The 140,559-nt window shown below is 43.1% G+C and overlaps 11 protein-coding genes and 1 non-coding gene across 16 annotated transcripts in view; 9 read left to right on the forward strand and 3 right to left on the reverse strand.

Moving 5' to 3' along the window:
- The window catches only part of sbk1 (SH3 domain binding kinase 1), a 12,874-nt gene extending 6,536 nt beyond the window's left edge, over window positions 1-6,338 (reverse strand). The window contains exon 1 of the mRNA XM_062413713.1: window positions 5,701-6,338. Coding sequence (XP_062269697.1) covers window positions 5,701-5,738 — 38 coding nt within the window. The 5' untranslated portion in view covers window positions 5,739-6,338. The remainder of the gene's footprint in view (window positions 1-5,700) is intronic.
- A 3,161-nt stretch (window positions 6,339-9,499) lies between these two features.
- LOC133931807 (retinol dehydrogenase 13-like) lies at window positions 9,500-13,275 on the forward strand. The gene is made up of 7 exons (XM_062378754.1): window positions 9,500-9,697; window positions 10,794-10,912; window positions 10,996-11,151; window positions 11,233-11,337; window positions 11,429-11,641; window positions 11,775-11,876; window positions 12,758-13,275. Exons 1-7 carry the CDS (start codon window positions 9,633-9,635, stop codon window positions 13,078-13,080), a joined length of 1,083 nt encoding a protein of 360 aa, XP_062234738.1. The 5' UTR covers window positions 9,500-9,632; the 3' UTR covers window positions 13,081-13,275.
- A 1,145-nt stretch (window positions 13,276-14,420) lies between these two features.
- On the forward strand, window positions 14,421-14,492 carry trnae-cuc (transfer RNA glutamic acid (anticodon CUC)). The gene has a single exon. It is a non-coding gene; the product is annotated as a tRNA-Glu (tRNA).
- Window positions 14,493-16,395: 1,903 nt separating this feature from the next.
- decr2 (2,4-dienoyl CoA reductase 2, peroxisomal) lies at window positions 16,396-20,980 on the forward strand. 2 transcript variants are annotated; one of them, XM_062414369.1, is made up of 10 exons: window positions 16,396-16,634; window positions 16,902-17,003; window positions 17,137-17,205; window positions 17,780-17,831; window positions 17,930-18,065; window positions 18,860-18,984; window positions 19,462-19,555; window positions 19,629-19,733; window positions 20,278-20,530; window positions 20,673-20,980. In XM_062414369.1, exons 2-9 carry the CDS (start codon window positions 16,903-16,905, stop codon window positions 20,496-20,498), a joined length of 903 nt encoding a protein of 300 aa, XP_062270353.1. In that variant the 5' UTR covers window positions 16,396-16,634; window position 16,902; the 3' UTR covers window positions 20,499-20,530; window positions 20,673-20,980. The 2 variants fall into 2 exon arrangements, with proteins under 2 accessions (XP_062270353.1, XP_062270352.1); XM_062414368.1 differs by having other exon boundaries at window positions 20,278-20,466.
- A 924-nt stretch (window positions 20,981-21,904) lies between these two features.
- On the forward strand, window positions 21,905-52,453 carry rab11fip3 (RAB11 family interacting protein 3 (class II)). Of its 3 annotated transcripts, XM_062413981.1 has the most exons (14): window positions 21,905-24,794; window positions 31,424-31,517; window positions 35,231-35,307; window positions 37,908-38,080; window positions 42,031-42,231; window positions 45,247-45,384; window positions 46,369-46,404; window positions 46,547-46,640; window positions 46,784-47,028; window positions 47,498-47,579; window positions 47,696-47,833; window positions 47,994-48,149; window positions 48,455-48,595; window positions 48,693-52,453. In XM_062413981.1, the coding sequence occupies exons 1-14, from the start codon at window positions 23,139-23,141 to the stop codon at window positions 48,804-48,806; spliced, it is 3,345 nt and encodes a 1,114-aa protein (XP_062269965.1). In that variant the 5' UTR covers window positions 21,905-23,138; the 3' UTR covers window positions 48,807-52,453. The 3 variants fall into 3 exon arrangements, with proteins under 3 accessions (XP_062269965.1, XP_062269966.1, XP_062269967.1); XM_062413982.1 differs by lacking the exon at window positions 45,247-45,384 and having other exon boundaries at window positions 21,908-24,794; XM_062413983.1 differs by lacking the exons at window positions 21,905-24,794; window positions 31,424-31,517; window positions 35,231-35,307 and adding an exon at window positions 37,130-37,358.
- A 4,319-nt stretch (window positions 52,454-56,772) lies between these two features.
- Window positions 56,773-64,500, forward strand: telo2 (TEL2, telomere maintenance 2, homolog (S. cerevisiae)). Its single transcript, XM_062378798.1, has 22 exons — window positions 56,773-56,881; window positions 57,010-57,087; window positions 57,340-57,680; window positions 57,756-58,033; window positions 58,135-58,203; window positions 58,804-58,951; window positions 59,083-59,185; window positions 59,270-59,338; window positions 59,417-59,558; window positions 59,682-59,818; window positions 60,133-60,227; window positions 60,535-60,633; window positions 60,742-60,830; window positions 60,921-61,012; window positions 61,100-61,216; window positions 61,315-61,386; window positions 61,498-61,668; window positions 61,763-61,854; window positions 61,928-62,027; window positions 62,416-62,480; window positions 62,655-62,770; window positions 63,899-64,500. The coding sequence occupies exons 3-22, from the start codon at window positions 57,340-57,342 to the stop codon at window positions 64,018-64,020; spliced, it is 2,517 nt and encodes an 838-aa protein (XP_062234782.1). The 5' UTR covers window positions 56,773-56,881; window positions 57,010-57,087; the 3' UTR covers window positions 64,021-64,500.
- Window positions 64,501-65,887: 1,387 nt separating this feature from the next.
- Window positions 65,888-87,559, forward strand: ift140 (intraflagellar transport 140 homolog (Chlamydomonas)). The gene is given in 31 exon segments (XM_062378932.1): window positions 65,888-66,023; window positions 66,486-66,649; window positions 67,319-67,540; window positions 67,800-67,921; window positions 68,012-68,142; window positions 68,417-68,592; window positions 68,852-68,943; window positions 69,025-69,131; window positions 69,295-69,437; window positions 69,524-69,727; window positions 69,838-69,910; window positions 70,030-70,121; window positions 70,283-70,410; window positions 70,564-70,681; window positions 70,766-70,887; window positions 70,968-71,103; window positions 71,331-71,462; window positions 71,955-72,199; window positions 82,102-82,279; window positions 82,641-82,664; window positions 82,666-82,832; window positions 82,940-83,035; window positions 83,124-83,256; window positions 83,689-83,832; window positions 84,258-84,386; window positions 84,507-84,689; window positions 84,783-84,986; window positions 85,199-85,411; window positions 85,741-85,907; window positions 86,018-86,159; window positions 86,580-87,559. Coding segments are annotated over 30 exon segments (4,344 nt in total). The 5' UTR covers window positions 65,888-66,023; window positions 66,486-66,502; the 3' UTR covers window positions 86,754-87,559.
- tmem204 (transmembrane protein 204) lies at window positions 74,206-81,091 on the reverse strand. Its single transcript, XM_062378520.1, has 3 exons — window positions 79,971-81,091; window positions 79,213-79,368; window positions 74,206-75,663 (listed from the first exon to the last, which is right to left on the reverse strand). The coding sequence occupies exons 1-3, from the start codon at window positions 80,248-80,250 to the stop codon at window positions 75,419-75,421; spliced, it is 681 nt and encodes a 226-aa protein (XP_062234504.1). The 5' UTR covers window positions 80,251-81,091; the 3' UTR covers window positions 74,206-75,418.
- Window positions 87,560-88,562: 1,003 nt separating the features above from the next.
- Window positions 88,563-94,021, forward strand: ccdc78 (coiled-coil domain containing 78). The gene is made up of 14 exons (XM_062378746.1): window positions 88,563-88,634; window positions 89,140-89,271; window positions 89,367-89,453; window positions 89,812-90,168; window positions 90,778-90,828; window positions 90,964-91,052; window positions 91,331-91,409; window positions 91,960-92,085; window positions 92,168-92,364; window positions 92,536-92,710; window positions 93,285-93,328; window positions 93,428-93,509; window positions 93,611-93,711; window positions 93,934-94,021. The coding sequence occupies exons 1-14, from the start codon at window positions 88,563-88,565 to the stop codon at window positions 94,019-94,021; spliced, it is 1,680 nt and encodes a 559-aa protein (XP_062234730.1).
- Window positions 94,022-104,647: 10,626 nt separating this feature from the next.
- metrn (meteorin, glial cell differentiation regulator) lies at window positions 104,648-109,633 on the reverse strand. The gene is made up of 4 exons (XM_062378650.1): window positions 109,318-109,633; window positions 108,232-108,665; window positions 106,630-106,689; window positions 104,648-106,233 (listed from the first exon to the last, which is right to left on the reverse strand). Exons 1-4 carry the CDS (start codon window positions 109,422-109,424, stop codon window positions 105,920-105,922), a joined length of 915 nt encoding a protein of 304 aa, XP_062234634.1. The 5' UTR covers window positions 109,425-109,633; the 3' UTR covers window positions 104,648-105,919.
- A 19,732-nt stretch (window positions 109,634-129,365) lies between these two features.
- stub1 (STIP1 homology and U-Box containing protein 1) lies at window positions 129,366-135,306 on the forward strand. Of its 2 annotated transcripts, XR_009924818.1 has the most exons (9): window positions 129,366-129,494; window positions 130,277-130,506; window positions 130,680-130,878; window positions 131,304-131,469; window positions 131,632-131,707; window positions 131,813-131,869; window positions 132,708-132,824; window positions 133,414-134,008; window positions 134,156-135,306. XR_009924818.1 is itself a non-coding variant. In XM_062414217.1 (8 exons), the coding sequence occupies exons 2-8, from the start codon at window positions 130,393-130,395 to the stop codon at window positions 133,537-133,539; spliced, it is 855 nt and encodes a 284-aa protein (XP_062270201.1). In that variant the 5' UTR covers window positions 129,366-129,494; window positions 130,277-130,392; the 3' UTR covers window positions 133,540-135,306. The 2 variants fall into 2 exon arrangements, 1 of the variants encoding a protein (XP_062270201.1); XM_062414217.1 differs by having other exon boundaries at window positions 133,414-135,306.
- Window positions 135,307-137,182: 1,876 nt separating this feature from the next.
- Window positions 137,183-139,597, forward strand: crp1 (C-reactive protein 1). The gene is made up of 3 exons (XM_062414218.1): window positions 137,183-137,276; window positions 137,400-137,463; window positions 137,976-139,597. Exons 1-3 carry the CDS (start codon window positions 137,274-137,276, stop codon window positions 138,584-138,586), a joined length of 678 nt encoding a protein of 225 aa, XP_062270202.1. The 5' UTR covers window positions 137,183-137,273; the 3' UTR covers window positions 138,587-139,597.
- The last annotated feature ends 962 nt before the right edge of the window (window positions 139,598-140,559 follow it).

The raw sequence follows: 140,559 nt of genomic DNA on the forward strand, positions 1-140,559 counted from the left end.
CTGATAAGACTTACTTTTAGATGTTATCATAAGCAAAGAGGTGCTTATATAAGAGTGTGTGAATATTGTAGCCTGCTCATGCTGAGCGTACTGTGCTGTAGCCTTCAGCGAGTCGACACAAAAGTTGATGACTGTCCAGAGACAAGTCTGCGGTCAAGGTCTGATGACTAAACATTGAGACGGGACAGACAGACAGACCGACTGGAAGCACATTCCCTCTGACCGTCCAACCTCGCGTGGCCTCACTGCCTCGGTCAATGAGAGGGAAGGGGAGCGCTGGTTTACTGGCACTGCTTTCAGTCAGCTCCAGCATGGATCCTAATCACATTACTCAGCTCCCACAAAGACAAAAGCATCCCCCACCCAACTGCACAGGAGGCTTTGCACTCATTTCCTTCGCAGAACTGGATTAAGAGTCCCGAAAATGTGATGAGTGGATAGGAGGCGGCGCAGCTGGTTCAGAAACTGCAGTGATGGCGCCTCAGAGGTGTAGAGAGGAATGTTTGCGTGGTAGTTTTTTTTGGGGGGAAGGCAGGTGTATCGGACGCACAATGCCACATATCCAAGGTGTAGTAAGTCAGATGGATCAGCCGCTAGCCTCAAAAAACGACTCTGCATTCGTGCTCGACCGCACACCCCACTGATCTCCCACGCTGCCCTCTGCTCCTCCGTCCTCTCAGGCGGCGAGAGACAACGCTACCACGAACACACTCCACCTCCAGATGAGGATTTGGCTCGAGACACGTTTAAATGTCTGTGGGTTTTCGAGCCCGTCCAACGCATTGTTAATCATCAGTAAGCCTTTTAAAAACAGATCCCTGAGCTGCCCACTAAGTCCTACATTGTCTTTTTTTTAAAATCACTCCTGTTATTGTAAGACCTAGTTATTTGAATTTTTGTGATTTTCATTCTTTAGTTATGATTCACAAAAATCCACTGACATTTACTTTCACACAAGCCATTTGAAAATCTCAAGAGATAATCTAAAAATGCGTCAAACAGGGCCATCTTAAAACAAGCCTGTTTTCCTAATCCCGAAAGAGTGGAGATGGAGGGTTTACAGCTCTGAAGCCAAGATCTGTTTTCCGGCCACTAATTTCCCCTCAGCTAGATTGTCTCTCAAATAGAGACGTATGCATTCACAATATAACCCTCTAAAAACCAGGTCGTTCCAAGAAACAGGCAGAGAAATTCAGTTTTACACCCTATTCACCATTTTGGACTTCCTGGGAGCCTGTTGTGGCTGACTCCTCGTGTCTCCAAGAGATTAACCTGCAGAAGCATTTGACCTTTTCTACTGTGAACACTTCGCTGGAGATAAGAACAGAGACCCACCCTGTGATGCCACTGGCCACAAGTGCTCTCATTACAGACTGTGTGTCTTTTCGAGCCTCAGGGTGTGCTCATGATAAGTTCCTTCTTAGCCTCTGAACTCCGAGGCGGGTTACACTGAAGTGCAAGACTTACTGAAGATTTCAGGTGGCTCTTTTTCACATGTTTGACATTTTGTTAGAGATAAGTTTTATTTTGGGCAATACTGGCTAATTGGTTCTCGGGATGGACATGTCAGTTGGTCCACAGCTTTGGTGCAGACATAAATATCTCAATCACTATTCCATGTAGTGCCATGATCTCTAGCAGAGGTTTTCATGGTCCTCAGAGGATGAATCCTAAACTAAATATGTCTCTCTTCCTGTGGAACATCTCAACATCTCCCGGATGGATTGGCCCCAAATGTTGTACAGCTGCTGTGGAGCAGCAGTTGGGGTATTGAGGGAAATCTCCCTGTAACAGGCAGGATGACTACGCACTTTGACTTAAGATATTCATGTTCTCCTCAGGATGAACTGTTGATCCTTTGTCGGGCACCAACCTCATGTCACAATGTAAATTCCCCCAATAATTTAGTTTATGGCTTAATACTTAACTACAGTAATTAATTAGCACTAGATTTCATGAGAGGTTACCATCGTGGGGTCAACATTTCGCTCATTCGCATATATTTAAATCTAGTCATGGTACGCTTCATTCAACAGGGCTACTTGTTCAATAAGAAGCTAGCTATCAGCAGGGACAATAGTGTGTGAATTGAGTGAGCTATTGTAAACTTTGTATGTACAGTTGCAATGAACTATTGCTTCACATGACCACACAAATACTTTATACCCTTACAAAACGTTCCTGTGGTACTGGAACCTTTTCCTGTGGAATTTATGTGGTATGACCTTACCGTACCACAGGAACATGGGGTACTTGTACCACAGGAAATCTTCATACGGCTGGAGGTGAATTTCAATAAATGATACAGAGTCACATCTCTGACATTAGAAGGTGAAAAGGTGGGCACTTGAGTTGACGCTGGACCTTCATCGTTAACAACTTTATCACAATGAGCACAATGCATATGATGAAGCGAGAAGGGGATGAGAGTCAGCAGCTTGACACACATTGTTTGTCCTCTTAAATTCATCCTGCTAAACGTCTCTCCCCTTTCTCTCTTGTCTGTCCCTGAAAATGTAAATGGCAGAAATAAATTGATTGCTGAGGCGGCAACACGTCTCTACCTCCCTACATCACTAATGGAATAGTTCCTTTGCTCTTGGAAAGAATCATTATGGGCGAAGATTGATCCCCTGTGCCCAATTTACTGTCAAATTGCCCAACTCAAGATAAATCAGCTGCATGCATAGCCTATACATACACATATATATATTTTCTGAATCCATCTTCTTGCTGCCTCAGTGTGGATGGGTCCTAAACAGCCTATCAGTCGATCAAAAACCAAATGGGCTTCTGTTTAACAGCCATTTGCAGTCAGGACACTATGTTCCCTATAGCATATAGAACAGAATCGGAATCACTTTTTCCAGCGGCACAGAACATCAGAGCCGGTGAGATGGTGGGTTTAGAGCAACGCTTCAACAAAGGCTGAAGAAAGCTCCTGCTGTGCTGTGATAGGTGAACCAGCCGCCCGGGCCACGGACTCTCACTTCGACAAATCACAAGCTCACACCTGTGCTCGGCTACTCATGGTGGGGGGGGGGGATCCCTGCTGGGAGGGAGTGATGGGTGACCCATTTCTCACTCTTCTCGCCTCTGCTGACCTTCTTGTCAGCGCCCTCTCTCTACAGAACTCTTGCCCAACGGAGGTGCCAACTGGCCTCCAGCTTGAATGACCTAGCACCTCGGGAAAGGGTATCCCGAGGTGAAATTGATCCAAACGAGGAGTGAGAGAGGAGGTGAAACTACAAGGACATTTGGCTTAGCGTCAATGACAAACGACTATCAAAGAGAAGAATTGGCACAATGATGAATCCAACATGAACAAAGCGTTGCAATGAAAAGTCAATCAATGTTGTTGTAGGATCTGGTTGTAAAGGACAATCATAATCACTGTCATCAATGTAATCATGTCCTACAGAAAATCATTCGCCACTGACGGAACATACTGTACCTAGCCCCCACTCAGTCACAACCCAATAGCCTCGAGTTTACAATGGGGATGGTTCGTGTGATGCGTGTGTGTGTGAGAGAGAGAGAGAGAGAGAGAGAGAGAGAGAGAGAGAGAGAGAGAGAGAGAGAGAGAGAGAGAAAGAGAGAGAGCAGGATTGGGGAAATCCAACGAGGCTTAACTGAAGCATCACTGCCATTGTACATTGTACCACATGCTATAGGCTGCATCCCTTTGATGTCAAATACATGGGGAACCGTTGACTCGAATATCAGCTCAGTGAAACGGGGGTCTGGAACGGAAGCGTGGCTAAATGATGTAAGAGCACTAAGGGGGACATTGCTTCCTCTTCTTCCTCTGCTTCTCCCTCTTCTTTTATTGTTGTTGTTTTTTATTCCTGGACCATTTCACCCCCCACTTCAAGGCGAGCTTACAGTATGTGGTGATTTGTGATCCTGCACATATGCAATAGCCTCTTACCACGATCAGAGCACTAATGTTGATTGCCAAGGCACAGTCCACCACCCCCCCCCCACACACACACTCTCTCTTTCAAATTCAACTGTGCTCTAATTGCATAAAAGGGGATTAGCCATGACTTCAAGACAGAAAGTAAAATAGGGGATCGTTAAAAACAAGAACATATAGTATGCACCAACATTCATGAACTAAATAAAATAGTCATGAGTAAAAGTCAGAGGTCAAATGGAAAATACAAGATACAGTGGACACAAACACTGGTGCAAACTGCATGACTACGGACACATTCACACACACTCACACACATTCCCGCACCCACGTCTGCAGTGTGTACAATGACAGACTTGTCATTAGGCTGCTGTTCTCTCTTTGTGATGATTGACAGGTTGGAATGATATCTGTATATATTTGTCTTTGTGGTGACACAGAAAGACAAATACGGATTCAAACAAGACAGTTAAAGAAAATCCCTCTTGTGCTCTTTTTGTCTTATAACTGAAGATGTTTGCCTCCTTTCTGTTTTCCTGTGGCTGCACTGCTGACTCTGTTTTCATCCTGTTTTGCCAGCGCTCGCTGCTTAACTGGGTCGTGGTGAGGTCAATTTCTTTTGGGTTTTAGCGTCTAGTGAGGGGGTCAAAGATGGGTTTTAGTTGCCGTTTGTGTGCCAGCTGTCAGAGGTTTACATTAATGCTGCAGATGTATTATCTGTTGGCTCAAGCAGATATCATCCCAGTTGTGTGGGCCATGTTTGCGGCATTTGTGTGGACTCCCACGATATTCTTTTGATAAATTCCGGCTGAAGAATATCAGGCATTATTATTCATAACTGAGGGTTCAATTCCACATACCAGCTCATAATTCAACACATAATATCCCTTTGTCATTGAGGGAAGTTTTGTTTGCAGATTACCAGTAATTATGTCATGATCTGTAATATTTTGGATCTAAATTATAATTTACATTGTTTTTGATGCATAGGAGCAATGGCAGCATTCTGTCTGTGTTGCTTTCTGCTTTTTTAATTAGATTTTCATATAAATCGCACCATCATAAAAAACTATGATGTCCAGTCAAAGATCCTAGTCAATACTTAATCCTCTCTCTGCCAATACCATGTTTGTGACAGAAGCAAATCCATGTGCGTTGTCTGCTGCTGCTGTTGCTCTTCATTGAGAGTCCATTACCAGCCGCCATGGCTTTGCTTTTACAGGGTATTGCTTGATGGAGTCAGCCTCTCATTTAAATGCATTAGAGGGCATTAACGATGGCATATCATCTGTCTGTCCTGCACAAAGTATAAAACGGGGGCCATTAAAAGTGAAGTGGACCGGATGCCCTCCCGTCCCATCCACCCATCAATCCATCCATCCATCCATCCATCCACCCATCCAGCTCACACTGGGCACAGCAAAGGGAGGCAAGCAGGTGGGGCTATATCACGAGTGATGTGGGTGAAAATGAAAATTAAATCGCAGCTCAGTCATTAACACAACTTAGAGTTAATCGTAGCCAGATGGTAAATGAAATAGTGGAGCTGTATATTAACTAATGCCGCTCGTGCTTTTATGACTGTACGTTATCGTATTAAAACTGTGCATCGAAATGGGTCAAAGTTCAAACAATTCTAAATTTGGCTACTCTGGATATAGGAGCCCCAGAACCCGGTATTTCTATGTCCTATGTATTTCTGCATTTCTGTTTACAATGAACAGTAGGGTTACCCCGGTTCCAGCCCCCCCCCGGGTTCAATCCGGGTGTTGCTCGCTCACCTGCTGGCGACCTGTCTCTCTCCTCCATGGTCCTGCATCCGCCCGGCGAGCAGAGCCGCTGCGCTCCGCTCCGCACTGATCCTCCACGGGGCTCTGAGAGGATCTGCTGGATGAATCTCCCGGTTCGAAGGAAGTTACCTGAGGAAACTGTGCATGTCCTCCATAAAAAAAATAAAACAGAAGAAAAACAAAAACAAACACCTCGCACTTTCACGGCTGACCAAGCCCGCACGGCTGAAGGTCCGGTGCTTCGCTGCGCTTTGGCTGTAGCCCGCCTCGGGTGACTCCTGTCCGGTTTAGTTCGTGGAGAAGCTCCACAAAAGATGACTTGTGTCTTCGGAGGCGGAATGAATCAAAAAAAGCATCATCACCATCATCTGGTGCTGAGTCGAGGACACAGGCTGGGATCCCTCCTCTGAGCGCCCACCATCTCAACCTGCCAAGCAGCAGCAGCAGCAGCGGGAGGCGGGTGCGTGTTTATCTTTCGCTCCTCCAGCAGTCCGCATGACCCAGTTCAGCGCCACACACACTCTCTCACACACTCACACACACACAGACGAGCCCATTCATTCAAACCCACTTAGGGTGGGCTCTCCGCAGTGCGCATGGGAAAATCCACATGTCCCCTCTCCATCCAAACCCAGCTGTGCGCCCTGGAGCCACCGTCGGCCGGTCGGTCAGTGGTGTCTGTGGTGGGTGCAGCAGATCTCTGGGTTCTGCAGGTGGCGGGGGTCTCAGATGTTAGCTCCTTTACTCGTCCCACTAGTCAGCTCTTGCATTGTTCACCGTCTCCACCCTCTGGCAAACTAATGCCTCACGTGTCCCGGGTCCTAGCGCCTGGACACTCTCCCTGGACACTATCCATCCACCCATCCGACATCAGTGCGCACACGAGCTTCTCCAACTTCTGATTCATGTTTTTCAAGGAACAAGCTGCTCCTCTACTCTCTTGCATAATTCAACAGCTTATGGCCTCCGAGTAGTTGACACTGTGACTTTGCCAACTGTCCCTATATTAGCTAACAGCGAGGTAAGACTTTGAATTCAATTCACTGCCCTGGCATCTCCCCCTTTTACTGTACATGTTTAACCACAGGCCTCCTGCCAGACGTGTTGGCCAACTAGAACAGCTTGGAGACAAAAACAGCATCAACATGACAGGGATCAAATCAGTACACCATTGACGACAGCCATCTATTGGATGGGCTGAGGGTAAAATGATTAATAGAAAATATTCCTAAAGAAAAGCAATGATAAAGAATTAATCCAGACCCCACATATATCAAAGATCAACTTCTATTTATACTTTTTCTCTATATAACTTTCTAGTCATTCTCTTTCCCCATATTGCCCATAAACCCAAGTGATAGCCACACCCAGGCTGAAATATAAGCTGTTGTTTTTCTTCAGTCCGTGATCTGGAGGAAAGGATGAATGAGGCCAGGGCGATCTGATCTTTCTTGTTTCCTGAAACAAAATCATTTGACCCGCGGACTGTGTTTATCCTTCTCAAGGAGACGGGCAGATATTAAATAGCTGCATCCTCAGCACCTCCAAGACATTTGGGTATCTCACACAGCACACAGCTTTTTCGGGACCAGCGGGCAATGAGGCGGAGAGTTTCCTCTGGGTTATCGTGAGAACAGAGCTGTCATAAATCATAGTGAAGGTCTAGCACGGTTGGCTGACAGTAGAGAGCAGCAAGGGTCAAAAACACCAGGGGGATGCACCTCTGAGCTGTGAACAAATAGAGCAGCTCTGCTCCTCCTCCTCCTCCTCCTCCTCCTTCTTTCCCATCCTAACTTTATCAAGCCACCACTATCATGTCCTAGTTCTCACTTTTTTTTATGTGTCACCTCAAGTTTTCCACCTCTCGTTGGCCTCCTTTCTTCACTGTTCCCTAATTCATCTTCGTGTACAGTTCTCTCTGTTCCTTTCACATCCCAGCTGCTCTATAAACTGCAGTGTCCTGTGAGTGGGTGGACGGGTGGGTGGCGGCATTTACATAGTGCCTCAATCGGGGTCTCTTAAAGTTTGAAGAAAAACTTGCTTTTTGTGGACCGCAATTACATTCAACTTTGAGTTGGGAAGGGGGGGGGGGGGGGGGGGATTGTAAAAAGTTCTTGTGTTTTACTTCCTGTGCGGAAATGTAACAATTTAACTGCAAGGGCGCCCATGAGATTATAAACAAGATTTAATACTACCAGTACAGCCATAAAACCCCAACTAATACATCCTCAAATGTCATGTCTGTTGATGAATAATAGAGGCTCCTGAGATTATTATAGGCACAGGTGGGAGGAAATTGAGTCGATCCAAAGTCATTTAGCAGATGGAGCACTACAGTAATTCTCAGATACATCCCTGCATGAATATTAGATTATCTCCCCAAAAACCTCTCACAGTCAGTAATCACACCAATCCTATACCCTCGCAACATATGCTTTGAACAGCAGGTATTGGAAATTTGAACCTTGATGTTTTGTGGATCAACATTTAGGCAGAAGAAACCTAAAGTGTTAAATTCTGAAGCTGTGCAAAGCGGCACCCCGCCCTCACCTCTCTGGGCACTGGTTCATAACAGCCCCTTTCTGTCTCACTTAAGCCCTCCTCTCTGCTGCCTCACTTTTTCCTTTTTCTGTCTCACCTGGCTCCCCAATGGCAGAAGGACTTTGTGCCGGCATCAGCAGAGCAATTTAACACTTTTTTTCAATTCCAACTCAGCCACATCACCCCTCTACATTGAAATTCGGCAACTGTTTGAAATTATTTTTTAATATGTGAAGCCAAATATAAATGTAAATGAGCAATCAAGTGGGTTTAGCATTGAAGTTATGGATTTTTTTTTGAGAATATGGTGTCTATCTCAAAAAATGATATCATATTCACAATGTTCTCAGAGCAAGCAGCACCCTCATACATTTTAAAAAGCAACAGTGCATCAATTATATAGATGTATTGATGAATTATATAAGTGAGAGAGGAAAAGAAACAAACAACAGTTTGGCACAGATTTTCAGAAAAGTAATTGAATTACTCTTGATAAAAACATAGCATTCTGAATTTTTAATGTAGTATTTTAAAGTTTCAAGAAAGGCAAGGCAAGTTTATTCATAAAGCACGAATTCAGCCACGAGGGAATTCACAGTCTGTCACAGAGTCACTGAAATACATAATAATAATACACTAACACCACATTTAAAAGAAAATATAAACAACAAAAAAACACAAAACAGTGGTTAGAGTGCTTTACAGTGAAGTAAAAATTATTTTAAAATCCATCCTCTGGCACACCTCAGTGATGCAGTGAGTACAGGAAGCAATGCAATGTGCTCCAATTGATAAGGCCACACTGAAGAAAAAAAAAATCATATTTCGGAGAATAAAGTTGTTATTGAGAAGAAAGCTCCAAAAATAAAGACCTAACAATAAAGTCATACATTTTAAAAGTCGATATTGTGAGTATGAAGTTGTAATTAAATTAAAAGAGGTCAAATATTATGAGAATAAAGTTGTGACTCAATGCGAACAAAAACACATTATTATGAGAATAAAGTCGTAAATGAATAAAAATAAGTCGTGATATTATAAAGATAGTAGTTTTATTAATTTAAAACAGTCATAATACTTCACAAATAAAGTTATAATTTATTATTTATAAGTCCTAATTATATGAGCGTAAGTTAAAAACAGTTCCACACAAATTCCACTCCACATGTCACACAGTTTGAACATGGAACTACGTTTCCCATTATGCCAATGGGAATCCTCGGCCGTTGATTGGTCAGAATGAGAGGATGACGTAGAAAGTGTGCGCGTGTAACCTTGCGGTACAGCAGCGCTGGTCAGGAGTGGTGTTGTGAAAGCAGCTGTAGAAAGATAACAGTGAAACAACTGGATGGTTTATTTGAACTCAACATCCCCGTGGAGCCATGAGCAGATACGTTCTACCTGTGTCTGTGTTCGGGACTGTGGTTGGCGCCGCGGTTTTACTCAAGTGAGTGACTCCTCACGAAGAAGGGACTGTTTACTTCTTCATGTGATCATAATGATAATATCCAGGGAAGTTCAGGTTCAGTTCAGGGTTAAACGCTTATATCTGATGTAAACAACAGTCAATAGACCTGCAGCACCTGAGCTAAGTCCTCAACGTTCAATTCACTCAAGAATGAATCTATCTATCTATCTATCTATCTATCTATCTATCTATCTATCTATCTATCTATGATTTTTGAAACCTGATGGCCTGGTGATAAAAAAGTCTTGTGGTGCACGTCCGTCTTTTCTGGAGGGTAACAGACGGAACAGACTGCATGCTGGATGGATTTGTTCCTTGAAGACGCTGCGTGCCGTCTGTCCTGAATGGCCATTGGTCTGTTTCCTGTGATGGGCTTTGCCATCTCTACCGCTCTCTGTACTGATTTGTGGCTGTGATCAGAACAGCTCCCACACTCATAGTGTTGCACGTTGATGAAATTATCTGTGACAGAATTAGGAAAGATAAAACAACGTATGTTTTGTTATCAAATGGAGTCACAACTCGGTTAACCTGTTACTGGCAACAAGCAAAAATAAGCAGTTTACTCCGCTAAATCGCCCCAAGTTTACAGTGTGGTGATTTAAATAAAGGCAAGGCAAGATAATTGGAATAACGTGTTAAAGTTTCCACACAACCATGGTTTTCACTTGTGTGTGTGTGTGTGTGTTGTTTAATTCATGGTCTTTTTACTGGTAGTTGAGTCATGCAGAATGCAATAAAGCATCGGTTCAGTTTAACAAGGACATTGTTTCCCTCCCTATGGTTCAGCTCCAACAGAGCCCCCTCCCTGTTAACACATTACTTTGCCGTGTTTTTTATCACAGCGGATTTCCAACTAATAACATATACAAGTTAATACAATTTGACACATGAGTAAGACAAAAGAAAACAGACAGAAAAGAGTTTGGTGCCATCAGGCTAATCTGGCCAGGTCTAATCAGCCGTGTAATGATATTGCCTTTTGTTTAAATTCCAAAGAGGAATCTATAACATTTGGTGCTAGTGCATTCTCATGTGCTTTAATAAGTCACTTTCTTTTATTTCCCCCCCACAGGAGTCATGTGACCGGAGGCCGGTGCCCGAGTAACGCCACCATCGCTGGAAAGACTGTGGTGATAACAGGAGCCAACAAAGGCATCGGGAAGGAGACAGCCCAAGAGCTGGCCAAGAGAGGTGTGCAGAAACCATCATGTCACTCTGAGTTGTTGTTTTTTTCTCTCGCTGACACACTCCTCTTCCTGTCCCCAAATGGTCAGGAGGCCGGGTCATTATGGGATGTCGGGACATGGAGAAGTGCGAGGCGGCCGCGAAGGAAATCCGAGGCAAGACCCTGAATCCTCACGTGTACGCCTGTCGCCTCGACCTGGCCTCCATGAAATCCATCCAGGAGTTTGCGGAGAAAATCAAACGAGGTGAGGCCACAAAACACGGGCGTCAATAATAGAAATTTGGTTAGTAACAGTTTGTTGAGTATAAACTTGATCGTCTTGCAGAGGAGCAGAGAGTGGACGTGCTGATAAACAACGCCGGGGTCATGAGGTGTCCAGCATGGAAGACAGAAGACGGATTCGACATGCAGTTTGGAGTTAACCACTTGGGTGCTTACTTTGACCACGAGCAAATAAAAGACTCTCCACTCGCTCCAATCGCTGAACCTAATGTGGATCGTTGTGCTCTCCCTCCATGCAGGCCACTTCTTGTTGACAAACCTTCTGCTGGAGAAGCTGAAGGAGTCCGCCCCCAGCAGAGTGATCAACCTGGCCTCGCTCGCCCACATCGTCGGAAAGATGGACTTCGAGGACCTGAACTGGGAGAAGAAGAAGTTTGATACCAAGCAGGCGTACTGTCAGAGCAAGCTTGCCAATGTTCTGTTCACCAGAGAGCTTGCCAAGCGATTACAAGGCAAGTCTACTGGTCGCCGCATAAGTGGGCATGTGTGGGTGGGAGTACTGCCTATGTTCTTGTTTGTTACTGGCCATTGGATATATATTTTCGAACAATGTTTTGTGTGTGTGTGTGTGTGTGTTTGCAACAGGCACAGGAGTCACAGTGAATGCTGTACACCCAGGCGTTGTTGCCACTGAGCTTGGGAGGCACACCGGCCTGCACCAATCGCAGTTCTCCAGCTCCGTGCTCAGTGAGTATCCGGCTTTCTTACTGGATCCTGAATTTAGAGAAAATAATAAATCCGGGGAGGTTCTACTCGTCTAATGCATATGCAACACTCCGCTCTGGCTGTGCACACTCTGATGTGTGGCATTGTCCTCAGTGAACTTTCTTGCTGTATTACATTACATTTCATTACATAACATTACATTTCATTACATTTCATTTAGCTGACGCTTTTATCCAAAGCGACTTACAATAAGTGCACAAGTCAGAGTCCTGTGTTGAAAATGCACAATTTAGTTAGACAATAAGCTAATGTTTTAATTATTTGAACCGCTTATTATTTATAAGCCCATCTTAGGATTTGTATTTTATATCTTAATGTGCAAAGTTTCTTCAAACTAAAGCTGTGAAGTAAATGTATCAATTAAAAATCTGCAGAATAACACAAGTTGTACGTCCCCACAGCCGCTTCTCGGAAAAACATTAGTTGGAAGAAACATGAGAAATCTGAACTCACCTGTTCACCGCTGCTCCAAATAATGTTGCTGCTACAGCTTCTCTGCACACATTCCGGGAACGGGTGAATGGATTTTTCTTTTTTTACTCGGCACTGAGGATATTTTTAATTACACGGTGCACTCTTGGGTAATAAACATCCTCCGCTGTGGAGAGGATGGAAGCGTTTGGGTGTTGAGAACATTTACAGTCACAGTATGTGCGAGTCGGATTAAGTAAACACAAGTAATTGATTTAAATGTTTCACTTTGTTATAGACCACAGAAAACAGCACTGATCCAGTTTGTACTTGAATAGTGATTTATATTCAATAAATGTACAGAAGCACTTGTATTTGATCAGAGTTTTTCACCATCTAACTCTCTGTGGCCTCTTTAATCCCCGGTACAGGTCCCTTTTTCTCCTTGTTAGTGAAGAGCCCAGAACTTGGGGCCCAGCCCAGTGTCTACCTGGCCGTGTCCGAGGAGATGGAGGGTGTGACGGGACGCTACTATGATGTGATGACAGAAAAGGAACCAGCGCCGCAGGCCCTGGACGAGGAGGCAGCTCACAGGCTGTGGGAGGTCAGCAGCAGGCTGGTGGGTCTGGAGGAAACAGGACAGAGTGGCAAGTCCAACCCTCCAGCAGGAGGAGAGCATGAAGCTGCACAGACAGACCCAGCACAGACACATGGACAGAGCCCAGGACCAGCTGTCAGCGCTGTGGGGCTGTAGGTGTCCTCTGCCCGCTGGGCCAGCTGGAGATACTGAACCTCTGTGACTGGAGCTGTGACTGGAGCTGCCCCCTGCTCTGTCTGTTCACTTTCTGAATGTGTGATTCTCTGTATAATGGCAGTCTTTTGCACAGGCCTTTATGTTCCTGCATCCGGAAATTTTTCTGTGAAACATGAAAGATGCTGCTTTTGGGAATAGACTCAGACTCGTTTTTTGAAGCCAGTGCCCAGTTTCTATTGGATTATGTATGGTTGGTGTGGTGTGAAGCTGAAAGGGAATTTGAAAAAAAATGTTTGATCTGATAGTTAACAAAAAAGACAAGGAACAGTTGGATGAACATAGCAGTGAATCAAAGAAATCACAACTTCTTCCCATGAATATTTAAACAACGAGTGTTAAACCTCCAGCCTCAGCGCTGAATACAATTTATAAATATAAAAAAAGGCATCTCAGAAATACTAAAACTTTCTCATGACGGCAACAATTATTTCTGCAAAAGGAGAAATAACATAAAACGGTAGACCAACACGTCCTTCAGGATGCTGCTCTGGCTGTTTGCCTGTCAGGTCACACTCAGGGTGAAGGAGACACATGTTACCGCTGTGTCATTGCTGACAAGATTAATGTCGCCTGTCAAGAAAAGAAAGGTAAATGTGGAACGTTGCACTTTCCAGAAGAAAGGGTCAAACATTTCCTGGTAAAGTAAAATAAAGCTCACTGTGTCTCTAACACTTGCTAGTAGCTACAAGAAATTGCTTTTAGAAACAAAAAACATTTTAATAATGTCCAACTCTCACTGCTGAGTTTGGTGCAAGGGAGAAACAAGTGAGTCTTTGCAAACCACTCATAGCCCCATGGAGGAGGATCAGGATTTGAGCAAGTTGTTTTCACTGAATTCTGCAATGAGCATCCTCGTCATCCTCTTCTGATATCAGACACCTTGTCATAGAGAAGCAGTTCCATCGCATCACAGAAGTGCATGTGTTCAGTAATGTAGAGTGGCCTGTGAGAGGTGTTTCTGTGTATTACATAGAAAATGGTTATTAAGTGTTGGTTCTGATGAAACGGGCTCTCTTTAATCATAAAAAATATCTATCCATTTTATGGCACATGAACGATTGAACCCTTCTTTGTGGACATGCTGTTTTAGATGTAGTGGGAAGACAGTAAGTATCATAGATGCGATATATAATCATTTAATTAAATAGAAGGGGGGTAAATGTGTTTAATACATTTCATCATCGACCCCTCATTACATCTACAATTGAAAATATTTGTCATTTTCCTCTTTTACTATATTGTACCTATATAATACAATGCGATCGCATCATCGACAACCTTCCCTGGTGGTCTAGTGGTTAGGATTCGGCGCTCTCACCGCCGCGGCCCGGGTTCGATTCCCGGTCAGGGAACTGCGTTTTTAGTCTAAACTACAGGAACATTTTTATGTAAACGTCTTAATATCTTTTACTGTATTTATTGTTGTTGTTATTTTTGCCATCGTTATTATTTTTTTGTTTGTACTTCTGAATCCAGTCGTTTCAGAAACAATTGATTTAGTTAATAAAAGTAGGGCCCTTAAAAATAAATCAGTTCTCAGACAACTTGACCTTATTGTAGAAATCCAACAGAGGAGACATGGCCTGTTTTCCTCGCTGCAGACGGATCTGCACATTGATCTGTAATGCGGCTCCTTTACCAAACACAGATATAAAAGCCAACAAAGAACAACTAAACATGAAATGGTAAGTCAGACCTTTGTCAGTAAAAGCTGTTTTCTGAGCTTATGGGCCCAAGCGACCATTATCATTATCTTTAATGCGTCCCACTGTTTTTTCTTGTTTATGACTCTTGAAAAAAACAAATCAAATTACAGAAGCACTCATGTTACATTTCCGATCCTCTGAAGCGTGGAGCTGGCAGTGGTGCAGCCTCTAAGTGCGCAGGAAAGTAATCGTTCCTAAAGTCTGTGAGGGATCCATTGCATAGGCAGGGCTCGTTTTTTTTCCAGCAGTAAATCCTTAAAGTACAGATCAATACGAGCCATTCTCTGCTCCAGTGCACACTGATCGGCCTGCGAGCTGAAATGATACACCCTGGATCATTTATTCCAGTGTTGGTTTACCAGAGAGGACCCTTAGAGCTGTCATCCTAGAAGATGATGGCTATTGGAGATGAGATCCAGAATGACTGTCTGGGTTTTGAAAGACATTTACAATCCCCTGAGCTTGTTGTTGTCTCATCTGGTTTAAATCACATCAATCCTGACCCCTAAAGTTTACAACTTACTCTGTATTATGTCTTTTGACCGTGTCCTATGTCTATACTCATCTACTACTCACTGTGCCTTAAACAAAACGTAAACGTGTTTGGATTAGTGTTCTTGAACACGCACACACCAGAGGGACTTCATTGCCCATAATGCATCACGGAAGGCTGTCAAGGAATGTAGGGGTGGATTCACGTGCTCCTCAGAAAGTCCCAATTTCCCAAATTGGAGGTTCGAATGTGGGAAAAACATGAACGCTGTAATCAAACGGTGTTTTTATGTGTTGAGAGCGTTTAATCAACACCTTGACACCACTTTTTGTTCTTTATATAACAACTAAGAGCAAAGAAAGGACTGCTGTACTACTACTGTTGAAACAGGGAGGCCTCCAGAGAGGACCCACTCTCTGGTGTAAATATAAACAATTTAAATGTAAAGGTACAATTGCCGAGGCAGATAGATGCACTACAAATTGAAACATATGCAAATTTAAAAAAACATGTGCAATTTAAGGAAACAACTTGATCGATTTGACGGCACATTCGTTACAAAAAATGTCAAAACTAATGCAAATACAGAAACGTCCCACAAATTACAAACATAACACCAGAGATGGTGATGGAACTTCACAGAGTATTCAACTACAGACCGGTTCACCACGTTTTTGAGTCCCCTGTAAACACTTCCAGCTTAATTTTCCAACTTTTTACAGCGCATTTATCTGTATTGCATGTGCTGTGACTTTTTGAAGCGCATGTGTTTTATTAAGTTGTATTATTAATTTGTGCATTTTTTATCAAATTGCACATGTTTTTTTCTATTTGCACTTGTTTCATTCATTTGCATTGGTTGAGCTCTCTCGGCCAGTGAGTAAATCGACCACTAAAGAAAACACCAATTTGTTCAGTTTAGATGATCACACACTAGGGAAAACATCACTATGATTACTTTACATTCAAATTCTGCCAATAGATCCCTTTGACCTAAATCTTACAGACTGAACCTTTAATTTACCCAGTCGGGAACTAATTTCCCCCGATTATTCTGACCGCACGTGAATGCAGCACATAGCGTCCAAAGTACAGTGAGCCCGTTTCTTATCTTCTTCAACTTTTCTCTTGGTTCGAGAAAGAAAGACGCTTCGTGGAGGGAGAATACAAGTGAAGCTGCTTCCTCGGGTCTGTGTCACTGCTTCGTGTGCAGGTGAAGTTTCATCGGAGAGGAGCTGGACCTGCTGGATCTTTCCTCAGCGCTACGACAACAACTAGCTTGTTTGGTGCATCAGGTAACACACACCCACTGAAACACACACTCACACACTCACTCACAAACTGACACTCACACACACATGATTGTTCTAGAGACACCAGTACAATACTTTGGTCTTTTCACTTAACTCCAGTATCCTGATATTAAAGGGACAGTACAGGGCTGAATATATTTGTTATGTACAATAACAGAAGATGTAATTCGAGTATAAATCAACTTCTGGTTTTAGTTTAAAGTTATGCAAGTATGTCTGTGTCTACTTACCTTGTGTTGTTTTTGTCAGCATGGCAGAGCCACAGGGAAAAGGAGAACTGCTGCCTGAAGATGTTTGCACAGACGACTGCCTGACGTCATACACACACATCTACAGTCCAGATTTACTGAAGTGAGCATCAAAATGCATTTCCCTTCATTATCATCTATTTACTGCATTTTAAGGAGCTGTGTGTCGGTGAGTTTGTACACAATAACTTTTTTGGTCAAATCTTATTATTAATTGAGGATTTGGTCTTTTCCAGGGACCAGGTCGCTTTCATCACAGGTGGGGGATCTGGAATAGGACTCAGGATAGCTGAAATCTTCATGAGGTGAGTGGGGGTGCCCGCTCGTTATTACCACAACATTCTCAGATTGTTTCCTTTCTCTTACATTGATTGGTAATGTACAGTGCAAGGATCAATCGTTGAGATGTAGCGTCAATGCTGTGGCAGCCTTATATCATCGCTAACACTCTAAAACAGTCAAATGTGAGCAGGATAGTTTGCAGGTGCACTTTATACCTTGTGTTATCAGACAGTCAGACTTTCGTCATTTTGCTTGTGTGACATAGTTGAATAATATACTCATGTGTCAGAAATAGTTGATCTTTAATAGAAACATTAATACCTGACCTTGTAACTTTATTTCCTGGCATGTAAAACATTTGCTACAGGACTTACTTTCCCCTCTAATGTTTTCCCTCCTGCCTTATTTTTTCACTTTGTATTCTCTGTCTTGTTCTCACCCTCTGCCCTACTTGCCGTGTCAGAAGTTACTCGCTATCTCTCCCTTTAAGCTTCACCTATGCTTGTATTCGTGTTCAGGTCAACACAATAAAGCACGTTCTCTTTGCTGTTGTTTCTCTGCTGCTCCACAAAGTAATATATATTTTCTATGTCTCAGGCATGGCTGTGACACGGTGATCGCGAGCAGGAACTTGGACAAGCTCAAAGAGGTTATCCCTGTCGCACAACATCCATTAAATATATTTGTGAAAACATGACTAGATATCACTGTGTTTTCCTCGTGTTTGTTGACTGATTGTTTCCTCAGGCGGCTAAAAAGCTGTCTGCCGCGTCAGGACGTCGCTGTCTCCCCGTGTGTGTGGACGTGCGGCAGCCTGAGAGCATTGCAGCAGCTGTGGACGAGACGCTGAAGGAGTTAGGTCGTATTGACATCGTCATTAACAGTACGTGATCTCTTCTTCACGAGTTTAGGAACGATGGTTTTTCTGCTTATGTGATTTATGTGTTTGTGGCACAGACTGTATATGAAGATGATCGACATGACTGCCTCCCCAAAAGGGAAAGTGGGTTGACCGACACCTGGTGGCTGGCTGCAGTATAGGTCATAAATTCCTGCCTCCTCCACGTTAATAGATCTGACATGAACTAAACTAATTCAAAATACACATCAAATAAAATTGTCTATCATTTTATGTAGTTTTTATCAAACTGGTGTATGTCCAAGGGCTCATTTTCCTTCAAATCTGGTTTAATTAGTTATTTGATGCTTTAAAAACAGGGTGAAACTTCATTGTGACTTTAATTGACAGATAGTTGGAGGAAGTGGAGAGGCTCCGCCCATCTTTTTACACAGTCAGTGTGGTTTGCGAGGGCTGCAGTCTCACCCATTCATTATCATTCTACAGTGCATCCTGTAAACATGAGTACAAATACATCTTAAGATGGCTTAAGCTTGAGTGTACTTTGAACAAAGGTCTAGTGTCAAAGGTTTTGGTTTAGTCATTGACTTTTCTGACTTTTCTTTAGTCTCAAACTGTTGCATCACTTCAAGATTATCAGGTGTAAGAACAAACTCAGATAACCTATGCATTGTGATGCCTATTATATTTATGAGCCTCATAAATGATGATATATGATGCAATCATAAAGCCTTAATGAAAAATAACCCTCTATCTGTCTTTCATGGGAATTATCATAGTTTTTTGTTGTTGTTCAGCTGTGTCCTAACTGTTGACAGATGCTGCTGGGAACTTTCTCTGCCCGGCGACCTCCCTCTCCTTCAACGCCTTCAAGACTGTGCTGGAGATAGACACTATGGGTACATTCAACACCAGCAAGGTTGTTTATGAGAAGTGGTTTAAGGTACAATACACGTTTTGTTTGTCTGTGTGATACAATATTTTTTTTTACTTAAAGTCAAAAAGCTATAAGTATTGTTTACTACCCCAAGTGGATAAATAAAAATACAGTGTATGGGTTTCACTTTCTGCAATGCCCTCTGATCACCAGGAGAGGTCACTAAAGATCTAAGGGCCTGCTCATAACCGAAAAGGAGTTAAACTCTGCTTTCTGGAGCTGGTTTGATGTTACATGCTACATGTCATTTGGCTGACGCTTTTGTCCAAAGCTACTTACAATTATTATCACTCAACATTTATGAGGGGCCATTTAGGGGTTCAGTATCTTGCCAAGGACACTTCGGCATGCAGATGGGGAAGAGTAGGATTTTAACCGGCAACCTTTTTGTTGAAGAACCACCACTCTACCACCTAGGCCACAACGCCCATTGATCATTTACTCGTTGCATTGATTTTGAGTCTACCACGCTTCTTTGTGCAGGATCATGGCGGCAACATTGTTAACATCTCTGCAACACTCGGCTACAAGGGGCAGGCCCTGCAGGTGCATGCTGGCTCTGCTAAGGCTGCCAATGGTAAGAGCTGTTTTATCACTACGAGACTCTAAACGAGAATCTAATGACGTGTGCGTTCCCTCCGTGTCCCCAGACGCCATGACCAAGCACCTGGCCGTGGAGTGGGGGCCCAGTGGGGTGAGAGTCAATGCCGTGGCACCAGGTCCTATCTCTGGCACAGAGGGATTCCGCAGGCTGGGTAAATTTGATTGTTGCACATAAAACTTGTGATCCTTTATAATAAACCATGACTCTATCTCTTACAGTACATAAGACAACCTCAGAAACAGATGGTATTTTGAGGCTGTTGCTTAATGACACTGAATTTACATATTTGTGACATGGCTTATGTAAAAAGATTGTGTGTTGTATTATTAGATGCTCCTTATTTCTTGCTTCTACACCAATACCATCGATGGTATCCGTAATGAGAGTCTTTCTGGCAAATGCAGAAATTATATATAAACGGTTATGGTTAACAAACAGAAATGGTTAATTGGCCAGCCTTTGCTTCTTGAAGTGGTAAAAGTACAAATTCAAACTTCACATAAATGCAACCTAAACATTTACAATGCAGTAGTAGACTGTAAAAACAATAAAACTTATACTGTTGAAACTTTTAGAATCCATTCATAGTAACCTACATGTAACAGTTGCTCCAAGTGAAGGTGTGTGACATTGAGAACCTCTGATGTGAGTTAAAGGGTCTGACCATTTTTCCCCTTTCCCTTTAAATCCGTTAGGTGGTCCACGAGGTGAGGCCGCTGGCGCCTTCCAATCCATCCCTCTGCAGCGAGCGGGCAACAAGACGGAGATGGCCCACTGCACTCTTTTCTTGGCCAGCCGGGTGTCCTCGTATGTGACCGGAGCCATCCTGGTGGCGGACGGCGGGGCCTGGCTGACCTCAGGCAACGACGTCTCCATGATGCTGGGTATAGCCTCCTCTAAATCCGCTAAACTTTGAACACAGGCTCTCCTGTGCTCCTCCTGACCCAGGTGTGTTGGAGGAGGTGTAGCTCGAGGTCCATGTGGAAAGACAGAATGACTGGGAGCACAGTGGGGGAGTTGCGAATTGGGTCATATCAAAGTTTGCGGTGAATCCCATATTAATCCACTTGTCTCTCTTATTTTCTTTCAGGTTATTGGTCACCTGAAAAGAAAAGAGACAAGTAAACGCGGAAGACAGGAGAGTGATTTAGGGGCCATGTGCAGTTCTGATATGGACAGTCTTTGTGGTTTATCTCACCACTGCTGAGTTAAGAGTGTATTTCTAAGTGGCTGAAGGTGTCCAACACTAACATACTGTACTTACTGTATTCAATGTATGGGTTTTTCACCCACTGCAAAGCGGTGCTTTATCATCATGCATTCCATGTTTGTCCCGTTCCAATTTCCTGTGGCTTTTCCTCATCCCTCAACTACTAATAAAGTTGTCCTATTAGGTAATGATGACTACAGTTTCCTTTTAATTAGTGGAAGCAAAGCAAGAAGGTTCTTGGTTTGAATCCCTGATCCTGAAAATTAAACTTTTACATAAAAATATTTTCCTGATATTTCCGACTTTTTTTATAATTTTTTTTGAATAAATACTAGACACAATTTTGAAAATCTTTCAAATCAGTCAAGAAATAAATTTACATGAGGACTACAACCTAAATCTGGGGCTGTAAATGTGCCAGAACACAGAGGACCCAATTACATGTCCAACATCCATGCTCAATTCCTTAGGTCATTCCTTGTTTACTGTTAGCTGTAGGTGAACAAAGATTAGATTTAAAGAGAATAAATACCCTTGATATACTAAATACTATAGCTTTACACTATAATACTGTCCACTAAATTATATAATAAATTGCAGTATGGAACTTCAAATCTGGAGATGGGCAATACTGTTAAGAGTCAGGTGGGGGCGCCAACACATCACAATAGCAGCCATTACAACACTGTTTCTTCAAAATCCACACAAGTTGTCCTAATAGGATATATTGGTTTATGCTAGATTAAGAGCTATTAGAATTCAGACAAACGACCCACTTAATACAAACTATCAGTGGTGGCTGCGAGGGGGGTCACATCCACGCTGCCGATGTGCCACTGAGCAAGGCACAGACATCCGGCAGCCCCCCCCATCTGACCCTGAGCTTTCACCCCGTGTGAAGGGTTGACTCTGACACGTGTCCACAGGTGAACGCTGTGGGTCAGCACGGTTCGGCAGGTGCCAGCTGTTGATGGTGGAGCGCGGTGATACTGCGGGAGGTTTTCTACGCTTGCGTGAAACGTCAGCGGTGTGTATGCGGCTGGAGGAGGAGGAGGCGGCTGGAGGAGGAGGAGGCGGAGGATGGGTCACTGCTGATGCTGATGCGAGAGCTTTCCTAGTCTGTGATCAACATCGGTGGAGCTGCTGCCTGCGACATGACGGAGCTGTTCGGGCCGATCTAACGCACCTTTCCCCCCCCTACCGGGTCTCGACGAGGGTCCGCGGGGACGAGGCGTGTTTACGAGACGAGGAGAGCAAAGAGGGGCTCTCGCCTCGTCCCTCCTCCGGCCTGTCTTGTGACCGACACAGGTGGATTTGCGGCTGGAACACGGCATCGACATGGAGACATAGTACTGGACTGCGAAGGGAGCTGGTCGACCACGTCACTCCCCAGCTAACCAGCGGGACATTGGAGCCGACGCTCGGGTCAATTGCCCTCAGAGAGACGGGCGGCGGGGGGTTGGACCGTTCTTCGTGTTAGCTTGCTAATAGGCTAATTTCGCTAGCTAGTCGGTCCGCGGCGGTGGGATGCTCGAAGGAGGAGTTAGCGTCCGTCGCTAGCACGCGTTCATTCGAGGATACACAGCTGTTTATTAAACCACCTGGCAAAGGAGACATTTAACATTAACGCTCCGACCGGAGGTTCACTCCACTTTAACGCACAGCGCAGCTCGTCTCCTCGTCAAATGAGCTCCCCGTGAGTGAGACGAGATAATCGGCTAGGAAAGCTAATGTTGACAAACACCGGTGACTTCAATTAGCATCGTTTAGAACCGTGTGGTTGGCAGAGGTGCTGCCTCTCGTGATAACCCGCTCAGCTGGGAGAGACCTCACCCCCGGGGATTGTTAGCGGCTGCCGGGCAGAGGTGAAGCATGTTGACTCTGGATGTGCCGGAGCTCAAACACTCGGCTTCAGCCAGGAGAGGATCAGCCATGACAGAGAGGGACACACACACTTTGAAACCAGTACAACATGCGGTAAGGCCGTGAGACTAATATGACCTCTGAGTTTAGGTAACGTTCTTGTCCGCACGTGGGAGGCGACCACTGAACTTAAAACAACAAATACGACTTGTTAGTTCATTGCCTGATGTGACGTCGTTTCCAAAACAACCCGCCCTCTTTAAATCATATTAACGTATGTTACAGTTTTATGTCATCACAGCACCTGCCAACCTTTTTTAATGTTAGACAACGCTTTTTAGTAAATCCACATATTTACTTCAAGGTTCCTCTGAAAGGGTGTAGTGCCTTTTTTTTAAACATGGCATCAAAGTTAAGGAGCTGGATCTCCACAGCAGTGAGATAAGACATCACCAGCTTCTCTGAGGTGTGCCAAGGGGAATAATGGAACCGACCATGTTGTCTGGCCCTCTGGGGCACACACAGTGGGAGTCAGACCAGCCATTTCCTCTCGGATTTCACACCCTGGATTCAGACAACGGAGGCATGCTCTGTCCAAACAAGAGTGGCCAGACGGGTTTGGATTTCAGAGACAGTGACCGAGATCACACATCCCAACAAAGTGGTGAAGCCGAGGATTTCCAGGACGAGCCCGGAGTGGAGTTGGGAAACCTCATAAATATCTCTGATTTCTCTTGTGGAGATTTGCAGTTTGAGGCCGACCAATCCGCACTTTCCAAAGCTTCTCTCCATAGTTCTCGGCTCGGGGACTTGACTTCTACAGAACAAACTGAGGCAACTGATGAAATCAATGACTTTACTTTATCATGGTTATTTACTCCAGACCTCACTGATGTGGTAGGAAAGATGTCTGCCTTTGAGGAACTGAATCTGACACAGGAGGCCCCTCTGGAGGGCTCACATGCCCTCTGTAGTCAGGGCGAGCTAATAAGCTTCAGTGTACCTGACTCTCCATCGAACATTTCCATAAGGACCAACACAGGGGATCCTTTTTCGTTGGTAGAGCTCCTCAAAAGTGAACCCATGTGTCTCCCCCTGGAGTGTTCAGGTGACTTCAACCCGCTGGGTGTCAGTGAGGAGCTGGTCGACCTGTCACAGGAGGAGCAGGCGGGTCTCCCTCCCTTACAGAGCAGGGAGACATTGTCACCTGAAACCAGAGACAACAGTTTATTTCCTGATGATCAAGTGACTGATCTGCATGTAACCAGTAGCTCTACAGTTCAAAGTTTGCCGGAGAACTGCCTGCCGCCAAACCACATTAGCACACCACTGGAGTGTATCGAAGGATCTGTGCCTTTGTTGGATTTAGAGGTTCAAGATTGTGACGGCAGTTTGTTCCTGTGCGTGGCCAGTCCTGCCTCGGTTATCTGCACAGTTGCGCCTGTGCTACATTTATCAACAGAGGAGTCAGAGGTGAAACACGAAGGAGCTGCTGTAACTACAAATCTGACATCTGAGAAACAAGGTGACAATGACTCATTCGCTACGGGTTTGTCAGTGGACACTTCATCACTGACTGTGCCTCTGGCTGAAGATGCCTTCACCCAGGGTGATTTCACCAGTGAGAGTTACTCTTCGGAAAATGTTTCTGAGGATTTGAGGGTGGACAAAATTTGCTCTGAAGCCCAAAATCTGCCGAATGAGGCAATGGCTTTGGATCTGTGCTTGACTGCTGATGAGGTCCATGACGAGGAAACCTGGGACTTGAAACAACAGGAGAGTGTACAGTGTGGAAGTGTTCCTGATCCAACAACTGAACAGAGGGAAGAGGAGAGTGTGATCGACTGCCACCAGCTCGAGGAATCAGATTGTCATGAAGTAGACTCTATTGATATTTCAGTTCAGGACTTTGACAGTTCTTCTCCTCACGCTGGATGGACTAGTGATCAAAATGTGGAGACGATTTCCCTCTCTAAGATGGTGGTAGATGACTCACTGCCAATGGTTTCTGCTGTGAATACAAGGGAGGATGATGTCTCCCCGCTAAAAGATGTTTTTGATGCTTTGGACCAAGATGGAGATGGCTTTGTTCGGATTGAGGAGTTTATGGAGTTTGCTGCTGCTTATGGGGCCGATCAGGTGAGATCATTGTTTTTCTGTTGATGACACGTTTTTTGTGCAGGCAGCTGCTGGGTAATGCATGCTGAGTGAACTGCTGTGTAAAACCATATAACGCTCCATATACGTAAATGATTTACCATTGATTTGCTGCTGAAGCTCAGAGAGCTTCCTGAAAATACTTTTCTAAATTAAATCAAATGAAAATCATCTGGGTGAGGCCACTTTCTAGTATTTAAAGTTGTTTCGGATTCAAACCCCTTTGAAAGTCACTGTCGATAGAGGTGAATTTAGTAAAAAACCCAAGGTTAATCTTTACAAAGTCTGAAAATTATTATAATTTTCCAAAATGCATTTTTATGGGTTGTTCGATGCGGATATTAGAGAGTAGATATATTCTGATACAGACATATCTGCTTCTACTCAACTGATAACTATAAATATAAAGAAAACATATACAACCAAATATTTAGAAGTAAAATAAAAAATATATTTATTTTGATGTAAATATAAATGCGTCTTTCTACATTGTTAATTCAGTGAAATGTTTTTTTTTTTGGTACATATCGGACAATCTTTATCGGACAATTGTTCAACTGGTCGGGCTCTAATAGAGTGCTGTTTTGTCTAAAAAAAATTGCCCTAAGCATGACACAAAACTGTTTTATGAATTGCACCAGGTTCATATTGCTCTGGAATATGCAGTAAAGAATCCCTGTGAACATCAACCATGCATCAGTGCTGATTTCCCATGAACAACCTCTGAAGATTCAGCATGAAAGATTTGGCTAACACCATTGCATATGGTTAAAACCATGCCTGGATTAGTTTGTCATTTGTATGTGAGTGTTCAAGGGCTAGGATTTTGGATATCATGGAGATGATCCTGTCAGCCATATTGGCTTTAATAAATTCTGTCAGGCCTCAAACTCCTCCATATGTCAGATGGCAGACCACATTTGCATATCATGTGGTTTGGTGGATAATCTCTGGTGAAATGGCTGATGTGTCACACTCCCCCCATCACCCTCACCCATGTGTTGTATTTCATAGTTTGCACCAGACATTCAGCTCCTCTTTGTAACATTAGATTTTAGTCAACTGCAAGTCAAGAGAGAAGGATCCGTGACTGACAATTTGAAACCTACGAAACTAAGATCTTTGGATTATGTTCCCTTTAGGTTTGTCATTTTGACCCCAAAGTTAAACCGAAATCATCATATAAAGACTTGGGTTGATCCCGAGTCTTTGGAGATAGAGATTATTTATTAACCACAGAGATGATAATCAATATTTGAATACCATTTATGTACATTTGCAGTAAGAATAACTTAATCTCAAGGGAATGTGATGTTAATTGCAAACTTCGATGCCTTACTGTAGCTGCTCCAGTCTGCTTGTGTTCATGCCGGGCCCATCTCTGTACACACTAGCTTTCAGTGTGGATTGGCTGTTATTCATGATGTGTAACCAGTCAGTTAGAGCTGAGGGCGGGATGTTGCTCTCACAAAAGTTTGGTTAATCCCCCCCCCCGAATATATGAAAAATTAGTTTTTTCCAGTTCAACTATTGGCAAGAATGGGAGCGAGCTTCAGCAAGGGATCACACCCTTTGCAAATAACAGTAAAAGGATGGATGCAGACGGTGCTGTGACCTAACTGGTTACATAAATAAGCACAGCTGTCAAGTGTGCCCCTGTGAGCATGTTATTATATCTGTTTCAACTTATGAATCTTTATTTAAGAAGCCATGTTATGAATCTCATCACATAGTGTTTATAATCCAACATGATTGTTTCTAATGAAATATTATAAAGCTCAGTTCAGATTATTTTTGATGAACTTTGAACGAGGCCTTTTCATCCGTGCGTGGGCCCTTGTTGGCGTGCTACACACAGAGGGTGTTGCTGGCTCACTCGTGCTTTTTTTTTAATCCCTCCTCTACCAGTTCAAAGCACCTCCATTGCCCCTGAATTGTCCCATGTCTAGTCGCACATGTGTGTGGCTCCCCACCCAGGCAGGATCTTTTTGAAGGAGTAAGATCAAAATGTGTGGTTTCCTGAGTCAGAGGAACTTCATGGTTCGGCTGCCGTCCACCCAACTGCCCCTTGACCTTGTTTTGAGGGACAGATCAGGGCTTTTGTCATGTTAGTCTAATGTAAATCAATTCCCTCTGTTATTTGGCTGGGCAGCGCTAAAGCTGATACATTTACATGACACTGCGGTTTGATTTAATTTCATAGGTGTGGTCTGTTTTACTGTTATTCAGTGCTGTTTGGTTTCTCTTCCCAAGTATTGTGATTTCAGCAGTTTCCCGGCTTGTTAGAAGTTTCCTTGGGCTGCTAACCAGATTGAGCAGATTGATTACTTTTGTTTATAGCTAGGATATTTGAACTGTGGGAGCTAATTTGTGCCCGTACAAGAAACTCCTCTTAGATTCCTATTTGTGATCGGAGACCGGCAGAGGCTTTGGCACGTTTGCTTATTTTTCCCCTTCTACAATAACTAAGCAGGCAGCAGACAGACTTATCTTCAGAATTTGTGGAATGTTATATAATGCTTGGATCATCTCGGTGGATTTGGCGTCCATTAGCTGAACTCAAGGATCAGTGGGGAAAGTCAGGTCTCCTCTCAAAAGGGCTACACACACACACACATTATGATAAGGTGGCTGGTTCTCTCTTATCGTATCAGTTTAGAACACGAGGGAATGTGCCTCTCATATTTGAATAAGCCTTTACCGTCATATGTACTTGTGTTTCAGTCTTCTGGAGATAAAAGTGGTTTGAATAACCTCCATGAGTGAGTGGACCCTGGTGGTAACACAGGTCTTGCAGCAGAGTGGTTGATAAAACCACACAACAATATGTTGTGCTGATTCAAAAGGACATCAAGTTAAACCAAAAAAAACCCTATGAAGGTTAAATCATAGTTATGTAAGCCAAGCAGAGGTGGGGATAAGCTCAGGATCTTATTAGGAGGTAGCTGAAACAATATCAGACTAATAAATAATGGTCTTATTTATTATTTATTTAGTAAAATAATAAATAAGACCATAAAATAAATAATGGTCTTATTTATTTTACTATGTCTACAAGATATCTATTTTCCTTGGACATCAGTGTGGTTGACGGCCTCCGCTCTGAGTTATTCTCTACCTTTTGAAAATGTCCCAGCAAGCTGTCATAGACCAGTATTGATGAGTTATTTGCATGCATGTTCAGCTGGTGCTTGTAGCTAAGCATGCAAATGTGGGCTCCAGAATTATTTCAGGATATGACACTGTGTGCAGTCACACACACACACACAGGCACACAATCTATTGTGTGTGCTTTGAATATGAGCATCATATAATCGTCAATGAATCCTAAGAGACAAAAAACAGTTTGTCAAATGTAAAACCAATTTCCTGGATGAAGCCTATTACTCAAGACCTTCTGTTTTTTATGTGTGTAAGTACTAGTCTGCAACACGTTTTAATGATTTAGAGGAAAAAAAGTCTCAAAAGAGAAACTGCAGCCGGCATTCGTTGAGTTTGGTAATCTATCTACTGAAAGGCTCTCTCTGACCACCTTTGGTTTTGACCCTGATTCACAAAAGCGGCACTGAACTGCATTGTGGTCGAGTCTCCCCCCCGCCAGTGAACACTCCCGATCCAACTTTAGCCAGCTTTCTGCCCCTCACCCGCTGCTTTTATGTCCTGCCCCTCTAATCCACAATGGAATGCCCCATGCCCTGAAACATCCCCTCCCGGGTTCACTTGTGTGCGTGTGTTTTTAATGTTTTATATTCAATGATCATTCTGCCATTTTTTTGTCCCTGCCCTCTTTTGCGATGGTTATAATGGTTATCAGAGTTTTTATCTTTTTGATGGAGCTATTGTGAAATCCCCTCTAGGACTACTCTCACCAAAGCGTATTCTTCTCCGTGGGGTGATGCACAACAGTGGTCTGTGTGGAGGCGGTCAGGCGTGCCCCGACACTAATTAGACACAAATAGAGGAAACAGAAAAACCACAGTGCCTTCACTGCTCCACTAAGCAGAGGAACTGACAATTTTAGTTTAATGTAACCATGAGCAGTATTACATGATTTGTCATCATTGATAATGCTAAGAATTACATTTTTAACACAAAGGCTAATTTTTGAAATATGCATTAAAAAAATCGGGAAAAAAGAGTCATATAAAAGAAATATACTCTATCTAAAAATAAATCTTTCAAGTCAATTTAAAGTGGACTTTTTTGGTTTGTGAAAAGTATACACAACTAAAATGTAATGGCAAGTTGTAAGACCAATGCAAGAAAACAATACAATAGTCAGCAGGCCAACTTTTAGATATAATATAGAGAAATTATTTTCTAACATGTCTATGCTAACTACATCTATGTTATAAATAAAAAAAATTATTAACTCTTCCGTGAACATAACTTGCTCACTTGACTCCCATGATTTCTTTCAAATCATCTTACTAAGCTCATAAGTAAGACCCATACCGACCAAAGTTAAATATTGTACGTTCAACAGCACACAAAATAGGTACTGACAAACAAAACACTTAAATGGCTTCATTTTCCGAAATGTTCTCAAGTCGGGACAGTTATAAAGCTGTTTAGATGCTTTCCAGGTTCTTGGGGGGGGGGGGGATCATAAGTGAACTAAAATCAAAGTCACCTTTTAGTTTTTAGGTTAGACCTAGGAATAGCCAACAGGCTCTGCTCACAAGACCTGAGGGGCCTGGCACTGCTCTACCGTCAGATATAGGCCATGGGCAGCTTCCACAGCGTAGTCGATCCTCACTGCTCTGGTTGCTTTGGCTGTTAAGAGTCTTTATAGGTGATTTATTGTACTGTCAGTTTTTTCACTGCTGAAGCGACAACTTATACTGATTCACTGCTTATTATAATGGTTAAATAGGTATGGCAACAGATGCTCAGTGAATTCCCCAGTCACCACTCAGTTCTCTCACTTCGCTCTGCAGAGGTGTTTCGGAATCGCTGAATAAAATGTATTTCCTGTGAACTGTGATGGCCCTCTGTCAGGAGAAACGCTGCTTCTTCTTCCCCAGCTCGTCTTCATCCTACAGAGTGCAGAGCAAATCTACTGTCTGGAGATGTTTTGCAAAGATGGGAGTTGGGCTGTGACTTGATTGTCACATGCTAAACTTAACATTGCCATGTTAACCACCATTCAGAAGGACCGGCCGCTGCCCTCCTCTCACTAAATACAGCTGGGTTTATCTCACCAAAACCCAGATCATAAGTCACAGGGGTTTTCAGAATGAGCATTAGGAGTTTCAGCCCTCTTGAGATGGAGCTCAGTGTTGCTAAGCAGATCATCTTGTTTTTATGTGTAACCGATATAAAGAAACTGTAGAAAAGAGAGGCCGCACAGTGCGCGCACACACACAATGAACATTTCTGTCAAATGACCACGTTTGCATTGTGCGCTTACTTTCTCAAGGAATAAGTGGGCTGAGACCACAGAAACCTCACCCCACATGCTCTCAGGCTCCCTCCCAGCCAATTTCGTCAGTGATACACGCCTGAAATTATGGCTTAGTGTAATTTTGGGATGAACAACCTTTGACTTGGGGTATTATTTGTGTAAATAGGTTTTGATTGCTTGGTGCCACCAAAGATCATGTAGATGCCCCCACATATCTAAGGTTTCCTAGGTTAGGGCTCAGGATCCCAGCTAACTATTTGTACCTCTTTGACATCGAAATAAGCAGGTACGTGCTGGAAACCCGCTAAAAGATGTAAAAACAACCGAGGAGAGGGTTACTGGCCAAGTTAGAGCATTCACCTTGCCTCACTGCAAATCAGAGCCGGAGTCGATTAAGATCCGTGCCTACTGAAGAGTCATTCGACCCTGGAGTGAATACCAATTGAAGCCTTTCCCATTGCAGACAAAAAGCCATATGTTGGTGGGTGTTGATGAGTTGGTTCACCAGTGGAAAATGTGCTTCAGTAAGCATTAACGGGGCAAATATGCCAATGAATCCACACAGGTGAAGGCTCTCTGAGTACAGATCAGATTAGATCTAATTTCACATCCATTAAGAGCCAATTCTCAATAAAATAATAAAGTTGATCCAAGGTGCATTGTTATTTTTTTATTCCCTGGATCATGTCGTTACTCACTTATTCCCTTGTTGCCAGGTTACTGCCAGGACTGTAGCGATATACTACATGTTGGTGCACTTACGTAACCCAGAATCTCTATAACATTTCTCTTGTTTTTCTTATGGTTGTCTCATCACACAAAGTATATAGTACCCTGACTAAGCTTTAAAATCCTTGTAAACACACTATTGCCCTGCATCCAATAAAGTCAGAAACACTTGACATCTGCAAAAGCTGTTTTCCTCAAGAGGTCAGATGTGTTTTATTGGTGACTTCTGTAATCAAAATATCCTTGAAGTTTATGTTCTGCAGTTGAACCATCATGTGAATGAAGTCACTGTAAGACTTAGTTCTCAGTAGTTCCTTGTGGTTTACGCTTAGAATTAAATGCTGCTTTGTTCCCCTGTCCGCGGTTTGCCTTTCCACTGGAGTCAGTATGCAAACATTGAAGCAAAGTCATTTATTATTTTATTAAACCTATTTTTTTTTCCTGCTTTGAATGTTGCGTTTCTTTTATCTTTCAGGTGAAGGATCTGACCAAGTTTTTGGATCCCAGTGGTCTTGGGGTGATCAGCTTTGAAGACTTTCATCGGGGGATTTCTGCAATAAGCAACGGAGGTAAATCATCATGCACCCATTTGCACTGTAAGAGTGTCCAAACTTTACATTTCTGTCACACTTGGTAAGGAGCCCTCCTCCATTTATTGTTCTTGACCCTTTGTCACCTTTTCGTGGACTCAATCGAACTGTTGTCTGCAGATTCGTCATTTCATGATTTGTAAAAACCTTTTATAGAAGCTCACCTGTCGTTAACCTAATTCAAACTGCCTCAGAAGCAGTTTATTGCACCTGCATTTATTCTCCAGCATCTGGCCACATCTCTACATTCCCCATGTCGCCAAATATTGTTGTCAACACAGTATGTTCACATTCAACCCTCCGCTGAGGTGAAGGATTTTGAAAGGAAAGATGAAGACTGACCTAATTCTTTGTAACTAGACTCAATATGCTGTTATTCATTCTTTAACCATTTTGCTGCCCCCCTGTTCCACTTTGCAAGCTATTAAAAAACGTCTGCAAGTTGTAAGGAAGCCTATAACTATTTCTCTCTCTTCAGTTATTTCACCAGCTTCCTCAGGCCCAATCTTAACTGTCAGTCTCATCCAACTCTTGAATTGACTTTGAATTTAGACAATGTTCTATGGTCACAACAGTTAGGCTACACAATGGATCTGCAGTTTACAGCACACACCGGCTGTGTTGACAAACTGTACAGGATGTGGTGATGTCACCGCAGTAGTGCATGTTTGCCTCAATCCACCCAGTTTATTGATTTGTGAAACTCTTACCCGAGGCTTTCTGGGTTGCTCAGCTCCAGTTTCTCAGACCATTAATAAGTCATGCACTGGAAAGCATGAGATGCACAGACACGTGGGCTGATTGGCGAGGACTTGGAGCAGTGGCATAGGGATGGGGTTTTGGAGGGAGAGTCCTATTCACCTCAATTATTTACTCTCCTCTCTCTGCCCTATCCTTTCTGTTTCTCTCCTTTTGGTCACCACAACAACGGTGTGTTGTCAGATTGATGAAACACAAACATGGCACCTATGTAATGGCAAATATTTACTAGTTTGTCACACAAGATTCATTTATATGCTGTATATCCCTTTACATGCTCTGTAACCCATTACACAGAATTGAAAAATAATTGTGAAAAAATAAATGTGAAATAATTGGTCAATTAACATCCTCCTCACTATGCATTAATTGTAGTCGATGTGTTCAGATACCATTGTCCCCTTCCCAATTACGATTAAGATGAGCATTTTAAGAAATAATAACTTATACAATGTTTTCAAAAGTTGTGTGCTACTACCCCTGTATATAAGTGATGATTGCTATGATTGGTGTATGGCCTTGCTCAGGTTGAAATACATACAGAGAATAAATGACAGAACATATTTTAGTTTCTAGTTATGTCATTAAATAAATATAATAGCTTGAAACTGATGTTTTGTACACCGTACACATCAACATTTTACTTGTGGGAATTTCCAACGTCTAATATTGCTGACATTTGGGCTAGCTCGGCTTAACGCTACACTACTGGAGATCACTTCTAAATTGCAGTTTTATCTGGGTTAATATAATTTACTTTAAAGATGTAGTATCCGGTCGGTAAATAGATTCACATACTCGCCTATAGACCCGGCATTATCAGCAGTATCGGAGTCATGTCTGATGCTGGTATTTGTTTAGAAACATCTCTTATGTCTACACTATCCACTAATTGTAGTTTTGTAGTCATGAGACCAAAGTCGGTTTGTTTTTGGTGGCTGTTTTGCCTAATGCTTAATTAATGCCATGGGTCAGATCCTGCCTGGCATCATTGTCCAATTTGTGTGTCACTCTGTCTGTCACTGTCCCATCTAGAGTATGCTCAGTGCAAATACATTTCCTACTGCTAGTTTCACAATCGTATGGAAATCAGGCCCAGACTGTAACTCAGTCTCTCACAAGCTGCTGACAGAATTACTGCTCATAAAGGCAGCAAACACTTTTTTACACTCCTGTCAGCTGAGCTATCGATCCACTTGGTCCACGTCATTATCTTTACCATTCTGCCTTCACCTCCTCTTTGATCAGGGTATAAAACCTTTTCCACCAGCTCAGAAGCCGCTGTCTAGTTTCAATATGAACTCAACGCACTCCACCTTCTCCTTGTTTGTTCCACTTTGGCATAATTTTCTCGTGAAAGGCTACATTTTAATAAAGACGTGCCTGCCAGCTATGGAAATGCCTTGTCCCCTGTAGAGGCTCTGGTATGTCTGGAACCAAAAAACAGTAGTTGGTCTAGAAAAATCCATGTCCTCTGCTATTTGTGCTGTATGCCAGGGAGGCTGCAGGTGTGTGGCTCTAACAGAGGCCAGCTTCTCCGGCATTTCTCATAAATGGCTTGCAATGTGTGTCCCAGAGCAACGAGTTAAATAAAACTCAGGGGAACAAAAACCCTTGGGTCTGCTGGCAGCTTTGGAGACCACAGTTTGTGTTCCATTCTCTCACTATGGTGCTATTCACAGCTCTGTTTACTAGATACAGGAGCTGAAGTGGCTGATGGGACTCCATCTTGTTGGTCTGTCTCAGGTTACACTGCTCGTTTGTAGCTGCTTTCAAAGGAAGCCTGTTTTGACACAGACATTGTATATGGGTTGTCCTGTTTATTGTTTTATTTTGCCCATATCCCTCAAATGTTACTTTCTGAAGGCCTTGAATTGCAGAGTGTAAAAGTTACATAATGTTTGCTGTCACATCACGCGCAGCTTGCTGACTGTAAATATGTCGGAAAGGCACCTGGGACACAGATCCTTGATTGTGCTGATTGCATACTTAGGTAAACACATTGGAGGCAAAGAGGTGTGTTCTACATTGTTAATGGAGTAGTATTTGTCTCCAAAATAAAGAGACAAAAGGCTTTTCTTTTCCATCGAGGTCAAATACATCTTTTTTATGTTAAGAAAATGTAATATAAATTTGAAAAATATACTTAAACATGGCAAACCGTTTTTAACTTAAAATATTTGTATTGAGTCAGATCACAGCTAGAACACTCCGAGGTCATTCTTCGATTATATTCACCAGCACCTCAGTTAATATGGTGAAGAGAGTTCATCTGAGTCCCATTGTAGACCTTCTTTGAGTTTGGAAGACATTTAAATGAACATTATAGGAGAAAATACGTTTTCTATGACATTATGCAGTAATGTTTTGCAGAAAAGAATGGTCAGGAACTCAAGTTAATTGCACAAATTTGATTTGATTAAGAAAAATGTATGTGAATTTTCAAGCATGCACTATGTTCTGGATTACTGGAGTTTTATTATTTAAACGATGGTGCATATGTTAGTAGAAAATGTAAGACTAGTTTTGCCTGTACAATCGATGCTAATTCATAAACCCGCGACACCTTAACTCATTCATGCTGTTTATTTGTTCATGGACACTGGTACTATACACGGGGAAATTTAAAAAGCTGAATTTAAGTATACCAAACCCTTTTTCAGAAATCTAAGTGAACATAAGATTGTGTTTATTGTGAGCAACTTCACATGAACTTAGCATACTTTGCAAAAGAATGTGAGAAGTGTGTAATTTTAAATACTATGCGCGTGGTATACTGGAACTGGAACCGTAAAAAAAGTTAAATGCACTCTTCAATTTATATTGTTTGCATAGACATTGCACTAACCAACCTTGTGTTTGTCGAGTTTCCTTTGCTGTTTGACTTTGTGTTTGTTGACATTAAACCTGTCTTTTCGCTCTCATATCTGCAGGTCCAGAGCCACAGCTCTACAATGTAAACTACAGTCCAGGCGATGGAGCGGTGGGCTGTCCAGAGGAATATGATGAGGTGAGGTGCCACTCAGGAGGCTAAGCCCCCCCCCCCTTTCGTTGTGTATGTGGTCCAGTTGTTTTGTGTTCAGCTCCTACTGGTGCACACAACAGCCCAGTGTGAAGGTTACACGCTGAACTCCACGTGCACTCTCACTCTTCCCACTGTAATTCAGCGAGTGGCTTGCAGAGCTATCATTACCACTCTGTGGATGTTCCACCAACTGAACACCCTGGTTTGGCTGATACTAAATAGCATCTGGCACGCTAGGTTTTTGAGTATCCCTTGACAAATATTGGATCAGCTGGAATGTGCTAGGTTTTTCAATGTGTGTGTGTATGTGGACTTTTGTTTTTACAGTTGTGGTTAGCATATGTGGAATTCCTGTCTCCTCTTGTGCACGCAACTTGTATATTTAACCATCATTGTTGCTGGCCTCTGCAAAACTGAATCGTTTCTGCTATTGTGTGCACTTCAAGCACTGCTGCCCAGTGCTGTGTATTGCACTGTTTTAGCACCCTCTCTTGGTTTAGTTGACCAATGCAGGTCTGTGTACTTGGTGCAAATGGATAACATGAAGGAAGCCTTTTTTACAAGGTGTTTGACATACAAAAAATTTACCTTTCTTATATTATAATTGATAAAGCACCTTCAAGTTGTGTATGAAGATTCATATGGTAGGCATTAAATGCTGTATTTTCTTAAATCACATGTTTCCGAATGAGTGAATCAAAATCTAGATCTTCTTCTTCTGTAAATGATGTGGGATTCATTTCAAAAATATGTTGAGACAAGGTTGTTTTAAGTGTTAGACTAATGCTCAACTACAAATCCTTTGTTAAAGTTGTTTACATGTTACCCTTTGATAAACTGCATATTTTGGTTAGGTACCTTAACTAAGTGTTTGTTCCTTACAGTTTTCTTTTTATATTGATAAGGTCTCTAATTTAAATATTAAGTGTACCTCAATATTTAATCATATTTGCAGTTAAGATAAAAACAGATGAACAAGACAAATGTATCTGAAAATAAAACACAAAAATAAGAAGTAGAGAGAGAGAAAAATATATCAGTCTGGCTCTAGAGTGTGATGTACCCAGCCTTAAAATATTTTCTACATTTTCTGTAGCTGCTGTTTACTGGAAACCTTGAAAGTGGAATTTTAGGGGAAGTTTGTGGATGTTTGAAGTAGCTGCCACACCTGTGTCCATTGCCTTGTTTTTCCCTCGCGTTCCTGGCAGAAAAGGGTTCCTCTCTGTCAATGGTTCTGCTGTTCGAGCCGTGTTTGCTTTCAAAACAGGCAAGGTAAGGCTGGAGCTGATGCATGGCATAAGAGCAAGCAAGCAATGCCCCATGTGCCCCATTTCAGCCTCACTAAATATTTTCTTCAGTTTCTGAAGGTCACATTTCACCTCCCATTTGAATTTTTAAATAGAAATCTTACAGCAGCAATCGTGGCATTTCCAGTTATAAAAACTTGTTTCGTTGTTGTTGTTCCAGACAGAAACATGTGCTCCAGTTTTACAACACTAGAGCACATTAGTTTTCTGTTGGCACACAGTCAAACAGTCGCGGCAGGTTGTTGTGATGTACAGTGTAGCCCTTGTAGGTTGTGCACCCTGAGATATTTCAACATGGCTTAAAGATTTATCCAGTCACACTGGGCAGAGAAATGAAGCTCCCAGGAGCCAGGAAAGATTAAACCGTTACTCAGCTGATTGTGTGCTGTGTTAACTCTGGGGGGCTAAAGGCTGGCAGTAGTTGATTGAGCATTACAGCTGACTTCTTGTTACTCTTTGGACTTTGTGTCTGTCTCCACCCCTCTGACCACCCAGTGGAGCACAACGAGGTGTTGCAGGATTTTCCATTTTTCCAACATACACACGCTCTCTCTCGCTCTCTCTTTCTCTCACTCGGAGAGCAAAAGTGAGGAAGCAGTAGTAGTGAGTTATTAGGAGGTTCTCATGGCAGGCCAGCTTTCCTGTGAGTGAGACCAGACGAACAGAATGGTTCTTGACATGGTGGATAGCCCTCTGGGCCTTGGGAATCCTGATGCTTCATTTCTAATGGTACGTTATGCATGCCAGTATGACTCACCTGTTTTATTGCTGCTCTACAGCTCTGATACCTGATTATGTGTCTCTAGTTGCTGATAGCTTCAGATGTGTTATTTTGGCACAATTCAGACACTGAACATTTGGTTTTTAGTGCTTATTTTAATAGAACTTGTTGCTTAGAGGTGTCTCAGCAGATTGTCTCTGAAGTCATTTTATGCGTTGTTTGGCCGTTGGTGATATTGGCATCATGACCGGCTGCTCAGGTTTTATTCATAGCGGACCATCTTTCAAATGGCTCCTGTATTTCACTGTCTTTTTACCAAACTATAGGTTTGTTAGGTCAGCTTTGTATTTGTCCCATAAATGCAAAATAATCCACCTAATGACATTTAAACATATTCTGTAGACGTTGTTGAAAGAAGTTCATAGTCATGTATTTATAATGAACACTACTTCTGTGTTTGTGCAGTGTTGGTTTCTAAAGCCATTTTATCTTTTTTTATCTGATAATTCAGGATCTATAGCGTCTTCTCTCCACTTAATCTCGTTCTGTTTCTGCAGCAAAATGAGGTGACAGACAGTGCATATCTGGGCTCGGAGAGCACGTACAGTGAGTGCGAGACCTTCACTGATGAGGACACGGGGGCCCTCGTACCCCCTGAGATGCATGAGGATGTGGAGACGGACAGCGGCATCGAGGCCACGCTGCACGACCCCGAAGACAGCAGAAATAGGTTGGTATAAATTACACCCTCAGCCATACACACAGTGTCGGTTTTAGGAAATGCTCCTATTTCCTTGGACATGTACTTCGTCTACTCTGTGGCAATGAGGAGGCTGTCTCTGACCCTGATTGACCCCCATCCGACGTCATTAATTGTAATCCACTGGTCATGTGAACCAGATCAAGGTTGTAATGCTGTTTGAAATCGTTGCTGGCCACAGAATTTACAATAAATGTGTGTCAAATCTCCCGCGAATGGTTAGCCCTTGTGTTGCCCTGCGTTGGCCTTCCGCACAGATCACATGGTTTACGAATCTTGTGCTTGATCAATCTGGTTCTATTTGGGTCAGCAGACAGGCAGATTAAACAGGAGCAATAGACAGCTATAACGTTACTGACCCACAGTGTTGAATTCTTCTGATAGTGTGTAGAAAGTAAGGCAGACACAGTGTTTAGCAATGATTCTATTACATACTCATACACAGCTCCGTGTCACGGTTTGAGGTAACATTTCACACAGTCAGCGATGACATTCACTGTTGCTGTTTTCTGTGCAGCTGTACAAGGGAAGCTCACTCAGACATAACTTGAAATGTGCACAGCTCAAAACTCAAGAATCCTTGAACACAAAGTCCTTCCACCATTCCTCACTACAGTCGGTATTTCCAAGTGGATGATCTTTTGTATCAGCTGTAAAGGAGCTGAGATCTGCTCATCCTCCCTGAATCATCAGGTTGTGGCCTCAGCTGCTAATAATCACAGCGGCGGAAATATTTTGAATGTGTTCCGTTCTCACTTGCATGAAATGAACAGCATGATAGGCTTTTTAGAAAGTTTTGTCTTGTGTTTTATTTCTTAGTTTTGGATTGAAGTTGTTTTTTGCACTGAATAAAGCCCAGTTATCCTTTTTTAAATCAGTATTCCCAACTTGAAGTTACTACTGTCTTGCAACTGGGCTGGTGGGATGAGTTCAGTTGCCAGTGTAAGTGGGAAAGTGTCGCACATTTGTAGGCAGTTAATCAATAATGAACTGGATTCAAGATTTGGTGGAGTGTTAGATTTTATTCATACTAACTTGAATAAGGACTGTACATGTATAATTTGATAAGTTGGAATTACCCTCATAGACTGAGTGAGCAGCCGGTTTTACGGTCTCAAGGGTAAACAGAAGGGCAAGAATTGAGCTGTTTGAAAATGTATTTTTCCAAATCATCATTTTATTACCACTACAGTGCTGAGAAAATGTTGCTTTAGTATTGTCTGTTTTGGAAAATATACTGTAGACACACTGGAATTTAAGATACATGGTGAAAGACACAGTACGATCTTTGTTAACTGTTTGTTTTCCAATAAGTGGAATGATGAGCAAAGTGTTGAGGCCAGTAACAAACAGAGAAACCTCTGCCAAGGAGGATATGTTTACACCACTGTCCCTTTGTCTGTTGGTTTTTCGGTTTTTATGTTTGTTTGCTTGTTGGCAAGATTTTACTAAAATAACTGAATGGATTTCCACAGAACTGATTTAGAATGGTCAGAGAAGAACCCATTAAGTTTGGTTGCGCATGAGGATCAGGGGGTGGATCCAGGATTTTGGGCAAGAGGGCGTTTTTCCAGGAAACAATTTATGGATCTTGATTTAACGAATCGGCCATATCTAGAGGAGCGATATCTACGAGTGTGTGCAGTTGGGTGGATGCAGCATGATTGAATTCAAGTTGTCTGTCGGGCCTTGTTGGGGGTATGCACTCTACTGTGGGCCTTTTCAGTTTGAGCAATTTGATCTAAAGTCGGGCAACTGCTGCAGATGAAGCCAATGTATCTGCGCGAGTGTTCTTGTTGACATAGCATGTAGGGCAAACACAAGGGAGGAAATGCAGAACAGTGAGACCTTATCTGCTGACTGTGTGACCCGTCTGTCCGGCTCGATGACGGATCGGAGCAGTCTGCCTGACATGGATGTGTTTGGAACTTCCCATTCCATTACTGAATTCCAGGAAGTGTTGAGTTAGCTCTTTTTTTTTGTTGTTGTTCTTCCCTTTCTCTGCTCTTTGGAAAAGGGCTGATCTGTTTGTCTCCCTTTGACTCAGTTACACATCTCGTGCTGACTCACCTACTAGAATGGAAGCACAGTGTTTTGTCACTGACCTTATCTGCCAGTGAATATCTTGTCCATTTGTGAATCGAGTCAGGTTCATATAAAAATGATGGTCATGTTTCTCCAGCTAGAAACGTTAAATTAAATAATTTCAATTTTCAGGTCAAAAACACTATGCTGTTTTAGAGAGCCTGACCAATACATTGGTATCAGTGTTTACGTTTTTAAAATGTTTTATTTTCCAGAGTAAATGGTGCAGAAAAGATTAAAAGATTTTTTATATGGTTAGTTTATGGTTACATCAAGATCAAAAAAGGTTGTTGTTTTGCAGCCTGGTTAGCTAAATGAAACCTGGAGCCACATAAGACATAGTCAGAGTAGGAGAATAAGTACTGGACTAGGGATTAAGAATCTAACAGGATTAGCCTCCCCCACCCTCATCTGTCCTACCCCTGTGTGTCCGCACACATTTGGTCCTTGGAAGGTCAGCAGGACTGTCTGTTGGCCGTTGCTTAGCCTCAAATCTGATTAACCCACTCACAGTCAACCCTCTGTGGTACCTGCCTCGAAATCTTTTGGGTCAATGCACCTCCAGTCATGTGGCACTGCAGATCGGCAGCTCATTAGGACCACAGACTTGGCTGTTTTTTTGTTTGTTTTTTAAAGAGCAGACTCAGGAGAGTGTCGTTTTTGTTTTTCAATTGGTGTAACCTGTGAAACTTCAGGATTCCACTCTGGTTGTCTGGGGTTTTGACTCCAGTTGCTCCACGGCTTTCAGGCCAGGGCAGCGGAGGCCGTTCAAAGATGCGTTCTCGCTCTTCTCCGGCCATTTGTGTGGGAGACCTCAACATGGGGCCAAGTTGTAAGAGCCAGGGTAAAGGGTAAGTGGCTTCAAAACATGGCTTCAGCCAGTTCAGGCTAATGTTTTATCAGGGCTTGACTGCAGCTGAAACTGCAATGTTGTTTAGGAAAGATTTGATTCTGCTTATATTTGTGTAACGGTTTGGGATATTGTGTTTTCACAGTGTAAATTAAAGCAATGGTTTAGCTTCAGACAGATGGATGGTGTTCTTTCTTGTAAACAAACACGGGGTTCATCATGGTGTGCTGAGAAAGCTAACTTTTCTGCTGATTTGAACATCCTCATCCTGTGTGTGCTGAAGTCATCTAGTATTTCCTGTTGGCCGGCAGGAAAGTGTAGTTTTCCTGTTAAATGAAGATCAAGGCGTTGAAGCTTTTGTTGCTCTACCAATTTCCCACCAAAGACTACCACATTCACCCAACAGCTTTCTGTTCAGTTGTGTAAGATAACCAGCCAGTTATGCAAGCTGAAGTCATGGCCCTACCTCCCAGCACCGTCAGTCGTGGTTTTGCCTTACCAGCGGGGCACAGGCCATTTTGTTTCCCAAAGCAGCCTTTGGGATTAATGTGAATTAACAGATTACCTCTGAAGACAAGTGATCATTGAACTTGTCCAGATAGTAGGTCTCCCTGGGGGGAGGATTAATTATAGTTGTGGGATTTACAGTTGGCTCCAGTCATTTCCTGGAGTCTGGTTCAAACACCCCAACCATCAACCAGCTTTTTTACAGCTTGTTACAATCGTTTTTTTTAAAGCTCAAAAACTACAACGTGTGCATATTTTTTTAATGGAGTCAGAAGATGAGACTTGTTTGGTTTGGGTAACGTTGTGGGTTTTTTAAATGGATGGTTCTGTGTCTGTTTATACCCAGTTGGTCGTCCATTTTTATGTCTTCTAAACCTTTTTTTGTAGCTCGGACTTAAAGTTAAATACGCTGTTGTTGTATACAAAAGTGAACACAGGCACACACTAACACAGTAATCCATTCTTGTTTGTCCCTCAGGTTTTCCCTTAACTCTGAGCATCATAACCACTCCGTAGTGACGGTCATCAGTGGAGAGGAGGAGCACTTTGAGGACTTCGGTGAAAGCAATACCTCAGAGCTGCTACTGGAGAGCAGCGTGGAGGGGACCGAGGGGGAATGTGACTCACCTCTCGCGCAGCCCCTGGAGCAGGTCAATGGCTCCTCACTTCTGTCTCCCAGGTACGAGCCTGACTTCCCTACACGGGGTCAAGATGTGATGAATAATGACATTCCTAATCAGATTGCTTTGTGCTTCAATACTAGTCAGCCCAAAGGTCATTTATTTGACGTGAACATTAATGAAATGTACACCACACTGTGAAATCACAAACTTTCTTTTCAACCTCCCCTTCCTGATAAGAGACTTGACACAGGCACATTATCAGCGGCATTGTCCAGGCCCCAAATGCCTCCCAGTACGTTCTACAGAGAAAATGTTCCTCTTTGAACAAAGACACTGAGGTCACACTTTGAAAGAGCTATCTGGAGACGGCCTTCCCACCCCTATCTGCCTTTCTTTCTTGGCGAAGGGCGAGATACAATCTTCATTTTTGCAGGCTTACTCTCACTGTTGCAATGATACATTGACAATGTAGATATTGAGATAAACTCTGTTCTAAAACTGTGTAAAAGTAAATGCTTGAAGGGTGGAATCTGTTACCAAAGAGTTCTGAGACAGGCAGAAGATGTTTTGTTGTGTTGAGTTCAAACTCCAGGGTAATTTTAACTCAGCCTTTGAGCTGCGGCAGTACAGATACGGGTTGTCTGTCAAACACCAAAATACAGAGAACACACTCCTCTTTATAGCACAGTTCATTTTGGGGTGAAGCCCTTTTTCCCAGTCACCTTTTTCCTCCCTCCTCCTCCTCTGCTTTCTTCTAAGACTCTAAGCCGGATAATTCATAATTCCCACTTGGGTGATATTTCTGTGATTCTTTCGCCAGGAAGTACTTTAAAGCAAAGTCCTTTTTTTTTTAGCCCATTGACAATACGGAAATAAGCTGATCATTGAAGTACATCCTTAAGTTTGTACCTACTGTTTTGTAGGAGTCACTATTCAAATGACAGGAAGGCTAACGTAGCACAAACTACTTGATTATATGTAATATAATGTTGGATATTAACTTCAATGATCCTCACATGTAGGTTTTTGTTATGTCACTAATTATTAAAAGGACACCAATAAATTCAAGAATATAGGCCGAGGTACGATTCCTTAAATTTTGTCATTTGATGTTATATATATTTATAAAAAAGTTGAAGCTGTATTTGACGGATTACATCTCATACAAGTTGAGCAGGAATTCTTTTCACTTGTTAAATTGAAAAAAACAACATACAAAAAAACTTGCCTCCCACGAACTTCACCCACTTGGTGTGAATGCGTCACGGTTTCGAGCCGCTGTTGGCTCATGTAGCAGCGCAGCCTACACACACCCGCTCATTTACCCATCTACATATAACGGCGTGAGCGCACACACATGAAGGCTGCCTCTCTTCTGCACAGACACACATTGCTGCAGCCTTTCTTTAACAGTCATTCCCCAGGCTGTCGGTATAAAATGGCTCAGTGCAACGCTGCGTATGACCATTGAGTGACACTCGCTCAATGTCTGCCATGTAACGCATTGTTTCTGCTGACTAAGACAAAACACGATGCCAGTTTGTTGCATAATTCAGACCTGACCCCCTTCCTGAATGAGGAAGCAGCTGGTAGAGGTGGTGTGAGGAGAGGGTACAAACTCCCAACTATGACATAAGCATTTTTGTTTTATTTTAGTTATTTTTATACATATGCATATTAAATGAAATAGTGAGCATTCTGTTGGTTATCTGAGCTCCCGCCAAGGTTAAATAGACGAGACTGTTTGGCAGCAGGGGGAAAACATCTTATCAGCTTAGACGAGCTCAACACATTCCTTCTAGGATGTTTTGTTTCCTGACACTTTCCTGAAATCACATCACAACCACACTGCACAGTCTGTTTCACGTCTCCCTCCCAGCGAAGCCTTCACACTTTACTCTTTCAAACTCTGCTGTGGATTTCACTAACACTCCCACAGCCTCTTCCGGCTCTGGTATTAACAACCGTCTCAGGTGATCCGATCATAAGTGGACAGCTCGAGATACAGATGTGAACGCACTGAGGATGCATTTGAGATCCCATCACTCAGAAGTGGTGTTTGACGCATTTCACTGTGGGCAAATGCATCCTGGGCCATGTAAGAAGAAGCGCCCACTCATCTGACATCCTCCAACTCGCTACAGTTTCATAATGAACCAGAAGTAGTTTTACACCTCTCAGCTTTTCACATAAACTGATTTATTTGTGGCTACTGCACATTATCAACACTCATCGCCACAACTTGAATTATCCATTCATCCTTGTCCCAGGGCCCAGGGAAGTGCAGTGTTGAATTTGGAGTGATTTGGACACATGATACGCTCAATATTAATAAACTTTGATCTGTAGCAGCAGAGGCTGGGACTTATCAATATAAGTGACGTTGTTGCAACAACAGCTTGTTCACGACTGCATCGACGAACGGACTCTCCTGTTCTGGGTTCTGCAAACTCAGTCCAGCTTCACTGAACTTTGAATAAACGGGTGAGCAGCTCTTTGTGCAGCAGCTGTGGCGCAGCTTCAGGGTTCTGTAGACTGAGTCACGTAGCCGGTTCTGCTCAATTACAGCAGGTCGATTTTTAAAGTTACAGAAAAAAGCTACAGCTAGAATTAACACATGCCAAGCAAACCACACATTAAATACAGAGATGTGTACAATGGAAACTGCCCTAGTTCATTTACAAAAGAGTAAGGATTTTATTTTATTTTAAAAGCTGCGCCCAGTGCATTGAGTCACTCAGCCCCTCCTGGCGCTGCGCTCTCTCTCTCTCTCACACTCACACAAACACATTGACAATGGATCTATTTATCTCGGCTAAAAATATAATTTGTTAGTTCGAATGACGTACGTGTTCAATTGCACATTGCGCGGAGAAGTGAGACTAAACTGAAACTTGGAGCCTCCCACTTCTCATCGAATCACCTAAGAGCGATGTTAAGACCAGGTGTGACCAGGACCTCAGAGGTGTCCTTTCCCACCTCAGTGCACCCCCTCCCCAAACACCTCTCTCACCTTCTTGTCCGCCACTCACCACTTCCTCCTCCTCTTCCTCCTTGTTTCCTCTTTCCAGCGCACCTGCTCCTCTCCCTGACTGCTTTCAGAGCTTCCTCAGGGAGGAAGCGCTGGACTTTTTCTGTAGCCAGTGTCACAAACAAATAAGTCGTCTCGAGGACCTCTCCACCCGCCTCAATTTCCTAGAGATGACTAGGTAACAAATCATTCACAACCCGCAACCATTCCAACCTGTGTGAATGTGTTTGCAGTGCTCAATAGACGTGTTCTCATCATGCGTGCATGTTGAAGTAGCAACAACATGGTGTGTGTTTTGTTATGGACTGGACATTCTCACACAATCACATTGTGGTGTATTTTGTGGGTTGTTTTAGGCCCTTCTACATCACACTGTTCGCTGCCTGTTTATCATCTGCAACCTGTTTTTGTAGTGTTAGCATTTATTGATGCAAATTCACCTAAGGAATTTCAGTGGCTACTTTGCACCTTTTACATGGTGGATGCTGGTTTCCTTCCCATTGTTTCCATCTTTATAAATTTTGATTTGTCACCCATACATAATAAAGTGTTCTGAAATTTTCCATTTTAAGACGAATAGATTATTTATACCTGTTAATTTGAAGTTTTATGGGTATCCCAGGTGAGTAATCTAGGTATTTTTGGTTCTTCACTTCATTAACTTCATACTTTATCTAAGTTGCCAGCTTGTAGTGGAGTAAAGCTTTAAAAAAAAAAACTGCTTTTATTGGAACAAACTTGCTGATCCAGGATTATTGACCATTAGCTGCATTACTGAATGTTATTAACTGTGAAATCCGATTTCATCTGTTTACCACCTTTTGTAAATCTGAGAGAGGGCATAGGTCACATCAGAACTTTAAAATATGAGATTACTAACAGAATTTTTTTTTAATCTATCAAACACCAAATTGAGGTACAGTTTTCGAAGTTTCTATGAATCAATTTGTCACAGGTCAAAACTAATCCTAGATCAGACGTTGTGTGTGCTGGATTGCTGTGATATGAAAATTTTGTAGCAGATGTTTTGTCATAAATCTAGTACCCAGCACGAGAGAGGGGCTGGGGGTGGATAAGAGGACCATCAGGAGATGGTATCTCTTTCCTCTATCCTTTTTCTCTTCCTGACAATCTTTCCTGTCGTTCTTTTCCCCCCATCCAGTGCTGGTAAGAGGCTGTCCAGCAAGAAAGTAGCAAGGTAAAATAAACAATTGGTCTGATTTCAGTCATACTCATGATATGAATACTTTGAATAAAATGTGAATGGAATGAGAATACCACAGTTTATCAAATGTGTACTGGCTCCAGGGAGTTAAGTGGTTTTTTTCTATCTCTTACAGAAATCTCCTCCAGAACAGCTCCATGACTCTGGACACCATGAGCGACTTAACGCGGGACATCCTGGAGCTCGCTGACAATGACATCACAGACAAGGTGACAAAGTTCATACGTCACAGTTTTCACCTGTTAAAGGCAGGAGGTTGATTTCACATTGGCTGCAACACATTGTAGTAGAGAACCCTAACAACATCTTTTCATTTGTCTTTCGCTAACCATGAAACGTCTACCTTTCCCAGGTGCTCCTCCTCGAGCGTCGAGTGGCCGAGCTGGAGAAGGAGTCGGAGGCCTCGGGGGAGCAGCACACGCGGCTGCGCCAGGAGAACCTTCATCTAGTGCACCGGGCCAACGCCCTGGAGGAGCAACTGAAGGAGCAGGAGGTCCTTGCGGACGAGCAGCTACAGCAAGAGACCCGTCGCCACAAGGAGGCGCTGAGCAAGCTGGAGAGGGAAGGAGGGCTGGAGGAGGAAAACCTGCAGGCCAGGTGGGCACTTGAGAGACGATCTGAATGTTTGCACAATATCTTTAGAGGCAAAGTAAAAATTCTAAACATAAATGTATTGATTGTAATATTATCGATTTAATGTTCTTTGCCTGTGCCACCTGGTTTATTACAATACTGTCCCTTTTCTATAAATACCATAAAAAACAATCCTGTCATTATCCGCCATTTTGACGTTTTCAAAACGTTGTATTTTTTCCCTAGAAATGTGTTTAGGTTTTGCTTGTTGATGTGTTTGATTTAATGATGCCTTGAAAACCCATTTGTTGATTCTAATGCCAGAGCTCGACTAGCTGGTTCATTGATGAGTAAGGCCTCCATACTGCCACCCTCTGGCAAATACCTGCCAATGATCCTAAACTGTTCTTTTTGGGAATATTGTCAACCTTTAACAAACGGATTCAGATATATCAGTAGTTGCACTGTGTTTACTTGTGTTTCTGTATTTTAGGCTGCAACAGCTGGATGAGGAGAACAGTGAGCTTCGGTCCTGTGTTCCTTGTCTACGAGCAAACATTGAGAGACTAGAGGAGGTAAGTGCAGGAATATCTCATCTCATGGTTTGTCTTTATTTTAGGCTCCTACTACAGCTGTTCTCATGGATCACATGGATGGCTCCTCCTCATCCTCACCTTCTTTGTTTTTCCAGGAGAAGAGGAAGCTACAGGATGAGACGGAAGCCATGTCGGACCGACTGCAAGATGAGACGGAGTCCCGCAGAAAGATGGCAGACAAGCTGAGCCACGAGCGCCACCAGAGCCACAAGGAGAAGGAGTGCACGCAAGAGGTTGAGCTGGTTCCTCTATTTGCAAGATAAACAATGTGCTGGAAAAATTATTCAAGTATAGTCTAGTTACACAGTGACTGTGCTTTTGCCCTTTAACCCTCTCTTTATGATTCCTCATGACTCAACCCACTGACTGTCTCTTTGTGTGTCTATGCCACAGCTTATTGAAGACCTACGTAAACAGCTGGAGCACCTACAGCTGTACAAGTTGGAGGCTGAGGCGAAGAGAGGACGCACGCCTGGTGCCGGGCTGCAGGAGTACCAGACCCGCACCCGCGAGGCCGAACTGGAGCAAGAGATCAGACGACTCAAACAGGTAATATCCCAAGAGTAGAATAGAAAGCCTTTATTTCATTTCATTGTACAAAACACAATGACATTAAGAGTGCTACTTCGGTTGGTGCATAAAAGTTAAAAAGAACAGATTCTTTACAATATGTGACGCAGTTAAAACAATCTTATAGAGAGAAAAGAAATAAATGTAAAGTTCCATCGTCCCATGCCTCTTTACATGTGTTATGTTGTCTCATTCTATCACTGTTCTGCTTTGACATGGAAGAATGGTGTAGCATCTGGCCTTCAATGTTTTGTGACGCGTTCCATTTGCCTCCACCTCTCCAGGACAACCGCAGCCTGAAGGATCAGAACGACGAGTTAAACGGCCAGATCATCAACCTGAGCATCCAGGGAGCCAAGAACCTGATGTCGGCCTCCTTCTCCGACTCCCTGGCAGCTGAGATCAGCTCTGTGTCTCGCTCAGAGGTAGGTTATTAGGAAACAAACAAGATGAACACATCCATGACCGGCTCACCTTTTTATTTGAACAATCTCCACTGATTTCCATCTCCCTGTTTTCTAGCTGATGGATGCTATCCACAAACAGGAGGAGATCAACTACAGACTCCAGGACTACATCGACAAAATCATTGTGGCCATCATGGAGTGCAACCCCTGCATCCTGGAGGTCAAATAGACTCCACACAGCCTGGGGGCCAATCGGAGTGAGGTCACAGGCTGTTTAAACAATACTGGAAACTTTGATGAAGGAGAACTACCCGGAGAGGATGTAAAAATATTCGGACGTCGTTTTGGTAGAAATAAAACAACAACGCACTCAATTCATCCAGCACTCCCCCCACCCCACCTCAAAAATGAAGAATTGATCAAGTCCATGGCTGTCAGTGGAAAAATAAGCTACTTTGAGTTAAACATCCCTTGAGTCTGTTCTTATTTGTGAGTAAATGCGTTTGCCCTCCTGAAAACACTTGGGTTCTGGTGACTTCCATGTATTTGGCTAGAGGGACCTGAGTCGAATGAATGTGTGAGAGGTCAGTGATTGAGAGAAGAAATTTACCCCCCCCCCCCAAGAAAAAAAAAAACAGTGTCAATGTTTGATTGAGCTAAAAAACTAACAAACAGGACAATTATACCTAAAGGCCTTAAATGAAAGGTGATACATGAATTAAACGCACCATACTTGCCTCGGTTCAGTCAGTGGGCTGAGATCTCCTGATCCCGGCTGAGTCATGTTTTCATCACAAAGAGAGGAAGCCGTATGAAGCTCCGATCAGGAGACGAGCGGGTTTGGTCGTTAAAACGTTAAAAGCTTGCTTTGCTGCCTAATAGTCCCTATAACACTGTGTTCTGTCCACCCAAGCTCTTTCCAGTGAACCCAAGCAAGGGAAGTGTGTAGGGGTTGAGGTAGAGAAATCCCCGGAGGTTATCGTTGTGTGTGTTTGTGTGTGTTTGTGTTTGTTTGAGGTGTTTTGTGTTAAGGTTTTGAAAAAGCTCGGTGACACGAGAAAGCATAACGAGAATGGCCCAGTCGTTCTTGAAACTCTCCCAAATGAAGGAACGCGGTGGTTCTATAATGTGCTTCATCATCTCATTTATTCTTTTACAATGAAACAGGGTCCCGGAGCTCAGGTGGGCTGTGAGCTTCATGTGGAATATTGACTACGTCCCCCCCGTCACTGCCTGGCACAAAAACCTATGTCACTAAATCTATACCGACTGTAACTGACAAAATCTTACCACCTCATCACTTTATAAAACTCTGCAAACACTTGAATTTAGCATGAAGGGAAACTGCTGAGTGACTCTGGGAGTTGTAGTTCAAGTTTTCTCAGCCCACCTGATCCCAGTGTTGTCTTGTTGAGTGAAAGTGACGGAGAGCATTCAGGTTACCAATGTTTTGTTTTTTTTTCTTTTGCGGTCTTTGCTGCACAAGCGATTTATTGTCAGTAAAAATGTAACGCGTGACTGAAAACTGCTGACATCCTGGAGGTTGTACTTTGCACTAAGTTTTGTTTTTGATTTCTTTATTGTTGATAAAAAAAAAAAGTTTATTATGAAGGGATCAAATGTCAAATTGAATATATTTTGTAGGCTGCGTGAAAATGATAGAATGTTGGACTTGTTGCTACAGACACACCAGAGAAAGTAAGGGGCTGGGGGGTGTGCTGCAGGAGAAAAAGAAAACAAATCACACTATTCATAATGCCATGTTGGAAATATTAGAGAATACTACAAAAATCAGTTTTCACTCTAATCCTATTTTTTCAGTCTTCATATGAGCTTTTTCCCTGACTATCGGCCAGTTTAGTTGTTTTTCAGACCTGATCTGCTTAGTATTGAAAAGACAGGCGGACTTTGGGAGCAATAATCCGTGACGAGAACGTGGACATTAATGCAAAACCGGTAAATCAAACCTGCTTCTTTATTTCCTCCTCTGCTCAAGCAACATCTGCGTATTTGGACTGGCGCCCTGCTTGACTCTCCTGGACGTTTCTTTCTGACTCAGAAACTGGACAAAAAATGTTGATTGACCCACCAGATGTCTGGACGGAGTTATCGCCTCGGAGGTGTTTTTTGTCCAGACAGCATGGCGTTCAGCACCAGTATGCTAAATAAGGAAATTCCACTTTTCACCTTCGGTTTCATCTCTCACTTCTCCTCTTCACCTGCCACTCCCTGGAGAAAAAATGGCCTTGGATGTAAATGACTTGTACATGTAAAGTTTTTCTACACTCACTCTAGATTCTAGGTATTTTTATAGCCAGAAGAGGAAAGAACATTTCTTTTTCTTGTCTAATGCTGAGAGACAGCTGCCTGTATTCTTCTCTAGCATGTAGCGTGTACAGTATCTGTTTATTTTTCTCTCTCCTTTTAAAACCACCCGCAGATATTTATTCACCATTCGACACAAACACAACTCATGACTCTGATCTATTCCGCCGAGAATATATTTGTACATTTTTTTTTGAATTTCACAAGGGGAGATCACTAGCTCATGGTGAACTATTCTGTGGGAGAGTTTATTGAATTAAGAGACACGTTTTGAAGTGTTATCGTATGAAAAGGCTTGAACGTGACCTGCTCTTCAAAGGTCGTTTGTCGAGGTTGTCACACTCTTCCGTTACGCTGATGCAGCTTTGACCTCATCAGTGTATTTTTATTTTTTTTTGACAAATGGCAGAGTATGCAGTTTCTACTGTTGTCTTCCCAGACAGAGTCAGGCACTGCATGGAAAATCGATTTGTATTGTACTTCTCGGATTCCGTTGTTTGACCTATGTTTTGACTGACAAATCATATGCTATAATATCCCATCAGTGGAGTCGTCGGTTGTGAGACCTTGTGATATCTGCACATGACACTGAAAAACCTCATATCCAGGCTGGCTGATTTCAGCTTCCTGCCTTGTAGTGCACTCGGAGGTTCACGTTTAACGCTTCATTTAGTTAGATTAATGAATCTTTTGTGCTTCTCGAAGAGGAAACACGTTGACACCTGAACACAGCAGACTATATATCGCAGTTATTTCTCGCATATTTTATTGTCAGCTTTTGACAGATAGTTTGAGGACAACTGGCAGCAGACTAACTTGACATCACATGAGAGCACAGAGATGATAAAACCATTCCCTTTGAGCAGAGCTGTAGGGGACTGCACTTTAACCAGATCCAGTTTCTCTCTATCGCTTATAAAAATGACCAAAGACGAGATGTTTGAGCTTAAACTGATCATTTAATCTATCAGGGTCCGTGATCACACTTTCGGTAACACTTGTTCTAATCAATCACAAATTGACAGACACTCAGCCTGCTCTAGAAAAGAAACTTGCCTGCTAGTTCAAACACTACGCCTCTGTGTCTCAAACTTTGCCTCTAAACTAACCTGATGATGAGCCCTGGGGAAAGCACTGACCACACGACTGTCAGTTCGTTAAATTATAACAATGAAAAGCTAAACTGTAAATATGAATTGTCATTTTTCTTTTTTTTGTGGACTTTTCTTTTCTCTCTCTTACAGTCACTTCCAGTGTCCAAAGAAAGATGGCTCAAGGCACAAACGTCACTACTGAAGTAGTGCATGGCTTGGGAAGATAAAAAGAGAATAATTGTAGAAAAGAGAAATTATAAAAGTTAAATTTATTCCTATTTTCGAAAAATAAATGTATAAATTATAACGGTATTGGTTACAGCTGTATATTATTTTTGAAGATTCCCGATCTAATCCTAATTGTTACTGGGGAAATATAATTGCAGTCATTGTAAAAAGAGAACATTTTAAGGTTAACAGTGAAAGTAAGAATAGAAAAATAAATGGAATAAAAGCACTATGTTTGATGTGTCGTTTTTTACAAGTCAAGTGTACACTTCACCATTTGTTTGTCTGCTTTTCACATAAAACAAATGAGCAATTTCAACCATACAATTAATTTGACAAGACTTCAAATGTACAAGGCAAGATCTCACAGTCATTTCCAGTGATGTTACTATTTCTGATTCATGTGTAAGCAAGGTGACCACCAATCTGAAAACGACAGAACTGTTTGAACTACAGTCAGAGCCTGGAGGTGTTCAGCCTCCCGCAGCAGTTTGGTTAAAACCTTATCCCTCAACAGATATCTGCATTTTTCATTTCAGCTCCCCCTTTATGAGTTCTCCACCGCTCCTTTTTATACATTATTATCAACATTATATTATGTAGCCTCCTGCAACAGCTAGATTGAAGGACTGAATGCTATGTGTCTTCTCATATTTGTAACAATGTGACTTCAGGTGTACAGTGGTGATTTTAGCCCGAAATTTCTGGTGGGGCAGTTTTGAATGACGTCATGTCACCGTCACAAAAATAGAGGTAGCTGATTATTATAAGCATTAGTTCAACATAGACCAGTAAGATATACTATGGGCTGCATTTTGAGTGCCACAGGGAGCAGAAATCCTATTTCAAATACATTTCACATGCTTTAGAGCTCAGCGTGACACAAAGATGTTGCCTATAATACAGCATTAAAGTAAAATGATTGCAACAAAGTAAAAAGATTAGACAGACACAGCTCAAATAACTTGCATAATTTATTAAACAAAACTTTGTGTCCTTCAGCTCCAAAAAAAAAAAGTTTTGACTCCCCAATGCCGATCACTTAAAAAGGAAGTCGGCACGGCGGTTCTTTGCTAGAGCAAACCTCCTGATGACTTTGCTGTTAAAGTCCACCAGTCCATGAATGAACGGGTTTTCAATGGAAAGCATGGCGAGAGCGTTCAGTCTCTTCTGTCCCATCGTGTTTCTTGTGAACGTCTTGATCCTTTTCAACGTTGAAAACTTCCTCTCAGACTCCGCAGTCATCATGGGGGTTGTGAGGATGATGCTGAGCAGAGCGCAGGTTTCAGACAAGACCTCTTGCAGGTTGTTTTCCCGAATGGACTGGAACAGCAGCAGTGCTGATTTCCCTGTGTGCAGCTCAGTGTGTCCGTACAGAAGAGCCAGCTCAGTTTGCAGCTTCGCCTCGTTCGTAAGAGCTGTGGGCCAGAGCTTGAGAGCACAGGCGAGTTGGCTCTCCGGGAATGACCTCACAAACTTAGGGAACAGTGAGCAGTCCACCAGCTGTGCAGCAATAAGATGGTCACTATTGGAGAACCGGTCCTCCACTTGCGCAATCATGGCATCACAGGCCTCCTTCATCACGGCAGGTGTATTGGTTTTCCTTTTCTTAGCTGTGCCCGGCTCCTCACTGGGTTGGTTACCAATCTCATCTGCTCTCGCTCTGATTTCTTTCACGTGCACTTTGAAATTCTCCACTGCACGATTCACCCCATATCGATCAACCTCTCGTAACTGTAGAATGCCATACAAATCATCCACCTCTGGCATAACTTTGGCAAAGAACTCCAGCAGCTGGAGAAACGTGCGGTCCCGCAGGTGCATGGAGAGGCCGAATGCCTCGCCGATGGACACCTTGTCCCATCCTGGTTGAGTGCGAATGTTATCCAGACACTCCAGTACATCTTCCCGAGTTTCCCATACCACATTCACGGTCCTGCTTTTAAAATCCCATTGTGTGCCTGGTGGCCGCGGGATCCGCTTGTCCGATGTCTCCGCCAGAGCAGCCGCTCTTTTCAGTGAGGTGGAGAAGAAGGTGGCAAAACCAGCCAGATCGGCAAAGAACACCTTCAGCTCACTGATCCTGGATGCACATACTTGCTGCAGAGTTAGGTCTAGCTGGTGTGCGTAGCAATGCACAAATATTGCGTCTGGGTAGATTGCCTTCATAAGTGTTTGCATGCCACCTACAGTGCCATCCATAACCGCTGCACCATCATAGGTTTGGGCTATGAGCTTGTTAGTCAGTCCCAGTGGCTCAAGGGCATCTTTGATAGCAGTGGAAAGGCCAATGGCAGTTTTATCCTTCACTTCAACGAACTCAAGAAACCGCTCCGTGATGCTGTTGTCCACCATGTATCGCAAGACTATGACCATTTGGGATTTGCACGAGGCATCAGTGGTCTCATCCACCTGCACAGCTACAAACTGGGTGTCCCGCAATTGTTTGGCCACCTCACACCTGTAGACCTCATACATGCAATCCAGGAGTTCGTTCTGGATGGTGGTGCTGGATGTCCCCTTGAACATAGGCTCTGAATCATAGTGTCTTTTCAGCCTGGTGTCGCCCTCGCACATCGTCTCAAAAATGCACCTATACATGTCTGGGTTCACTGAGTCGGCTGACTCGTCGTGACCACGCAGACCCAGTTCGCACTTCCCACAGAGCATCAGGCACGATATCAGCCTCCCCAGTACATAACGATTCTCCTCCGTCTGTTTGTTGTGCTCTGAAATGTTCCGCTGGTAAGCACTATCTAGCGTGGCCACGGTCCTGACCCCTCCCAATAGTCCCAATTTAATGGCGCAATTGATATGGCTTTTGCTGCTTTCGTGTTTCAGTGTTCTCTCTGACAGATGCTTCAGGTCTTTGAATCCATCCATTGTCCAAACGGAGTCTGCGTTAGTTCCAAAAAGAAGGCATGGGAAACAGAACAGTGCTTGTTTTGTTGTGCTCGCAGTTAGCCATGTCTTTCTTTCAAACCACTCCGTCTTGAAAGTTCGAGTCGCCCTCTCACCAGGCTGCAGCAGAATGAAGTCGTCCGGGATGTGTGGCCCCAAACGCTTGATTTCTAATTTGTCTTCAAACGACAATGTACTAAATCGCACCCTCAACAAAAAGTCTACGTTATTCATTGTATGAATTAAAACCATAGACTGTATATATAATGGACGTAGGATGCATGAGTGAGAATGAGGCGGAGGGAAGAGACAGAACACGGTCAGCACAGCTGTGTCCGTCAGGCTCGTCCGTCCCTAATAAAAAGACAGGAAATATAAAAGTGTGGCATTAATGGAGAGGAAGTGTTACTTATGAACAAAGTTTGTATCTTTATTTTCTGTGGATATTCAACTACGTATTTGAATTTGGTTTTGGATTAAACAGTGCACTACCAAGACAATTTATGTACAGTGTGGAGTTCTTCCACATTAATAGTATTGCATATATTATTTAATACATTGTGTATTATGTGCAATACTTTGCTTTGATTGATTGTAAGTTATGAAAGCAGGTCTGTACCTGGAGTCAGTATTGAAGTGATGACTCAGTGTTCAGTCTGGTTGGATTCCAGTTGTGTCTCACGTTGGACATCCTAGAGGAACATTCAACACAATTACACAGAGATGTAAAGTCATACATGTGCCAGGTTAACTCCTTAACAGAATTTTTGAAGGTAAAATAAAAGTTTATTACTTCATTGGAATATAATCGTTTCAGAGATTAGGTGGTGGGTAAGATAAACATTGTAAAAAACTGAATGCGGAGCTAAGCCAAAAAAAACAGGTACAGAGACACCGATACCTGCTCATCACTACTAACAAATAAATACAATACTAAACTTGACTTACCACAGAAACGGGAGCGCAGAAGTCTTTAGCTTCTCGGTCAGGAGAAGCTCGGGCAAGCTGAGCATCAAACCGTGTTCCTCATCCGATATGTGAGTGAAACCATCTATGAGTGAAACTTCTCCACAGGCTCAGGTCGTGTTAACCTGTTAGCTCAAGTGAAGCCCAGCAGGCATCAGGTTCGGAGCTAGAGTCGCGTTTTTCATTGTTCGAGTCCAGTTACTAGGCAGATTTCGTGGGGCACATCTGAAAGAGCCCCACCCCCAATGTTAACTTTGACCCGTGTGGTTCACGCACATTGGTTATTCCATGGACAGGCTTGCGCCGCTGCTCCCCACCATAAATATATGCTCCCCACAGCAGAGACGGACGGCAAGAGAGAAGCTCATTTCACAGAGCAAGCACACAGACAGAAGCACACACTGATCAAATGACTCCAAAACAAGACTATTAATGCTTGTGAGTCAATTTTATTCACGCACACATTCACGCTACTTTGCATATAAAATTAAATCAAATATATTTTGCCACAAAGTACAGATGTATTGAGCTTTCAGCACAACAGCGCCATTTGGATCTGGTGGTGCAGTGCCCCACGAAATGTTGCAAAAACGTTGGCTTCTTGAACGCCACAAGGGGAACCTCTGTGCCCGGAACCATTTACGTCTGCTCTTTGCTCACCGCGGACGTATTTCGACGGAGGACGCCGGAGAACCAAGCGACACCGCGGGACCAACATGTCACAACAAGACGTGACAGAAGCAAATGAGCGTTTTACATCGAAAAGAAAAGTTTGACTCTCACAGCGACTGTAAATAATATAAATATATATCGTTTGATACAAGTGCTAACGACAGGCCCACATTTACTCTTAAATACGTGTAGGAATGTGCTTTTAAAGTATTTTCATTGACGAATTCTGTTTTTTGTTACCGTCAGCTACAGGAATAAAGGGAGAATTAACCTACAATTATACTGAACGTAATTCTTCATTGCACCAGTGAAGGTTCCCGAAAGGTAACGATGCTATAAGCAGCTTCATGACAAACATGCTAACGGTTCATCATTATAACTCACAGATTTAGCTTTGAACTTTTAGTCTCATATGTGTGCTGTGAATTGAACAAGCTAGTTATTTTATTGTGAGTTATTATAATTTTCATCTATTATTGCTGATTCATGTTACACATAAGACTACTTTCTTAATTCACAGCTAATTTTGATCAGCCAGTTTCCTCTGTGTGCTTTTTTTAAATGTCCCTTTGCTAGATGGACTCACTCCCCCCTGACACCGAGGTCCGTGTGGTGGTGGCCCAGTGTTTCCGCACACTCGCCACATCCACAGACGACTCTGACGTTGTTGCTGCTCTTCAAACGCTCCACTCTCACCTGGACGAGGGACCGGAGAGCAGGACCGGCTCAGCTCAGCGGGCAGAGTTCAGGAGAGCTCACTACACTCGCACCCTCCAGTGCCTCGTCAGCAACATCCAGGCAGACTGGGTGCACAGGCTCACAGCAGCCCAGCGCACGGACCTGTGGAATGGCCTGTTTCTCCAGGGGCCACCGGAGCAGGCTCTGTTGGTGCTGATGGAGGGAATAACAGCTCTGAGGTGAGAACAGCTTGAAGAGAGAGACACATATTTGATCATTTTGTCTTCTCCATAATAACTATGTTGTCCATGCAGTCCCAGCACCAATCTGGACCACCTGGTTAGCATCACTGAGAAGTTCCTCCAGCGTGGACGCCTCGCCGACCTGCTGTGGTCGCACTGTCTGGAGACGGCTCCCTCTGACTCCCCCCAGCTCAGAGAGACACTGCTGGGGCGTATGGTGGCGCTGCCGGACCTCACGGCCAACAAGCTGCAACGCAACAACAAGCGACTCTTTCTTCCTCAGCAGTACTACCCCTTACTTGCCACAGAGATGCTTACTGCCCTGGAGCGGACCTGCCAGGCTCTCAAAGGTTAGAGAACGCCTGATTAGCGCTTAACAATAATTAGAGATCTTATAAAGATGCATCGTGTGTGTGGATAAACTGTAACTGTAATTGTTTATCTGTGACAGATGGCACAGACTGCTCCTTAACTTTCGTGGCTCAGACACTAGGCAAAGTGTGTATCCAGGGGCATAGCGGTGAGTTTTAATTACAAAAAGAAAAGTTCTAATAATGGTTATAATATATGTATCAAAAATACAAACTCAACAAAAAATGTATCAACTTTACGTACACATACTGCCTTCTCTAAGCATAGATTTAGAAAGCATATTTTTGAAAGGTTGATGTGATTAGTGTTTGTCCAAGCAATTTTTTTTTTACATTTTTTGTGTATTTTTTATTTTATATTATATCTTGGGGGTTTAGAATATGTCACCTTGAGCTCAGGAGAACTGTAATGCACTGTTAATGTAATAAATACTCATGAGAAATAAGAGATAATCATCAATTGAAGCGAATGCTCTTACAAAGTGTAATAGACAATCTTGATGAAGTTTGATAGGCATAACTAGCATCCATGTAATTCAATTTACCAGTAAGAAAATATGGACATTATACATTTCATAGATGTTGACAACTGATTATGGTGAAATAATCAGTTTAGTCATGCCAAATCTTTCCTGTCTCATGGTTTATTGAATGATATTTTTCTCATAGAAAATATTGGACCTCTAATTAATTATTGTCACACAATCCCTTATGTTCTTCTCTGGTTTTCGTTTTTCTTCTCTCCACAGATGTGTTCCTGGCAGTTCTGGCCCCTCGGCTTTCCGCCTGCACACACTCGGACATGGTGTGGCAGAGGGTTTGCTGGAAACTGCTGGAGAACGTTCCACAGCGATGGATAGAGAGTGTGCTCACCGGACTGGTGAAGGCTGTCAGTGGGTAAGCTGGTTATAGTCTCACTCATGCTGGGACCCTCATGTGTATTTTAACAGCCAGCAGTTCTTCTGGCCTCGATCTGTGTGTTTTCTGTCTGCTTGTAATGATCCAGGTCTCTTGCCTCCTCTTTTCAGGCCTGAAGCTATGGGGCGGATAATTGGGAATCTGGTGTTGAAGAATAAAAAGGCTGAGTTTGTCATCACTCATAAATTGCTCTTACTACAGTATAAATATGAGGTAAGATGTTTGCTAACAGCGTGAAATCATATGTGCATTCTGTAAATACAGTATCATGTGACATATAATTGTTCTTTCCCCCAGACTAAAGTCTTGAGAATTGTTTTGGGTTACCTCGCAGCAGACAGAGAGCGAAGGCCACTGCTCATACAGGTGGGTGATCAGTACATTGAGCAGCTTAATAATAGGCATGTATAGATGATTTGACATGTATTTGTTTTTGTTTTTCAGGTGTTGCGGTCAGTGTCCCAGGCCTGGGCTAACCCCAGTGCAGTGAAACACACGCCTCTCGAGCAGCAGATGTATGTTAGCAAGGCGTTACTGCTGAGTGTGGGCCTGATGACAGACTCTGAGCTACTGGAGCTACGTTCAGGTACACGATCAGTCGTCCCCTGAAACACAAGATATAGCAGCAGCAGTAATACATTCACACAAACTGAAAAAGGTTGTTGCTTCACCGAGCTCTCCGTTCACTGATGCGTGCCTCTTTCCTCAGAACTGCTTCAGTGTATGCTCGGTGGCATGCAGAGCCACCTGGACAGTAATGTGGTGCAAATCCGGCGTGTGGGCATGGTGGTGGGGGAGTGCCTGAGCGCTCGCATGGATATCCATGGAACCAAGCTCAAATTTGAGGTACAGTTAATGTTACATTAGCACAAAAAAATATATGTAGCATATCACCAGGGCTGCATTTGAATTAGAAACATCAGATGCATCTATGCAAGCAATCTTTCTCCCACAGAATCTCAAGAACCACATAATGTTGCATTATCTTTGCTTTCCACCTTCAAACAGTGACAAAGCAGCATTACCCCACATGATGTACTGCAGCCCTACTTATGACAGATATCATGTCAGCCCAGTTGGCTTCAAAACATTTGATCTGTGACTTCACTTAAATGCCTTTATTCGACCTGTCCCTGACTTTGAGTTTCATTGTGTTGTAGTACGATCAGGACGAGGAAACGCAGGAGCTGCTTTCTCTCATGACTCCCACCACCACGAGTGACAAACCAGAGCCTGAACCTGTACATGTACATGAGTAGGTGCTCAACATCACTTTAACTCTGACATGAACGGAAATTGGGTGCACTTCATTTGGGGAAAGTTCCAGAAAATGTACAGTACATCTAGTAACCTTCATGTTTTGTCTAAAAAATAAGAGGCAATTTGAAATTAAACAATCAGTTTAAACAATTTTTAGATTATTCACCTGAAATTCAACTTATGCTGCATCGTGTGAATGATATTTTATAGTTTAAATGTAAAATGTAAAAAGTAAGAACTATTTAAAAACCACATCACATTTTCTCTTTGGGCTTTGACTTAATGGGATCTGTCATCTGCAGAGTTGATCCTCCACAAGAGACAGGGGAAGTGACTCCATCTGCTCAGAATACATCAGCCCCTCAGTCATCAAAGACGGATCAAGACTCTGACCTGGATAGGTGAGTATAAGTAAAGCAATACTGTTCAAAGTGTTGGCCAGTTGTTGTCTGTAATGAAGCGATTACTTGTTTGGTGTATTTCTGACCTCGAGTTTGTTCTCGTTCAAGTGATGATGAGCTGACTCCCTACGATATGTCTGGAGAACAGGAGATGAGTAAAGCCGCGCCGCCCCGCTACCTGCGAGACTGTCTGGAAAGTAGGGCTTCACAGATTTTATCGCTACCACTTAAGTGATGCAGTTTTAAAATGTTTTGAGACTTATTTCCTCATCTCTCAACCCATCCAGCTTTAATATCGTCCGAGGAGCCTGTGCGCGTGGAGCTCAGTCTGAGAGTTGCTGAGAGCCTAGTGAGGAAGAACGTCTTTGCAACCAAAGAGGTGAGACTGCATCACCAAAGCAACACAACACTAAAAGGAACAGAGATTTCACGCTAATATTCATATTTATTTGTTATTCTGTTTCAGATCAGCGTCAAGATGACTAAAGTTCTTCTTCACATCGAGGATAAATACAGCATTAATAGCTTCCTGAGGCTCAGACAGGCAGCGATGGTGGCTCTCGCTGTCACTGACTCTATCCCTGTATGATCTCCCCCTTCACTCTCAGCACTCTGTAGCTTCCTATCGAAAGTACTTGATTTGAAGTGCATTTTTGAATATCTGTTCTGTCTCGTTGCTAGGTGACGGAGTATTTGACCGCAGAGTTTTATTCTTTAAACTACAGTCTTCGCCAGCGGCTTGATATCTTGGAGGTAAAAGTAACGCCTTCTTTACTTTTAATAATTTGGCGTGTACTTTCACCAATCTTTTTGATTACTGCTACAAGTGCATTGTTGTACTTACTCTTGCTTACGCTTTATTAGGTCCTGGCTCTGGCCGCTCAGGAGCTCTCCAAAACAATCACCGAAAAAAGAGTTCCATCCATTGGCTCTGCTGCGATCGCTGATTCGACTCCATACCCCGGTGACAACCCTGTCCACTGGAGACAAGTAGTGGAGCAGCGGATTCAGGGCAAAACCAAACGCCTCAGCAAGGTATTTGGAGTAGAAAGACATTGTTATCTACCTTTCCAGTAACTGAGTGAGGTCTGACCCCTGAGCTTTCCATTGATTCCTCATATGACTACAGGGTGCCACACAACCTCCTGCTAAGGCCACTCCTAACCGTTATGCACCTGTTGCTGGACACTTCTTTTTTCCTCTACTCAGGAATTATGACAAGTAAGTGTATCATATTTTCATGCTTAAGTATTGGGATTTTTTGTAATATTAAAATGTAATTTTTTTCTGCAAGGCCTCAGGTGACCTTTGACCTGTTGGGCAGTGACCACCTGGTGCTGGGAAGGCTGATCCACACATTGGGCCTCTTCGTGCATCTGGCAGTCAACGCACCGGTAGTTTTTTAACAACTAACAACGATCCTTGCTACGATGACCTTTTTAATTATATATAACTAGAGCTTGATATATATATCTATATCTATGTATCTCAGCTGGATGTTGTTTAGTTTAGACATTGTAGCTTTTTCAGTTTTCTGAATAGTATGTTATTGTTTTTTATGATCAGTGTGTATCTGTGGCCTGTATCAACATCTGAACCATAAGTTACGTGATTTTAAAACTTATTTTGTAGTTTGAATTATTTTCTCTGGTCTCATAGTTTGAATATTTAGAAGACAAAACACTGTGATTATTGTGGCTGATCGTGTTCATCTCAATATATTTATACATTATAATATAACAATAAGGTACAATCTAACCATGAATGTATTCTCTCATTCAGGTAGCTGCGCAGATGGGTTGTGCTTTGCTTGACTTTGTGTGGGCAGTGCGTTACCATGCTGACCAGTAAGTATCCTGTATAATCAGTGTTTTTGTCCCTGTACACCAGGAGCCATTAACAACACTGTAGCATATTATTCTTATTACTAACTAGAAATACACTCGAGATGCTGCACTCACATGCTCTTTTATTGTCTTATTTCAGTCTGAGCTTAAACCTGAAATGTGTGTGTGTTGAAGGATGGTGAGACGAGGCGTCCTCTTCGCTGTCTGCTCTGTGTTTCTGAGCATGCCCAGTCAAAACCTGCTGTTGGACCTCAGTGATCAGCTGTTTGAGACCAGAACCTGGCTGGCAGGTAAAAAAAACTGCGGAATATGGATTAAGAAATGAGCAGATTATTATGGCTAATAAATACATTTTATTAGTCTGTATTTATAAAGTGAAAGTATTTTATAAAGACATATGTTCTTAATGAGTTTTTACGGGATGACAATTTCAAAGTTAGTGTTGAATTCAGTGTTTATACAAAATGAAACAAAAAGTAGTTTACATGTTACCAAAATAGATAAACAATAAAATCATGGTTCTTATAAATGGACTTGCACCTGCATAATGTCATCCTGTCAGGATGTCCACTGAATTACTCATATCCACACACACACACACACACACACAGCTGTACAGAACATTTCTGGGAAGAAGATGAGGAACCAGGATGTCCTGTACGCAGAGTCCCTGTGACGTGATTGGCTCATCATCAGCTGGATATAGTTCCTTTTCAAACCCTCTGAGGATTAAAGTAGTTTCACATTGATGCGAGGGACATGTAGTATTGTTAACTATGCAAAGAAAATGGCAGAATTATAGTTTTAGTTCTTGAGATGTAAACATTTTTGGGTTCCCACTATTGATCCTTATTTTAGGGTTTCCCGCATTCTTCTCATATAATCTGAACTTTAGCCCTTAACAGTTTTAAATACATTAAAATATAACATGTTAGGTCTTAAATATGTTTAGGTAGAGCTTAAATATGTAAAGTTAATTTGGCCCTACATATCTTTTTTTCCAAGAGAAATGTTGGACGGCATGCATCGTTTGGAATGATGTGTTTATCTTTCTGAATGACACATACATAATCACACTATAATAAAATTACAAACAAGACCAATGTGGAACTGATAACTCAAAGACAATAAACCCCCTGGTCAGAATTGATCGCAGTACACTGGGTTTAGCTGTGGGAAAGACTCAGTAGTTTGAGAGATAACATGACATATTGAGTGTATTTCTGTACTTGACAATTTCAACTCATCTTCAACATGGAAGTGTAAGTAATTCTGGGACTCTGATATTCACTCTTATCAGTCGGGGATTGACATTGGTATAACATTCTCTCATAATGTTCCTTAGAAATTCTTACGTTTAACTAGTTGCTTCTTGAAACCTGCAGAAACCCTGTTATTTATGTTGTTTGTATCGACAGACGTGGCCGAAGGAGACCCGGATGCAGACTGCCGCAGTCTGGCTATACAGAGTCTGGTGCTGCTGGATAAAAGCCTGAAGAAACAGCTTCAGGATCCACAAGCAATTAGTCTGGAATCATGATCACAGCATCAAGAATGAACAATAAAATGTCTCTGTGATGTGGGTTGGGTGGGGTCGGGGTGAGGGGGGTGATTTGTACCTTCCCTCTATCTATCCCTCTGCCTCAAAAAGCTTGCCCAGGCTGTGGAGTCAGGACTCCCTGCCCTGCCTCCTCTTCGATTCTCTCTGGAGAAGCTCGTCCTTGGTGGATTTGGTTGGAGCTCCCCCACAAGCTCCTTGAGAGCAGCATTTTCTTTTTGGAGTGAACTTCTGCTCACATTGGCACTTGGAGACGACTCCTGGTGCAGACTAACCTTGGCATCGCTGCTTCAGAGCTTGTTCCCTCTTTTGTGAGCTACGAATAAGTGCGTCTGCACCTTTGGGTCGCCTCCTTTTGCAGAAGCTTGTCATGGACTGCTTGTGATGTTCCTGCAATTTGGGATGTGTTCCAACATTGTTTGAAAGTTGAAGTTAAAATATTTTCATTTAATAAATTCCAAAATAGAAAACATTGTAATTGTCAAGGTTTTATTGTGGATCGGTCAAGAACCTTTTTTTTTCAGCATCACTTTAACATTGAGATGTTCTTTGATCGTTTTGGTTTTCATTTACTAATAAGAATAGTTTCCTTTTAAGTTTTATTAATCTTATTTTAAAATCATTTGCAGATAGTGGCTTGTTGAATGCATTTGTATTTTTCTTTTATAAATCTGATTGGTCTTTATTGAAAATTAACCAAAGACGCACCCCCAAATATTGTGCTCAACAATTCTAAGGTGTACTTTTCTTGAGTATTTCCATTTTCTGCTTCAGATATTTATTCATTATACTATATTATATTACTTTTATTTATTCAAAAGGGGCAATGTACATTACAAACAAGGAGACAGAGAACAAACAACCGACAAATGGACAAGAAACGTACATAAATATTCTATTATAAATGTATTTCATAGCGTCAGTTAGGCCACTGCTAACTTTGCCAATTCAGAATCACATACAATATAAAATATGATGCATTGTTTAAAGACAATACAATCAGTAGCTTATGATTACAACATTAAAAGCTAATTTTCCCCTGCTACTTAGTCTATAGGGTTTTTATATTGTGTTTTATTTACATTGTATATATTGGTTTATTTTTGTTGTGCACATATTTTCTTTTATGGACAACTTTAATTACAAGCTGCACAAACCAAGCAAGAGCAGCAGAGGAACCCAGCAGCCAGCAGGGGGCAGCCTCAGGACATCACATGGAAACACGCAGCAGCAGTCTATGGAAATTCAGCAGCAAAGACCCAGGGATTTGTTGTTGTAGATTCGTGCAGTAGTGTGGCCTCACCTGGTCTGTGCATGAAGTTGAAGTCTACCTGAGAAGCTAAACTTGAACGAGGACATCCAGAGGGGGGACAGAGAGACAGCTCACCTTCAAAGTAAAAGTTCAGGAGGCCGGAGGTTTGATTTGATTAATGAGTAGTGATTAATTACTCCTTGTGCTAGTTGATGGGAACAATAAAATATTTAGAAATATTTTCTGTGAAATCTGTATCAATAGCAGCATAGATTTATACGGATTTATATATATATATATATATTGAAGGTGAGTACTGTGAAAAATATGTTTAAACCTAAATTATTTTTTTTCAAGGTAGTTTCAATGTAAACTCTGAAATTGATACTGTCTTGAAACATATTTATTTTTTATCTTTAACACTCAGAGGAAGGGGTATTAGTAGCGGATACAGATTTTATATAGAACTTGTCCCATTAGGCCATTTCTGATGTGATGAGTTCTAATCTAACGTTATTACCTTCGATACCGACTCGGGTTGTGTTCGTCGTTTTCCGTGGCTCCTCCCCCTCTCCAGCCTTCAGAGGTTGTCAGGGGCAACTGGCAGAGACGCTCCACAGAGACACAGAAACACTGGGAACACTGGGAACACTGGAAGTTCCTGTCGTTGTCTGAAGCCGCTTCGAGCTCAGGAAAGTGACTGGACGTCGAACTGAGGAGAAGCGACAGCGACGTGAGTCTTCAGAGCGTCTGACATGACACTTCACCTCATTCAGCGGCTGTTGGAGCCCAGTGAGGGATGCTAACTTTGGCTAGCTTAGGCTGCTCAGCTAACGCTAGCCGCTGTAGCTAACCATGTGTCAGATAATGACAATCACAGCGTTTAAAACGCTTGTCACTTTGGTGATGCACAGCTTCGTTACCGTCGTCAGTGGGTAGCTGTGCCTATAAAGTAAACTAACGGCAGCTACGTCCACGAGCGTTACATGTGTGGACCTGATGGATTGTGAGTCACTGAGTTAACTAGTTGTTGATTACCTGGCAAGTAGAGCCCTGGTTAGCCAGGCTGTAGCCTCATTAAATAGCTGCTACACGGCCATTAACCAGAAATCCAACCCTGTCCTGATGAATAACTATGTGTCACTTTGGAGGTTCAATACAGCTGATGTCTCTTTATTCCTTTTTTCTTCTTAAGAGAGGAGCTCTGGGGACATGGCGGTGTATTTCGATCACCGGATCGAGGCCCCTGAAGGCAGCGCTGTGCCCTCTCATCTGACCTGGCACTCGGCTCTTCCTGTACTGGCTGTGGCCTCCAGCAGCCCCACAAATGAGGGGAACGTTGACCTCTATCTGCAGCAGGTATAACACTGGGCGTTGACAAAAGGAGATTGTTTCTGTGTGGTGTTATTGTCAATTGTATCTGAAGATTCTCAGTCGTCCAGGTCATGGTATCTTCAGGGGATGTGTATGTGTCCGAGGCAACTGGACCTGCTTGTGTTTGTTGAGGACGTTCTCACCTCTCATCCAAGAGGCTTGTTCAGTTCTTTCCTCAGAAAGCTCATTACCCACCCACACCCCAACTCATGTGACCCAAATGACAAACAACATTGCAGGGGCGGTCTACCCTCACCCTAACCCCGCAGCCATTCATGCCTTGACTCAGGGGATCCCAGCGACTCAGCAGCTGGTGGAGGTTTCAATGTGGGTTCAGACCTGTTTAATATCCGCTATGATGTGCCCTGATCACAAGAGGACAGACCTAAGTACAGTCTGAACGTACCCAAATGCACCTTAATGCGTCCTGAGGTCCGATCACTCAGACCACATTCGTAGGACGTCTGGGACGCGTGTGGTCACGTTTGTTTCACTGTGGGAACGCCTACTATGCTGATATCCTATATTTTTGTTCTTTTCTGTGCCCATAGCCTCTTTGATGAGAGGGGAAGAAGAATAACAAGCACGTCCAGTTACCTGTTTCCAGATGTACTAACACTAACCCTACTTAAAATCCCCGCTGTCAATACGCAGGGAGAGTATGTGGAGAGCTGCCACGTAGTACGTCCTCACCACCCCACAGTGCTGCGCTGGCATCCCACAAAGCCAGTGCTGGCACTGGGCTGGGAGAATGGAGAGGTTATGCTGCTGACACACCCATCTGGAGATCAGACCGTCCTCCCCAACACACACACAGCCGGCATCACACTGCTGGAGTGGAGCAGCTCTGGCAGCCGCTTGGTGACAGGGGATCAGGTGAGTGTGTTGCAATGACTGCACAAACAAACACTGTGGAACACTTATCTGTGTCATATATTAATACTGATAGATGTTTAGCATGTGGACATGCTGGTGGGTCTAATTAATACACACATTAAAAATGCATTTTCTCATCATCATTGTGGCAAAAGCATTTCCAGGGTAATCGAGGAATGAATTAGATTAGACAGGTAGCTTTCATCTACTTCTCATTTATGTGGTAATGAATGACTATAGTGTAATTATTGATTGCCAGACTGGAGCTCTCGCGGTCTGGAAGGTCGATGCCAGAGGAAGACTTCAAGGAAACCATCTAGTAAAGCATGAATACAGCAAACCTTTAACGTGCTGCATCTTCAAACCTGCTGCACCTGGGGAGTAAGTCATTAGGTTCTTAATACTAAGCCCATGTTGAAAACATTGGGATGACATTGTGTTGCTGATGGTAGGACCTGATTGTTCTTACAGTGATGTGGCAATGCTAGCACGAGCATCAGTGGGTGGAGATGAGAGAGCTCTGGACATGTTCAGCTGGAAGGGAGCGCCTCTCAAGATGGGTCCGCAGGAGGGTCTTGCGTTCTACGTCAGCACTGCAGATGGTAAGTGTTTATTGCCACCATCTTAAAGTCTCATTGTGTAGTTCCTGAACCAATCGCTGTGTGTGACCCAAAATTTCACGCATATTTTTCGTTGGATATCATTCTCGCATAAGTTTTTCAGTCCAACAAAAAGATTTTCATTTGTTTGTCTGTATTTTTAGAAGAAATAATTATCAGAAACATGTGAAAGGTCACTGTGAATTTGTAAGAATCTCCATTCATGCGACAGATATGTTATTCTTTTAAGTTGACCCCTTCAGCCTCTTGTCTGTAGGTAAAGTTCACAGTGTGGATGAACAGTGTAAGACAAGCACACTGCTCAGTGTGGAGGGGGCAATCAAGAAACTGTTCTACCTCAACAAGAGAGAGGCCCTCGCTGTGATCACAGAGACCCTGATGCTGTCACAATACACTCTGGGACCTGAGGGTGGAGCCCAGGAATACATGAAGGTATGATTTACTTACTAATGAGAGGTAATATATACTGTCGAAAAACTAGAATCTGGAAAAACTGAAGATTTTGGACATTGGGGGCTAATAAATGCTTGATTTATCCCCTCTAGATTTATATCATACTGTTTAAACAGAAATTCATCAATAACATTTGACATTAATGCAATGTTGAATTTTTTTCTATTAATTCTTCTTTCTATCTATATTTAAGGTTCCTATACACAATTCGGTTTTAGATTTTTTTTTCTCATGACAGGTCAAGTTGAGCAGCAAGACTGGTCAGAATTTCGACATCGTCTGGACAGAAAACAGCCTCCTCATCACAGTGTCGGGGGAACAGGTCATCAGGTCAGTATACACACAACTTTTGAACACACTTACACACAAATTCGTAACTTTAATAGTTTTTCTGCCACTGTGTTTCCGTAGGCTGTGGGACCTGGAGCGAGATGACAACTTTTCCTTGTCACTGGACGAAACTCTGGGGTTTGAGAGAGGAGAGATGATCAACTGTGTTTCATACTGTGCAGCAAAAGGTAAATTTCTCCTATAGAGCAAAATGCTTGTTCCTCTCATACCTGTTTTTTCCAGTTTTACTACCACGTTATCAAATATTGAGTAGACAGATACCTCATCGACTTGGAAACCTCAACACTCAAAAAGCCTCATTGCTTTTGTGTTACTTTGCGGCCTCCACAGAAATCCTGGCAGGTGGCACTAGCCATGGGCGCATAGCAATGTGGAGGATGGTGGCACAGCCAGGCAGTAGCAAAGGGGACACCAACGCCCAGTGGAAGCTCCAGACACCCACTGAAATAGAGGGAAATGTCACTCAAATACAGGTACTGCCTAAACCAGCATTTACACAGCAGACTCCTATATCATGAGAGGATATGTAAATGTTTATAATCCTGTTCCTTCATTTCAGTGGGGCTCCAGCCTGAATCTACTGGCTGCCAACAACTCAAACACGGTGCTCATCCTCTGCGAGCATGTGATGTCAGCCCACTTCGGCCAGCAGGTGGCAGCAGTGCAACTTACCCCAACCCAGCTCAGCATCACTCAGTTCAGCACAGGAGCACAGCTTGCTCTGCAGTCTGACACACACATCAAGGGAGTGTGTGTGACCAAGGTGATCACAGGGGGGGAAATGCAGATTTGACCTCTATGAGAGTTTGCTCACAGAAACGAATAAGATTCAATCTAATCCTCATTTTAACTGCATGTGTGTTACACCAACAGGAGTCAGTGACAGTATGGAATGGAAAGCAAGTTACTGTGTATGAGCTTTCGGGGACAGCTCTACGCAATACAGGTACATCACTGGCCAGAAACTCACCCTGCAAACCATGACTTCAGAAACTGTCCGCTATCTCACCCCTCTTCCTTTCCCTTTCTCCTCTTTCTCCACCTCCTCTCCTTCCCATTTTCCAGGAGCGTTTCCTTGTGACTCCCATGCGGTAGCTGTACATGGCGAGAACCTGTACACTGTGGAACCGAACAGGGTACAGATCCGCACTCCACAGGTCTGTATGTTAAACATGGAACTTGGTAGACGTGACACATCTTTGAGTGTGAATGTTGAAAAGGCCTCTGTGACACTATCAATATCTATCGTCCAAATTAGAATTGATTTTAAAAGAATATAAACATAGTGGTATGAATTTGGCTCCTCTCTTTTCTCCAGGGCACTGTGAAGCAACTGTTGACCTTCTCCAAGGCAGAGGGCAACCCTGTGCTGCTCAGTGTATGCCAGTTTTACCTGGTGGTTGGCACAGACACGGCACACATCCGAGTCTTTGACCTCTCCAGAAGGTATGATGATAATGTGGATGTTGGTTTCTTTAGATGAGACAGATCAATCATCAATTAGCTTCTGTATGTTATATATGTCTGATTATTAAAACATTTTCATTGCAAAGTACTTTGTTGTCCAACAATGCAAGTGTCGGTGTATGTTTTTTGTAGAGATGCCAAAGCTCAGTGCGGTGCTAAGAACCTGGCTGACCAGATTGTCGGTTTAGGAGCCCTGAGGTCGGTCAAGTGTAATGCCAACGGCAGCCAAGTCAGCATCCTCATCTCTCAGGTGAGAGACTCACACTCTCTTAATGTGGGTTATGAAATCTTTCATCAGTATAATTTGACTATGATTGTCACTCTTTCCTCTCAGGTTAATGGGCGACCTGATCACAAAGTGTACTTTTATGATGTGGAAATGGACACTGTGACACACTTTGACTTCTTCGTTGGGAGACCGTCCAGTGGTATATCCCATTGTGAAGACAGTGAAAGGTAACTGAAGCTGCGTTTGTCTGGTGTTATTGTTGGTATTTGTCTTCTTCCCATGCAGAGCTTTCTGTCTGTGTTCTCAGGCAGCAGTTTCAGGGGACGGAGCTCAGCGGTCGTTGCCCTGTCTCCCACTTCTGGGATGAGAGTGAGCCTCGTCTTTTTGTTTGTGAGACGGTGCCGATCAGCACCGAGTCCTCATCAGCTAGTCCCGTCGATATGGTAAATACCCTGAGAAAATCCTGTACAGCTCCGTGAGCAAAGCATGGTACTAAAACTGCTGGTAGCTTTGACTTCTCCTGGGACTCACTCATGCTACTATACAACCCTTATGAGGAAAAGTGAGAACCAGGAGGAATATATATTGCTTCTTCATTCCTTTATGTTAGACAAGCAGTCAGAATGTAAATGCTTATCTAACACCTGTGCATTGTCTTCCCTCCGTTTAGGCGGACGTGTCAGTTGTGACGCTCTTCTGTACACAGGAGCACGGGCTCCTCCTACAGGACTGCTATCCCAAACCTGCAGGCCTGCAGGCTCTTCTCGCTCTGGATGTGCCCTACTATTATTTCAGCTGCAAGGTGAGCATGGAGAACTCTTCGGTAGGGTCTCTTACACAGAAGGATTTTTCTTAACTGTGGTTTGCCCTCATATTTGTTCTTATGTGAAACTCTGTGTGTTTGATCAAACACACCCCAGCTTTTATTTTGGAGGGCTGGTGTCTTTCGACCAGAAGTAAGTATCTGTCCCCTATAGTCCGTTCAGAAAGCTTGAATATACGTGACTCCCAACTTCCAACAACTGTGATCGTGTTTGCCTTGTGGCTGAGCAGAAGCAGGGAAATTCTGGCTCCTCAAAACCAGCAGCACAAGAGCCTCCCTGAAATATTTAGAGCTCAATAATCTTTGTACACCTCCTAAAGCTTGTCTTTATGAAAAGATGATGTTGTGTTAATGTTTGTTCGGCTCTGTGTCCCACCTATTCCCAAAGATTTGTTTTATTGTTGTGATCCCTCTTCATAACATCTTCATTTATTACTGGCCCTGAATCCTGTTATGTCCAATTCTCTAAAGCCTGGTGAGATGGATCCAGGGTCAACAGAGGTTTCAGACACAACATCAGCACCACCACATCAGACCCAGCCATCCAAAGGGGCGCCAGTCCAGCTCCCCCATATGGTGTCTAGGCGAGCTCTCAGGGAATTTGTGGGTTTGGAGACCTGTGAGAAGGCCACCCGCGACGCCATGCTCAACTTCAGCTTCTACCTGACCATTGGCGACATGGACGAAGCCTTCAAGTCAATCAAGCTCATCAAGAGGTAGGGCAAAATGTGTATGTTAACTCAGTGTGGATCTGCAAATAGAGAGGACATGCAGGATGGCATACACACAGTGGACACACCCTCCGATTTGATCCGTGTCATCACATTCCTCAACAGTCCTTTCCACAGGGGTTTTAGTTCAGTGCCAACGGAGGAAAGCGCTGTTACTGGATCCCTGATACTTCACAGAATGCTTTTCAGTGCTTTACAGTGGGAGGGGTGTAAAAATTAGGTCTTGACTTATGTTGAGAATTGGGCATTGTAGCCGCTTCACCTCCCATTTTATCCAGCACCTTTTATTGCTTGCTCAGACCACCACTGTAGTTCTGTATCTTTTTATTTAAACATTTTCTTGAAATCTGAGAGGTGATCCTGGGACTCAGCTTTTGATATATTTTGTTGTGCTCTCATATCTAAGCAGTTAGACGCGTTTAAACTGCAAAGTCTCTCAGGATCGTGCATATGTCCACCATGGTTAGCTCCATACCTCAACATGGTACAGAAAGCAGGAAAAAAATATCCTGGATCTGCTAGTTTATCTGAGTCTGCTCCATTATGTAAAGCCCAGGACATGATTAAGGTCTTTTTTTGTGTCTGTGCTGAGGGAAGGAACTCCTCAATGTGTATATATGTGACTGTTTCTGTGTGTGCTGAGGGGATGTACTTTTCTAAACACACTGACTCACACACACACACTCATACGAAGTCCCTCTGCCAATATGTCCCGAAAGGAGTGCCCTCTCTATTCTTGTGACCTTTGAGACAGGTCACCAAAAGGATGTGCATGTCCATTTCTGTGTGTGTGTGACATAGAGAAACGTACAGCATATGTGATTTAATCAAAGGTGTGATATCATCTTTAGCTAAATACGTGATTCAGATCACTCACCCTGAATTAGGCTGCTGTGTTGCTTGTGCACGTACAATTACGCAAATGGGAAACTGCATCCACCACTGGCCGGATATTCCTAAGAGTTTAATAGACCTGATGACAGCTTTACTAAGTTCCTCCTTGATGGTTATTTTTACTTGCTGCTACATTTCCCAAAAAAAGGATCAGTATTGTGTTTGATTCTCGTATATCTCCACCCACAGGAATATGGGTTTCCTGCAGCGGTAACCTGTATCTGCTGGGACTTCTCTCTATGGGACAGATTTTTAAATCGACAAAGGTTCTCATACTTAGGTCAGAGACTAGCTGGCGATCCTGCCGCCTAGAGCATTTACTACTTGTCTATTACATGTATTTAAGATCATTTGGGAGACAATGCACCCTTTTCTTCCTTGCACCTTAAAGGGTCAGTTCACCCAAACAGCAGGCGTGCAGGTAGAGTTCTTCACAGGTCAAACCTTCTGCCCGAATCGAACCCGATACAAACCTGTCTACCTTTTATTTAAAATTAATGGAATGGCGAGTGTTGCGAAGCCTTTACAAGAGGCTTTAGAGACTGATTTGTGTGCATCAATGCTGCTCTATTCATCCTCTTGCCTGGATGTTGTGGATGAAGTAGATAAAAAAATGCTTTACTTCGCTTTATCAAAACCAGATATTCTCAGCGTGAAAGTGCTTTAAACCTCCCAAAGTCAGATACAGGCTGGAATGTCTTTATTCAGTCCAGACCACGCCGTTTCCTCTCATTCATGTTGTCCTTGACTTTAGGTGACACGATTATCTGCCCCTATGACTACAGGCCCTCTCTAACTGTCTTTTTACATTTGGTGGTTGAAAGCAAAACTCTCGCTCTTTCATCAGGAACAAAAACACAAGAGGAAGTGTTCGGGGTGAAGCAGAGATTGATGTATGATGTTGTAGTCATCATATTTGGCTTTGGTTCATATAAACCTCATGCTCTCAGTTGAAGCCATTTGTCTTTGGGAAGTATGTTGTTCACTTTTTGGAGCAGTTTGAGTTCTTCATTCTTCGAAGAAACTAGATATCTGCCCCCTTAATAGTTCTCATGAATTATTCCCTGGTAGATTTGTGAAAATAAAAAAACATAATGTTAAAGAAAGTGTCCTCAGATTCGTGCCAACATTTAATTAGTTTGTTCTTGGCCCATCCTTCCACCAAGTTTTGTGGAAATCAGTTCAGTAGATTTTTACATAGTCCTGATGAAAAACAAATATATGGGTAAAAACATAAATCCAACTAGCTCTAAAAAAATCAAGGTTAAGCATGAAGGTTCATTGAAAAATGTAGCTTTGATAAAATACGGTATTTGAAATTTTTTTTTAATTCGTTAGGATCTATATTGTCATTGTCATTTTCAGCTGTAGTATTTGACACCAAATCAGTTACGGCAACAATCACTCCATTTGGATATTTACCAATAAATTTATTGAATTTATATGATATATTATTACTTTAATGTGCCTTTATGTTTGGCAACGATGAAGACCCACAGACAGCCTGGAGTTCTTTGCAGAAGTATGATATGTTCACAATAATATCACTACTAATGATAGCACAATTCTTTACACAACTATATAATATTAATTTAAGTATACAGTATGTACCACAAGCGAGCAGTTTCATATGTAAAGCATCATGAATAATTAACGCAAGTGTTTCAAAATGCAATTCATCGCTAAAACATCTGTTGTCGTCAGTTTAATCAATCCTGCTTCTAAATCAATTCACCTACAATAATAAGCATTTTTTTTCCCGCCCAATCAAAAGGTTTGCCTCTTCTGCTTTTATTTTGTTAGATTTACTTCCTTGCAACATCTGTTATTAGCATCAATATGTATTAAAACTATAAAACCTTTATAAGGACAAATATGAGGTATTCTGGTATTTTCAACTTCTTTCATAATATCCAATTTATAATTATGTCGGCCATTTAAGAAGTGCACATATAGCAAAATAGGTCAAGTTCCAGCTTGATCTTTTCACAAGCAAGATGCTGCATAAGACAGTGCCAGTCCAAATTGTTTGTTGAACCACCAGTTAGCCCACCGAGCATGAATAAATGAAACATCAATATTTGACTACGTTTGGAAGTTTAGAGATACTTTCTATATTCATTTTCAATCTTCAATCTGCAGATTTTGTGCAGCAAAATAATCTTGGGGTCTTTGTTTATGTCGGGATGAGTTTTAAAGGTATCTTTACAATTGCAGATACATGTGAGTCCACAGGAACGTGAAAAGGCACCAGTTGTAAAGTAAAACATTTAATGTTGAGTCCAGTCTTGGCTTGTGAGCTCAGGTGACTCAGCAAGGCGACTCCACGTAGTCATTGTCTAAACGTGGATGGAAAGGTGACGCCAGTGAGCGACTGATGATTATAACTCGAGGGGCGAGGCAGTCATCGCGGCGGTGCAAAATGTTCCAGATAAGCATGGCCGCAGCCATCGTGGCAAGCAGGCAAGCGGCTATGTCCAAGTAGCAGGAGTAGGACAAGTGGGTGTAGGGTCCGATCCTGTAGAAGGTCACAAGTCCAATCACCAGCACGAAACCTGCACAGGAGCACAGAGAGACAAGGCCTCAGTCAGTGAAAAGGAACTGCCATTCTCAGTTAGCAACCCATTGTAAAGAGATGGATTAACATTTAGCTATTTCAAATGTTCCTGTTATGGTAGCATCATGGTTCACTAGTATTTGTATCTGTGAAAGGCTCATATCTGCTCTTCTAACAATCACATTGATTGTGCTCATTATAAAAAGGTAATACTTACTACGTGAACTGTGTGCTAACATGCTAACATTGGTTAATTAGCTTTTAACACAAAGAGTGTGTCTTTATTTTTGTCCAATATTTTTTCATAAACTGGATTTGTCACCAAATTAAAACATTGACTTGGTGGTTTTAACTTGACAAAAGGCAACATTAATGTAATTGATCCTTAGGGTGTCAAAAATGGTACAACATTTCATGACAGCCCATAGCAGTTATTAAGACAAAAAAACAATCTGTGAGCCTCATGATGGTGGACATTTAGATCTCCATCCCTGTCTCCATGTGTTTGGCAGGTCAGCAGGAGCTCTGCGAGGGGCCTTTGAATTTGAAAATGTGTTTCCTCTTAGGAAGAACTTCTAAGATCTCAGGATCAAAGTTGATAGCAAAAAAATATCAGTGCATAAATATACGCTAGGAAGAGCCTTTGAGAACTCCTGATTTCTTTGATTCACAGAAGTTTAACACACGCGATGAGGAACTGTTTGCAAGCTATAAATAAGGCATAGCTTTCAGTTCATTTTTTCCTCAGGTTATTAGAGGTGTGGATGAAAGGCCACATAGATCTAAACTATTCAAGTATCCCTCAGTCCTCATTTACCTTATTCAAGTGTAGTTTGGAGCCATTCAAGAGTTCAACAATACATGTCTGAAATCTTGCCTAATCCAGAAAGGTATAAATACAGGGACCAAAAATAATCACTGGAAATAGGGATGTTAGTGTTTTAGGATATGAATCAGTCTGTTTCCTGAAGCATTCAGTGGCACCAGGAGGTGGGGTTGGCAACAGGGTCGGTCGGTCTACCTCTACACTAAGATGGCCGTTATTGTTTAAAGTGAGGATGTGAACAATTGTATCTGTGTATCATTGCGTGTCTACCGCCGTGTTTACCCGTAAGAATGCAACTGTTTGCTTGCTTCGTTGATGTTTAACCTGTCTGGATCCTTATCCAAGAAAATGAATAATCTCCTGTTCGGGTTCCAAGCAGGCTGGGCTGTGTGAACCTCTTTTCTGGCATGGACTTATCTCTCAAACTTCCTTCCCCCTCTTCCTCTTTCCATCCTTCCTTCCTTCCCTCCTCTCCACACCCTAACCTTCGAGGTTGCTGGACATTTGACACGATCTGTCACAGAGAAATCTAAGCAAATTTGATCTAAGGCCAGGTCTTGGAAATTCATTTAGCTGCTGTGTTTTCTTTCAAGATAGGAATGTCTTGGTTTATTCTCAAAGGGCACAAAATTGATTAGAATAAATTGCACTGCCTCAAATCGGTATTGCTGTCTTATTACAGGAGGATCTCTATTGCCAGACTTGAGGAAAAGTCTGAGCCAGATTTAATGGATCAGAATTGAGCCCCACATTTGCAGTTTCTTGAAATAAAAGATTTAGATTTACAGTGTCAGAGCCATTTGGCCTGCCGTTGTGACTTTTTGACATAACAGAGTTGTGTCCATTCACAAAACACATTCCTGAGATGTCTCCAGCAGTGAAATGGGCCATTATTTTGCTTCCAGTCTGGACCTGCCAACGCTGCTCAGATATTACTGAAAGGAACTGAATATTGTTATTCCACACTCCACTCTGCTCGCAATAGCTGAGCATTTTGGCACGTCTGAAAATGAAAACATTCCTGAGAAAGAGGGTGATGGGTAAAAATATCCTCATTCATTCAGGGCTGAGGCTCATTCACTGACTCAGTGGGGAGGTCTAATGTAGGAATGGATTACTGAATGGTCAAGAGCAGTACACCTAACAGTACCTAGGAAATTAGGCCCTTTTACTTGAATATGATTTGTTTAAGTTTTTCTTGTAATTATTTGATTATTAAAAGAAGCGAGGCAGCAGCTAAAACAAATGTTTGATACAGATCAGTTTAATGATAATTTTCTCAATCTGATCAGCTGTTTAAATTCTGAAATAGTTTTTTTTTGGTTTATGTCCAAGTACTGAAACAAATTTTTCCTTCGCTCTAATTTATGACCGACCACTTGCAAAAACAAAGAATTCGATCATCCTCACTACACTCTGTTTTGACTGCTGATTTGCAAATGCTAAACTAAGATGGTAACCATTCCTAAGCCTAAATATGTTAGCATTGTCTCCGTGTGCATATAATTAAGCTCAAAGCACCAACCTCTCAGTAAGGCTCCTATAGTTTTTATTAAAATATCATTAGATAAAAGCCCTCATCCCTGCTGCTGCTATTGGACATTTTATAAAAAACAGACATAAGAGCCAAGCCAGTTGATCTGGACAGAGGCAATTCCCACCCTGCTGTCAAGCCACAGGACATTTCTCCACTAAAACAAACTACAAACACACAATCACAACACACACCGACATACACAAAAATGCACATGCATAATCCCTCCTGCCACTGCAGACACAAACACACAGTCCATGTCAAAACTGTCTTTCCCGTCCTCCACCCCCCCCCCCCTTCTTTTTCCTTCTTCAGCTTGGGGGTTTTGCATAACAGGTAGTCACAGACATTTCCTCGTCCTGAGCAGGGATATCCTGGCGCCTGACAGTCGCTCCCTGGCTCGCTGCAGCTCTGGCCCATGGATTCTGGACTGGGACTAAATTTAGACCCAGAAAAGACCCCCTTCATTCTGCGCTGCCACAATGATAGCGAGCGGCCGAGCGACCACTGCACACGGCGCAACACACTTCCTCAGAAGGGGCACTGGGACAGGCCCTGCAAGCCAACTCTTTAAAGTGGCACAGTGGGATGGATGTGTGTGTGCGTGCGTGTGCTGGGTGTGGAGGAGAGGTTTTGTTACCATGACTGCAGTAAGTCATGTCCCACAAGGAAACCACTCTTTCAGCTTTCAGGTTTCCTCTTATCCCCCCACAGTTTGGCTGCTTTAATAGTTCATTGTTTTTTACCATAATTTTATAGTCTTTCTTCACCAAACTCAAAACTACTCAGAATCTAATAAAGTTATGAAGCAAATATTAATAATATGAATGCATGTTTGTATTTGTCTAAATTATTCCATTGATTTATATTTTTAAATGATATCTAGCTTTGGTACATATTCTTTTATCTGAGACTTTTTGCATTGAGTTTTTGCAAAATGCGCACTCTTTTGCTGATCTTTATAATATGAGAGTTAGTTGGTATTTTAGCCCCCCCCCCCCCCCCCCATTTGGCATCCCACCAGAGCCCATGTGCAATTTGCTGTGCAACATCTACCTTTCTCTCCCTGTCAGAATGATGCATGAAAAAGAAGCTGCAAGGATACTTGCATGCGTTTTCCTCAGAAAGATCCTTCCTTGGTGCAAAAACAACTTAAACAAACAAGCATTGGGAACACTGGTACTCACTGGCTAACTGGAAGAGGGCAGCGATGGCTTCCTCCCACCACTGTGACTCCTGCGTGATGAAAGGCAGCTCCTTCAGGCCGAGGAGGAAGATCAGCTGACCGGCAGTCAGGGCCAACGTCGCCATCAGGTTACATGCTCGCATCATGTCAAACTGCACTTGGGTGACAAGAAGGAGAGTTTCACATGAGTGTCACGTTTCCCGTTACGTGACTGTTGTTGTCAACATAAAACTATATAGTCCACATTTATAGGAATAACTAGATACATAGATAGACAGAAACTCACGAAATTCACACACAGAATTCCGATTGTTTTAGTTTCACAGTTTGTTCAAGGTGACATAGTCATGATTACTTTTTTATTATGAATGGTGAGGCGTTTCTCTGCCAGTCAGTGCTGCCAATTGTGCCCAGTACAGTGGGTGAGTGACCGTTAAGCATTTCCCACTTTTGTTCTTGAATGAGATGTCTCAATGAAGCTTTGTAAACACTCGCTCTGCTTTAAATGTCCTTGACACTATGTTTAGACTCGAACCCTGCTGGCAAAGATGAACTCTAAATTCTTGGTATTCCCACTTGTGACTTCAGTGTATTGGTTTTGGCAGATACTTTGATCATTGTTATTATCAAGTAACACAAATAACTAAAAACAGGACACCAGGCACTTTGCAGTTGGCAAATATTCATTGTCTTTGGAAAGGAGACATAAATAACCTTGTTATTGTTAAACTTTAGGTTTAAATTTTAGTAAAAACTTACATTTGACGGTGCTGCGGGACTCTTGATAGCCTGCATACTCAGAGCCCCATCCAAGGCTTTCACACTGTCTCTGAGCCCCTTGCCCCCTTTTCCCAGCCTGGAGGTCTTCACGGGCCCTCTCCCCACCGGTGGGACACATTCTCCACAGTCCCACGCTCCGCTTGCGTCCATCCTCCAGGTCTTGGAGGACCCAGCTGGGGGTGAAGGCTGCGACATTATTCAGGACCAGGGACAGCAGGGCCACCGCCACTGCCGCCGCCACCAGCCTCTGCACGGCCATGCGACGCCGAACACCCGCCACCTCGCCTCCTCCCTCGAGTCCCCCCTCCGGACCCTGTTCCTCCTCGGTGTCCTGCCTGCTCCCGTGCCTCTCCTCTGGGGCAGTAGCACCAGCAGTGCTCTGGGCCCCCTGGCTCCTCTCCTCCACCTCCTCCGCCACCACCACCACCCGCTCTGGCGTGTGTTGTTGCAGCTCAGAGGTGTATTCAACCAGAGTGTTCTCTTTAGATTTAGCTAAAGAACATCTCCATTCATCCTCATTCAGAGGTTTGTCGTCGTTGCAGCAGATCCTCAGCCCTCCTCCTCGGACAGCACTGCGGGTGAGCGGGGATTAATCCAACTTGCACCTTGGTCCATTCCACTGGCTCTGGCTGGCTGCAGCTTGACTCTGGGTTCTCACCGTTGTTCCCTTGGTACTTTATCTTCTCTCCCTTTCTTCGGTGCTCTGCTGAATGCACTGATTTCTGTATACAGCTCTAGATTCTCTGTGCAAGCATTAGATCGTTTTTTGCCCCCTTTCAATCACTTGACATTGCTTTCAGAAGAGTATTGATGCCAAGAAAGCCGTGATTCTCAAGACACGACGCTCTGAGCTGACTCGTTAATGGTTTTGTTTAAGGTTACCAAGACTGTCTCTGAACAAGAAGAGCCCCTGCTGCCTGACTCGAACAAGAAGTACTGTAATCCACCTCCCTCTGCTTCTTTCTCTCTTCCCCCCTTTCTCTCTCACGCACTGTTTCTCTGCAAATGCTTGAGGTCAGAGTCAAATCGTGGGGGAGTTGCTGTTCGTCATAGTCCGGGACATCAGTTCACACATGCAGCATGCTTTAAACAGACAGCCCCCTCCTTCAGGATCACTTTAAAATGTGTGGGTGTGTGTGTGTCAGTGTGTTTGTGTGAGAGAATTTACAAAAAAAACTCCTGTTAGACGTCACTGTTGTGTATTCTTTTGTCTGGAGCCCAGGGGCGTTCACTAAAGTTCTCTCTCTCGTGTGCAACAAACATATTGGCCACCGCAGTCGGGCAGCAACAGGATGTGTTTCCTGATAGGAAAAGAGGATGGGAAGAGAGGCCAAATGTAGCCCTGTTCCTTCTCTTGTCTTTCCTTTTCTGGCTCTCTAGATCTTGCCGCTCGGTCAGCAGCAGGCTTATTATTTCTCAGTTGTTTTATAGTGTAGCACTCTCATGTTTGATTTTTTTTTCTGACCATATACAGCAAGAGTTTGGCAGACGCTAGTGGTCTTGCTTTCTTTTTCTTCACTTGGCCTTCGTGGCCCCACTTAGAGCAGGGCCCCTAAAGATTTGGGGTATTTCCTGTTGCCTAACTTTAATAAACAGCCCACATCTGTATCGGCCTAAGCAAGGAGGTGGGAGGGGCCACAAATAGAGACCAGATGGCTGTGGAATCTTAAATTTGGAAATGAAGCAAAAAAAACGGGGGGTAGGGGGACTGATTTGCGTCAGCAGGACAAAAGACTAAAGGAAAGAGACAGAATAGCACAGCTCTTGTTTTGAGTTAAAGTCCTGCACTTATTCTTGCACCATTAAGGTTTTGCCAGTGTTTGTGTGCAGAGGATAGTGGTGGATTTAACTTTAAAATAATACCACAGTACTATAGGTCTAGTCGGTTAGACATGAGGGTTTTGACATATTTGTGTTTGTTTTCACCATTTTCACAGGCCAACTAAGGGTTAGGTCTGAAATGTAAACTGTTCTTTTCAAATAAGAAATCTTCTGAGATATACTATACATAGCACATGTGTACAACTGCTTTCACTCGTGAATAATAAAATACCAGTACAATGAGTAACACATCACCCTTCCAAACAAGCCGTTTCTCTTCTCTCTGTAGTAAAGCGGTATGGGAAAACATGGCCCGGATGTGTGTGAAAACCTGCCGCCTGGATGTGGCACGTGTGTGTCTTGGGAATATGGGAAATGCCAGGGCAGCAAAAGCACTGAAGGAGGCGGAGGCCGAGCCCGAACCAGAGGCCCAAGTGGCGATGTTGGCCATTCAGCTCGGCATGCTGGTGAGACATTCAAGTATTACAGTGTAAATGATTGACGGGATATGGCTGACTCACAGTCTGGATTTGATTGTGCTGCATTTTTACTCCCCTTTTGGGAGAAAGTAAACCTTCGGCTGTACATGACATCTTTTCCGCGAAAAGTAATAAGAGAAATAAAATTAAAAGATTAAGCCATTTATTCATTCTAGTCAATATATTCAATCTCCATATTTTTTCTGTTCCTCATAAATCATTTTGCCAACATGACACCACATCTTACAATAATATGTCCTCTTTTAGGTCTCAGCCTTTCACCACAGAGCTCGGGGCTTTCCGCACCAAAACATTCATCTTTCCATCATCTTTTCCTCTCTTCCAACAGGAAGATGCAGAGAAGTTGTACAAGTGGTTGTCAACGCTACGACCTTCTGAACAATTTCTACCAGGCCTCTGGCCAATGGCAGCAGGCTTTGGACACCGCTGAAAGCAGTGATCGCATCCATCTGCGCACAACTTACTATAATTATGCCAAATACCTGGAGTCCATGGGCAACAAGACTCTGGCCCTTGTATAGTAAGAAATAATCTATTGTGGTTTTATGTTAAAGATATAACAGATATCTGTGACAATCTGTGAAAACACTGAAAAACAAATTGTGATCGTCAGCGTTTCTGTTGCAGTTATGAGAACTCAGACACACACAGGGCTGAAGTGCCCAGAATGCTTCAGGATGACACGTCATCTCTTGAGATTTACGTTAACAAAATGAAAGACAAGTAAGTCTCATACAGTTCACCTCAAACATCTCATACATCTGTACATACAGGCACAATGTTCCATTTAAACATTATCCTATCAATGCAGGAACATCTACAAGTGGTGGGCCCAGTACCTGGAGAGCCAGTCAGACATGGACTCAGCGCTGCATTTTTATGAATGCGCTCAGGATTACCTCTCCCTGGTTCGAGTCCACTGCTACATGGGGAACATCCAGAAGGTGACTCACATTTGTAGCCACTTAGTTTATTGAAGTATATAAAAATATGGAATGTTTTTGAAATGACAGCATATCTGTGTTTTTCTGTAATGATGGTTGGATACTTACTTTACTTACACACTTTGTTTATTTATATATTCAATCACTTATACATCCATCCATCCCCAAAGAGGAATTGCAGTGGTAATGATTTTTCTTCAGACTCCGGGTGCAGATACAATATTACAAATGAACTAAAATACAATTCATTCAAAAGAATAACAAAGGGAAAAACAAGACAGATGAATACTGTCATACTGTATTTACATTATATATCAATGTAATTATACATAAACCAATAGATAAAAGTAGAATCATGATGTTACAGTTTGATTACAGGAAAAGAGTTTTATCAGAAGGTACGAGTTTCTCTCTGATCTCTCTCCCTCCCAGGCGTCTGCGATAGCCAATGACACAGGTGACAGGGCAGCATCGTACCACCTGGCCAGACACTACGAGGGTCATGATGATATCAAACAGGCCGTCCACTTCTACACACGAGCCCAGGCCTACAACAACGCCATACGACTTTGTAAGGTACGGAACTCCACTGTGTACTAGAAGCATGTGTCTGTGAATCAACACAGCTGTTTATTGATCATGCAATTTACTGTGTTACACTCACTTGTTGACTTTATTAAATGTGATTGGATTGATGTGCTCTTAATCGTGCCACAAGGGGGCAGTATTGCACCACATATCTAGGCTGAACAATATTGATGAGTAAAAATAGACAGGAATCTTATTTGTCCTCAATGAACTATTACAAAAAGCGTTCATCCAGAACTCTGCAGCTCGAGTGTTCACCCACACCCCCCTCCCCCCCCCCACATTGACAAGCTCCACTACCACACTCCCTCCAGTAGCCTCCACTGAGGGCCACAGAGGTCTTAATATTATATAAAGCTTCCATTCACAGAGCCACACAAATAAAGTTTATTGTGGTTATTATCATTTAACAGGAGAATGGTCTGGACGACCAGCTGATGAACCTGGCTCTGCTCAGTAACCCAGAGGACATGATGGAGGCTGCGTGTTACTACGAGGAGAAAGGCAGCCACATGGACCGAGCCGTCACACTCTACCACAAGGTATGCATGTGAGATTATGCCACAAGGGGGAAGTATTGCACAGTATGATTAAGATGTAAGATTGTTGATGGATAAAATTTTTACACAAAGTATGTGTTTTGTTCATTTCTCCCACTGCAGGCTGGTTATGTCTCCAAAGCTCTGGAGTTGGCCTTTGCCACCCAACAGTTCTCTGCACTACAGCTGATCGCTGAGGATCTGAATGAGAACTCAGACCCGGCTCTCCTGGCGCGATGCTCTGACTTCTTCATCACACACTCCCAGTATGAGAAGGCTGTGGAGCTACTGGTAGCAGCCAAGAAGGTACCTGTGTGTGTCACAGTTTAACCTAAACAAGGAAGTATCTGTTCATATGTGCTTATATATGTGTATCTGTGTTTATGTTTGTATACCTAGTACCCTCAAGCCCTGGAGCTGTGTGTGACCCAGAACTTGACCATCACAGAGGACCTGGCAGAGAGAATGACCGTAACCGATTCAAAAGATCTATCTGAAGAATCCCGTAAGGAGGTGCTGGAGAAGATAGCAGACTGCTGCATGCGACAGGGCAATTACCACCTGGCTACCAAGAAATACACACAGGCCGGCAACAAGCCCAAGGTAAATCTGAGATACTGCCACATGTTCTGTGCAAGCTCAGAACATCTCCGAGGTGTCAGGAGAGTGTGAGGGATGACTCCAGCTCGTCTGTCATTCTGATGTCATGTTGCATCATAAACATCTGCAATAAAGCAGCAAACAAACCCACATGTGAGTTGAATTATGACAGTAAGAATCTTTGGAAATGTTTTATTATATTTATTCCGAAACAGGCAATGAGGGCACTCCTGAAGTCGGGCGACACCGAGAAAATAGTCTTCTTTGCCAACGTTTGTCGTCAGAAGGAGATTTTCATCATGGCCGCCAACTACCTCCAGTCTCTGGACTGGAGGAACGATCCAGAGATCTTGAAGACCATCATCGGTTTCTACACTAAAGGCAGAGCACCGGACCTGCTCGCTGGCTTCTATGAAGCCTGTGCTCAGGTATGACGAATACACAAAGAACACAGGATGAGTCTGTTACTTTTATGGACGTGGTCTTAAATTTGAGACATCCAGAAAACGTAGATCTGATTGTACAAATGATACATTTAGTGATATATAATTTATATTACAGTAGTTGAAACACACAACAGAGAACAACCCAGTCAAAATAGCTTTTATATATATAAAAACATTGTTGTGGCTCATGGTGTCAGAATTGTTGTAATGTTCAAGTTACACTTCTGAGAACCTGATAAATGTTACTGTATTTACAAGAAGTTTGATACTGAATGAAGAAATAACAATATAATCTTGTTACTTTTGTGAAGGTGGAGATTGATGATTACCAGAACTATGAGAAGGCTCTGGATGCTTTGACTGAAGCTGCCAAGTGTCTGTTGAAAGCAAAGGACTCTTCAGGTGAACAGCAGGAAGCGAGAGTAGCCGACCTGCAGCACAAGGTCTCGCTAATCAAGAAATTTGTCCATGCACGCAGGTAAGAATCCAGCTCATCCTTCTTCTCTTTCCTATCTTAATGAGTTCCTCTTTCTTCTGTCTGATTGGCGTTGTCATGACCTGAAGTTTGATTCTGTCCTTTGTCTGCAGGTTGTATCCGGAGAATGCTGAGGAGGCAGTGCGGTTGTGTGAAGCGCTGCTGGAGGAGCCAGAGTTGGACCCTGCGGTCAGGATCGGTGATGCGTTTGGTTTTCTGGTGGAACATCACTGTCAGCAAGGCAACTTAGAAGTGGTAACTGTCATTTTATCTTCTTCAGTTATACTTTAGAATGTGAATCACTAATCGCAAAATGTAGAACGTTTTGGTCACATCAGCATCAAAATATTATAAGTATCAAGACTTTGAAAAGATGGTACCAGACACTTTGTCTCGTCTAAAGTAAGAATAACACAGACTTGGAGGAAATTGCCTCTTTATTGAGGTATAAATGTTTGGTATTGATCCTCTACAAGGTTGTCTTTGGTTAATATAAATTATGACTTTCTTCTGAATTACTTTATTGTCAGAATCTCCTAATTCTGTCTCTAATGGCCCTAATACTTTGTCATAGTGAAACTACACTTTAACACATGTTAAAGTGAAGTATGACTCTAAACCCTAGTTGGTCCTTCATCACTCATCTCTCTGTCTTCTTCCATCCTTCCCCTCCAGGCGTATCGTAAACTGGAGGAGCTCCAGAAGCGGCTGCCGTCTCAGAACGTGAGGTACTACATTAGCCAGGCCAGTTTAGAGGCGCTGCAGAAAGTGATGGGAGTTCCCATAGACAGTGATGACCACACTGTGAAGGAGGATGATGAAGTGGAAGAGGACCTGAATTTGTCTTAGTAGAAGCTTATATATTATCATATGTCATGTCTTTCTTTAAGTGTGTATGTAGAGTCGGCTTTGACACAAACGTTTAATGTTCAGCAGGTCATTTTTTCATACGTATCAAAGTACAAACGTAAGTTGTGGCTCAGGAACAAGGGAAGAAATCCAAACTGCAGGTTCTAACTGTAGAGCTGTTACATGTCCCTGGTCATTTGATTTAGATTTAATTAAGAGATAATGGACATGTCACCCCACACAAGATTCAGTCCCATGTAGAGAAGCTACACGGTCAATGGGCTGTATTTATGTAGCACTTTTCCAGTCCACTCAAAGCATAACAAGTCACATTAACCCATTCATACACACATTCCTCCAGTGCTTCTACTACAGGTAACCATGACTCTGCACAGTCTGAAAACATGAACATGTTCTATTGTGTAATGCAGCTCTTCTTATCCACATCAAAGGGTTAAAGGACTGGTTTGCAGACTGATCTCAATGAACTATGGCCTTCTTCAAAAAATCAAATGTATATGTTATGCTTTGTTTTGTCTTATATTTATCCCCAGGTCTAAGTGTGTGGTTTACAGGCATTTTGTCACAATCAATCTTTTTTTAATTTCACTTGATGTATTATTTGTAAATATCCTCTATATGTCAACAATTATATTTCTGTAAAATATTTTGCAGCTATTTTGATAACTTTTAGCCAATTTCTACTCTGCACGTTATATTGGAAAAAAAATGTTTTTTCCATTACAGCGTACTGTAAAGTTCCTACAATAAAACGTTTTTAACATTATATTCCACTGTTCGACCTTTTATGTTATATAGTGATCTTCATATCTCTGTAACACACTTAAGGGACTGGAGAGAAAAAACATCCTATTAATAGGAAGAAGTTGGGGTGAGCGGAGAAACGTGGGGGAGAGAAAGAAGAAAGAACAGGAAGGGAAAGGATCAGTTGTGTAAATGTCACATTTAAGCTCTGTCAGACTGGTTGATACATTGAAAATAATAACAGTAATACTTATGGTTGTAATGATAGTAGCACCATGTTATTACAGTAGCAGTGGAAGTAGCAATAGTATTAGACATAATGCACTGACATACTTAAGTAGAAGTTTAAAAAAGAAATAGCCTTGGGACAAAGGGGTGTCCCCATAATATATTCTCTCTTGTAAGGGGTCCATGGCCTGAAGTTTCCCCAACTGTGGAAACAAGAGGGCGCCAGAGGTCTTTTTCATAAAAAATGCCTATACACACCCACATAAAGTTAGCTTTGACAGCATAATGCCAAAGGTGCAGTAGTTAGACAAATTGTGGCTGCAAGGGGGCGCTATAGGCCTTTTTAGTAGATAAACATAGGCGTTACTATTTACATTTATTGAGTCTGTGAAACCTTTGGTGTCATAACATCTGCGTTGCCCTAATATTCAATGTCAAAATGGCCTCTGTTCATTTAACACAAGAAAAGCTGATAATGGGCCTTGGAAAAAATCACATCTAAACTTTAACACAGCAGTCACAGTTTCCTACACAGTCTGTATTGTTGTGATACAGCGGAGGACAACAGTGTAAACTAAGTTTGTAACTGTCAACATTTTGAGTCCTCAACAGGATTAGTTTAGTGTGACGCTGGTAGGGAAAGAAGATGGTTTGTACTGTAGCATTTTGCGGTGCTGTTGTTTCAATAAATAAACTGTAATGTTTGGTATGAAATGAAGTACGAAGGCAGACCAGCTTTGTTTGTGTCTTTGAGACCATGGCAACATACTGTTGGTGGATACAGTGAGGGCCACCGGCAGCACACACTGAATAAAGATGGCCACTCAGGACCAGCAGCCTAATTCAAAAGAACTTCAGGAGAGACTTCAATCTCTGACCGAAGAAAATGTGAGTAAAATCTGTAGTCTTCATGATGTGCACTTTTTACTTCTGAAATTCTAGCCACATAGTTTGTTTCGTGGAGTAATTCGAACTCTTGAGCGTTTATAAGCAGGATATAAACATGTAATAAATGGCCTCTGACAATAGCTGTAGGCAGACGTAAGTTTAAATGTTTGTATTTGTCAAAAACTGTAACGCCACCTGTAGGCTGCTAGAGGTGGAGGCTGCTGTATAAACCAACAAGACTATAGATACAGATAAGAAGACACAGCACTTAAACACAGCTACAATATTATAATATGTCTTTATATGAAATCGTTAACATTTTGTTTGGAAATACTCCAAGCTCAATATTTAAATAAAATAAATAAATAAAATATCCTGTTATAAACTATTTATCGCTTCATATACTGCTTAGACATGCTTAATAGATGGCTTAAAGTAAACTGAATTAAGATGGGCACTGATTTTTAAAGGGGGAATGCACCATTATCACTTCACCTCCTTTCAGTTCCAGCTACGTGAGAAGAATGAACGCCTCTTTGCCAAAGTGGGCTACCTGGAGAGCAGACTGGGCCACCTGGCTGCCTCCAACACAGACCTGTCCTGCAGGCTGGTCCGGAGTGAAGAGGAAAAACTGAAGGTAGAGAACCCGAACTATGTATTCTGCATTAACTAAAGCCTCAATGTTCGGTAAAGCGCCGGAGGGATCTGACTTCCCTCATATCGTTCTTTCAGATATCGAAGGAGCTGGTGGAGGAAAAGATTCAGACCAACAGGATGAGAGAGCGATTTGAGGAGGAGGTGTTTGAACTGAAAAACAAGGTGAGAGTTCGTTTAAAGTGTAGAAGTGAATTCAAAAGTGGGTGAACTGAGAGAATACACCGATCATGATTGAGTCTCAGCTGTCAATCACGATATTTCACCCTGTTTCTAGAGTATCATCCAGGAAATTAAAACCAAACTAGCAAGAAGAATTATCACTTCAGTGTTAAGACGTACCTAAAATGACAGAAACCCTCTTTATTTTCATTTTATTTGATTGTTTAATACCTATACTGCAGCCAGCCTCCAGGGGGCGATTGAGAACACTTTGGCTTCACTATTGGGGAGTCGTAATGTCAGCCATCTTTGATACAGTCTATGGTTAACGCCTCTGCTGCTGTTTCTTTGCCGTCTTTAGATATTGAACCAAAACAGTGTGACAACAGACCTGGAGCTGCAGCGAGACAAACTGTCCAGGGGACTTCAGTCGGCCGAGGCTCGTCTGACGGCCGGAGAGAGAAGCGGACGAGACCTGACGGAGGACTTCGCCGCTCTGAGGAAGAGCTACCAGGTTCTGGCCCAGGCCCACGACAAAGAGCTGACCCAGGGCGAGGAGCTGAGTGCGGAGCTGCTGGCTCTGGCCCAGGCCCAGGACGCCCTCCGCAGGCAGCTGGAGGAGCAGCAGCGGAGTGTCACGACCAGCACCCAGGGGCTCCATGGAGAGCTGGACAGGGTGCGGGCCTTGATCAGCCGCATGTCACAGAACAGAGTCAAGGTGAGACAGTGGACTGGTTGAGTTGATGGTGTCCAACAGTTCAGGTGGGATCTCTCCCACTTGGCTTCACCTATTCTACCATTACCGACAATAACTCCTCCATTTCGTTTTGTCATTGCGGCTCCTTTCAGCTCTATCAGACATTTTCTAATTTACAAATACTTTAAACATTGACGCACATTTCCACTGTGTTACAAACAGTTTATTTTATTCAATGTTATAAATATTGTGATTTTGCTGATGCATTCAGTTAAACGTTGTATGTATTTTACTCCTGTCCGCCCTGGGAGAGGGATCCTCACATGCATGTCTCTCTGAAGTTTCTACAGCTTTTAATTCTCCTGTTAATAGGGTTTTATTTTGGAGTTTATACTCAGTCTTGATGAGGGTAAAGTAAAGGAGATGTCACACCTTGTTAAGAACTATGAGACACATTGTGATTTGTGAATATGGGCCATACAAATACGATTTGATTGGGCTTTTATTATGACGAGGTCTGTTTTATTATGAGGAGCTCTTTTAGCTTTGACACATTTCGGGATTACCAGGGAAAAACGTCCTAATGCTTTCTTATGTCAAATCTCCAATTCTATATAATTTCCTTAACAGACTGAGGATTTGGCAGCGTTGGACAAGGAACAAAAAACTATGAAAGAAACTGTGAGTATTTCAGTATAAAAGTCACTATGCTTACTCTTGGTCAACCGTGACCAGCTCCACATGTTTTTCACGTACCAGTACCTAACCACAGTCTCAGTAACTGCTTCTCCCTGTTATTTCTGTGTTGTCACGTAGCTTCTAGGAAACCAGGATGAAATGAAAGAGATGCTGGAGAAGCTGAGGGACGCTTACATGGAGCAGCAGAGGAGCCTGGAGGAGAAACTGTGAGGACCCACCGATGTTTGTCATTTACTCGTGCACAAGCGTAATTAAGAGGAAACATCCTCATCTTTCATGTTTCCCGTCATCAAACAGCCAAACACATGTTGGGATGGGCATGTCCCACATGCCTCTGTTCTGCGGTCCCCTCTTTGATTTCTTGTTTTGAGCTGTGGTTCGATTCCCTGTGTGTGATGTGGTCTCTCTGCTCCCTCCTGTGATGTGGCCGTCTGTTGCATCGGTCGCCCGCTCTCTTGTGGTCACGCCTGTGTCTGGTCATCAGGGCGGCCTTGAGCAAAGAGCACCAGGAGAGCAGGGGGGTGATCCGTGACAGCCGGGTGAAACTGTCTGAGCAGAATGCGGTGAGCATGAACGGTCCCAGAATCTGACTGACAGGACGCCGGTAAAGCTGCTGCAGATACTATCACTCACTATGTTTACATGGACACAAATATTCTGATATCAAGACAACAATCTGAATAAGTCACTGCCCCCCCGGTGGTAAATGATGCAGGACAATTACTTCACTTATCCTTTCATACGGTAAATCACTGAAAATCTGCTTAACTCACAGGTCATACTCGGAAAAAGCAAGAATTAAATTAAAAGTATTGTAACCTTTGTCACATTATATAGTTAGTACATGTTTTAATCGCTAATATCCTATCAAAGTTACTTACCTTGACGTCATAATCAGACTATGCTCTGTAACATGTAAACAGGAATACTAATGGAATAGTAGAAAGTCATGTACAAATTGTAATCAGGTAAATAATCCTAATATTGCTGTCTGTAGACACTGTTCAACGTTTAGCTTCTAAATGACTCTTAATATTAATTTCAATAGGAGGTTAAAACGATAAAAATGTGTTCAAATTCAAATGTCTGTATAACTTCCCCCCCCCCCCCCAGGCCCTGATGTGCTCTCAGAGCCAAGCGAAGGAGGCAGAAGAAGAAAACTCAAAGCTGCAGCTTCAGGTCAAAGAGTTGAACGAGGAGTTCAGGTCACGGCTGGTGTGCTATGTGCAGGACTTGGCGGTGAGCAGTGAACACAACATGGCGACCGGACAAGTCCCAGGACAAGTCCTCCATCTTACTGTATCATTCGTCCTGAATCCAGGACTACATTGATGGACTCGGAGATTGGAAACCTTCCTCAGAGGGAACTAAGATGAGGGTGTTTGTAGAAAACCTGCTGCAGGATGTGCGTTCCTCCTACAGGGCCAGAGAGGAGCAGCTGGCCTCTGCTGCTCGCTCCTATAAGAAGAGGCTGCAGAAGGTCACTAAGACCCATCATGCCCTGCTCATCGCATACAGGTAACACGCAGTCTGTGTGTTTGTCAACAATTAGTAACGAATAAGTATCAGTTACATCGGTAAAAACCTATAGAAGGATCCATTTATCGTTGGTTTTGGTCTTTTTATGAGATTTGTTGACACTACGAAAACACAGTCGAAATCACCCGACTCTGTCGATTTTGCTTTTAGGGTTCAGAGGGAGCAGGTGTTGACCAAACCAGAGTGCGGACTTGACCCCGGACTTCCAGAGGCCAGCTTCAGCCTGGAGCTCTCTGAGCTGAGGCAGGAATCAGAGAGCGAGCTGCAGCATGTCCGTCAGGACAAGGCGAGGCTGGAGGCTCGGCTGCAGGCGGCCCTGGAGCAGGTAGAGAGGAGAGAAAGATGGCTGCTTTGAAGTGGATCGATGTGCTTTTGTTTTGTCTGGTGAATGTTTGTATTTGGGTCTGTGGGGATTCTTCTTTGTGTCCTATTACAAAGGCAAAGAGCGAGTGGTGTACTGTCATTCAGAAACATAAGGGATTATTGTTGTAGAGGTGGATTTCAGCTCCTGTTACAGAATTAAAGGATGTTATATTTGTTGATGTTAAATATTCACTTTATTTTACGTTTGCTTTTAAAGAATTTTCATTTTCAGTTAACACAAGGTCAACAGTACAAGGAACTGTGTTTGACAAGAGGACAGGACAGCAGGCCAATGTTAAAACAAATATATATAAAAGCATTGAGTAAGAAGAGAGAGAGAAAAAACTAATTTAAATAAAATAAAATAAAATAGATCGCATTATAACGCAAAGCAGAAGACCAAATTCAATTTAATATACATAATGCAAATTGCAGAGAAGGTTCTCAAGCAAGAAAAATATGGATTGGTACAGATTCAGTTTATTAGTTTAAATTTCTGTGTTTGTGATGATTCACTCTCACTATCCTGTTTCCAGGTGGCTGCCCTGAAGATGCCTGCTCAGAATTCTAGCTGTCCAGAGTGAGTTTCAGTTTTTTTATTTTAGCAAATGACAAAAATAAAAAAGATCAGCTGCGGGGTGTGTACTTACAAAAAATATTAAATGTGTAACTTAAACAGGCCGGTAAAAGTGGAGCAGACATGTAAGGAACCCTGGACGGGCGTGAGGACACAGCTAAAGGAGATCACAGACTCTACGCTGGTAAACAAAACTTACAGCGATTAAAATAGCTGATTTCAGACATTGTAAAAATAAATAAAATCTTACAACCTTTTATATGATAAAGCTTTTGTCTCTGACAGGTGAGCTTTGAGAAGGAGCGAGCTCTTCTCATCACCAGAGCGACAGTTGCAGAGGCGCAGGTGTCCGAGTTGCAGGATTACGTCGACAACCACCTGGGCAGGTCAGGAGATCACTGACAGGGATAGTTCACGGAAAAATTGTATTGATTCATCATCTACTCACCACTGTGCCAACAGTGGTTGGAGTCCACAAAACACTTTAGTAGTTTCAGAGGTGAACCAGTTTCCACCCCTCCATTGGCATAGTGGAAAGTAGATAATGAGTGAATGTGTAATGTTTTAATTTATAAGAGCGTGGTACTGAACATTGATGCAACCTGCAGGTATAAAGAGGAGATCACACATCTCCGCAGACTGCATGGCAAACAGGAGGGGGGGCGATCCCAGAGTGCTAATTCATCCCTCCACTAAGGAAACTGGAAGTCCATTCTTCAGATAATTCAGATTGCACAGGTTTAAGTTGTAAATCTAACATCTATATCATCTGTACTTTTAAACATGTATTCCCCTGATATCACATAAATCAAAAGCAGTTTCACTAATTCTGTTTCCATAGATATAGATCTGGATAACCTGTTTTAAGTGTCTAAACATGGTGCGCGACTCCCTGCTGCGTTCACACCCCATCACTAGGTGGTGCTGCTCATTCTGCTGCTTTTCTCCATGAAAGGCCCCGAAAGAAATCCGGCCTTGAGAAAAAAATGCCTGGAATGTTTGTAAAGCTTATGTCAATTTCACGAGCTCGGGAGAAGAAAGCGCGGTGACAGCGAGGGGTCACCCTGGTGAGAATAATGTCATTACATGTTACCCAGACACGTACACGCCTGTGAATGCTCTCCCCATCAATGCCTTGCTGAGAACCGTGGCGCACAGCAAGCCAGGCTTTTTACTGAGGGAGGGTTCATATTTATAACCTTCAGTGTTTGTGTGAATAGGCAACTATTTCCTTTAAATCCCTTTAACAGGGAAAGGATTTTTTATTTTAATGCCGTGTTTTGGTTGCATGGTTTCAAGCTACGGCCAACAGCTGATATAATTTTAAAAATTTAAAGGACTTTTAAATGTGGCATTATTTAAAAAAAGTTTCAGAGTCTAAGAAAGTTTGAGTCAAAGTTAGGTCGAAAGCAGAAGTAGTCGGGGGAATGATGGGAAAAGTAGAGGAGATGGAGAGGGTCATAGGCATGTCACCCCAATCCCCTTTTCATGGGGCACGCCAGCCATTGGGAGGGGGGAGGGGGGGTAACAGGGGTGTGAAAGTCTGAGAGGAATGGGAAGTGGGATTTTGTAAGTAATGCATTACACTCCCAGGGCCCTGGGAAAAGGGGTGGGGGGGCTGTTCGGCTTGGGCACCGTGCCAACATAGTCACAGTGCCAAAGCGCTGGGTGCTGGGGACCACTCCTCTCACCGGCGGATCTGTGGGAAAATTAAAAACCAGGTTGTTCTCTGCTGCCGCGCCAAACAAACACAAGAGGAAAGAGGTGATGTGGCTGCAGAGGCCTCTGCAAACCAAATGAAATCAAACAAATAGGAGACATTTTCAATTAAAAAAGTAATAGAAGTTTGTCTGAAGCGCAACTGGTCTCCAAGGCAACGTGCCAAGTATTTTTTTTTTCACAATTTCTGAAGAATTTGACTCCTTGGACTGTGACCAGCTATTTATTGAATACAATATGCACTCACTATTATGGTGAAAATAATACCCACAATAAAGAGTAGAGTAATATATCTGAATTATGTTGCAGGGATGGTTACAGATCTTACTCATATATTCTGGAAATAGCCAAAAATTAAATGTGTTCAAAAAGAGACTTGAAAAAAAGGTTTGGGTGTAGATGTTGATTAAGATTCAAACACATACATACTGGGTTAAAGTTTTGTTATAGAATTGATAATGTGATGGATATAAATCATGATGTGAATTGTCCAATGCATTGAATGTCTGTGTTATTTTTATATGTCTCAGATGTGAGAAGAGCCCCCAGCAGGATTATATCCTTCATGTAATTAGCAGTTTGTTTTTCATGAGTCTGCTCGGTTCAAACCAGTTTATCAACTTGTCTGTTCCCGTCCCACTGAGAGTGGAGAACTGTTTTTTCTACCACTGGCACACAACCTACTAAAATAAACGCACAGACATAAAATCTGATTTACTCCCAACCAAACCTGGACCGACAGACTCACACATCACTGTTTGACACCAGAGTGTGTTTGTTTTCACCATTACTACCAGATTGAATTTTTCAATAACTCATGTCATGAATAAGTTTCCTTCTGCTCCTTTTTACTTAAATACTGTTTGTACAACCACAGAATCCTGTGTAAGAGTTTTGTGTCATTGTTCTTTATTTCTATCTGGAAGATGGCACATTAATATCAAATACTACAATGATGTTGCTATGAAATGGTTTTCATGTGATGTACACAACAATTCAAACTTCATCGACGTTTCCCCTGATCATAAGTAAACATTTTATTCTAAGGGAGTGTTTATTTCAGGAGTAGTTCATTCTTCCTCTCATATTGTACAGATGTAGTTCAGCAGGACATTAGCATTCTGGTTCATGTGAACTCATCAGTTCTGCTGATCCTCAAGACCATGACCTCATCACCATTACAACTGTGTGTAAACTTGCTTGTTCAGTTTCTCCGCTCTCGTCTGTTTTGTTGTCACTTTCGGGCCCAGATTTTTTTTTGTGAGCGGTGAGGGGCTGGATGAATGTGTCGTTCTGCGGATGGGAAGCAGGGTGGACCGGTGAGGAGGAAGTACCTCACATGGTCCGCGATGGGCCGCTCGTCAAGAGGCCCTTTGTTTTAGGAGGTTAATGCCTAATTGATACAGGCTTAATGAGAACGGGCCTGTGTGCGCAGAGTGGGTGAGCCGGGGGCTGGGCGGCCCTGTCGTAATTGGAATGGACAAGCCTTGTGTGGAGGAGTGCACGGGGAGAGGATTTATGGGAACACAAGGAGAGGAGAGAGAAAGAGAGCGACAGAGAGGGAGCGAGAGAGTGGGAACCAGGAAGAAAAGGTGACAGGGAGTGGGAGGAATGTGGAGGCAGTGGGAGAGGAATCCGATGTGGTCGTCAGGGTATTGCAAGATCGTGCGAAAAAAAAGAACTGACAATGGAAAAGTGAGCAAAGAGTGTAACCAGGACGTTCCCATGCATGTGTGCTGAATGCTCCTCCCACGGCACTAATATGTGTTGAGATACTTTTTCAACTTGCTGCATCTAGTATGAAATATATGCTCCATGCTCTATGTTTTTTAGTGTTCTATATTAATTAACTAAAGTAAAAATGGCAACACTAACTGTCTGCAACTCTCTGCTGCACAAGACACCTGTCTGTTCTTTTCTGACGAGCTGTCTTTTCACCCCCTCTCTCAGTCTGACAGCCTCAGACTATTCATGCAAGAGTCCCCAGCTACCCTTCCAGACAAGCTTTCAGCACAGAGGCTGGAGAGGCATTAGGAGGGAGGAGGGTCGGGGCGGCGGAGGCGAGCTCAGAAAACCTTGAAGAATCAGGCCTGAAAGCTGTGGAGACTGTGGGTGGCTGTCGAGAAGGGGAGAAGGGGAATGAAAAGAAAGAATAAAAAAAATAAAGGGGATCAGCGTGCATAATTATGAAGATGAGAGGGGGAAACAATGAAAAAAATAGAATCTTGGGGATGAGGGTTGCTAAAAAGTAAAAAAATTAAAAGTGATAGAAAATTGAGCTTGGAGAATATAGGGTGAGAAAAGAGGGGAGGAAGAGTAACAGTAAGGGAGAGAAGGACAGGGGAGGGAGGCAGCGTGATGAACAGGACTGAGTGGAAATGAGGCTGAGAGGGAGCGAGAGTGAAGGAGAGAGGGACAGACCCTCTGCTTTCCCACACTCGGCCGGTTCCCACAGTGGACCCGGCTAATCCCTGTCTTAATTGGGGGAGAATTCCAGCGCACATGTTCCCCCATGGAATGAGCGAATAGACTGAGCGACAGGGAGAGGAGAGCAGAGGGAGCTTCTGACACATCAGACAGAGCCCGGCGGCCGGGCCTCACGCACCGTGCGCCAGTGCACTTTGTCAGAACATAAACACGCAGCACGACTGTCAGCATGTCTGATGCATAGATGGCCTCCTGAGTTCCTCTTTCACCAGACCCAGCCTGAGAAGTGCCCTCAGCAGACACTCAGTCACATTCCACCGAGACCAGAGTTCTGTTTGCAACTGGAAGGTTTCATCTCATTCACAATGAAAAAGTGAAAAAGAACTCTATAAAACACTACAAGACTGATAAAGGCTCAGTTATCCTAAATTTAAAAAAATACTTTTTGAAAGCCTATTAGCTTAGGTCTTAAACTATATCAGCTGAATAGTTTTTTCTTTATGGTGCTTAAAGCATAAAAAATGACATTTAAATGCATTTTACCTGAAATATGTTGCTTTAAAATCTGTTGACAGATCTTTTGTAATGTTGACATTCTGAATGATACTGTTATTCTGATTTATTTGAAGCATCTGAGTGAATTCCACATTGAGGTCGCAGCAGCAGCTGAGGTGGGCATTTCAAAAAGCTCAGCACTATAACTTGAACTAACTCCACCACGGATAAATAATAAAATATTGTTGTGACTGCAACTGTAACTGCTCTCTGGGTATCTTGGTTTTTCAATTATCTAATTCCCAACTGGCCAAAGACAGAGACATACGTCATATCAGGGTATTTCATTGTAACTTATAACTTTAATCTGATTTTAGTCAAGGTGCGTGATAAATTGTTTTTATACATTATATTGTTATTCATCTTGAAGCTCTGTAGAACATGGAGAGTTGTGTGATTTACTCCCTGTTTTCAGACCTATTAAGTCAATGACTGAATAGATCAAACGAGTTGTTCAAAGTAATTCTGGGAAATGTAGGAAGACCATCAAATATGTAGAGATTTGACAAAATGATAAACATTAACAACTGGCACTCAGTATATACTTGTATTTACTTTATCTATTCTTGTTACATAGGCTGTATTAGTGGTTTTTGTGTCTCCTAATCTGATTTTAACGTTTGGTTTTACTTAATCATTCATGTTTATTTACTATAGATATTGTAAGTTGTCATTGGCAATGGTATCATGTGATCAAGTCCCAACTGTCCCCGTATAAAACCACATTTTGATTTGGACCTAAAGAGACGTATCTTTCTTTTCATACTAACAAATGAATCTCTGCAAAAGTTTCTTAATGAACGTGGCACAGACTATGATCACGTCTTCACATATTTTGCTGCACAGTGCACCGGGAGTATCTGTTGAAAAATATTGGCCTGAAGCTGCAAGCTGAGGGAGAAACATGTGAGGAGATACTAGCAACCTAACAAAACCACCCTGAGTGGCAGTTTCGTTCCTGCCTCCCTCTTTCCTTAATAAACATCTCGGAACAATGAGCGCAGTGCAAAATGTCTCTGAGGAGGAAACTTGACACAACCTCTCTGAGGAGAAAGATAACAGGCAAAAGGAAGAAAAGAACAAACCATGTCGAGGAGGGGAGGCCGGGCCGGGCCTCAGTCCTGCAGGATTAGATCTGAGACACGGAGAGGTGGGTGGTAGGTAGTGAGGGAAGAACTGAAGTTTCTCCCCTTTGTGCAGACGATCAGACGGGTTTTGCGAGTAAACCATAATCCTGCTGGTTAATTGGCAGGCTCGGAGAACCTCTCCCAAAAACAATTCTACTTCCTAGTAAGACTCAGGCTGGGGTTTAGTACCTAGAGGGATGACATCACCACAGGAGGAACAGAACTGTGTCGGAGGAGGAGGATGAAGAGATGAGGATCGAGGCACTGGAGGAATTGTAGGGCAATGCAAGATACCCATTGAGATATTCAGGTCTCAGGTCTTTTAGCGTGTGCACTCGGCTGCTGCGAGGGTTCCCCCACTCTGTTCTCTGCTGTGGTGGGATGAGATGGTGGTAGTGGGAGCTGTGGCAGAAAACAAACTGAAAAACACCAACATTTACTTCTATGGAGGCTTGATGAATGTACATCTTATCTTATCTTATCTCATCTGGCCGGATCTAAGCTTATATATCTTAAAACACTACCGCAGTCCCAGTCCTAAGCATGCCTGTTTGTCCTGTGGTGTTGCCAGTTTCAGCTTTTCTTTAGCTGTGGTGAGTAAAGACCTGCAGCGGGACTCAAAACCCATTGTTGTTGTGAACGTGCCCTTGTCACGTCACTTAGTCTGATGAGTCCCAGTTGCCTCTTTATTCCAACTTTATTAATACTCGACACTGCACTTCCTTGGGCCCTTAACAATACACATGTGTGAAGCCGACATGAACAGTTCTTGAGATATTTGAGCCACAAACCGACAGACAGAGGTTTCTTTACTTGTTAGAACGATTAACGAATACAGTATTTCAACATTTAGCCAAAACTTTGTGCATCGATGGTTGGTTGGTTTGTCACTTTAAACCATTCTGAACTATCAGAACAACTCATGAATGAATTATGATCAAACTTTGGTCGAGATCCACAGAATGAATCCTGCTCTCTCTGACAATCGCCGGACTTTTTCCTATTCACGTCCATGTGAGTCTCGGTGAATGTCCCTAAGTAGCCTTCTCACAGGGTTTTTTTGTGGTTGTACCCCCTGCGGGCGACGTCAGCCCCGGGACACGCCGAGGAGCTGGCAGCTGTACCGAGCTCAACCCGAGGGGTAGCGGCAGCGGGCCTTCGTTTCGAGGGGGTCGCAATTCATTCCCTCTGTCTGTCCTGACAATACTTTTTTTGGCGGGAAGGCACCGAAGACGCTTGTTTGACCCAACTTGAGTTTCTTTGCGGGGACCCCCTCCCTGAGAAAAAGTGTCGCCCGCCTGCACACTCATGCACCATGTCCACCCTGTCTTGATTGATTTTCAGTGCGCATTTTGGAGGGGATTACAGCCATCTGCAGGCTCTTGAGGAACAAAGGGTGCTCGGCGCTCTCCTCCCCTCACTACTTCAGAGGGATAACATGGCCAGATAAACATGCTCTCGCCCCACTCCACGCTTGTTCTCTATTCTGCCTTGACCTCTCAACCCACCCAAACTGCCCACTCCACTTTATGGCTGACCACGGTTGTTTCTCTCCCTGGCCCCTGAATGGCGATCGCTCCCGACGGTCCGTGCACCACAGAAAGTTTGGGCTTTGCACGACTTGCGACCCCGAGGAGGGTCAGGTAGCAGCGAGGCATGGAGCGTGTGATTTGACTGGCATTTCCCTGGCACAGCGGGTTGTGGTGCGTTCTCAAACCTGAACACTCGCTTTCCATTTGGGAATCATCCGAATCGCCAGCTGTGCGAGGCTGTTATGGGAACCAGAGATTGTCAGCTGGGTGAGTGGGATGCAACAGGGTGGTGGTGAACGTCATGCTGCCTGTCAGCTGGTGCTGAGCTGATGGAGCGGCAGCAGGATGCGCAGCCACTGACATTTGGTAGCAGGGAGTTGGATTACCAGCTTTTGTTTATGGGGGAAATAAACCCTGATGAAATGCACAGCTGTTTCTCCATCACTTCTCACTGCTTATATGTGTAGAAGCTGCAGAGGAATTCCCTCTTATTGCCTTTTCCCTCTGTGGCACTTATATGGAGCCAAATACACAAGAGCCACTGAAAGATATGTTAGAAAACACATAGAGCTGTTCAGATAAAGTTTGGATATTTCACAGGAACCTTGGGTCAGAAACCTGCATTGGCAATTTTGCACCCGCCTGCACCCGCAAAGCTCTGTACTGGACCCGACCCGATTATCTCTGAGACAGATCCAGACCCTCCTGTTAACATATGACCCGACCCTTCACCTGGGAACAAACACATGCTACATACACAGTCACTCACATCCAGTGGGTCATCATGGCCTCCTTGTCCCCCTGTTGTGATGGTTGAGTTGTGTTCCTGCGAAAGTGTCTGTCAATTGTAGCTTGTGGCTATCAAACACAAACACACTGTGGAAAAGGGGGGGTCGTGGGCTTTCACAATAAAATCAAATCCTTGCAGTCGACTCAGTCTTCATGAAAGCTGATTTAGATTAAAATTCCTGCACGATCATTTCAATTTCTGATTTCTCCCCAAAACTTTTTTGAAGGTTACCTGTCGCCTCAGTGCAGAACTCTATACAGTAGTTCAGTATGTTCGGTCCTGACGTGTCTGAGGGGCAATCAGATAACTAATTATCAAGCACACAGTGTAAAACATTATTCTCTCTCAGTCACCAGAGAGGAACAAGATTTCTGGAAATTAAAAGCATGAGAAAAGCTTCTGCGATTCAGTCATTCAGAGGCTTCAAGTATCTTCTGGCACAAGGTGAGAGATTTGAGATGAGGGTCAAGTGTGTGTCAGAGCCTCACAACCACTGTTGTTGGTCCCACAACAGAGCAGCACCCAGCAGCTGTGGACCAGGATGTGGGAACGTTCCCATGATGCACCCCATGAAAAGAGAGATCCAGTCGAGAGAGTGGGAGAGAGTTGGAGAGAGTGGGAGAGATTGGGAGAGAGTGGGAGAGAGTGGGAGAGAAATCCGACCACAGAACAGGTTTAAACAATTACGTTTACAGGATGTCAACAGTTTATAAAACAACGTTAATGGATGTTCTCGACTTGGTCAACAGTTACCTAAGCAGCTGTTGTTGGTGGAAACTTAACCTCCTTGGCAGAAGAAACGACTTCCCACAATTGAAACTGTTTACCAGAAGCAGTGCAGTCAGGCTCACCATTAAACCCATGACGCAGCACTGATGCAGAATTTGCAGTTGTTACCGGGTTAAATGACATAAAAGGAGAAAAATAAACAAGAAAATATAAAGATTCTTAGTTTTCCCTGTGTTTTCCCTGCTCTGCGTGCTGCTGTTGCATCTTCACGAGGACAAACTAAGGAAGGTGGTGAGTTAGTTAGATCATTTTATTTACAGAAAAAACTTTATAACCCTCTTCTTGACAAAAGGGCAGATCAGCCCCTCACATGTGCATATTGGATAACAGGGAGATTTGCTGCTGCTGTAAAATCAGGGCCTGCGTGCTGTAGGTGGGGTTTTGTTGCGCCGGACTACAGGGGAGTGTCCAGTAGCTCTTTGCCCCTGCGTGCGCTCTCATCTTTGGAGCTTTGTCTCTGGCTGCTTCCCCTCAAACTCCCCCAGGGAGCGACTGAAGTCCACAACCGGCGACTCTGTCCCATCGCTTTGGATTCCACTTTCCTGAGTGTTTCCCGCTTTGCTGCAGCCGAACCTCACCTCTCAGCCGCACAGCGGGACAGAATAAAGAGCGGAGTGGGGTGGAGGGGTGGAGGGGTCCGAGAAGGAGTTTATTGTGTGTCCAGCTCTCTGTAACAACCACAATGAAAACCCCTCAGTGTTAAGGGAGTGCATGCTTCATAACCTGTGTGCAGCATAATCGGTCGATGGAACTCATCACAATAATGTGTTTTCAGCTCCTTAAACAAACATTCTATACGGAAAAAGTTATTTAAAACTTTTCTGTGTTCCCAAAGCTTGGATTTGGATTGTTAGTACAATCAAAAAGTCATAATTGTAATAGCTTTTATTCAGCTTGTGCAGAATCAAACTGTGCCACTGTGTCATTGGGGCCACACAGACATTACTACTGCAGTTTCCCAGGGTTCATGCTGGGGTCACAGAGAAGTGACAACAATTCAGGAAGCCGAGCTTTCTCTAAATGTCACATGATGTATTGGCCGAGGGAGTATAATTTGAGTGCTCTTTGTTTTGGCTTATCAGGCCTGCAGCAGTAACCTCAGATGGACTGGAAGGGAGGAGTGGGCCCGATGAGTGTGTGTGTGCAGGGTCCAGCGGCTCGGGGCCCCCCAACTCCGGGGACATTTCAAAGGAGCACTGAGGCAGTGAATAGCCAGGGAGGTTGGAGGTTCGCTCACACGAGCTAGTGATGCAGTGGCAAAACCAGCGTTGGGGTTTCTATGGGAGAAAGCTGCATGGCCAGACATGGGAAGCATGTCGAGCTTTTGTGATTCTTTTTCCATTTAACCCCAAACTTCTTGTTAATTCCCCCAGCTGCTCTTTTTCAAATGGATTTACTGCGTGTAGTAAATCTGAGATCGCGCCGAGGTGCTTTGCAGTACATGTTGTGCAGAACTTTTTAAGATGGAGAAACAGGTGGTGAGTTTATCATTCAGACATGAATTCCAGAGAGTGTCTGCATCATTGGGTCTGGACGTTTTTTCCGAAGTTTGCCTTTCACATATTAGGGAACGCACCAGGAGATTGTTTCAGCAATGACAGGAACATGTCTGGAACATTCAGGTGAGGGGTTGTGCCTTGGTTGAGCATGCAGGTCGAAGGTCATGACGTATGCTGTGGAAATCACAGTTTCTTTAAAGTCCATCAACACTGGTGTCGGACCTAAACTCTTGCTGTCGCATTGCTTTAATAATAATCGCAAATTACTTCTGATAATTTCTGTAGATTATCTGATGCGTATGTCTATGGTGTAGATGAAATCCAAGTCTAAGCAGGAAACAAAAGTTTGCTCCAGGCTGCAGGCGTGCGGCCTGAATTGAGGGGAAAACAGATCTGGGTTGATTGTGTCCTCGCTCACACGTGGTCAGGACAAAGTGAGCGACTGTGTGGCACCTCAGCCCAGCCGCGTCCGCCACGCCGCTCCCTTAATCGCAATTTATTGCTTCCTGAATCCTGCAAATGGGAGCTGAGGACAACAGAATTCCAGACTCTGTTTTCTACCTCCTTCCCCGTCCGAATGCCCTCAGGGTCCTAAACACTCCTTAAATCTCTCCGCCGTTAAGGCCCCCTCGCTTTCTCCGGCGTCTCCAATTGTTCCTGGCTTTCAGGCGTCTGATTCATGAGCACTTGAAGAGACTTATGTCTGAGAAAAGTTTACCGTGGTCGAAACCTTTGGAGCCACATACTCCAATGTAGATGAAAGAGTGTGATGCGTTAGGGGAGAGGAAAAAAGGGCATGAAATGAGCCTGTTGAGTTAAAAGTTCAAAGTGAATAAATGTGAAGCTTTAAGAAGAAATTCAAAAACATCCGGAAACGTCAGGCGTGTTTTCTCACGTAATATTTTTAATAACACAGACAAACATAAAAATAATCCACAATTCGGAAACAAAGTTTTTTTTCCAAAGGCATTATTCGTGCCGTTGTTTCTAGAATTTCTTATAAACATATTTACATTCACATTTATATTCACATAAATTCACATGACAAAAAATGACAAACAGTAAAATGGCAGTGTACGCTCTTAAGACATAACGCTTCAGCTCATCGTGGTCATTTGGTATGAGCCCCTTCCTCGTGTTGACATAGTGCACATCAGATATGAAATTGTTTAAAAGAAGTTATATAAATGCAAAGTGAGCCTTGGGTAGAAATAAGTCTTTCCACTGAGATTATTTGAGTCTTTCTTGCACATGACATCAGATTTGTCTTCTAAAAGGCAGTTGTTGGATCGTTTTCAAACAGGAGAGAGCAGCGAACACCGCCTCCTCCCTTCAGAGACAAAATCTCTGAGTTGGCCAGAAAAAATGCAAAGTGCACATGGAGCTGTGGAACCTGGTCAGGTCGCCTCGGCCGCGTGTCACTCGTGTACGTGCTCACATCGTCTGTACATATATTATATTCTCAATCGCTCCCCTATGCTACATATAGTTGCTTCTCTTATTTGGTTTTCAGTGCTTGCAGCATCACACTTTCCAGATCATTCCCTTTCATTATTCAGTGCAAATATTCTCTTAACATTAACTTTTTTTTATTATAATCTCCTTAATAATAGTAACACTGAGAATGACCCCATTGGAGGGGGAGTAATAAAAAAAAACACATCACTGTCCTGCGATTGGACGTTTTCTGAACTGCGGTAAAAAGGCATATTGAAACTGTAGACCGCAGCCTGCGCTGCATCCTCACCAGGATCTCAACTACAAGGCAGGATACTTTCTGTCAAACTTCTCATAAATGTTCCTGAGTTTCTGAGCAATGAGTCTGACGAGGGCCTGAATTAAGACTTTCTCTGAAGCGGCATCACTGTTCGTACAACTTTCCAATGCCAAATGCTTATAATCTCCATTTCCCACCATGTCACAGCCCCGATGGGTCTTCTGGACCTGGTGACTGTGTATTGCACTGAAATGGTGTTTGAAAAGTCCATTTCGCTCCTCAGCCCTTTGGGAATACCCGGCGGTGGCTCCGGGGGCAACGCCGGCAAACGGTCCCGCGCTGTGGCTTCCTCCCGAAACGTGGAACAGGGCTGACTTTGGCCTGGCTTCGAGTCCAGCATGGTTCTGTGTCATAGACAAGCTACCACACGAGGCTGCACTCAGTCTACATCCAGTTCACAGGGTATTTGCTGGGCTGCTTTGGCTATGGTGTACGCCCGCTGGAAGTCCTTGTAGCGGGGCGCGCAGCCCAGCCAGGCCTCGCCGAAGTGGACGCGACCGGTGAAGAGGAAGCTGCCGCGTCCCGGTTTGACGCCACACTGCATCAGAGTCCTGACCTCGCCCTTGCTGGTCAGGCGACTGTTCCCGGTGAACAGGGCGTACTTCTGGCGGAACACGCGAGTGGCGCTGACCTTGATCACCGCCGCCCGCAAGTTATCATCTTCCATCACTGACCAGATGTTACCACGCACCACTGTGGATAAAAAAAAAAAACAACAATCAGGTTAGTTTCTAGTTAATTCCCGTGGTCATCTCTGACTAACGTTATCTAGAAAATGACGCATAGACCTATTACAGTCCGAGACTTGGTTTACTGTGTGATACAGACGTAAAAACTGTCCCATGGCCCGGGCCTGCTCACTAATCCCTCTAACTTTTGTTGCCAGCTGAACTTCTCCTCTCTTCCATTACAGCTCAATCAGAAGCCTGCAGATTAGTCCACTGCTCGTTCTCAGGGGAGACGCAGGGATTTCATTCGTAGATTTCATTCGCGGCTTTAGCGCGGTGACTACTTGACTTTTGGTGGTCCGGTTTAATATGTTAATCCTGTTTGTATTCGGCGTTTGGTTTGCTGTGTTCTGCAACTCACCAAAGTCACTGGTGCAAACAGCCATCAGAATCTCCGTGTTGTTGCAGGGTCTGCAGGCTTCTGGGGAGGAAACAGAAAAATCAGTTAGCGACCTCACAACACTCTGGACAACACCTATATGCTAACACTTCTACTGAGGCCGTGGAAAGCAAAGGCCGCATTTCCAGTTCACATGCACAGGAATGTGAGATGTGAATCCCGACCTCAAACTCTGCTCAACAAAGGAGGGACCAACCACAGAGTCCTAACAGGCAGCTGCTACTTTTACAGTTGGCAGAGGAGGAACCGGCAGAGTTTGAAGGTGGGAGGCTCGTCCACTGCAGACGATTTAAAGGCCAAATGAAACTTCCCCCCCTTTAAGCCTTTCAGGGTGTCTACAGTCACACCTCATCAAAGCCTTCACACGGGGGCCGAGGAGAGGGAGCGGGAGAGGACATCAAAGATTTTAAGAAGGAGCACAATCCCACTTCCCAGAAAATTCCTTAACCCCCCCTTTCACCTAAGTGCCTGATAAATCTTTCTTTTTTTTTTTTTTTTTTAAATGGAGTGCAACTTCCTGAAATTCACAGCAGGTTTTACAGATGGCCACAAAAGGATTTAAAAAAAAACCAACAACCCAGTAAAGTTCTCACTGTCTGCTGTGACTGAATTGTGGTGAGAGAGAGAAAAAAAAAAAGTCCTGGCATTTTTTAAAGTTCTCCTTGTGGTTCTTTGGAGGCCCCTCGCCCACCCCACACATTCTCCTCTTTAGTGAAAACCTCTTGATAAATGAGATTCCTTCCTCTCGAGTCCACAGCAAACCCCCTTCCAAACCTAATCACTGTGTGTGTGTGTGTGTGTGTGTGTGTGTGTGTGTGTGTGTGTGTGTGTGTGTGTGTGTGTGTGTGTGTGTGTGTGTGTGTGTGTGTGTGTGTGTGTGTGTGTGTGTGACAGAGAGATGTGGGGGGGAGTGCGCTGCCACAGACAAGTCTCCCCACAGAGAGGCAGCTCAACAAAGGAGGGGAGCATCTCAGCTGGGCAGAGGCCTCCCTGTCGCCTAGGAGACGGCAGTAATCCCAGCATACTCATGCGGCACCCATTCAAAGGGCTCTGGACTCTGGAGAAAGCCCCACATACTGAGCTTTTGTCCCCCCCCCCCCCCCCCCCCCTCCTCCCGTTCTCAGCACTCCACAGCTCCCCTTCTCCTGCTCCTAACCAGCATGCCTCATGGGGGAAAGTTTGACCACTTCCTCTCTACGTGGGCCGTGGAAAGTCCGAGCGGCCCACAGAGGCCTGCTACGAATTATGAATCATCTACAGGGAGGATTATACGGTGTATAATATAAATCGCTTGTGGTGCAAAAACTTTTAATTGGCCACACATTTTCAGGAGGGAAGAAAAGTTTGTGACCAGTTCAGTCAATTTAAAAAGTTTGGGATTTAATTTAAGTTTTATGAAATAATAGAGAAGGTAACCTACATAAATGTGACCAAAACTTATCCTGTACTTCCTTATTTCATTTTCACTGAATATTAGAAAAAAATTTCACCATGCCTCCTTAGATTTGACCCTAAGAGGCCTCACACCAACCAACATGGCTGACTCATGCACCACTGCCTCACCTTCACTGCTGATGATGTTGGTGTCCAGCGACAGCCGAGCGGTCCAGTCCCCCCTCAGCTCGTAGCGGAACGAGGCGGTCCTCCGGCTGATGTCCTGGTGGGGTGTGGCCTGCAGGTAGAGTGCCACCCTCTCCCCGGGCAACCGGCTGAAGCACCTGACCCTGGGCGGGGGTGAGGACTCCAGGCGGTCCCCCACCAGCAGCTCCAGCACTCCGTCCCTCTCCAGGTAGAGCTGGGCCCCGTGGAACTGCTCCGAGGGCTTGACGCAGGCCGTGATGAGGCCCGAGCTGCTGCCGCCGGGCCCCACCGCCACGGAGGGCAGGCGGGGCGAGAGGCTGAGGCGCAGGGCACCTTTGGGATACAGCCAGTCCAGGGTGCCCTCGGAGCAGTGGAGGGAGATCTGCTCCACGCTGCCCTGCTGCTGGGACAAACCACTGTGGGGAGGAAGGAAGATGGAGATGAGTAAAGGTCGGACTAACACCATCATCAGTGCAAACTTTGCTGAAGCACACACACAAAAACACACACACACACACTTCTTACACACAAACATCATTGCAGGATTGGCAGAACAGGTATAACTAAGATTAAAGTTATAGAGAAGTAAAAATTCAGCTTCAGGAGAACTTCAGCAGATTAGGGCCTATTCAGAGAAGGCGCCCCCTATTGGCAGGTGTGTAGAAGCACTGGCCTTTAACTTTATCTTATCTAAGTCATATTTTAATGTTTTCTGCACGTTTTTTCTCCAATGCACCATGAAGAGGCTGCAACTCACAGCCGCATGCACATTGTGTGTTTCCTGCAAGTATAACTGTTAATCCCCCAGTCTCCTGCTTGTCTGGACCCTTCCTCCCTCCTGCAGACTGCCCGCAGGCGCAGCCGCTGCACCGCGGAGCTGCGCAAACATTTTAATTGCGCGCTAATGGCAAGTCCCAACATGTTGCATGCAGACGTGCATTGTCTTTTAGAAATACACAAGCAAACAAACACACGCCTGAAGCATCCCCCAGCCTCATTTCTGCATCGTCTCCCCATTTAGCCAAATGCAAAACAAAAACCAGCACAGATGAATTTACAAATACTTGCCTTCCTCTCCAGCTGCATTGATCCTCAGAATAGTTCGAAAGAGAACCATGAAAAATGGCAAAAAGTAAAATCCAAATTGCGTTAATCCAAATCCCCACACGGCCCATTTTCAACGGCGCTGGATGCAAAGTTAAAAAAAAAAATAAAAGTCAGAGGGAGACTATTCCAATCCTCCAATCCTGTCGAGACCTAGAACAAACTTTATAAAACTACTCTTTCTCTATGTGTGGCCGGCTCCATGCTCCTGTATCCCCTCACCCTGCTGTGTGAGATCAGAGAACACCAGTGAACGGCCTCAGCTTCCCTCTCTGCTCCTCCGGGCTGCTGTGCGTCAAACAGCGCACCAGCTCCGGAGTTTATTCCCCCTAGGAAAAACTTCAGCGACCAATCAGAGCGCGGGGACATAAACTTTAAACCACTCACACGGAGGAGGGGGGGGAGGGACGCGAGACAAACCAATGTTGCCATTCACTATTGTGTTGGGCATGTCTGCTCAGAAATGACTAATTAACCTAACTCAGTATTAGAGTTTAAAGATCCGAGCCTCACTCCAGACTCTGCATGTTACAAGGCATCAGGAAATATCTAGTTATCTGAATCTGATGGAGTTTTTCTCCAACTAAAAAAAGTTTATAAAATCTTGTCCTTATTTCTAATTTAAAGTTTCAGGATGGAAACAGGCACTTGATGTAGAGTTCACTCTCACTTGAGGCTTTAGGTTTCCACTATGCACTGGTGTAAACTGGGTGGTGGAGCAGGATTTGTTTCTAAACTGGTTGTGATTTCACGAAAATACCAACTTGACCAATAAGGTTTCGCGGAGGCCCAATGCTAAAATCAATATTCAGGCACAAAACAATTCTAATGGCGATATATTGACTGATGTATGTTTTACAAAACCAGTGAATCAATCCCAGGGTGTTGTTATCAAACCTTTATGACAAAGAAGTGTAACTGAGGCTTAATGTTTTTTAGTTTTATCATAAACTTTATCCTAAATAATCATGAATTAATCAAATAAAAAAAACACACAAATAGAATCATATTGCCATATGGGCTAAAACAAACAGATATATGCTGTTGAGGCTCATATCAGTCGATTTATGATATTATATTTATCAGCCAACCCATATATTGTTCAAGCTTTACAAAGTACTACAAAGTACTAGAGCGTGGCACAGGGTTCGGTATTATAGTACGAACCCGGCCGAGCCCAAGAGAAAACTAACTGAGCCGGACCCCAACCCAATTTTATAAATGTTGTCCGAACCCAACAAGTCCTGACACGTCCCGACGGGCTGAGAATCACACTTTAATATATTCATATGTTAACTTGGCTGATAAACTCAAATTGTAGGACACGTGTTCACCCTTCAAGCGGTGAATATATGAAATCTGCCTTCTGGAAAGAAGAGGGGTAAAAAAAAGAAGAAGAAGAAGTATGTTTTAGTTGAGAAAAGAACCAATTACAAGTGTGTTAGCTGCTCAGTCATGCAGAGATAAGTTGGTTCTCCGAATACTATTAACATTCCGTGCTGCCACTTTCTGTTAAAGTCATGTTGGTTTGATTTGAAAAACAAAGTAAGCGATTCTTCATAATTGTCATGAACCATATTGTTATTTTTTTGACATCCCAATTCCACTGCACTTGCTTATGAAAAACTTTTTCATGGATGTGATCAGATCACTGCTCCACATCAGCCTCATTCCACAATAGTTTATTTTTCAAACACCAGCTCCATGTATTTCATAAGCTCCAGAAATGTTGGACAATGTTTTCATGTCCATGAGACGACGAAAGAAGAAGAACCATAAAGCAGTGGTCACAGTTTAAAACCCCTAACCTGATTGTCAGACATGATGATAGTGATGATGATGATGATGAAGATTCCGTCTCCTCTGGCTGCCGTGCCCTCTGCCCTTCCTCCCGCTGAGCTTCTCTTTCATGTCGCGGTATTTATAACCAAATCAAATATTCTTTTGTGGCAGCACTGCCATGCATCTCCCCGAGTCGGTGACTTTCAGTGTGTGTGTGGTTTTGCATGGGTGTGTGTGTGAGTCCAGGCCCCTGCGATGGAGTTATGACAAGACCTCAGACCGACACAAAGGCACATGTGCAGAAATCCAGCTGCTTTATTGTCTGCAGCAGCACTGAGTATTGTTTTCTGCAGAGCTGGAGGAGGAGGTGGTGGTTCTTTCTTCAACTCAAACATGAATATATAAGTGGCCAAACTTAGTTATGGACTTCAGAGATGTGTCAGGGCATCCATGTGTGCACAGTGGAGTCAAATGCACTTTTACACACTTTGTCAAGCCCGTCAGTGTGCATGTATTCACACGTGTCCGTTAAAACAATAGCACACACTCCTTCTGACTGTGGCGTGACCTGAGCTACAGTCCGACCCGGCCTGGATCGTATTTACTGACTGCATGTGGTTGTAACAGTGCACGGGACACCTCCTGTTTCCAACACAGGGAGATGACAGTGGTAATTCTCAGAGTTTTCAATACCAAAAAAAAGTTTAGGGTTAGTATGGGGGACAGACATGTACAGAGTAAAGTAAACGACTGTGTCATTGGAAAGTTGATGCTTTATTGGTGCAGGACCTGTTGAGTTATATTTTTGTCTTTCATCCCTGTACTACTGAAGTTTCCTGATAACATGCATCAGTCAACACTCTGTGTCTCGGCTCTTGCTTTTGCATTTTAACCATCACCCAGGGTAAAGGGCCAATATCGCTCGATTTCTTATCTTTCTGCATTTTTGCCCCCCAGTTACATTAAGAATGGATTTTAAGAGTGTTTTAATAACTTTTAAACTCAGCATGGTCAGCTCCCCCGGACATATTACAAAGCTACTCACTCAATCCTAGAGTCTTAAGGCTGGTGACCAAGCTGCATTTAAAACGCAGGAACTTTGCCCCCGAACGGGGATCCTCTGCAGGAACTCAAAGGTCTCAGTAAAGTTAAGAGTAAATCTTTTTATCCTTCCAAAGTCCAGGGTTGGGAGTTAACTGGGTGACCAGGCTTTTACCATCAGGCCCAGAGGCTTTAGTGAAGCCTGTGAATGCTTTATTTTGAACTGGCTTTAAATGATGTTGTCTGTTTTTTATATTTTTTATCATATATGACATCTTTCTTAATTATGTTTGTTCTTTGATGTTTTATCCCCATGTACTTTCAAAGCACTTTCTTCTTCTTCTTCTTCTTCTTCTTCTTCTTCTTCTTCTTCTTCTTCTTCTTCTTCTTCTTCTTCTTCTTCTTCTTCCTCACCCTGATTTTTTATGATGAAATAACTATTTCTTGAAAAGTAATTTATTTGATACTTAGAATCATCCCCCTTGTTAGTGTCCCAGGTCTTTCACACCAGACAGTGCATATGAAAATAAATCACAAATTTCACATCAGAGTGCAAACCTGCATACAAACAAACTGTTCCTGCTAACGGTCAGTGTGAGTGTGTGAACCATCAGACCTGGTTGTTCCTACGTTTCCATCTCTGACCTCATACTTGAATCACTGAACCCGATTCCCGTAAACTCTCTCTCTCTCTGTTTTTCTTCAATTTCTCACCGGCCCGCCAATGAGAGCGTCTTCAAACGGAGCTGTTTGTACGCATACGAGAGTTTGCATGCATGTTTGTGGCTGTGTCTATTTACTTGTTCTATATATACCCCTCTGTGTGTGTGGGTGTGTGTGTGAACGTGTAAACACAGAGAGGATGTAGTGACAGTGTGGTGTCACTGATATTTATGGGACCTTGACATTGTGTGTCTCTCTCGCTGCCTCTTCTCGCCGCTTCACACACAGAGAGACTCTTTTCAAACGTTTTCACACATACCAACGATGTCTGTTTACATGGTTTTGCACGAGGGAGGGGAATCCAGAAATGTTTGAGATGCTAATTTTACTTTGATTATACAGAGTCCTTGTATGATCTATTCAATGTTGGGAGAATTCTACAGTTGTGTGGGCTGCAAATATCATGCAAATTTCATAGAATGGAATATATGTCACTCCTTTTTACCAAGGCATTCTGATAATGCAATGATAAAAACTTGAAGTAGACCAAGAAGTTTGTAAATATTCAAAACGCTTCAGCTTTTTCGAAGATTTGGATACAAAAAAGGAAAATACGTTGTTGTGGAAAAATAAAAGTGTAAGAAAGTGTTAATGCACGGCAAAGGTAAAAAAACAAACACCTGTTGCACATTACCTGTTGAAAATTCATAAAAATTTCTACTGACTCGGGCGTCATGATATCTAACTGTAACAACGTTAATTATACAGCAGTATTATTCCATTTTATTTAATTGCTCTAATTAAACAGAATGTTTGTACTTAGTTTGCATGTTTAGGTGTGCCTTGTCAATGTGGAACGTTTGATAAAGTTCTGTACCTCTCTGCCACTTTCGGGGGAAAGTTGTAGTGTTATATCCTGGCTTAATTGTGTAGTTTAATTTGTGCTGGGGCTCCATGCACATACCTACAAAATTAGACAGAGGATCGATGAACGCCACCAGTTTCATAAATACCTCACAGAGCTCATAAAAAGGGAGTTAACACAGCCTTCAGCTTGCATACATGTGTTTAGATTCTCAGTTTTAATAACATAAGTTTGGTGTGGCAGCTGCTCTATCTATCATCTGTGCGTCCCAGCTGAAACACCAGAGCACGACCTGACCTGGGTTGAGAAGTTGCGACGCCCTCGTTCCCAGACTCCTCTGCAGCTTCCCATGGCACCTCGGCACTAATCCGGCTGATCTGACATCGCTGCTGTTTGTTTTCCTGCACAGTGTCATCTATCTGCTGGTAATGAGATCTGAGACCTGGACGGGACACTGTGACAGTCGGCCTCGTCGGTCGGGGAGGCAGAGAAGAGGCTCTTCCCGCCACGTGGATTTTGCTGCGTCTTAATGTTTCGCCCGGTTGGTTTGAGGACTTTCACGGGAAATAATGATTGAAGTGGCTGTGGAATCAGGATCTCTAAACCTTGAATGTAGAATTTTTTGGGAAAAAAAATAGTTTTCATTTGGGACTCAAGCTGAGAACACGGCAAAAGAAAACATACTTAGGATTATTTGGATTTCTGCATCGTATCAAGATTAGAGCTCAGATGGCTCTAAATCCTTAGCATTCTTTCCACAATACCTATAATTGCAATGTGCCTTCAAGGTCTTGAAAGCGTGATAGGCTGTGAAAAGTAGTTTTCGCTGTGTGTTGAGTCAGTGGGAGAACTGGTATCGACACTTTCCCGCCTCCCCGTGCAGGTGAAGAGGCTGGGGACCAGAAGCCTTGAGAAGAACCAACGCTACAGTCTCGGAAAAAAGAAAACTACAACAAACAAAAAAACTGCTGCATATTTACCCTACGAGCCCCCATGAGAGCCACATGTGAAAACTGACACCTGCTCTCTCATTGCACTTTCTCAGGATCCTGGTTGTGTATGTGTTTGTTTGTATGACAGTAAATTTCGCCTTGTGCCTCTCATCTCAGTTTGTGTAGCTCGTGTATGTTGGTGTAAAGCCCAGTGGGAAACCGAATAGAAGAGGGCCCTATACCAGATAAACAGAGTCAGAGGGGCTTGATAGCAAACGCAGCTGGAAACACGCGGAGACACCCTGAGAATGCTCCCTAATGCTTCTCTAAACATGTAATAGATCACTTAGCTGCACTGTCACAATGCTCTCATACGGGCGCTCTGTGCTTTAATCTTCTCCGTCGGGATCTCACATCAATTTTGCAGGAAAATTTCTCCAGTGGCTCGTTTCACAGAGCTGATTTATCTCAAGATTTATTAGGAGCGACACAAGTCATGAGAGAACTGTTTGTAGCATCTGGGGTCGAGCCTCAGGCTGAGTCTATATGACTGTAGCTGCTTTCAGACACTCACTGGACTCTCTCTCTCTCTCTCTATGGACTTTATCAGCTTGGCTTCCTAGAAATCCAGTGAAAACAGTGAGGGATCTAAAAGAAAACAGATGTTTCCCAGTGAAGAAATGGTAAAAACAAAAAGACATAGACGAAGATAGCTAGAGACTTTGTGGTGATAAGAGCCGACTGTGGGTGAACTCTGGAGCCAGTTCCCCAGATCTGACCTGCAGGTCATGTCTGAAAACGGTCTATGTCCACGCAAGCACTTTGGCTATCAGTTCAAATGCCACATGTCACGTGACCACTGTAAACAGGAAGGATTTGGTTCTTGGTTGCAGAATTGTTGCGGATTGCTGGAATAAAAGCTTTTCTCCTACGCAGATGAATCATCGTAAAATGCAGAATTCAACTCCACAATGCCGATGTCAGTTGTTTTCTTCTGGAATGGGGTCATGTGATAAGAGCCTGACCAATCAGCGAATGCTTTGCTGTGACCGAAAATATCCAATCAGTTAGCCGTTGTTTGTGTCTATGCCATCGTGTCCAAACATCTCGTTTCTGCCGGTCCAGATTTAAAATTCAGCACCGGAGTTTTCAAACTAAAATGGGGCCATCAGCTTTTCCAGACGAATCTCTTTTAGAGGCTCTTCAACTGTAGAGTAGTTTGGATGCGAGACGTGTCCTCAGCAGAGTTGTTGCGTTTTTGAAATAAAAACATAGTAGTGTGGATGTAGCTTCAGTTTACACATGCTCTGCAGCAATCTCTCACATGTTTTCAGTAACTCTCTTCTCTGTCATCAAACTGTGAGTTACACTTGCACACGTGGTCTTGTTTTAGTTTCTTGTTTAATCCAGTCCGGTATTGTCGTCATTGTTGGTGAGTCTTAAAAGGCACTTTGAAACAAATCAGTTTCTTTAAAAGTGCATTTAAGATATTCTTAATGGCTCCACACTGGTGCAATTCACTTTTTCTTTTGTACTCAGCAGCTCCAAATATAACCTAATTATAGTGTCTGGGGTCAGAGGTCACAGCTGGGTGCCCTCTGGACTTTTCACTAACAAAATGGAGGGAAGCGGCTGCAGGTGTCTGAAATGAACCTCTCTGTGTATTGTGCCCAAATATGTGAAGTCATTTAAATTAGATATGCTTACTTGCTCATTCAAATATAGTAAATATGCAAGATCCAATGTGTTAATAATTGACACTGACATTTAACACAACTTAAAAGCTTATATTAAACTACAGATTTGGCATAGGTATAAACTAAATGCATTTACTCTATACTTTATGTACTTTAGTTTAGATATTTCTGTATCGTTAACGTTGTATTTTAACTTAAGGAAGATTTTGCAGGATTTTTACTCACAATGGAGGGCTTTGCTTTTATTTCATTATTTACTTCTACAACCATTTGTGTTTTCTGAGGCGAGCAGCGATCTGTTTCACCCCTGATTTTGTTTATTGATGCATCCTCACATCCTGATTAAGATGGCAACGTCTCTCTGCCAACCATCATCTCCATCTGCGGACACACAGTCTCCCTTCGCTCCTTTATTTACGCAGTCCGTCAAAATTCATTTCCACTGTTTACGAACCTCACAGCTCCTCCAAATTGTTTCCCACTCTCTCTCTCTCCTCTCCTCTCTTTCCCCCACGGAGCACTGGTGTGATAATCATCCTTGAAGCCTGATAGTTATCGTATCTCTCCCCGACGCTGCAGTTAGATCCCGTCTCTTATCTCTGCGTACAAAGTTAATGATGGTGCCATTGAAGTGAGGCCGACTTTACACAGCAACAGTGTCAACAGTGCAGCCAACCTTGATGTGCTCTGCATTGATTCTCACATTCCTCCGGGCTCGAGAGCACACAAGGGAATTGTTTAGCTTGTGGTTAAACTGGCCGCTCTCTTTTTAAGTGGCTCTTCACACAACGCTGCCACTGCTAACTCTGAGGATTTGGCTTTTTATCTTACAGTCAGACGGGGATGAAAGAGTGAAAACACGTCGCAGTGGCCGCAGAAGGCAGAGGAGGTTTCCCGAGGTACATGAGCTTTTATGGGTAAATTTAGTCGACCAAAGCCACCACGGCGTTAGATTGCAGCCAGATTGCAGCAGGCATGCGTCGCACTCTTTTCACGGACGCTGCATTTCCTCATTAGACTGTGGTGATGTGGCAAAATGAGTCTGCATGTGAATGCTTTGGTCGGCCTTGTTGTTTTTTTGGGGAAGGGAAACCCACTTTAGTGATTTCCCTTTGGAGAACGACACCCCCCCCCCCCCCCCCCTTTCACTTCCCATTTATGACTCTCATTAGGTGCAATTAGCTGCATCTCCCTCTTCCACCACTCGTAATCCAGATGAGGGTATCGCCATCAGCAGCCCAGCGGTGTTGTACTAACGCCCTGGGCCTGGTGACTTCTGATGTTGGAGTCCAGCTGGGGGTGGGGGGGGGGGCCGGACAGAGGTTCTCCGCTGTCCGTCTTGTCTGCCCCACCCCCACACACTGCTTCTAATTGGCTGGATCAATTTGGAGGGAAACTCCACAAGGAGCAGGATCCCTCCAAAATTGACAATAGGTATAGTGTTTTACATACGTCCATAGGAAAGACAGATGTGGTCCCTCTCGACCACATCCACATTAGAATACCCTTATTTAGATTCAATGGGAGAGAATACAATGGGACTTTATTTTGGCGGTCAAGCAAATGCATAATTTTTGGCGGCTGAGACGAGTTCATGATCTTAACGTCGCCTTGATGGATAGTTTTGATGCTGTGGAGTGGGTAGAGTTTAATTCAAGTAGCGTTATCAGCAGTAGATACTGCAGTTCTGTGTGGGAATTCAAATTTAAAACATTCTGATCCTGAATATGAGACATTCTGCAGTGTTACCGCTTGACACTTGAATTTCTTTCTTACAGCTGACAAAATGACTTGATTGATTAATTTATTTACCAAGAAGTATTAAGATGCAGGGAGGTCCTAAAATAAAATACTCCGGGGATCTCCCTGCCTCCAGGATTAATAAAAGATAATAATTTGATAATTTTTATCAGCATTTTTGAGGGAATGGAAACTTATTTTAACAAAAAAATCGGAAATCTAAATAAACAGATTTTTCAGAAGTTTAATTTCAATTAAATAAATAAAACCGAAATACATCAATTAAATTAATCACATAAATACTGTTTATTAACAGACAGAAAACATATGCATTTTATTAGCAGCTGGTTAGCTTAGCTGTTCTGGCTGTGTCCAAAAGTATAAAGACCTAAAAAGTATTAAAAAAAATTTTTTTGCAAAGCTTTTCCCTTTTTAAACCCAGCTTAATCAAGCCAAGCTTGTTATCAATTTCATCTTGCCTAATTATTTACCAAAATGATCCTTTAATCACACGATATGTCTGTTTTCTCTGCTGACATCTACTAAACTTCACACTCTCCTGCTTCTCTTGCTTTGAAAATGAACATGTACAAGTCACATTTTAAAGGAGACACATTAGAAACTCATGCTTGAAAATGTTTCAAAGTCAAAAGGAAAAACAAGGGATGGTCTTTTTTTTCTTTTGTTGCCCAACTGCACTCGATCTCCTCCTCTTCCTCCTTCGTCCTCCTCCACCTCTGCACTGCATTCCGCTCCATCAATTGAGTCTGGTCAGCCTTGTCCATCCTTAGCTGTGCAGAATACAATTAGTCTGCCTACACACACACACACACACACACACAGACTTTAAACTTTAAACCCCCCAATACAATGGCCCCCTCGCACAATAGACACATGCCAATACTATGACCCCCTTGGCTATAACCCCCATGCACAAAAAACTCCCTGTCCTTCCCCAGCCCCACCTCCTTCCTCCCCCCTGCTCACTCAGCAGAATAATGAGCCTGATCACGTTTTTTACATATCGCATTTCACATCATATCATGGAAATTACAAAGAGCTTAACAGGTGCTGAATCTCAGCTGTTACGGTGGAGATCTGAAATCTGGCCGGTGGTCAGACCTACGCTCCTAAATGTCTCCACGTATTAAGTTTCCAGTGATAAAGTTAATAACGTGTTACGGTTTCAAAGCTGGATGATGTAACCAAAGATGGAGCTGAGCTTTAACCATTAAAAGTGAGGGGATGAAGTCATCGCTTAAGGGCATTTTTCGAGGATTTGAGACTGCTGCATGAACCGCGACAATTGCAATGATTTTTATTTGCAGAAGTTGCACAACCATGATTCTCGAGGGATAACAACAAGCGGTTTAATGATCATTCCTCCAGCCTTAGCTGTAATCCAAGAATCTTTACATCTCGGCCCCCAGATGACAATTAAACTCTGTGAATAGACTCAGTGGGACCATAATTGCACACGCACCAAATCCCAAACCCCACAGCGTCTTTCATGTCCAACCATCTCTCACCAACTCCATTCAGTCTCTTTGGTGACCTGCAGCTCGTCCCTGAGTCCCCTTTTGATCTGTTTTTTTGTGTGGTTTTTTTGGGGGGGAAATGCCTTCGCTCCCTCAGCACCTGCATCTCAGTGTCCTGCGGCCCATCAGTGGAACCTGTCTATTTAAAAAACGGATGCATCTGTTGCAAATGAGGTGGCCTTTGTCTCGGTGGGAGAAACCCTTGAGGGGACCGCCAAAATTTGGTGTCTCCTTGGCTCCACCATTGAGAGAGCCCCCAACCCCCCCAGCTTCTCTGACCCACCCACACCCACACCTCCTACTTCAGGGGTATCATATCACCTACCCCTTAGGGTATAGTGGTGTGCGAGGTTGGATGTTCTCATGATAACAGGTGTATTTGAATGTATACAACAGGTGGGTTAAATGCTAAAAGAGTTTGGCCGTTGTTTTCTAGGAGTTTAGTATTGTGTTTTATATCCCACAGTGCAATTAATTAATTCAGCTATATTTATTACCTCCGCCGAGGAGGTTATGTTTCTATCAGCAGGTTTTGGCAAGTTAACAGGATTACAGAAACCTGCTCGATGGATTACCAGGAAACTAGGTGGGAGGATGCGGTTTGGTCGGGGATTAAATTCTAGGTGCGGATCTGTCTAGGGAAAAAAAGCCCTTACATTCTCTTTAAAAAAAAAATCAGCCACGTAATAGAAATCTGGTGAATTTAAAGGTGGTTTCATAAGGGGCCTTTTGGGCCTTGGCGGAGATACTTTTAATCATTTTGTTTCATGCTTTTGTGGCAGGTTTGTGGTAGTGACTGGTAGATTTAAATTGTATGTGCATAAGGAGCTCTGCAAAAAAAAAGGAGGCAATAAATATTTATTTCCCTGCTCAGTTTGGTTGTTTGCCTTCATTTCCTTCATCTGACCCGGTGACTGGTGAACAGAGGATGCTGATAGAGGGAAAAAAAAGGAGGGGAGACAAAACCGGGTCTGTCCTCTGACTGAGTGGCTCTTCAATGGAGGTTGTTTCTTTCTGCAGTGAACTGTGTCGTCCTGCAGACGAGCGAGAGAGCAAAGGAGAAGGTGGGAACAAGGGGAACTTGCTGAATAACTAGAGCACGGAGTCCTGAATCGCCTTGCACATTCATGCATGCACACATGAGTGCATAGACTTTTCCTATCTATGACATACTACACGCACACACGCACACACACACATACACACACACACACACACACACACACACACACACACATTCACACACAGGGTCCAAGCTCAAGGATTTTGGACCTATCTGCACATGTATGCCGGCTAATCAGGGCCTCTCCACAGACAGAAAGCAAAGGGTCACTCAGGGTGAGATGTTTGTGATGGAAATTTGGACGGCAGGCGTAGGAAAACAAAGCTACAGACAAGGCGCCCCAGAGACGACATACTTTACACATGAGATAACACACACTGAGGAGATGCAAAAAAAAAAAAAAATGTTAAATAGGCTAACAAAGCCTTTCTCATTCATATGACTAATGAAGATCGCATTGCAGACATGATATTATGAGAGGATAGTTGGAAAAAATACTCTGAGAGCGAGAGAGAGAGAAAAATGAAAAATTAGAAATAGCTTTAGTGGAATCTGCTGGGACAACACACACCTCTTTCAACCACTTGTGACTTTTAAATTGGTTGGTTCCCAGAATACTTCATGTTACTCCGACTTACTCCATGAAGCATTAAGGACACAGATTTGTCCCCTGACTGCGTATGATCCAGTGGTGAAGGTGTCACGTCATCCTCTTCATTCCGTCACCACTGGAGCTCAGGACATACTGACCTGGCTTTAACTGGGTACACAGAGCATAGATCAGGGGCATCCGATGGAACCGCTGCACCTCACTGAGAAATCACACAAAGATGGGATTTAATGGCCCTCCGATTGAGCGGTTCTGAAAAGCCAACCTCTGACCCCCAGCCTTGACCCCAGGCAAACCCGCCCATCCTCCAGGGTCCAGTGCTTGTCACTGGTCATTTGTCAAACACTGATCTGATTAACGTCCAATTTGGGTTCTGCCGACTACACACTTCTCGGCTCAAGACAAGCTGCTTTCAGCAACTTTACATGACAACAAATAGCCGGATTGTTGTGGGGAGAGAAAAGCGACGAGTATTTGTTCCATTCGAAAGTCGGCAGACAAAAAAAACGTGGAAGAGACTGCACCCTTGGAATGTCAGAATGGATGGTTTGTGGTAACACTTGTGAAGAAAGTTCACTGTCGTCATCTTTTCTAATGAATCACAGAATAAAAATAAAGTGGATTATGGGAAATCAGGGAGGAGAGTCAACAGAATCATCCAAACTAAACATGTCATACGTTGATCTCAATCCAAATCTAGCGATCAACAGTATCCAGACACAGAAATCCTCTGTGTTAATGTTAGTCACTACTTGGTGTCCTGTCTCCCTACACACACACTATATTCTCTCTCCTCATGCCAGTGACTCTTCGATAATTTTTCTTTTTTCACTACTACAGAGCAGTTCACTATCTCCCCCACCGAAAAAGTTGAACTGAGTTCCACTAACCAGAAGGTCAGTGGTTCAACACCCGGCTCCTCCGGTCTGCTGACGACAACACAGGCAGAAATGATCCTGCAATACTCACTGAAGAATCCTTGGACAAGACACTAAACCTCCCAAATGCTCCTGATAGATGTGAATGGTGTGTGATAGTGCTGTGTGCAGAAGTGCTGTGTGAATATGTGAGTAGGTAAATGTGACTGGTTGATAAGATTAGAAAAAGCACTATAACAGTTGGTTTATGATCAGTGTCAGCTGCAAGTTTCCTGTGATTCTTTGAATGAGCGATGAAGACTTTCCTTCTTGCCATGGGCTTATTAAATCATTATTTATTTATTAAATACAACATAATACAATATTATCAAATATTCTCCACAACTCTATCTAATTTCTTTTTAAATGCTTCCTTTATATTGTCATATTTTAACATGATGCCTTTTATAGTTTCTGTTTAGCCTTTAACCTTGCTGTGGAATGTGCTATACAAATATACTTGCCTTGCCTAGAATTAATGTGTAACTGGGTCTTTTAGATGGATTCATGCTTGTAAAGTCAATCAGCAAACAAATGTCATCCCTTTTAAATAGCTACATAATGTCAAAAATACATGCATGTGCTTTAGGTCTCTAGCTACTGGATGTTTATTCATGGACTTTGCAAAAAATGAATGCAGAGCAATGCAGTAAAAACACACCATATGAAAGTCTGTAGCTTGAGGCCGTAACAAACATCTTATCGCGAACATCATCCTCAAAACAAACACACGCAGAACTTAACACATACACACACACACACACACACACTCACACACACACACACACACACACACACACACACAATTAGCCCATAGCTCATTATATGTCTGCCACAGCTCCTTTGGATAGTGCTGGTTTGGGAGGGGGGTTGGGTTAGGTTGGTGACCCTGTAGAGTTTGACCTGAGGGGACACCGGGGAGTTGCCCTGTCGGGGGAGTATGAGTGAGGAGCGGACAGGGGAGGGGGATGGGGCATGAGGGAGGGAAAGTCACTCCTTGGTGCCCCTGCTGGTTCCCTTCTCTGTGAAGATCCCCACTGATTTCTTTTAAATAGAAAAACACACTGATTAGTCTTCAGCATAGTAAACTCCTGCAGAACAATTGCCTTTAAAATGACAATGTGGGAGGTAAAACAAAGCTCATTATAATTATAAACAAGAGTCAATCTTGTTTTCTTGCAGCCTGCAGTTTATAACAATCAGTGAACAAGCAGTTTCCATCTGGAGGAAGTTGTCAGTTTTAGTAGAGTGGAACTTTTTCATATGTATGGAGACGAGGCGGTGGAGGAGGGAAGGATGATTTTCCCTCCGCATCCCTGAACAAGTCGGAGGCTGGAGTTTTGATTTCCCTCCAAAAACCCTATTGTAAAAACTTCTCCCCCTCCACTTATACGAGCTACTCAGCGGACGCCTCCACCCCCAGCCGTCACACATCAATCCACGGTGTTGTGTGGTTGTGTGTGGTTGTGTGTGTTTTGGGACGTGGGGGGTGTCTCGGCCAGAGTGCTGTTAACCCCCCAGGGTGTAAAGGATTTCTGGACTAACACTGCAAGCTTCAAAAACAAACTCTTTGATTTTGGTTTAGTCAAGGCCTCAAACTGACAGACGTGTCATTTGAGTCGCGTTCTAGTGTGTCAAGTGGCTTAATGCACATGTGCGGTTTTTCACTGTTGCTTTGTACAGAATATCTTCACATCCTGTTATACTTTGCACAGGCTTTGTTTCGGTCACATTTTAAAATCCACATTTCATCGGCTCCCTTTTTGAGAGCACGTGCCTGTAGTGTATGAATAAAACCCATGGATGCATCCTTTAGGTGTAAAATTTGTTTTTCTACTACTTCCCCCCCTTTGTCAGGAACCTTAATCAGGCCTAGTGTATATGACCTTTGACCTCTTGGGTATCGCTGGCCTTTCTCTTGCCTTTAGGGTAGCATCAGGCTATACCTCATTTAACTCTTTACCATTTAGATACCAGTGGTTCAGAATTAAGGAATGTGCAGACACATCACTTCTTAAACCCTTACTGGGACGCACGCTCGGGTGATAAAAATTGTTTATAGATGCACTTATATAACATTACTGAAGATTTAGCAAATAAGTTCCCTGGCCCTTCTCTAGATGTATATACTGGCGGGTGATGAGCAAATATCTTTAACCCCCTGTCAGACACATACAGGTGGATCCTGGGCTGGTTGATAGGCTGAATCGACAGGCAGCCATACTGACGCAGGGCAGCAGAAGCATTGACAAGCAAAGGGAGAGGTGGGAGATCTTTGCAGCTTAAATCGAGCGCCAAATTGGGAAGGAGTGACAATAGAGGATTATGGAGATTGAGCCATGTCAAATGAAATGTCGTTCCATTTTCGTGGGATTCATTTCTTCATGGTGAATATCTTTGCCTGGTTCATTCAAGTGTTAAAAAAAAACTGTCTATGCTCACGTCAGGCACAGATTTCTTTAAGCAGTGTTCAATGTAACAGGAGCAAAGGTAGAGACCAGTTGGAGGTTTCATTTTAAAAGGTACATTTGAGAATGCTGAACGACCTGGATGAGAACAGAGAGCTTCTTTGAAAACCTTTTGGACATTTCACTTTAAGTACATCTGTTCTAGTGCAATAGTAGATTATATGCCAGTGTACGTAGAGGGAGAAATGTGATTGACAGCTGGGCATGTGTGTGCATGTGTGCAGTTTTCTTCGGAGTGAGTGATAGTTCATTACAGAGTGTGTTGTCAGGCGCCTACGTCCTGTTGTCCTCCATTTCCTTCTTGTTACAGTTAAAACACAGGAACTATTCTTTTATGTTTTTGTACATGAAGCATTCAGAGCCTCTTCAACAATCGGCAGTAAGTCCATGAGCCTGCCCCCTTCTTAAAAATGAGTGAACCCACCGAACAAATGGCCACCATTGTGGATAAATACTGCTTTTGTTTCACCCATTTGAACCCGAGGTATCACTTAACGCCGAGGGGAGTGTGTCCAGCCTTTTTTACTTTTCAGGGTCTTTGGCGTTGAATAGCTGAGACCAATGCCAAATGGGAAAAGGACTACACAGGCAGAAAGAAAGACCAGAATCAATCAGGAAGTGGCAGCTTTTCAGCTGTGCCAGAGGAGCCGGGCAACTTCCTGGTCCTGTTGCCAAGGGGACTGGAAGCTCAGCCAGCTGGTGCAGCGGGCAGCAGTTGGAACTGATGGAGCGGGGGGGGGGCGGGTGGCGAGTGGCGCTGGATGGCGGTTGGGCTGTTGGGCAGCAGGAGTGGGCAGAAGACTGGTGAGAGAGGGAGAGGAAGTTTAAATGTAAGCATCATCCAATAGCATTGAACCATCACAATGTGAGTGTGTGTTGATCTTCACGTTCTAATCCTTTGTAAACAATCACAATATCTCTCCAATTACTCTGCTTCTTGTTTCTTCACACAATGTTTCACTGAAGGATTTTGTATTATTCATATTATTTTCTTTTGGCATTTTCATGCTTTTTTCCTCTGAATTAGTTAAGATCATTGCGACTGTATCTATCAGACGTCTAAAGAAGAGCAAATAAATCCTCCAACAGGAGCTCCTGGGTGCGTGAATTTTCTCCTTTTTTCCAAAAACAACCAGACTTATGTTATATCCATAATGACAAAGGATGCAGATTATATTAGACTGAGCTGAAAAACGTTATTCATTTTAAAATTTGATCTATCTTAAGTTTGATTAAAGCTAAATAGTTCATTTGTTTGATAGAAAGTGATTATAGTTTCTCGTCTTGCATATATTTCTCTAAAATCATCTTTGAATGTAAAGCTTTTACAGGGATGGGACTGGGGGCTGTTGAGTGCATGACTGGGTGTTCTGGGGGGGATCAGGGGGACCAGACTGGTGGAGATAGAGGTAAACACAGCTGGGGACACACAGCACTGGTGGGTCTGCAGCTCAGCGGCCCCCTTCACTCATTTATCAGTGTGTTTGCTCAGGGGATGTGCCCTAATCTTCACATGCCGATCTCGGAGCGGAGCCTTCACAGAGCCCCAACAGGCCCGGGGATGAAAGCGACCCTGACCACTGTCACAGCCCTGCTAATTCCCCCATGGCCAAACTTGAATGTTATTAATAAAGGCCTCGGGGGTCATCGATGGATCTGCCTGCGTGGGGCTGAATCTCTCTGTGGGTGGGATGGCCCTGATAATATATACTAAACTCTTGATCATAATCTGATGTTTCTCTGAGCAAGCCTCCGACTGATGAACGGGTCATTGTCATGGGGTGTCAGGCCAAACAAGTGTTATCAGTGACAAAGAAAATATTTACAATAGGCCGACTTACATTTCAGATGAACACAGGGAGATAAATCCTGATTGTCAGGGGTTCATTTGAAGACTAAAGCTTCAAAGAGTTTATGCATTCCTCAAAACAATATATCTATCTATCCACTATCTATCTATCTATCTTTCTATCTATCGATCTATTGATCTAGAGGTTTAATTCTCTGGTTATAGAGCGCCACCTGCTGGTTATTACTTAATGTTGAGCTTCTTTGTCGAATGCTGTAGCTTTCTATAAGGAGCAGGGCCGGCCCTGGCAATGTTGGCCCACTAGGAAAGATTTCAAATTGGCGCCCCCCCAAACAATCACACGTAAACTGTCATGCATCCCCAAGAAGTTTTGGACTGTATACAGATGCACACACAGGCAGACAAATTGTAAGATATAAAAAACAATAAAAATATATAATGAAAACATAAAATTGTCTGAAATCAGCTGTATTGATAGTTTATCATGTCATGTGGACAAAATAAACATTAATGATGTCCACAATCGGCTGATTCTTACCTCTATATTGTTCTTTCTACTCCTCCTCTACTTTGCGGTGCTCTCTGAACTGTGCACCTGATAATTGAATCTTTTTTTGATTCATCTTTGACTCTAACCGCAGTCTATCACCGCAGCGTGTACGTCAGGGACACACATGAGGCAGAAGTGTAAATTCTGTGCGAGACGCCACCTGACTGTTCACACAGGGAGCCATCCAGGAGGATGTTTCAGATGCTGGCTTGCCTGTCCACGGAGCCATGGGTGGTGACATCAGCAAATGTCCCTACTATGCTGCAGAAATGAGGAGGTTTTTATACTTCTCTTTGTATGCATCATGCTGCTGTGAGGAACTGTTGTGAGGTTGCTGTTGTTAAGGTTTGTTTTTCTCTTTTTGTGCATCAAGCGGCGTCGAGTGGAACGGCATATGCCGGTCAACTCGCCATGGCCCTACTCCCAACGGGACAGGTTCTGTTTGCGACTTGGATGCTGCTCTGGCTTGATTCGCTGCATGGTATCCCGCCTCCAGCCTGTCATTTTGCTGCTGAGAGAGGGAGAGGGAGGAGAAACACTGAGGGAAGGCGAATAAGGACATTGAGACCATTCCATAGTTTAATACAAACATTCTTTAGGGGTCCAAGCTAATTCAATATTGCACATTGCTTAAGAGGGAAGCTGACAGGAAATATACTTTGTTTTATTGGACTATTAGCACATCAACTCCATCCATCTCTCATGCTATGCCTTGATGTCTTGTTTCTCCGCTTCATTTGGACTATCCCTCCATCTGATGTCCCTTCAGAGTGATTGGTCGTACCTCAAAACCTTCTGGACCCACTTAAAAACTGTAACTGGCTTTACAGCTAACAATGATGCAGCAATATACAATACACTGTTACACAGGTACAGTTATTTTTTATAAATCCATTCTCCATTTCATAATTCATACTTGTCCTCCAGAAAGTTAGTTAATGTGCACAGAGAAGTGATAGGAATTCAAAGCAGTTTTTCAAGACATAGCACACCTACACTTTGACAAGTGCATGTTTTATTAAAACTATTTCAGATAATTGAATTTCTACTGATGCATGTTGAAATGATTTAATTTTTTGCTTTGGGTTTTTAAGCTATATAAGGATTAAGGTGTAAACAGAGATAGTCTCTCTGTTTGAGAAGGAAATTATCTTCTTCTAATATTAATGGTTTATCGTTGTTTATCTACTTGACGGTTACTGAGAGGTAGGTCTTTTAACAGCTCATTTGTTTTGAATACACAAGTATGTACCATCGCTACAACTGTGTACCCATCATCCATATTGTGTTGTGTTCGACTTTGAAGGACTGTATGCAGTGGAATTAATTTAAATGTTCACCCTGACACAGTATGCTTGTTGCACACAGAGTACCAAAGGAGAGGTGTTGGTAATAACATTTAAGACAGGATGCTGTGCTCTCAACGCATACGTGCATATGAATATGCAGTATTCTTTCATTAGCAAAGCTCATTCAGGACAACAGCTGGAGTGCAGAGGAACCCAGCAACCAGCAGGGGGCAGCCTCAGGACATCACATGGAAACAGACTGTGATTCTTGAAAGGCGTCAGAAGTCAATGCTGGAAACTACTGGCTTATTCTCTAACAATAGGTTTTTAAAGCATCTTAAATCATCCAGTATCTAAAATCCAAAAATATAAAAGTAACTTTTAAGTATGGCTGTCAAATATATGTAGAAAAGTAGAAAATATTTTCTCTGAAGTGTGTATCAAAAGCAGCATAGAATGACAGGGACACACATGGACACACACACACACGATAATTTGTCCATCGTCTTAGGATGCTTAGTTCTGCTTGATAATCAGCAGGCGGAGTGGCCTAGTTGGTAAATTGGTTGCTCTCCGAACACATCATCCCAGGTTTAATTCCCACTCTCTCCCATTTTCATGCCATCAATATTCTTAAAATTGGCAGTGCTTTCAATCAATTATTAATTGCAAAATCTCTTACACTATTTAAATTAATGAAATAAAAAAAAATTAATTTAAATTAGATTAAATAAAAAAAAAAAAAAAAAAAAGAATCTGCCAAGGGCTTCTGCGCAGATTGTGCGCAGTAGGCTTCTGCGCGCGCAGTTTTTTATTTTGTTTTATTTTATTTAATTTAATTTAATTTTATAAAAAATATATTTTTTTATTTTTTTTATATTAATTTTTTTTTAAATTTTTTTCGAGTACAGGTACATTTATGCAGGATGACTCCTAAATAGTAGTTTTTATTGACAACGCTTTGAATATTCTAGGAATTATTATATTTAGTGCATAATAATGTCAAACAATAAAATAAAGTCCTATCGGCTTCCGTAAAGGTCGCGTAAACGTTTGACGTCAGCATAACAACAACCTGTCATGACAGCTCGTTCGGAGGAAAGAAATAATTTGTTCAGCTTTGATATGAGAATATTTACGATCCAGTCCACCCGCATGTAATAGCTCATCTGTCAGGTAAGAACTGGACACCGTGAACCTTACAACAAAACACTCACTTACCGGCTAACTGCGAAAATGGAAGCCAGTTTTGGCTGGGTAGCACACAAGCTAACCTAGCGTTAGCCACTCTGTGTTTGTTGGTTGCCTAGCGGCGTTGAGGTAAACGTTGAGATAAATCCCTCAAATATTTTACTCTGGTCAGTTATAGCTCCACTTTGTAACCAGCTACAGGTTGCATTTATACACGTGTGACGGAATAGTGGGTTGATATTATGCTTATTAGCGTCCTGCCCGGCGAAGCGTTTATCGTCAATGTAGCTCAACGTGCTAGCTCAGCTAACTAGCTACCGGCTGAGAACCGATCTCTCGTTTGATGTTAGCTGAGGTTAACGGCGTTGTCAGTCGTGTTTTTGTGCTCGCTACTACAGTCGATCACATATAAATGTGTGTGTTTATATTTAGTGTTGCTTGTTCACAACCTTTAGCTTCCATTGGGTGCCTGTGGTGTAGCATTACAGGGCGAAAGGGAGGCAGGGTGAGCTGTTCGGGGATGTAAGCTATCTGCGCTCCTCGTGCATTCACCAGCGACGTCCATCACATGAATAGTTAATTGCTCTGCCCACCTCACCGTGTTGCTCAGCGGTGAGCACCGTCAGCACATTGAACGGATGCCCGTCTGAGTGGCATCGAGAGCTGCACACAATCTCGCCCCAAGACGCCCACCGCAGGCGCACTGCAGCAGCGGCTCGCCTGTGAATGTGGACACTGACATTACATGGACTGTGTCTCCGGTGTAGTGTGTGAAATCCAGGAGGGACAGGGCATTCTTGGACCAGTCGGTTAGTCAGCCGAAGAGACGGGGAACAGGATTGGGAAGCAGGGCGAGGCGGGCCCCGCGGAGCCGGCGGAGAAAATGGCCGGCAGCCCGGAGAAGAGTTCCACCGCTCAGGAGCTGAAAGAGCAGGGGAACCGGCTGTTCCTCTGCCGCAAGTACCAGGAGGCTGCTACCTGCTACAGCAAAGCTATCGTGAGTAATTGTCATCGTAGAAGAAAGAGCATCACAATGAATTGACTCTTTCTTCATGAAAATACATTAAAGCATTGCAACGTCCTTTTTTCGTAGACAAAACAAATGGGTGATTTTGCCTCTGAATGCCTAGTGCTATGATTTCAAAGCATCTGCATTTTCCTGTCTCCTAGAACCGGAATCCATCCGTGGCAGTGTACTACACCAACAGGGCTCTCTGCCACGTGAAGCTGCAGCAGCATGACAAGGCTCTGGCAGATTGTAAGCACGCTCTGGAGCTGGACAGCCAGTCGGTCAAGGCCCACTTCTTCCTGGGCCAGTGTCACCTAGAGCTGGAGAACTATGATGAAGCCATTGGTAACCTGCAGAGAGGTAATAACAGCCTCCTAAAGCGCGATGCATCTTTTCATACAGTTGCAATAGGGTGTGAAACCAGCTTGCTCATGTTTTACTATTGTACTTCCTCATTTATGTTCAAGTTCATAAGTTTACTTCAATGCTACGTCACTTTCTTGCATTTCTGCTGTTGTGCCGACTCTAGCATAAGCTGATATAATCTTTGTTGATTGTCATAATCCAATTGATTATACAGTTACTCGTAAATCAAGTCTGCAGGGGGGTATTGTATTAAGCTTTGTCAGGGTTTCTATCCTTGTAATTATAATATTCTATATTGATACATATAGAAATGGTTTTCTATATGTATTACTGACTTGTCATCTATTCACTAGAGATAACAAAGAGGAATCTCAAGGAAAAAGCCCACTGTTGCTGTAATGCCTGTTTCTCCTTGACAGCTTATAACCTGGCCAAAGAACAGAGGCTGAATTTTGGAGACGACATCCCCAGTGCCTTGCGCATTGCAAAGAAGAAACGCTGGAACAGCATTGAGGAGAAGCGCATCAACCAGGAGAACGAGTTGCATGCTTACTTGACCAAGCTCATACTGGCTGAGAAGGAAAGGTGAGGCTGGGGAGGAGGGTAGCAGTCAGATATCCAGCATTGTAATTATTGGTGTCTGATTATGAGCTCCTGGCGATTACTGCTACTCACTGAAATTAATCAGTGGTGATTATTTTGTTGAGGACGGGGGTGTAATTTTTTTATAACTTTGCTTTTGTGCAGAGAACAAGAAGAATACAATGAAAAACAGGACGACAATCAAAATGAGGGCGATGCGGCCAAGATTGCATCAAAAAATGTATGTTTATGAATACGTTTGTGGATTTAACTTGGCTGTGATGCTTTTGGGTAAACCTTCCTTATGCACTCACATTTTTATGAATATGAAATGTGACCTGCTTAGGACAAGTATCTAATGGACATGGAAGAGCTCTTCTCTCAAGTGGATGAGAAAAGAAAAGTAAGGATTGAAATTTTATTCTTTCAAATTGTATTTATTCACTCAGTCATTCAGGATATCTCATCATGCATTTGGCAAAAAATGCCAGTTAACATCCTGCACATGTCACCAGTCCATTACAAGGCACGTTTTGATCACATCAAACGCACAAATGCATGTTTGCTCACAGTACACCTACTGTACTTCACACCATCTCCTCTGATCGTTGACATAGCAACAACAGAAATAGACACGCATGCACGTTCAGAATTGCATACACCTTTATGATCTGTTTCGCTTTGTGTGAACATTCTCCCTGGATTTTCCCCTTGTCATACATTCAAGCTTCACACTACTCTCGACACTACATCTGCACCCATACTATAGAAGGACGCTACTGTGTGTTTTTAATTTCCACTCGAAGCTGTTCCTGCAGTAACCGGTTCTCCAGTCTTGTAGTGATAAATCATACATTTTATAGATATATGTCGACACGACTCAGGTAGTTGTTGCTTCTCTTCTGTATGTGTTAGAAGACTTGAGAGAGCAACGATTAAGCGTAGAGCTGGAAAATACAGATGAAAGACAAATACTGTCATTATTCTAATATATGTGCCTTTAACAGTTTGATGATATTTTTAGTATGAGCAGTGTTTCTTTTACTGAAGCGTTTAATCCAATCGTGGAGTGGCAGATTTTTGTCTAGGAGAAGAACAAACCTTAATGTGGAGTTGATTGCGAGGCAGTAGTCTGTCATTAAACTGTAATGATCGCTGTTAGAGCAGTGAAAGACAGGATCATGTATCGTATAGCATTATTACATCGGCGTGACTCTTGCTGTGTTTTGTTGTTCGTTCAGAAGCGGGAGATCCCAGATTACCTGTGTGGGAAGATCAGCTTTGAGCTGATGAGAGAGCCCTGCATCACACCCAGTGGAATCACCTACGATCGCAAGGACATTGAAGAGCACCTACAGGTAAAACAACAGCTACTTTCCTTATCACTGCCGATTTCAGTTTCTTGAGGCGAAACACAGGAACATGATGCTCAGAAATTCATGTATTTTAAAATAAACAACCAAATAAACTGTTATAATAATCAGTAATACTAGCTGCAGTTGATCTGTCAGCTCTTTTGGTACTTTGTTTAAAAACACTGCACTCAATAAAACCATAAATATTACTTCTATTAAGGAGGTTGCATTTTCATCAGACCCAGATAAACTTTTGAATCCAGGACAAACATTTTGACACATTGTTTGGTTTTGGGTTGGGATTGGTCACGTCATCTGGGCTTATTTTATCCTCGGGCTCAGACGGGTGTGCACAGAAAACCAGGGCCAGAGCCGGACTCAATTATTGTGAGTCCATATGGTATTTGTTTACTAACCCTATTTCACCTGCAGCATGTTGGAAAAAAACCACACATCTCTTAAATTAAACCAAAGAAAACACATGATCATATTGTTTGATTGTCCCAAAATACAAAGAATGATCTCTTAGGACTTTATATTATTTATGAGACTCTGCTACTTATGCTAACACTTTAACTTGCTCTCCCTATAGCGAGTGGGTCATTTTGACCCTGTCACAAGGAGTCCTCTGACCCAGGACCAGCTGATCCCTAACCTGGCCATGAAGGAAGTCATCGATGCCTTTATCCAGGAGAACGGCTGGGTGGAGGACTACTGAAGTGACCCCCCCCCTCCCCCCTCCCATTTTTCTCATAATGCCCCGAAACTCCACACAAAGCCTGGACAACTCGAGACTTTAGAGAATCACCCCTTGCCTCGACATAAACTTTACACAAGCAGGAAAAGCCACGCGATGGACTACCAGATGGGAGCCATACATCTTGCTCTGCCTTCCCTCCTCCTCATCCTCCTCTTCCTCCTTCTCCTCCCCCTTCTCCTCCTCAAATTTTATCTTTGCTGTAAAACATCCTGCTCTGACTCTCTTAGGCTCGGCGGTCATGGCCTGCTGCTCCCTTTAAAAGCCCCTTTCCATTCAGATATTCTATACACTTTCTCCTTTCCTCCCCGTCATGCTGTTTCTAGTATTACAAGCCTGACTCCTTTCTACACAAAACAAGGGGCCATGTTCTCAGGTCTCCTCCTGCTCCCCCTCTGTCCCTCTCTTTCTCTGAGTGCCACAATCCTTGGTAAGCATCAGCATTGCACACCAGTGTTTCAAAGAACCCACCAATTTACAAACAGTTACACTTTGGTGGCAGAATTAATTCAAACATTGGCCTTTTATTTGGCGTTTACTCCTGTATTTCATAGATGTTTTTTCCTTTTCTTTTAAGAACGGAGCATTTGCCGAAGTGGTTACTGAAATGCCAAAACTCTAATCTCAACAAGGGTGACTCGTTTGTATGCAAGTTTTACACAACGAAAATTTAATTATTAGTCAATGGTTAGTTTGTCACTGAGTATTTTAACCCTTTGTGAGTTATTTGGCATGACTGTGGCGCTCCATGTCGCCATACTGTAAGACTTTCCATACATCTTTTTCTTTTTTTTTTTTTTTTTTCAATCATCAAACCCCCATTACAGACAATTGAACTAAGTTGAATGTATGCAAAGTTTACTCTATAGGTTTGACCTACAGTAATTCAAGATGTTTCTTACCAGGACAAAGTAAGGTTTCCATATGAAAAAAGAGCCTTGAAATGGACAATGGAAATGACTGCTGCATACGAAGATGAAAAAAAAAAACGTTGCTGGATAATTGTTGAAAGTGTTTGAATTTCGATAGATGACGTGAGCTGTTCGGGGCTGAAGCTCAAATCTGCGTCAAAGAATGGTCTGTGCTGTCTGTGTCGTTCATAAGAACAAAAATCCTGTGCTCGGACGTTGTGTTTGGCTTGTGCTGTGTGCCTGGAATGTGTGTGTGGCTGCTTTCCTCATGCATGAAGTGAATTTTCATTTTCTTTTTGCAAAAACAGAATAGGGTGGCTGTCACTTCCTTCGCCTTTTTTTGCTGTTAATTCGATGCACCTTCTCCTCCCAGTGTCCCATTTGTAAAAGCCGATGGTTGCATCGGCTCATGTGAACCAGTCGTCGGTGTGACACTAACTCTTTAAGTTGGTGAAAATCATGTTAAGATTTGCTGTACCAACCCCTCTGTGTTAGACATGCTGGAAGAGTTACGACCATCTTGATCTCGTCCATACCTCAGTCCCATCCTCTTAGTTTACAGGTTGTTCTGCTGAATGTGTGTCCGTGGTGAGTTAGGCCTGTCGGTGGGTTGTGTTGAGGTGCAGGCAGTGTAAATAATTTGCTTATGTATCTCAGATTTTATTTCTTTACTATATAAGGTTCTTTTTTTTTTTTCTCTTGAGAAATCCTATAGAGCTTGAGAAACTGTATTAAATGTAGATATGTTGATAACATAAAAGCCTGGTTCTGTTTTCATTTGTTCAAATTAATTTCTCATTAAAGAGATACCAAGTATGATGCTCGTTGGAATCAAATCTCTTACATATCGCTTTTTCCTGCAGCATAATTAATAACACCCGCCCTTCAATAAATTCTAATTTTGGTCAATTTAATGCGTTGTTTTTCAATTCTCAGACATCTGACGTGACATGTTTGATTCCATAGTTTGGTACAAACACGTCTAATTTAGTCAAGGATGATTCAGTTGGCTGCATTAGGCATTACACCATGTTTCTCCCTGCTCCGTTATAACATTTTGACCCATGTCTGCTGTTGAGGCAGCAAAAAGCCAACCACCGTCATACTGTGTGTTAAAGCTGCAATGTTTCTATTGAAATCTCAAGTTCTGTCTTTCAGATCTGCACTAAAGCAGACTAACTGTCCTAGCTGAGCCTGTAACTGAATAAATCAGTCAGTATGATATACTGTTTTGGTGTGTATATACACATATATAATACTTTGAGTTTTCTGCTGTGAAATTTCCCCCTGAAGTATCTGCATTAGATAAAAAATCCAGTTACTAGTCAGGTTCGATCCTTAAAATGAAAATCCCTCCATACTGCGGTACAAGTAGCCAGTCAGATTGACCCTTAGCCTCAATGTGCCCTCAGGCTCGGCTTTTAACCTTATTGTGATTTAAAAGGCCCAAAAACCTGATGACGCCAGGTAACAACTGAACATTATTATTTTCATTATAACAACCACTCTGAGGGAGCTAAAACATGATGGTTACCTCTCTCCTCTCTCCCCCTCTCTTCACCTTGACCCATCTCTCTCTTCTCTCCCCTCTTTGCCACCCACCTCTCCTCTCTCCCTCATTTTTCTCCACTCCCCCCGACGGATCGATGCAGATGAGCGCCCACACTCAGTTTGTTTTTTATCTCCACAGTTCTTGCTCATTCTGGGAACTGTTAGGTCTCTCTACCATTTCTTTTTACTCATTCGTTCTATTTTTTGCCATGTATTTTGTGAGGCACTTTGTACCCTGGTTCAGATAAGTGCTGTACAGATAAAAATCATTATAATTATTATTCATCCTTGAATCTGTTGAAAACCTTTTAGGTTAACCACTTTTCTCATCGCACATGATTTTGTTATCGTCCACTACCTCAATTCACAGAATATCCTTTTCTAAGACAAAGTTTTCTCCTTTAACTTAAACTGTTTAAATGGATAAATAGGCTGTATCCATATCGTTTTTTCGTCTTAACCCCTCTAGTCAAACACCAATTCATTGCACTTATTTGCAGCTTATCATTCAAACACTGAACCCCAGTGTTTTACCCATGGACACCACTGTATGTGGACTGGAGGAGCTAGGAATGGACCTACCAGCCCTCAGGTTAGTGGATGACCAGCTTTACCTCCTGTAAGATAGTTCACTTTTTATGTGTTATTGTCCTGCTTTTTATGGACTATTTTATGTGATTAAAAAAATGGATAATATGAAAATACCAAACACAAAACAGGCAAAAAAATAACTGAAAGCAAATAAATATTGAGACCGATACAAGGTGAAAGCCTTTTGAGGTTTAGTGAGAGTGAGTACAACTCAACTCTATAACTGATAATATAACTCAAACGGTCGACAAGCAAGTACACAATGTCCAGACACACAATATGGACTGTGTCTGTCCGGGTGGGATCCTTCAGTAGAAAGTAATTTGAATGAAAAGCGTCTCCAGGTAACCATAGTAACCAGGGTTGAGGCTTTTGGTGAAGTGTTGCTTAAAGCTTGATATCAGAGAGAAACATCTCTGCACTGTTCTGTCATGTGACATGTACACACACAAGTACTGTAGGTGCAATGTGTCTGCATCAGTCACACGCACAGGACAGTGTCACGCCGGCTTCACACACCGGGCCTATTGTCAGAGCGGCCATCGCACAGCTGACGTCATTGCCCTGTGCTAGGAGGGAAGAGGACTGTGCACGGGGTGGGACTCAGTTAGCAACGTTGAGCGACAACAAAACAACACAGCCATGGTAAGAAAATTTGTTTTTACTCTTGTAACTTTGGACTTCATGTGTTCTTTGATGAGACTGAAAGGTTGTGACCTGGGGTGGTTTTTGGATAATGCGTGATTGTGGATGTTGTGTGTGTTTCAGAAGTTTGCTGTGGTTTCTCTCTGTGTCTTTGGATTGTCTATCGGTCTCTCCTCAGGCACACAAGGTAAGGATTCAAGAACTAAAGGTCTTCAGTTTCCTATTTTTCTGACTGTTTTCTTTCCTTCCTTCCTTTCTTCCTTCCTTCCATCCATCCATCCTTCCTTCCTTCCTTCCTTCCTTCCTTCCTTCCCGCTCTCTTTCAGTCTTTATTTTGTTCTGTATTTCTTTTTTCTTTAAATTTCCCTTCCTCCCTTCTTTTATTTTGTCCTTCCTTCTTCCTCCAACCCCTCCCTGCCTTCTTTCATTCTTTATTTTGATTTGTCTTTCTTTTTTCTTTCAATTTTCCTTCCTCCCTTCCTTCCTGCTTTCATTCTGTCCTTTCCTTCTTTCTCAAATGTTTTCCTTCCTCCCTTTCTTCCTTCCTGCTTTCATTATTTCCTTCTTTCTTTCATTGTGTCCTTCCTTCCTTCCTTCATCCCAGCTTTCATTCTTTTCTTCCTTCCTCCCTTCCCTTCTTCTTTCTCACACTGCTCAACATTTGGCCTCTTATCCTTCCCTTCTTGTCTTTTCCTACAGCGGGTCTGAGTGAGAAGGTCCTGGTGTTCCCCTATGAGACAGACTTCAGCTTCGTGGCCCTGATCCCTCAGAAGGAGATGGGCCTGAGGGCCCTCACCCTCTGCATGCGTGTGGCCACCGAGCTGCCTGACGAGCGGCAGGTCATCCTGTTCGCCTACCGCACGGCCGACTACGACGAGCTCAACGTGTGGCGCGAGCGGGACGGCCGCATCTCCTTCTACATGAGCGGCGACGGCGTCCTGTTCCACCTGCCGCCGCTCACCACCTTCCGCACCAGCCTCTGCCTCACCTGGGAGTCGCGTACGGGCCTCACAGCCTTCTGGGTGGAGGGCAAGCGGAGCACCTACCAGGTGTACAAGCCCGGACACACCATCCGGCCACAGGGCACCGTCCTCCTGGGGCAGGACCCAGACAAGCACCTGGGGGGTCTGGAGGCCGTGCAGAGCTTTGTAGGGGAGGTGACCGACCTGAACATGTGGGACTTCGTGCTGTCCAGGAGCATGATCCAGGCCTGGCACTACGGCCACAAGGTGCCCAAGGGTAACGTCTTCGACTGGGCCACCATCGAGTACGAGCTGAACGGGAACGTGATGGTGGTGGACGACGACTGACTCGGGGTGGAGATGCTCACAGAGCGGGACGAGGCTTTGCAGACGAGTTCTGGACTGATGCTGATATCTGGGGTCGTCTTTCTTAGATTCTGTGTCGTTTGACGTTTCGAATCCTTCAACTGTTCCTAAAAACAGCAGAAAGCGGTGGTGTTTGGCACATTATATCATAAATATAACAAAATCTATTTAACACCTTAATGCAACATTCAAACATTTAGCAGGGTGGGAACTCAGATTATGATCGATTCTATTGGTCCTCTTTGTAATTCAGAGCTTCAGCCTTCGATTGAAAGAAAAACCAATGAGTACATGTTGATGTGCCTGATGTATCCATAGGGTGGCAGTCTGCGCCAGTTCAGGTCAAACAGAAACTTGTGTCAGACAGAGCTTCATCATGCACGTGCACCCACTGATGTCATGTGGCCACAAATAGCTGATGATTAAAGCATGTTTAACTGTGACAGTTATAATAAATGGAATGCATGTTTGCAGAGTGTCAAGAATTTTTGGATAATGTCAATTTAAACATTTGCAAACGTCTAATAACTAAGATTTCACCTTGTTTTACCACTGATGCTGTTGTGCATCTAGCAGAAAATCACTTCTGACTTGAGACGACACATTTAAATTATTAACTTGGGTTAAAATTTGGTATATTTTAGCAGAAACAAGCATATTTCGAAAAACCTTCCATCATGCATGAAATATTTGTTTTTGCAGGTCCTTTGCTCGGTGATATTTATGACACGATAATATGAATGAGACAATAAAAGCAGTGAACTGCAGGATGCGTTATTTCTGCTGCAGACTTAATGATTTAACTGCACCGAGAGACAAACAGCAATTATCATGTTTGAAATCCATTGCCATACAGTTGCCCTTGGTTATGGCGCCCGCTCATGAATTTTCCATGTTTTAACTGATGTAAAAACGCTGTCGGGTCTGAAATAAAATCTTGCCATGTGCATAACTAATAATGTTTGTAATTAAAGAGAACATTTTGTCTTTGAACTCTGGCGGCTTCCTTTTTCACAAAATCTTCTTTTTTTTCTGACACACATTAAAGAAGTTATCATTTGTATGCACACTTCACACAGGGGAGTAATTAGATTCATTTTATTATTCTAATTTAATTGTTGATTCATTAAAGAACAGAAGCTTCCACTCCTCCATCAATCACATTTGTACTGAGAGAGCATGAATTCACTTTGACTTATCCAGCTGTTTGTGTACAACGTCATTTACATGGATTTTTGTCACGTGATTTTGGAACGTGTACACAAACCTAACCCCTAATTTATTTATTTATTGCTGTCTTACTTCCTTCCCTCTTATTTCTTTCGGTCTTTCTGATTTCGCTCCTTCCTTCCTTCATTTCTTCCTGCACCCTGCTTCCACTCTTTCCTTCCTTCCTTCCTTCCTTCCTTCCTTCATTCCTTCCTTCCTTGCCTTCTCTCGTTCTTTCTGTCTTCCTTTCGTCCTTTCTTCCCTCTTATTTTTTTCGGACTTTCGGTTTTCATTCCTTCCTTCCTTCCTTCCCCTTCCTGCTTTCTTTCATTCTTTCTTTCGTCCTTCCGTCCTTCAGTCCACTCGTTCTTCCTTACTTTCTTTCGGTCATTCTATTTTCCTTCCTTTCTTTCTTTCTTTCCATCTTTCTTCCTTTCATCCTTTCTTGTGTTTCAGTATTTTCTGAGTGTATTTTGTCTCTGTATCTCTCTACAGTAGGTGACCATGAAATAAAGCAACATAATAAAGTGGATGTGCTACATGTTACTTGCAGGAATCCAGTCATATTGCTTCTTTAACAAAGGCCCCTCAGAAGGAGCCCAAGGTCGGATCTTCTCCATCCAAGTGTAACACAGTAACCCTAAGTTCCAGTGTGCCGTCTCTGTTCGTCTCCATGGCTCCGTGCACTCATCCTCCCTGCCCGCACCACCACGATGACCTCCTTGCTGAGACGAGGGAGGAAGTTT

This window comes from Platichthys flesus, chromosome 20 (genome assembly GCF_949316205.1).
Source record: "Platichthys flesus chromosome 20, fPlaFle2.1, whole genome shotgun sequence".
Taxonomy (NCBI): Eukaryota; Metazoa; Chordata; class Actinopteri; order Pleuronectiformes; family Pleuronectidae; genus Platichthys; species Platichthys flesus.

Bases quoted from the DNA above. Each gene is read 5' to 3' on its own strand.
- LOC133931807 (XM_062378754.1), top strand. From the start codon at position 9,633: ATGAGCAGATACGTTCTACCTGTGTCTGTGTTCGGGACTGTGGTTGGC. The intron at 9,698-10,793 runs GTGAGTGACTCC...TCCCCCCCACAG, and splicing joins GGCGCCGCGGTTTTACTCAA to GAGTCATGTGACCGGAGGCC. The intron at 11,152-11,232 runs GTGAGGCCACAA...ATCGTCTTGCAG, and splicing joins TGCGGAGAAAATCAAACGAG to AGGAGCAGAGAGTGGACGTG.
- decr2 (XM_062414368.1), top strand. From the start codon at position 16,903: ATGGCAGAGCCACAGGGAAAAGGAGAACTGCTGCCTGAAGATGTTTGC. The intron at 17,832-17,929 runs GTTATCCCTGTC...TTGTTTCCTCAG, and splicing joins ACTTGGACAAGCTCAAAGAG to GCGGCTAAAAAGCTGTCTGC. The intron at 18,985-19,461 runs GTACAATACACG...TTCTTTGTGCAG, and splicing joins TTTATGAGAAGTGGTTTAAG to GATCATGGCGGCAACATTGT.
- rab11fip3 (XM_062413981.1), top strand. From the start codon at position 23,139: ATGGAACCGACCATGTTGTCTGGCCCTCTGGGGCACACACAGTGGGAG. The intron at 38,081-42,030 runs GTTGGTATAAAT...TTTGTCCCTCAG, and splicing joins CCCGAAGACAGCAGAAATAG to GTTTTCCCTTAACTCTGAGC. The intron at 42,232-45,246 runs GTACGAGCCTGA...TCCTCTTTCCAG, and splicing joins TCCTCACTTCTGTCTCCCAG to CGCACCTGCTCCTCTCCCTG.
- telo2 (XM_062378798.1), top strand. From the start codon at position 57,340: ATGGACTCACTCCCCCCTGACACCGAGGTCCGTGTGGTGGTGGCCCAG. The intron at 59,339-59,416 runs GTGGGTGATCAG...TTTGTTTTTCAG, and splicing joins GAAGGCCACTGCTCATACAG to GTGTTGCGGTCAGTGTCCCA. The intron at 60,228-60,534 runs GTAGGTGCTCAA...TGTCATCTGCAG, and splicing joins GAACCTGTACATGTACATGA to AGTTGATCCTCCACAAGAGA.
- tmem204 (XM_062378520.1), bottom strand. From the start codon at position 80,250: ATGGCCGTGCAGAGGCTGGTGGCGGCGGCAGTGGCGGTGGCCCTGCTG. The intron at 79,369-79,970 runs GTAAGTTTTTAC...TTGTCACCCAAG, and splicing joins GTCCCGCAGCACCGTCAAAT to TGCAGTTTGACATGATGCGA. The intron at 75,664-79,212 runs GTGAGTACCAGT...GCTCCTGTGCAG, and splicing joins TGCCCTCTTCCAGTTAGCCA to GTTTCGTGCTGGTGATTGGA.
- ccdc78 (XM_062378746.1), top strand. From the start codon at position 88,563: ATGGCCACTCAGGACCAGCAGCCTAATTCAAAAGAACTTCAGGAGAGA. The intron at 89,454-89,811 runs GTGAGAGTTCGT...TGCCGTCTTTAG, and splicing joins TGTTTGAACTGAAAAACAAG to ATATTGAACCAAAACAGTGT. The intron at 92,365-92,535 runs GTAACACGCAGT...TTTTGCTTTTAG, and splicing joins GCCCTGCTCATCGCATACAG to GGTTCAGAGGGAGCAGGTGT.
- metrn (XM_062378650.1), bottom strand. From the start codon at position 109,424: ATGGGCCGTGTGGGGATTTGGATTAACGCAATTTGGATTTTACTTTTT. The intron at 108,666-109,317 runs GCAAGTATTTGT...TCCTCCCCACAG, and splicing joins CAATGCAGCTGGAGAGGAAG to TGGTTTGTCCCAGCAGCAGG. The intron at 106,690-108,231 runs GTGAGGCAGTGG...TTTCCTCCCCAG, and splicing joins CAACATCATCAGCAGTGAAG to AAGCCTGCAGACCCTGCAAC.
- stub1 (XM_062414217.1), top strand. From the start codon at position 130,393: ATGGCCGGCAGCCCGGAGAAGAGTTCCACCGCTCAGGAGCTGAAAGAG. The intron at 131,470-131,631 runs GTGAGGCTGGGG...GCTTTTGTGCAG, and splicing joins ATACTGGCTGAGAAGGAAAG to AGAACAAGAAGAATACAATG. The intron at 132,825-133,413 runs GTAAAACAACAG...CTCTCCCTATAG, and splicing joins ACATTGAAGAGCACCTACAG to CGAGTGGGTCATTTTGACCC.
- crp1 (XM_062414218.1), top strand. The intron at 137,464-137,975 runs GTAAGGATTCAA...CTTTTCCTACAG, and splicing joins TCTCTCCTCAGGCACACAAG to CGGGTCTGAGTGAGAAGGTC.